Consider the following 144,179-nt stretch of genomic DNA (forward strand, 5'->3'; position numbering starts at 1 on the left):
TTTCTGGTGAGGTAGGCCACCTTAATAGAAATCACTTTTTTCCTCTCTTTCTCTAGCTTGCTCTATCACTAAAATAAATGGAATTTTTGTCTGGATGTTTCTTTTCACTCCACTTTTACAATATAATTAAGTGTTAAATTATGTGATGTATGCCCAAAATGCTGAAGCAGTCCAGATGAAGAAGTGAAATTAGGTGTTGTGCGGTCAGCAAAGACCAGATTAGAAGTGTCTCCTGCTAAAGGAAGGAAGAGAACACTCCTGGCCAGGGCAGTGACTGTACCGTCATCCCCCAGCTATATCGGTTATGAGGAGGAAATAGAACTGGCCACAGCAGAGGCTAAATGTTGAGGGGAAAGAATAAAGGGTTAATTAAGTAAGTGGGATTATAGAGCATTTTGAGAATAATCCAAAATGCTTCAGTACAAATGAACATGTACCATCACAGATACATTTTCAGATTATTTTCTGATCTCCATGCATTAGGAACAATGTATTACTTGCTGAAGGTATATTAATAGTGGTTTCTTATCTTCTCGTAATGCTTTAGTTTTCAAGATGTTTCTCTCACATTTCTGCATTTGATGTACTCAACAGAACTCTCAGGTAGAAGAAGCCGTCATTACATACCTTTTTACAGATCATAAAACTTAGGCTCAGAAAAGTTAAGGATCTTGTCCACCGCTTCCAGGGAGAGTTGCCCACTGCTGGCTTATTGCATCCTACATGATGCTGTGTGGTGGACGCATTCAGACGGTATACCTTCCTCTGTCTCCACATTCCCACCATGGGGAAAGTTCTCCACATTGTAAAACAAGTAAACTTCCCATGGCATTGCATCCTTCAGGGAGGCCAAATGCAAAGGAAATAAAAGAGAGCTAGTATGTTGACCAGCTACTACTTGCCTTTAGCTTTAAACCGTCATGAAACTTAAATATAACAAGGTATTATTATATAACTTTTACACACACACACACACACAGGCACACATGCATACACACAATAATAAAGCTAAGAGAGATTACATATGTCCTCAAGAATACACAGCCAGGTAGTGGAAGCTAAATGGTGGACTGAAATCTACTATACTTTTCCAAACTGTTCTTCCCAAAAGTATTTGTACAGAGCTTTCTTACAGAGGATACTAGAGAGGGAATAGAAGTCTTTTTAATATAATTTAATCCACCTAACATTTTCATAAAATCAGTATTAGGAAAAATCTAAAGCTCAGAGAAGTGACGTTATCTGCTCATGGTCCTAGAGCTGACAAAAGGAAGAGTGAACAGACAAGGGTTAACCAGCCAGATATGGGTAAGGCATCAGAGGCTAATGATCATGCCTTTTTATGTTATTCTACAGTATCCAAAACATATGAATCAAAGTTTGAGAATAGCACAAATATTTGCAAAAGGCTTGGGTAACATTAGTCTTAATGCTCTCAGTCATTCTGCATTTGCCTAAGTAGCTACTGTTCTCAGAAAATACCCAATTAAAGTCTTAGGAAATCACAAGAGCACATAATAGCATGATGTTTTATCAGGTTGAAATCACCAAAGAACTTACAGCATTGGAGGAAAAGAAATTTGCATAGGCTATAGTGACTTGCCGGCTACATAGTAGGGATTCAATAAATGGCATTTGGGTGGCACAAGAGTTGGTGCTGATGACAGAAGGGTTAGTAATGGGCATGGTTGTAATTTAGTTATCTCCTTGGAGTTATCTGTGTGCAGGAGAGGAAGTTCTGTCCCCTCCGAGAAATCAGAAGTTGGGGTCATAAAAGGGAAAAGGAGACTGAAAACCATCTTTTGTTTTCAGTTCCGTTTTGGTTTAATTTCATATATATCTCATCAGCATGTTGGTGTATTCTGATGGGAGAAAAAACATTTGATGAATTTAATTTTAGAAACTCAAATTATTATTGTAACTCAGCAAGAGAATGTAGAATCTCAGGGCAAAGAGAAAAACTTAAAGAATATGTTTATTTTTTATTTGTTCGTGTCTCATATATGGAAAGAAGTAAGTGGAACTTTAATAGTCATCTTTGACAATATTGGCTCCCTGGGGGATCCACCCACAACAGTCAGCTGTTCTATTCCTAAATCATTACATCTAGTTACACAAGGATTAGGATCAGGAATGATTTGCAAAGCCAAGAAGAGCATCATCTCCAATTTCTCCTCCTTTTTCATGATGTTCAAGCTATCCTTCCTCTTTCCCCTCTTTGTTCTCTTTTCTATCATCTTACATCCCTTCCTTTTACCATATATGTGACTCCTAGTATTCTGTGGCTTTTTCATTGTCTGAGTTATAATAGTCACTGGTCCATCCCACATGCCAGAGTCTTACGTCCAAGTGTAACCAGAATATCTGTCCAGGAGCAAGATCCTAAAAGTTACATCCAGAAGGCGCCCAGACACTCTCCTGCTACCACCTATTTACTTTTTGCTGTTATCATTCTCGTATGATTTCTTTAAACACGTTCATCACTCTCTGTAGAATGGAAATAAAAATAACACCTGCCCTATCTAGTCTATGTAGCCAGTCTTTACAAGTATAGGTTTTTAAGTCACACACCTGGGTGAATCTCTGAGTTCCAGCATTTACTAACTGTATGAATTTTGGCAAGTTACCTAAACTCTGTAAGTCTTTATCTATAAAATAACATGTAGGAATGGTATCTATCATATAGGCTTATTTTAAGGATTCCAAGAGAAATTGCACTTGAAGTACTTAGTCGCACAGTGGTAAATATTTGTGCACAAAGTACTATTCATAGCGCTGAGTGTAGTTAATAGACAGAATAATAGCACTCCCCAAAGATGTCCATGTTCTAATCCTCAAAACAGGTGAATACGTGACCTTACATGGTAAAAGGGACTTTTCAGGTATGATTCAGTTAAACATCTTGAAAGGCAAGGTTATCCTGGATTATCCAACTGGATCCAATGTAACAACAAGGATCCTTATAAGAGGAGGACATGAGGATCAAAGTCATAGAGATGAGTGTGACAAAGGCAGCAGAGGTTGAAGTGATACACGTTGAAAATGGAGTAAGGAGCCACGAGCCACAGAATGTGAGCAATCTACAGAAATCAGGAAGAGCAAGGAAACAGAGCCTCCCCTAGAGACTCCTGAAGGAGTCTTGATTTCAGCCCATAAAACCCATGGAAGACGTCTGACCTCCAGAGCCGAAACATAAAATGTTGATGTGTTTTTAAGCCTCAAAGTTTGTGGTAATTTGTTATAGCAGCAACAGGAAACTAATACAACTGGAAACAGGCAGAACTGGAAAAGGAAAATGTAAGTAGAATGGCTCTCATCACCCTGCCCTTTCTCTTCCATCTGTTCCCCCCTCAAACCAGGCTCCTTAGCCACCCCCGAGAGAGACAGTAAGTGAAGATAGGTGAGACTGAGGGAGAATGAGAGAAAAACATATTGTTGGAGGTAGAGAGGATATTCTACAGCCATCTTTAAGGGAAGAAATTAAAAGTCATGAAAACCACAAATAAACCACCACCAACAACAAAATCTTAAAAGAACAAAACAAAAATACTCTGTTTCCTTTTGCCACATCTACGTTTCATTCATTCCTCCACTCAACAAGTCCAAGATTGTAGCCAGATCTCTACAACAGAAAACATTTTCTTGCCAATATCTAATACCCAGCATGTCTAAATCTAAAATCGTCATCTTCTCCTTTCTACCTCTACATCAAAATCCTATACAACAGAATCATTTAAATAAGATACATGGATGCCTTAAATATTTTATTTAAACTTAAAACTTGGGGAAGGGATAAATTGGGAGATTGGGATTGTCATATGCCCTCTACTGTATATAAAATAGATGACTAATAAGGACCTGCTGTGTAGCACAGGGAACTCTACTCAGTACTTTGTAATGACCTCTATGGGAAAAGAATCTAAATAAGAGTGGATATATGTATATGTATAACTGACTCACTTTGCTGTACACCTGAAACTGACACAGCATTGTACGTCAACTACACTCCAATAAATTTTTTTTAAAAACCTTAAAAAAAAAATTCTGTACAACAAATGACGATTTTATCTGTATCCTGTATTCACAGTTTTAAGAAATTCACTTAGTCTCTCAAATTATGAATCTTAATATTTTCATCAACCACTACTTCACTAGTCTTAGGAGTATTTTATCAGAGATATGTATCTTAAATCTGTCCCACCTCTTACTATCCTTATTACCTCTTGCCTGAATATTTGTCTTAAATATTTTACTGGGGCTGCAGGTGCCAATCTCTGCTCCCTTCAGTTTAGCAAACCTACTGCCATGCTCACCATCCCAAATCACAATTTTGACCTTGTTTAAAGATGTTGATGATGAGAGAGGGTGTTGAAGCTTGAGTAGGGTAAGACTAGCACCCAGATGGTAGGGAAGAGGTAGGGCAATAAACGAGGTAGGCAAAATACGAGTAGGGAGAGGAGAGGCATGGGGATGGTGGTGTTAAGTGAGTTAGACACAGGGGTATAGGTCAAATGAGTATGTAAAGGACAATAGGAAGAGTTTTCTCACTGTTTGAAAAGGCGGTTGCACATAAAGGGTAAAAACTAGAATGAATTCTGGGATGTTGGATTGGAATGGAGATATCAGTGTTAACTCATCATCTTCTATATAGATATACAGATATAGGTATATACATATGGATATACGGGACTGACTGTGTGTATATATGTGTACGTATGCATATATATTTTGTTTTCTATCCAATGACAGAGCTTAGAAGGAGTCCTTCACCAAGACCAATGTGTACTCCCAGCACCTAGATCTTGATTTCTGAATACCATACTGTAGATCAAGGCTCCTTGGAGAACTGACTGAATTCAGTGCTGAGGCAGGAAAAGTACAATATGAACTTGGAATATCTTAGTGCCCTTGAGCAAGGAAGTGCTCAAAAAAAAAAAATGATTGTGACTTGTCAAAAAACACAGAAGAGTCTCTCAATGGACAGATATGGTAGAATTTGATTATCAAAAGAAATAACAATCATAAGAGGTTAAAACCATGTGGTTAAATTGGGGATTGATATGTCTATCTGGATATAAACAAACAAATAAATACACAAATAGACACTTCGATGAGGAATGTGATATTCACATAGTCTCAAAATACTTTTCCATATTTTAAAAAATTAAACTGCAGAGGGCTTCCCTGGTGGCGCAGTGGTTGAGAATCTGCCTGCTAATGCAGGAGTCACGGGTTCGAGCCCTGGTCTGGGAAGATCCCACATGCCGTGGAGCAACTGGGCCCGTGAGCCACAACTACTGAGCCTGCGCGTCTGGAGCCTGTGCTCCGCAACAAGAGAGGCCGCGACAGTGAGAGGCCCGCGCACCGCGATGAAGAGCGGCCCCCGCTTGCCACAACTAGAGGAAACCCTCGCACAGAAACGAAGACCCAACACAGCCAAAAAAAATAAATAAATAATTTAAAAAAAACAGTAGTCACTGAGATATGAGCAATTAAAAAAAAAATTAAACTGCATAGGGAAAAAGAGGTACTTTACATTGAAGAGATCTGAGAGATACCACCTTGATCAAGTGATCAGAGATAACATCAGAAATAATGGGACAAATTGACCTTGTGTGCACCTGATGGGATGCAGTGAAGGAACACTACATCCTTTCTGCTGGAGTTGTACAACCTGGGTCTAAATGTAAAAGAATATTAGGTAAACCCAAACTGAGGACATTCAGCAAAATAACCAGCCTGAAATATGTGAATGTGTCAAGTTCATGAAAATCAAGGAAAGGGTGAGGAAATACTCCACATTAAAGGAAACTGAAGAGTATAACAACTGAATACAACATGTGTTTCTGGACTTGATCTTTTGTTAAAAGAAACACCATTAGTAAAACTTGAATGGAGTCTACCAATTAAATGCTAACTATACATCAATGTTAGTTTCCTGATTTTGATGATGGCATTGTAGTCATGCAAGAGAATGTTTTTATCTATAGCGAATACATATTAAAATATTCAGTGGTAAAAAGGCATCATGTCAACAATTTATCTTCAAAAGATTCAGGGAAAAAAAAATTATGTCTTTTGCTTGAAGTTTAACTGTATGTTTGAGGTTATTTCAAAGTAAATGTTTTTTTAAAATGTTTGGTGACCTCCTAATATCCATGGACATAATTCCACAACATTAATATGCCATTCTCATTCAGTCCTTGCCTACCGTTTTTCTTTCTGATATATTTTATTTATTTTCATTCATATTGATCTTTTGCGAGCCTCTAAGGTGAACACTTTGGTATGAGGTCTCAATTTTTAGAGACAAAGTAACATGTGAAAATCTTGATAAGCTTGGAGTGAGGTGTAGATGACAAAGAAAAAAAAGAAAAAGAAAAGAACTGGGCACACTGCTATATTTAAAATGGATAACCAACAAGGACCTACTGGATATCACAGGGAAGTCTGCTCGATATTCTGTAACAACCTCAATGGGAAAAGAATTTGAAAGAGAATAGATACATGTATATGTATAACCGAGTCACTTCTCTGTACACCTGAAACTAACACAACATTGTTAATCAACTGTACTCCAATATAAAATAAACATAACGAAAAGAAAAGAAAAGAAAAGAACTGGAAATCTTGCCCTGGGGCAGAAAAAGATTGTGACCGGCTACTATGTCTCAAAGCCACTAGACTACCTCCATGTACTAGCTAAATAAAACACCTTCCCTTTCCCTAAAGAGGCTATGTTCTTCATGATTTTGTGTTTCCATTCATGCTCTCCCATATACCTGGATGGTCCTTGCCTGACCCTCCTACCTTTTTATTCTCTTACCTGAGAATGTCTGTCCACCGTTCAAGATCATCAGTCTTTCTAGGGCACAGTTTCCTCTTAATCCTCCCATCATGCTTTGTACATAGCTATGTTATAACCCCATGTTGCACTGTCATCATTTGTTTACCGATTTGTCCCCTGCACTAGGATGTGAATTCCTGCGGGATAAACATTAAGTCATATCCATCATTGTAGCCCCCAGTGATACTACAGAGCCTGCCACATTGTGACCATTTATTGACAGTCATCAACTAACTAAATGAATGAATGAGTTATGTCCCAAGTGAATGAATGGATGGATGACAAATAAAAGGCAGAGCAGAGCTTGAATTATGGTGAAAAATTATTAACTAATTTTGCTCTTTGGTAAAAGTGAGACCATGTGGCATTGCTATGGTCTGTGAAAGAGCATCAATATTAGATTTTTGTGTATCTTTTCAAAGATGACAATGGTTTGTTTAAGTTTGTATGAACTTTCATTATGCTTAAATATGGTTATTTTGTTAGTATTTGAAAACATTGCTTGGTGGGAAGTTGATGATGATTACAATAAGAATTCATGAGAAAAGAGAGGCTGGAACAAAAAGGGCTCTTAAAGGTTGATAAACTAAAACCCAAACCAGACAAATGGGATTTATCAGGCCAGACCACCCCTATTTTCACCCATCTCTGTTTATAGTAACACTTACACAAACACTGACCTTTATAAAACTTTGAGGGAAAATGTGCATTGTGTTGGGCTTTTGATAATTTGGAGAGGAGAATAAATTACTACAGATGTATGAGTTGTTACTAATCACAATACCTTAAATTGCCAAAGGTTTGCAAAGTAAAAACTTATTTTTAATTATCTATAAAATCATAATAAAAATATGCTGTGTATTTAGGAAAAGATTTTGCACCTGTCCTGAGAACTCTATCAAGACATAATTGCACATGTCTTCAGCTTTAAATTAATAATTTCGGAGCGTGCTCTTGTTTAAAATTGGTTTCTAATGGATAAGTCTTCTACTTTTAAATATGATGTGAAATACTTCGAAAGCTCTTTCATTACAGGATTGAGTCTTACTCATTTTTACATTATCTCCCTCTGATCCAGACACACTGCACTTTGGAAGTTCTATGTTCTTATTTCCAAGTGAATAAATAAAAGTAAGACTATTTTTTAATGACAGCAGCACAACAATCTCAGCCAACAACATTTATGTAACTTTAGCTGCCTCTTCGATTTTTACAATATTCCGTGATTCTAGCATTTTTATCCTATAAGTGCACTTCACCAAAATGTGGTAAAGATATTTTGATGTACATGGTGGATCATTTATATGAAATTAGATGAGAGTTAACTTCAAAATGTACATGTGAGTTGAACATTTTGGGTTTCCCTTTCTCTCAATATAATCTAAACCAGGTTCTAGGTAATAGAGAATTTTTTTTTTTTTTTTTTTGGCGTCAGAAAAATGATACATATGCAACCTTTTGAAGTGAAAGCATCTAAGTCAAGCTTAGGTGCCCCCAAAACCACACTGTGATGATGAAAACAAATAGAAGCTTTGAACTCATGTAGATTTTCCAATAATGCTTTGAAAAATCTTTAATAAACATTCTCTCATTAATCCCTTTACCAGGCCAAGCTGTAGAATGTGGAGATGGTAAACCAATAAATCTATCAAAATAAAGAGAAAATCTGCCTTATAAGAAAGCTACCTCCATTCAATGCATCTTTTTTCTTTTTTTTTTTTTTTACAATTTATACTCATTAGATGTCAACTTTGTGAACATTATTGTGTGGGGAAGAGAGAGTTAGGAAGAGTCTTAAATAGTGGGCCCCCATCTCAGTTACTCCATACATTTGTCTCTTTTGCAGAGAGAAAGCCTGTCCATCCTGACAGCCTTGCAGGGTTGTTATAAGATGAAACAGAGGCAAAAGTTCTCTGCAAGTTCTAAATGGCTTTTAAAAATCAACAGAAACCAGTTCCGAAAAACAGAAAGGTATTCTCCGCAAGTTAATAATCAGAGCTCAGCAATTGTGATTATGTTTTGGCAACTGGATGGCCTCCCTGCACCTACCCTAACTCCATTCAGTTTTTTTCCCTTCGTGGCAGAGAGGCTGATCCACACCCCCTCCACCCCCCAGCCTTCACCATGTAAAAGGGCCTTGAGGCTTTTCCCTCTGCCTTTGTGTTAAGACCAGTATATGTGAAAGGAAAGGCCTCCAAGGACCCACATGCTCTGGCCTAGGTGCCTCTGAGGCTGCTGTCCCCTCTCCCTCTGCTTGTGTACGCTCGTCCCACCTGGCTTGTTCGGTTCCTCAGGGGCTGTCACGCTGTAATGCCTCTACCCACGCTCTCCTACAGAGCCCGCATGTCTGAATTACTCTGCCATCTCTCTCCCTCCCTCCCTCCCTCTCTCTCTCATACATACAAGGACGCACACACCTCCCCTAATGAAGTCCTACTTATCTGGTGGATCTGAATCCTTCATGAGATTATCTTTCACTAACCTTTGAAAGTAGGTTGAACACCCTTCCACCTCTATAAGACCTCACGTTGTTATTCTATGTGCCCCTTTCCCCGCCATGTAGCGCTTTTCAAACCATGTCCGCTTATAGTTGTATGATCATTTGACTTACAGCTGTTTATCCTCTAAATTGTAACCTCCATGTGAACAACGACTTTCTTTTTGCTCATCACTACATCTCCAGTTACGAACACCATCACCTAACACTAAATAAATATTAGTTGAACAAATAAATTTATTTTATTTATTTTTTGCTGTGTTTGGGTCTTCGTTTCTGTGCGAGGGCTTTCTCCACTTGCAGCGAGCGGGGGCCACTCTTCATCATGGTGCGCGGGCCTCTCACTGTCGCAGCCTCTCTTGTTGTGGAGCACAGGCTCCAGATGCGCAGTCTCAGTAGTTGTGGCTCACGGGCCCATTTGCTCCGCGGCATGCGGGATCCTCCCAGACCGGGGCTCGAACCCGTGTCCCCTGCATTGGCAGGCAGACTCTCAACCACTGCACCACCAGGGAAGCCCTGAACAAATAAATTTGAGACAAAAGCAGGTCCCCAAAGTGTAGAACATATTTAATCATGTTCTCTGATAAACTCCCAATCTAAAGTTAAGGCTTGACTATTTAATTCTGAGAAAGGCTCAGTCTACTACCAAAAAGGACAGAGAAATGGCTACTTCCTATACTGTGTTGGATTAGACAATTTTGAAGTAAGTTGCCACAAGAGGGAATTGAGTTAATTTATTAATCTTCCCAAATATGAGCTTTTCTGAAACCTGCAACATTTCCTTTCTTATATTACAGAAAGAGAGATAGAAAATTTTCATGACAATATAATTTTATTGCATAGATGAAGAAAATGAGGAAAAATTAATTCAAAATATTTTACCCTGAAAGATTAACCCAGTGAAGACACATTTACAATCAATTCTTCTTGATAAGTGATAATGGGAAGAGAATGTAGTTTATTCAAATCTATAAATGATACAAATTAACTTTTTAAAAATTTTCTTATATCAAATTTAGGAGGACTGTTTCAGAAATTTCAGAAATCCCTTTCTATTTTGTTTTGCTAAGGGAAATATTAAAAACAGTTTAGATTTTCTGTTCATACACCAACTAATATAATTCTAGAATGTCTAGCGGGCTTTGGAGAAATACTGTAATTAAATATCCACCTCAAGGACTTCCCTGGTGTCTCAGTCGTTAAGAATCCGCAAAGGCCATTACCACCTGGAATTTGTTAGCACAACTGCTTCTAACATCCGGAGGAGAGCTATCACTTGTCTTTAGTTGTGTTGACGTTGCTGCTGTTAATGTAGTTTCGGATGGTGTTTCTATAGCGGGGCCTCTGCACTGGCCAAGCGTGGAGTCCCCCGGGAGGGAGTCCCAAGCTGCTTTGGGACAACCCTCCAAAAGGGGCAAGCGGAGTGGCCCTTGCTCTTTCCTGTTCTAGCTGTATGAGATTTCGTTTCCAGCCCGGGGAAGAAAAAAAGTCTTATTACACGTTGTTTATGGTTCTGTTGCGTTAGTCGGTTTCTCGTATGAAACCAGATACAAGTTGTGACATGCTGTTAATTCAATCACTAATCATCAGCTCAAATTGCAAACCTATGTCAGCAGGTTGGTGTTGATTAAGCTGTGGCCGCCACTCACATATTGTTGTAAATGCTTGAGAAATTCTATTTTCTGCAGCGATACACTGCCTGGGTTCTACTTTTCCCCTCTTCTCTCTAAGCCAAAAGAATTGCACCAAAGTCCCTCTGCAAGTCCTCTGAAGCTTCTGCTTTCCCTCCCCTGCAAGGCGGGCTGGTAACCACTAGGGGGAGAAGACAGCCGGCTTTATTGAAGGCTTCGCCACCGAGCCCCACGGTGGAGAGGCTGTCCGCCGACGGGCTGCCAAGAGAGAGGGTGTAGTGTATTATCAAGGTTTGCAAAAATAGACCAAATAGGCTTCTTACAGCATGCGAGAAATTTGCTTCTAATAAATTAGAACTGACTGCAAAGACGGTTACAAGGTTGGAGCTTGCCTGCCTGTTAACCCGTAGTCCGGAGCATTAGCAAAATGATCTATGAAATCAGAATTAACCCCTATGAAAACAAATGGCTCTCTCCTAAGGACGGTAGCTAATGCACATAACATGCTAGGAGGAGTAGCCGGGAAGTATGAGGAAAGGAATCAAAGATGATCGGGCTGCTGGGTGTAAAGTGAAAACTCAGCATATAGCTCATTTTCTGAAGTCTTCCAACACCTGTTCCCATCACTTCAAAGCCCTACATTCTATAGCTAAGAGGGAGGATAGAGAGGGAGACATCAAGGAAAGTAAAATATTGATATTAGTAAACAAAGGGGGAGGGGAGAAACTTTGTTGAACCTTCCTGCACCGTCCAAACTGCAATATTCTAACATGTACCACTTAAATTTAAAAAGTCATCCAAGATGAATGAGCGACCCCATATACCATTTGAGCACTAGTTTTTAAAATTAAAAAAAAAAAAAAATCCAGTTTGACCTTTTTAATCTTTTATTTTTGCTTAAAAAAAAGAAAATATACTTAATATCAGTATTGTTAAAGTGCTATAAGGTAGAACTGGAAGCTGTTCTGTGTACTCTCCTGAGTGTAATTGCACTAAGATCATTCGGTTTCCATTTGGAAAGCCAGTGGCAATTACTGGAATACAATGTATCATGCATTTGCTCACAGGATATAAAACGTATATACTAATTCGCAATAAAATGTAACAGCTGTCAGTGCATTTTCTGCTCTGTTACTTCAATAAATTGGAACTCGGACTAGAAAATGGGAATATTGCATTTTTACACACTCTGTAATGTGTTTGCTTTTTGCAAATACAATTTATTTTTTTCATGACAAAAATTGTGGTTTGTTATTACTGCTAGTGGATAAATATTCCTGTATCAGAATGAATTACATATGGTATCTGTAAAGAAGTAGTAATATTTTCTGCTTTTTATTGTAGCCTGTCTCCAGTAAACAAAATACACTTAACCTACTTCTGTCACATACTGAGTGTGTGTGCGTGGTTTTTTTTCTTTCTTTCTTTTTTCATTATAATGTCTGTGTGTAGGGGGTAGGGAAAGGAAGTAGGAGTTTATCTTTTACCCTACCTTCTCAGGTGGCTGGGTTGATCATTAACACTTATTTCCAGATACCATCATTCCCTTCAGAGCTTTTTTTTTTTTTTTTTTTTTTTTAAGTTTCCAATCTTTCCTTTCATACACTGGCCAATCAGCTTTCTTTAGAATATGAAGCAGAGGCTCTGAGTTTTATTTAAAATAAAATGCCTGCACATTTCTGTAATTTTGTTACTTGAGGTCAGACTTTTCACAGATAATTAGCCTTTTACACACTGTGAAATCAACCTGCATTGGTTATTTGGCTAGATTCTTTGCTTCTGTTCTTTATTTCCCAGAAGGTTAACGTGCTGAAAATCTAGCTTCAAGCTCATAGGACTGTCTCTTTGTGTTGCTAATTATCCCGTTGCATAATTATTAATATCAGGAGCAGGAAGAGGAAACAAGTACACCAAATAGTCGGGAACACTGGTGTTCTGGCAGGAAGCAAGTCCTGCATTAATAAAATGTGCCTGTACCAGTATCACAGGAGATGGGAGCGTTCCTTGTTAAGGATCATTTATTAACTGAGATCATCTTTTAGTTCGCCTTGGGGTAATGACTAATGTCAATGGCAAATTTCACAGTTGTCTAGAGAAATGAATTAAATTTGTAATAAAAAGCCCTTCGGCTTGTTGTACATGTTCATTTATTGGAGTAGTTGAACTAGGAAGAGTGTGAGGCAACCAAGAACATCGGCTTAATTTTCCTTACATATAAGAGTGACCTTTCGCGCCATATTGAAAAAGTTACCTATTATGGACGGGTGAATTAAATGTGAAGTTCCTCTAATGCAAAGTAAACTAGATGGCTAAACTAAGTTAAACGGCCTTTGAGCCTATAAGATTCTTCATAGAAAAATATTCTTTCTTTTTTAATATGACTCTTCTATTTAAACCATCATAAAATAAGTCACTTGCCATATAAGCAGAAGAATCAGGTAATTTAAAGTGAGATTTCCTACAGAGTTACACCTACCTTGACTCCTGCAAGTTCTTCGGGTGGTTTCGTTTTGTGCTCTGGTGCAGAGTTTTTGAAAGTGGCGTTTTAACCCTCTTTTTACTTCTAAATATGCAGTGTTTTTTGTTCTGTTTTGTTTTGTTTTTTACTTGGTGTAACGCATTGGCACTGTCATTATTTATGGAAAATTTTGTGTTGCTTTATACAGTTAAGGAAAAGCATATCTCCCAGGAGGAGGAACAATTACACCACTGTCCCTCTTTCTGATTTAGAAAGACTGATTCCAGATTCCTTTTCTGAGAGAGAAGTGGACTTGGAAAATGATAATTACTTTTAAAACAAGCGCTATGATCAAGCATGGTATTCTCATTTTATAGCAGAAAATATAGAAGCCAGTCTCTTTATGCAATGTTATCTCTACCGTAGTGCACTTGAAACAAATTATCTTAATTGAGGTACCAACGCAGCTAACAATGGCAAATGAAAAAATGGACATTATTTTCAGCAAGTAAAGACAATTGCAATATTTATGAAAATTGAAATGGAATCTTTCTTTCTGAGAGGTGAACTTTCATCACATTTTAAACTTTAAAATAATGCCTAAATATTTTCACTATTAAATCATATTAGAAAAACATTTTCACGGACCTACAAAAGTCTTCATTTCCTTTTACAGCGGGACCCTCTATACTCAGAAAAATACACGTGGACTTCATATTATTGCCATACTAGACGTATTGCTAAAGGTGAATCAAAATATCTAAAGAGCCCATGGGAAATAAAAACAATAATAAAAACAAACAATCAGAAATGTTGATTTTAGTTGTCCTCATTTTTAATCGTATATGAAAATGCTTGCTTGGAGCTTATTTCTTCCTGAATTCCAGGTTTCTGGAGCCAAAACAAAGGCTTAATTTTTCTTAATTTAAATTATTTCTCCAACTACTTCTCTCCATGTGTCCCCTTTTAGCCTAATGTTTGATCTAAGTTATTCCAGCTATTGGATCCTGCAGAAATGGATGGGTTGACCCTAGAGGTGTTTTGTCTCTGTAGCTTGTTGGTTAGACTCTGGGGTCTACTATATGCTTATTCATGACTTAGGAGAATCTTGGAAATTTGAACTTTTTTTTCCTCCCTAATGCAGATGCTCACAGCATTCCTAATAAGGCCAGGAAAGGAGTTCACAGTCTCCTTTTACCCACTCTCTCACCTCAGCCCTTTTCAGCATGTAACCTTATTCTCTGTGGGATTACTTGGATGAAAACCAATTAGGAAGCAGCTCGCAAGATAAATGCATACAGATTACTCCAGATTGGACACAGCCCATGCCAACTAATCATAGAGTGTACGATGCCCTGAATGGAATAACTATGAAAGAGTTGAGAGGAAATGGAGACACAATATTGAGAAAGGACTCCGAATGCCAAATCAGAACTAACGCAACACGTTAACTGAATGTATGGACTTCCTTCCACCCCACCTCCCGCTCCCTCCTGTTTTTCATTCTTTGTGGAGATGTGCCCACAGGCCTCCTGAAGTGCGTTCTCCTTTGCTAATCCTCCCACAATGGTCCCCATGAGTTTCTGAGGGGTCCCCCATGCCCTTCATTCTAGGACTGTCAGTTTCTGTCTAATAAGCCAATCTCCCTCCTTGCCTCTTGCAGACGGCCTCATTCTCAAGCTGGGAGGGGACAGCGTATCAAAGGCCAGGACAGTTCTGAGAATTACTGAATGGGCAAATCAGTATTTAGTGACCATGCTTTTCAGTGTGCTTACTGGAATAAATGCAGTAAAGAAGAGGGAGGAGAGGGAGACTTCTAAGATACCACAAACTTTCCGGACATGGTTCAGAAGCCTCACTTAAGTGACAGAAAAACTACAACCAAAGTTAATGATGAAGTCGCCACTTGTGACGATGGAGCTCTGTGGGTCAGCTTTTATGCTTTTCCCTGGCAGCTAGAGGGGCAAGGGGGTGTCTCTGTTTCCTTCCTCATCTATCTCAATACAATCTCTTTTTCTCTCTCAATCTCTCTCTCTCTCTCTCTCTCTCTCTCGCTCTCTCTCTCATGTAGAATATATGGATAGCTTGCAAGCTAAAAGTATTAAGGTTGGACGAGTACTTTTTGGTCAGATATTCAAAGATCCCCTCCTCCCTTGGGTCCATCTACCTAATAATTTTATATACATTAAGTTCTTATGCTAAAATCAGATGGATGGAATCATTCCTGGATTTCACATAGACTATATGATCCGTGCACATCCTGTTCCTATTAAAGTGGACCCACGCTTCATGATCATAGGTACTGAGTTAACTGAGTTACTGTGTATCATAATTATTTAGCCGGGTCCTCCTGAGTGAGAAGTCCAGTGACTGATAAACTGGGGTGTGTGAGGAGGTGGTTATAAAGTCACTGACAAGGTCTGCAGGCTTTGGCAGAGGATTGGTTTTGCCACTTTTAACCTTCTCCTTTTGTCTTCACTCCCTGTCAGTTTCATTAGCTTTTCATGGGATCAAAATCTGTGATAATTACAAATTGGGATACTGAATGTGAGAGGCAAATATATTCCTTTTTTTCCAAACAAACACTGTACGAAAATGACATTCATAAGCGTTGTAAACAACTAAGTGGAAAGAAGAAATGTTCTTATAAAGTCACATTTCAGGAGAAAGGAAGGTAGAATGTCTGCTTTTTTCTGTGTACAAGGGGATTACTGATTATTTCTGCTTTTCTCTCATACTTTTCTGACTTCTGCTGATTTTCGACAGTAAAAATCTTTTGTATTTAAGGGAAGATAGTAATAAGAAATGCTCTTCAGTGTGCTGGTTTAGGGTGAAAGCAAGGATTGCAAAGTTGAACAATCCTAAGATCGTATACCTGCTACTAATTCCTCATACTAATTCCTATCAGTTTCTAGAATTCATCAAGTTTCTGCCTTGGAGTCTTTGCATAGTCTGTTCTCTCCGCTGGGAAATATTTACATATCTCCTTCCACTCTCATCACCTTTGGAATTTTCACATCGTTTGTGCCTCTATACATGTGACGTCTTCAAAAAGGCTCTCTCTCCACTTAACTCATACGTGGTCATTTCCTTCATAAACTGACATGTTAATTACATGTTGGTATGTTTCCTGGTGTAATAGCGTTTGTCTTTCAGGCCAGACTGTTGGTTCTCCTGAGGTATGGTGCCTGCAAGTTTGCACACCTGATAATTACACAAGGACTGGCACATGGTAGTTCCTTAAAAACTGATGTCATCTTAACGAATGACTAAATCGGTTGTGAGACCACAGTCAAATTCCTCATCACTGCTAAGCCTCAATATTGTCATCCTTAGAATTAGGATACTACCTCCTTTACAGGGCTGTTATAAAGGAAGAAATGAGATAATATTTATAAAGTGCTTAGACAATGAAGACTGTTAGTATTAAGATTATTGTATTCTATATTACCATTTTATTAATTTTTTGTTAATAATGATAATAGCAATAAAGGGAAGCAGAAGGTTTAGAGGATTTGTGAATAAAGTATTTAAAAACTGAAAAAACAACCATAAATTTTAGGAATAGCTTGTAGCAGCTGGCCCTTTTTTGTGTGTTGGGGAAGAAGTAGGTGAATTGGACCACTCCCTTGTTTAAATGTATCCTTTCACTCCAGCAATGAGAACCCTGGTTCTAACCACCATCCATTCATGTTCATAAGTGTTCAGCTCCAGTATACAGGCATATTGACATCAGAATGGTTAACCTATGTACCAGTGAGTAAAATGCTTTATCAACTACAGTACAGTGCTTATGTATAGTTCCTATTTCCTTTAGTCTTAACAAATTCTACTCGTGTCCGAAGTTACTTAGTTCAGAGCCATCTTCCTCCACCTTCTTCAGTGAGGGTGTGTCCCACATTTTTAATGGAGTATGATTCTGTTGTCACATTCTCCACAGCATCATGGAAACCACTGCTTTGTTTACTCTCTTTTGTTTGCTTTCCCAGAATGTCATATAATTGGAATCATACAGCATATAGAATTTTCAGACTTGCTTCTTTTACTTATAAATATGCATATAAGATAAACCCACATATTTTGTGGCTTGAAAGCTCATTTCTTTTTCATGCTAAATAATGCATGTATGTGCCATAGTTAGTTCATTCACCTATAAAAGAGAATCTTGGTTGCTTCCAAATTTTGGTGATTGTGAATATAATCATAATCATGCTATCAGCATTCATGTGCAGCTTTTTTTGTGTGTGGATATGTTTTCAAATTAGTTAGATAAATGCCTAGGAACCTGATTGCAGGACTAAATGAATGACTGTTTAGCTTTGTAAGAAACTGCCAAACAGTCTACCAAAATGACTGTATATTTTGCATTTCCCCCAGTAAAGAATGAGAGTCCAACACCCTCACCCTCATTAGGTACCATCAGTTTTGAATTTTAGTTGTTCTAATGACTGCGTAGTGGTCTTTTGTTTTGTTGTGTAATTCTATAGTGACCACTGACATTGAGCATCTTTAATATGGGTATTTGCTATCGTGTCTTTGATGAAGTGTCTGTTCAGATCTTTGGCTCATTGAAAAAAATTGGGTTGTTGGTACTTATGTTGAGTTTTAAGGTTCCTTGTACGTTTTGCATACAAGTCCTTTATCAGATATCTGCTTGGCAAGTATTGTCTGAGAATCCATGCCTTGTCTCTTGATTCTTTTAAGTATTTTTCACAGGGCATAGGTTTATAATTTTAATAAACTCCAACTTATCATTTTTATTCTTTTATGGATTTGCTTTTTGTGTTGTATTTAAAATATCATCACTAATCCAAGGTCACGTGGGGTTTTTTTTTCTCCTATGTTTTCCTCTGGAAGTGTTATAATTTTGCATTTTGCATGTAGGTATATGTTCCATTTTAAAGGAATTTTTGTGAAAGGTGTAAGTCTGTGTCTAGGTTCATTTTTAAAACTATGAACAACCAATGGTTTCAGCACCAAAGGTCAGTTGATTATATTTATATGGGTCTATTTCTGGGCTCTCTATTCTTTCACATTGATCCAACGACCTTCTTTTGCAAATACCATGCAGTCTTGATTAACTGTAGCTTTTTGGTAAATCCTGAAATTGGGTATTGTGAATCACTCAACTTTGCTCTTCTTTAGTATTATATTAGTTTAGTTCTAAGTCTTTGCCCTTTCCATACAAACCTTGGAATCAGTTTGTCGATATCTGCAAAGTAGCCTTCTGGGATTTTGATTGAGATGGTGTTGAATCTATAGATCAAGTTGGAAAGATTTGACATTTTAACAATATTGACTTCTTCAATTCATGAACATGTAATATCTCACCATTTATTTAGATCTTTGATTTCTCTCTCAGAGTTTTGAAGTTTCTTGCCTATAGATGCTGTATATATTTTGATAGATTTATATCTGTGTAATTTTTTGTGTGTGTGCTACCATAAAACATGTTTTTATAAGAGTCACATTCCAACTTTTCATTGCTGGCATATAGAGACACAATTGACTTTCGTATATTAACCTTGTATTCTGCAACCTTACTGTACATGCTTATTAGTTCTGGGAGTTTTTTTTTTTTTAATAGATTCTTTGGGATTTTCTACATAGATGATCATGCCACCTGTGAACAAAGACAATATTATTTCTTCCTTTCTAATCTATGTATTTTCTTTCCTTTCCTGATAATTGATTTAGCTAGGACCACTAGTACTCTGTTAAATAGGAGTGGGGAGAGGTGACATCATTGCCTTGGTCCTGATATTTAAGAGAAAATGTCCAGTTTCTACTGTAACGGTTAATTGTGTGTGTCAATTTGAATGGGCCACAAAGTGCCTAAATATTTGGTCAAGCATTATACTAAGTGTTTCTGTGAGGATGTTTCTGGATGAGATTAATATTTAAATTGGTAGACTGAGTAAAGCAGATATCTCTCCCTAAAGTGGATGGGCCTCATCCAATCAGGTGAAGGCCTGAATAGAACAGAAAGGATGACCCTCCCCCAGGTAAAAGAATTCCTCATACCTGATGGCCTTCGAACTGAGATATTGGTTTTTCCCTGCCTTTGTACTCAAACTAACACGTCACCTCTTCGTGGGTCTTGAGTCTGGATTCTGTTGGCATTTGGGCATGAACTACATCATTGGCTCTTCTGGTTTTCAGACTTTTGGACTTGGATTGAAACTAAACCATTGGCAATCCTGGATCTCCAGGTCTTCCTAAGATCCTAAAAGGATCTTCCTTTTAATTTTAATAAATCTATCTTTCTATAATTTATCATCTATCTATCACTCTATTATCTATATGTCTATTATCTCTCTATCTATTATCTATCTAGCTATCTATCATCTATCTATAATCTATCCTTCTATAATCTATCTATCTATCTATAATTTATCTATCTATGTATCTATAATCTATCTACCTATCTATAATCTATCTATCTATCTATCTATCTATCATCTATCCTGTTGGCTCTGTTTCTCTGGAGAACGCTGACTGATACACTACTTACCATTAAGTATGGTGTGAACTGTAGGCTTTTGGTAGATGTTCTTTAGCACCTTGAGGAGGTTCCCTTCTATTCTTCCTTGCTGAAATTTTTTTTTTTTAGCATAAATGGGTGTTGATTTTTTTCAAATGCTTTTTATCTGACCACCGAATACATTTTCTCTAATTTATTTCTTTAACTGAGTGAAGATAAAAGGACAAATAGCTACAAAGCCTTGAGAAGAGTGCTTGGTGTGTAAACTGTTCATTCAATAGCTCTCATTGTTACTGTTATGATCACAAACATTATAACTGTTCTTATTCAGAAAGTTTAGGGTTTCACACATTTTGATAGGCAGTTAACTCTTATATGGTGGTTACCCAGAAAGAGAAACACAGTTGGGGAAATATAAATACAATGATCCCCTGAAGCACAGAGTAAGAAATGGAAGCATGCCCAGGACAAACCAAATATTTCAAAAGTTTGCTCAGGTTTGCCTCTGAAGGTGGAAGGTCTTCACCTCTCTCTTCCTCCATTTGGTCCCTGCTTCCAGATCCTAAGACAGAAATTATTGTCATTAATATTAACCTCTGTGATATAAAGGCTTATGTTCTATCTATAGAACTCAATTGCCCCTCATTATATGGATTCCCTTGGAATGAAAATGAACTTCAGTTTCAAAACCGATGTGTGGAACACGAATTTTTTTTTAAGTCTGGGACTGAGGCCAAGGAGATGAAAATAAGGCTTCAGTAGGAGGACTGGCTCGTTGAATGTCCAACAGAACAACTATGACACTTAGATTGCCATCTTCTCATTCATATGCCTGGTTTCATGTTGTGTTATGTCCTGGTTTTATGAGACCATATCTGTTTGCTCATTTTGTATGATTGAACATATTCTTGTGTAAGTTTCATGCATTCAGGGATAGTCTCATAGACTTAACAATACAGGGAACCAAACAAAGATAAAGGAGTCTAAGATGGAATTGGATGGTAAATGTGGATGGAGCTCTTTTAAATTCTGAGAATCAAGCCATATTCTGGCAGAGTTAATTATTTTTCAAACTATTTAAGATGTATACTTCAGCTTTTCCTTTCCCCTATGAGCTCAAAGAAGAGAGGAACTAGATTCAGGTTCTTCCATTAACAGAAGTGCACCAATGCTGCAGTGGGGAAAGGAAGAATGTCTTTCTGAAGAGGAGCTATCACTGCAGTCCAACTATGATTTTCCCTGGATGTTATTATCCTATAGTGGTACCTATGTTATTCTTCTCATTGCAATTGCTGTGGTCATACAGCCAAGCAAAGCAGAATGTTTGCTGGCCATTAATACAAAAGGAAGAAAAGAAACAAGAAAAATAAATTTGAGGTTAGTATAAGAGACACTGGAACATACTTTTTTAAACTTTATATTTTGTGCATGAATTTTAAATTATACATATTTATGGAAAACTTGTCTATTAATCAACTGGTTTACTAACTACTCTTCCCAACATTTCACTAGGTTCAACTTTCTTCTATCAAAGCTATTTTAAGAAAAAAGAAACTAAAGTAAGCGATTTGAAAGGTCTCACTTTACCTTATCACAGATTACTAATCAGCATTTTAATGCAAAAGAGAAAGAGGTCTTACATCATGCCCCCAAATATCCAATAATCATTTAGGATTTTGAAATCTTAATTTGTCTACAATATTTGTAAGTGTCAAATTCTTCTTATTGGCTAAATTGATAAATATTATTAAATATAAGTGGTTAAATGTAGAAAAAAAGCTACTTGCCTGGGTCAAATGCTTGTTCTACATCTTAGTTACGTGTCATCTTGGGGAAAATGTACACCCTTTCGAGCCTTAAAGTCTTCATCATTCGTAACATTAGGACAATTAACACCCACATTGTAGGAATGCCGTGAGAATTAAGTGAAATAATTCATGTGGGATGCTTAGAGGCACGTTTTTTACGTAGTAAGTCTTCACTAAAGAGTTTTAAAAAAACAGATTTTGCATCCTAGAACTGCATAATATTCTACATGTCCCACATTCTTTCATTTGAGGACTCAGATGAAAGCCTAGTGTCTTTATTTTTCTTTCTGAGTTCTTGCATGGAGTTAGCTTTCAGGCCAAATTAAGGTCTATTTAGTACAGAACCATATAGCATCAGATGGATTTGCTTTGGAGCAACTGAACCTCCATGTGCAGCAGCCTTTGTTCAGAAAGTGAAAATAAAATGTGAAGAGTTATGTTCAGGTGGAAATATGGCAGGGCTGCCTTTTAGGGATAGAAAAATAGCAAAAAAATAAAAATAAATTAAAGCCCCAGTTCTCTTTCCACTGTTATACAGACAAGATGAAACCTCAAAAATATCAATCTCAGATGATTTTTAAAATACCAATTCTGTAAAGAAGGTAGGCGATGACACCTGTATATTTTCTCTTCCAAATCATACACAAGGTCTAATTAATGCATTTTGTAAATTAGCTTTGTTTTAGTCCATCAAATCATACGCCTGGCACGTAACAAATTGATTCTGATTTTGTTTGTAGTATCCATAAGATAGTTTCAAAGAGCCACGTGAAGACGTGTGTTTATGCTTCACATGGTACACATTAAGAATTTTATAAGAAAAATAAACATAAAAATTGAGTTATGAAACATTTCATAATTTACTATTGTTTGCTACTCACTAAGAGATTTATATGAAACATGTTTATTTTTACTTCAATTAAATCCAGTTGACTAAAAAAATACCAAAGTCAAAATATATTTACAAATTTTGATGAAGCTAACTCTACCCAGAACTGATCCCCCAAAACCATTTTCCTGTACTGTCTGCACAAAGCAAGACACACTACTGACATATAGGGCACACTGATGGTACATAAGGGATAATTAGAGATTTTGTATTCAGTATGACAGTAAAAAGGCATACAGAAACAAAGGAGAAAAGCGTTACGCATGTGCCCTAAATTAGTTTTGTGTATGTTAGGATGTCTTTGGGTGCATGTTCACAGGCATGCACACACACACACACACATACATGCACACACAGACACACTCACCTGTATTCTCGGGAAGACGCAAAGCCTGCTATCACATAACTGTTATTCAATGAACGTATTCTGAATGCACTACATACAATTATTATTGATATTATGGTTAGCATTTCTGTAAGCGCCAACACCCCTGCTCTGAGCCATGCAGAATGATGGAGTAGTACATCACATCTGCCCTGTAGGCGCACAATCTCAAGTCAAGAAACTGACAAATATGCTAAGCCTGGGGAAAGGGGGAAAAAAATGGGTACTAGTCTTGGGCAGAGACAAGGAATGTATAATATCACAGAATCCATTTCAATCATCTTTAGTCCTTTATTTTGATTTAGCTTTAATTTTACACAAAACAAATGTATCATTAGTGGACATTTGAAAACATAGAAAAAGAGGGAAAGAGGAACTGTCTTTACACAATTACATTGTGTAATTAGTTGGGATGTTCTTAGCAGTAAGGCATACATATAAAATTATGTGAATAAAGGAGTGAGATGAACTAACGAAAGTGACACACTATATTTAAAATACACCAGAAGAAAGAGTGGGACAAATATAAGCAAGGAAAACTTGTGGGTATGTCTGAAAGGTTATAGGAAATGTCTGTTCATTTTCTTCTGAGAGTCAGGGGAATCATTTCAGAAAGTGATTCTTATCCATATAAGCATATCCACGTATGCTTGTCCATATATCTAAAGACCCTTTTAGAGTGTTCCTGAAATCGTATGATCTCACCCAGGGGTCAGTCAAGTTCAACATGGAGAAATATCTGAGTTTTCCTCAGCTCAGACTGTTAAAATTAGTAAATCTATTCAAGACATCCTGAGGCCATTTTACCTGTTCCTCACACCTTTTTATTAATTAGGAGATTCTACCTAATCGTTCATTACACGTGTTATGTTCTTCCTCTGCTTCCTTGATGTTCAACTATATTATAGCAAAAACATTGTATTGGTTTAACGTGAGTCATGGACATGCTTTTTGTGAGAGAATAGTTTATATATTTTAAAAGACAGGTTATAAAATGCATGTGCATACAAATGTTTAATTTCTCTCTCTCTCTCTCTTTCATGTCAATTCTGTTTTCTTTTCTTCGAAGAAGAAAGAAACAAAAGCACCAGTCAAAAACTTTTAAAAATCTACATCTTTTTGTTAGCCATTAACATGTAATTGACTCCATCATTATTCCATTTAAATCAGGTCATTTGGGTCAATAAAACTTTTTTGATTCCTGAGTGTTATGGGCATTGTGAGGAGCATCAGGAAGCTAATTCTCTGAAAGTCTTGCCATTCGGGAAGTAGTGTTCTTGACTGAGGCCAGGCTGCTATTAGTTAAGCATCATGTCGGTGACTAAAAGTCCACTGAGTTGTGGGATAGGCAGCATCACTGTAGGTCAGAGCTAAGAGGTGGGGACTTGTTAGGGCAGGTAAATTCATCCATCACCACTACTACAACTTACACCCAGCCTGACCTCACAGTGGCTGCACCTGTTTTAAGAGATCACAACTCCCAAATCCTTATCTTCATGTTTTAAAGAGAGTTGGGATCCTATGTGAATAAGGCTGAAGGAAAAGATGTGAAAATATATCTTAAGCAACATTAAACACACTATGGTGTACATGTTTCTGTACCATCTAAAATTCTTTCTGGAGCAAAGGAGAGCTGTAAAGAAATTTTTAAAAAGTTAGCAGGCATCTTTGTGTCACCCCCAGAATTCTGCACACGATTATTATTTATTAGGAGCTCAATAAGTGTGTGTTGAATAAATGAAACTTCAGGTGTGGCTTGTGTTGATACAGATAAACAGTCCATGATATGGTTGTGGTTAATACCATTTCCCAGTTGGGTCCCGCCTCCTATGTAGATAGACTCTCTTTTCTTATATCTTCCTCCAAAACCTATGATCATTCAGAAAGTTTCAACAGTAAAAGTTCCAGTTATCACATTTTATCATATGGCAATTTTTTTTTTCAATTAAAGGGAATGTTTCATTAGAGTTCTTTGTTTGTTTCCATTCTACTCCAATGATACACTGTGAAGTTTTCAGTAATGGTGAAGAAAGTGATTTAAATTTTTTTCCTGTCTAAAATTAAAAATCACATCCAATCTGTAACTATGAAATTATTGATTACCATCTTTTACTAAATCTTATTTCAGTCTGTTTTTCATAAGGGACAGATTTTTTAAAAATGGGTGACACAGAAATTGAAGGAAAATATTTCTTCAGAGGGCTCTCTATTTTTTTTTAATCTTAAGTTGTGTAATGCTAAATTATTTGAATTTTAATATTTTAAGACTCATTCATCATTGTCAACATTCTTGGGTTCATTTTCTGTTTATTTAACAGATGTATGTAATGTTAAATTGCTTGTCTTTAACATCTTAAAGATATTTAGCAGCAACACTTGAGCTATTTAGAAATGACTAATCTTTTCACTATTTCATTATGTTTGCCGTGTTTATTTCTTTAATTTTTTGTCTCATGGTGTTTATCTTATTTTAGAAGAATAAATTTAGGAGGCTACACATGGAATTCCTTATAATCCAGCTTATCGTGGGGTAGATTGAAATTCAACCAGTGTCTTACTTAGGTTTTATTTTACAAAATAAGTGGAATTCACTGGTAATCTTCAGAGTGTTTCTCTATACTGTTAATCAGCTAAACATAACCATCAATTATAAATGCAAATTTTCAGGGTTAAATTGAGTGTTCAGATGCTCTAATGTAGCTTTTATTGGCTGTACATTGCCAAGTCTACACAACACAAAATAAAGTGTTGGGTCAATATTTATTTTTGAATTGGTGCTCTACAGCGAGCTAATATGGGGGTAATTCAGGTCAAGAAAAAAGAAATAAGGGTGTTACAAATGCAATAAGAAGGGTTTTTTTATTTGCGTATTTTTGCATGAATTATCTGGATTATGTCAACTGTGTAGACGTCTGTCTAGGAGTAGGATCTGAAAAGTTTATTCAAGTGCTGACATTTGCAGAGAATAATATGAAGAGAGTACAGAAATCAGGAAAACGTATTTTCGTATGTGAGGAAAAGAAAAAAAATCACGGAAATTTTAGATTATTTTTCATGTGGTCATTCTTTGCCCACAATTTTCTGATGAAAGCCTAATTAATTATCCATTTTCCTATTAAAATTTTATAAAGAAAAATAAGCAGAGCTTAATCATAGAGCCCACATTTTTTTCTTTTTTATCAACATCCCCAGAATAAGAATCATTTGTAAGCTTTGCTAGCAGTATACCACAGTGACAGGCTTCCAAACAAGGAGAAATAATTTATTAGCTCACAGTGTTTTTCCAGCCTTCCCCCCGCCCCACCCTGAGGTGGTGTATAGGTGGTGCAATGAATAAATTAAGTGTATTTTCTGCCTTCTGCTTGGCATAAATCATTACTTTTCCAGGACCAAAGTGTGAGTGACTATTTGCCATACTATTTTGAGTTAAATAAGCTTTGTAATCAAGGAGAGTGTGGATTTCACGTTATTTATTTATTTTTTGGCAAAATATTTATTCACAAGATTGCTATAATGATTAAAATCATACTCTATTGTGAAAAGAAAAAATAATGTCACGAAAAAAACCCAAGATAATTAATCCATGCAAAATCAAATTGGTTTACTGAGTTTTAAAGATTCTTTCCCTTTAGTTGTAATTACAGCTTTTACACAAAACATAACATATCCACAACATTATTTTTGTTATAATTATTGCAGCTAATGATGTCACAACTTACAAGGAGGATTTTCTTCACAAAGATAGTTACACACATATAAAATGTATTTTATTTTATAATATGCCGTTTCATGTATTGCCAAGGAGACTATTACTGAAGAATGTATTTTAATGTAGAACCATTGAGTTAATGTTTTAAGGGAAGACAATTAAAACACTAGTCAACGATGTATATTTATACATTACATTTTATAGCCACCTTACATCTTAATAAATTAAATCAAATGACATTTTTCTCCTTAACAGAGATTTTAGGAAAACTGAAGATCATACATAGCCTCACCTCGTCTATAGCTTCTTTCATGCTCAAGGCATTGCACTAGATTTTCAAATCAGAGCAACAGATGCAAGCGATGCATTGCTCCACCAGGCAAGGCATTTGCATAAAGGGTCTAGAACTCACTTTTGCTCATCAACCCTAAATCTTGATTAAATATGGAGCAGAATGATTCTTCAAAGGTTTGCCAAAGGATGAAAAATGGTTGGAAATAATAAAAAGCAGACTAAAGTTAATTTAAAAATAAAGATGTTAACATAAATTCAGTCGTGTGTATCCATTGAAGATGACGTTGTCGGTGATAAAGGTATGATCATGGGAAAGTGCCAAAGCAAATTACAAAAGCCATTATGTACATTATAATGTAACTTTTCTAAAATTTCATGGACTTTTAGAACTAAATGTGGAAGGAGCTACACAAAGATTTTAACAATATTTTATTTCTCAGATTTAAATTATAATTACCTCTTGCATGCTATATTTTCTCGTTCTATAACAAGGCGAGTAGGCTTGTTTCAGTATGAAGAGATAATAAGTTGCTTTGAAATTTTGAAGCACATATTAATTTTAGGATCTTTTTTTCACAGATAAGATTTTCCCAATTACCAATATTACAGCAAAGTGATTATTTACTAGGAGCAAATTTTAATGTATTCATTTGTTTAGTCATCAATTCATTTATTCTGCAATGCATGTCAGTCTCTGCCTGGCAGCAGAGGTGTAGTGTTGAAACAAATAGACATAAGTCATGCTTTCTTGGAGCTTCAAGTCTGACTCTGGTTAGGATGTTATTGTCTACTTTAATTCTGTAGACACCACCATGTTTTTAACCTTGTAGCTTCCACTGTCAGACTTTTAGCTAGCATAGTATGAAAAACAACATTAAACTTTTCAGTGTAGTATATACTATCCTTGAGACCCAAGTAGTGTTAAAGGACAATATGTGTGTATGAGTGTGTGTGTGTGTACTTGATGCATTCTTAAAGAAAAACATCAGAGCTATAACAAAGAATTGCATAGAAAGAGTTCACAGATAAAAAACTTTAAGAAGTATTTTACCTTGACCTGGTGTTGAGATATTAGTACAAAATCCATGAAGAGAAAGATAAATCATGAGAAATGACATTAAAAAAATAACAAGACAGAATATTTGTATGCTTTAATACTTAATTTATTCTCCAACCAAAGATATTAGAATTCCTTCACAGAGATTTTGTGAAAAAGTGTAAGAAAGCTTCTAGAGTAGCTTGAACTAGGTATTTTAAGGTGATTACATAAACAAAATACACCATGTCATAAGTGCTTAATAGAGAGGGAAGACTGTGAGTTTTATTTTTTCCTCTAAATAATTTAACTTTAATAATTAGCTGACATTTCTGTTATTACAACAAAGGGTACATAGAACTGAATATCTGAAAATCTTGTGATTTTTAAGTACTCTACTATAATATCTTCCCATTAAGAGCTCTCTGGAAGATTCCCCTGGGTTTTGTTGAGACATGCTGTGCTGAATACACGTGGACCCAGAAACAAGGATGAGAGTCATCCTGAGTAGAATCAGAAGGGCAGCTTGTCTGAGGATGCAACGTGTAAGTCAGTGGTCTGCTGCAGAAAGCTATCATCTGTCCAGAATGTTTAGTTTGGTAGTGTTCAAGAAGAGTTTAGAGCTGTGTTTGTTTGTTGTTGATGTTTTTTTTTCCTTTTTGGAGAAAAGATATGCTGTTCACTTAATAAATATTTATACATGTTGATAAATAATAAAATACACCTCAGACTAAGACAGCCTCTTAAACAGGTACAAATAATTTACCAGATCCTTTTTTTTTTTTTTCCTTTTGGTCCCCAGGACCATCAGGTTGGCTGGGTTGGAATTTAAGGGAGAAAAAAGAAAAACAATCTGTGTGCTGGAAGGAGGAGTCATGTGAAAAAACATGAACTTTTCCTGGCATCTTGGGAATGGATGTTATGGCTCCTGGGATGACTTAAGTATGGAGCTTCCCATCCACCATTTGTAATTTTCTTGTTAGTGAGACATCCCAGAGTCAATCCTTCGGCTCTTGTGTTTCTAATTTGAGAAGATCTCCTAGTTAACATCTAGTCAGTAGGCTGATTTGAGCTACCATGTTCAGTCCACAACTAGAGCACTGGTTATCATACCAATCTCCACATTTATGAGGTACATAAGCAGATTATTGGCTAAAACCACCAACTTCTCAATGGTACTCTTAAGGTTGGCAGGACAAATCTTAAACTTCATATGCCAATGGAAAGAATGATTCTGTCTAGACAAAGAGATACTCTCTTTGCTGTCCCATGTTCACATCAAAGAAAACATCATTTAGCTGAGCTAGAAAGAAGTTCCAGTTGCTCACTGGTTCAATGTCATGAAATGATGGACTTTCTTCTCAGGTTCTCTGTCTTAGGCATTCTGCTATTTGTTAAAATATTATCAGGTATATGATTCCTTTAGTGAACTCTGGATATAAAAGAAAATTAAAACAACTGTTCAAAATGTTCCTGTCACTCTTTTTTCACCAGAACCAAATATCTACTATTGACCTGTGTCCTGAAAGTCATGTGATCTCCTGGCACTTGAGTCCACCTACAGAGTATTTAAACAAGGCGTCTTATCCAAAAAACCAAAATCCTAATTAGAGCTGAACTCCAGTGAACCATCTCCATCTGACACAAAAGGGACATAGAAAAGTCTCTTCCACTTTTGCCTGACTTCTCCTTATTCTCTTTCACTTAAAAGCGGGAAGGAAATGTTGGAATTAAGAGATGGAGTCTGAAGGGTAAGCAGACAATAGGAATTTCTTCTGAGAATCCTGTATTTCACTTCTCAATCATATAAATCATATAAAATAAATCATATAAAATAATAGCTTTCCTCTTGTTTATGTATAATCTAAACATCTCATTAAGCAATAAAAATTTGATATTAAGACTATTCTTTTTTTAATAAAAAGAACTGATTTTTTTTCCATTGTTAACCTATACGTTATTTTCAAAATGTTACCATACCTTCAGATTCTTCTTGTTTGGGGAAGAAAGAGTGAACTTTTACCCATGAATAAAGAAAGAAATGGGATACATAAAAAAAATCTTCCAATCTGTATGAAAAGGCCGTGTTTGGAAAAGAGTTACTAATCTTACCATCAAATTAGAGATTGGGCACTTTATTAAAATTATGGGAAACATCTCAAATATAGGGCATTTGTTCTGATTGTACAAAGTTCTCAGTATTGAAAAACAAACTACCACTTTGTGATCTTGGGAAAATAAAACATGGCATGGATTCATGAGCACATTTGGAGCCGACTGTCTGGGATGAAACATCAACTCCTGGTTGGATTCTGATTGGACTGGAATGGAAAGTGAGGGCTGAGGTGGGGTAGTGGTGAGCCGTGGGGGTCATGTCCACCCACGTGGGCTGTACTACGAGGACAGTTCAGTGGTTTCGGCCAGGGAGGAACTCCAGAGCAGCTGGTGAGACGAAAGAATCCTAGATGTTGAGATGATGGGACATGAGGATTCTGTTAAGAGTCATAAACTGATATTCTGTGAGAGAAACAGAGATGCAAATTCTTTCAGTACTTCTGACTGCAGGACCAGGTATCTCTCAGTTCTTTGAGCAGTTGTGCCCTGTCAGTTCCTTTGGTGCAGAGGGCTGGCTAAAGTGCCAGACCTCTTCCAGAACACAAGAGACCTGTCTTCCATCCGATGCACGTGATATTGATTTTGGAATGGAAATTACATCCATTCTTGCTCAATTTTACTAGTTGGAGTTGACCAGGTTTTTAATCTATCCATAACTCATACCATTTTAAAATTATTATTGGAAAGGTAATACTATTTGTTGCCTAAAGTCTAGAAAATATTGGAAAATAAAATGGAAAAACATTAACCCAAATCCCACCCCTCAGAGATAGCATTTGAAGTGATAGTACATTTCCATCCAGCCTTTTTTCCCCCTAGGCGACACACACACACTCACACACAATGCACATACACATAGTTTCACCCCCTTTAAAAAGAAAACTCTTATGGCATCAATCTTCAAAAACATGATTTTAGTGGTAACGTAGCATTTGATCCGCAAAGCTGAGTCAAAGAAGAAATGTTGAGGAAAACAACCAGAAATGGAATTTTTCTTTCTGATTCTTATCAATCAATTAATCAAGTCTTGGTGGTGTTTATTTAAATACCCTTGTATCACGCAGTTAGCATTTATCTGTCATGTCCAAGAGAAAAGCCTGAGAGTCATTGTTTTTCCTAAATGCCTGACTGAAATCAAGTTAGACTCTGTCAATGGCGTTCCCCTCATCTACCACTCGTTAACCATATCAAAAATGGAAATGAGTTTAGTTTGGCATAACTCATAATGTCATTTGGGAAGAAGGCGAAGGAGCTGTGCCAACATTAATGTGCAGTGTGAATAATTTACTTTAATTTCCATTAAAGCACCAGGAGGAGATGTAGGAAACCTTTCCTGTGGCTGCTCTAAGCTCTGGGATTTAACTTGGTTAGCAGAACAATTTAGGTAGCTTAGGGATCTAAATTTGGAGCCAAGATGTTATGGGTAAGGACACAAAATAAATAGCAGCCTATGGTGTTTGCAGGCTCCACAATAGGAGAATTAAAAGCCAGGAGGAAAACAACAGAGCAATTTGTATGACTGGAGGCTGTAAATTAGTAACCTCAGTGAAGGGCAAGTAGAAAGTGAAGAATGAAACGGGTCAAGGGTCTCTCGGGAGACGTGGAGAAGTGAGAAGGGCCCTTACATTCCTAGGAGATGCGGTGGGCAGAGAAGCATGAGAGAATGCACATCTTGACTGTATCTCAAAGGCTCGGGGCTGTCTCTGCTCCAGAATTTTACCTTTGCTAATCATCTAAAATTTTGGCCAGTTTTACTCAAAATCTCCCAGAATATTAACCACCATCTTCTGAGATAACTAAGCTGATGGTATCATATTTCTACTTTTTATAATCTCCGTGGTTATTCTTGTGTTCTTCTGTCGTCTTTGTCTTTCCTCTCAGAAATACGCAGATGCTGACGTTAATGCTTTACCCACACATTCTCATGGTCTAGACAGACCCAACCCGATATGGACCAAGGTCCTTTCTCTTGCACTACCCGCAACTCCTTCTCTTTAGGGCACCTTTAAATCTAAAATGTGCTACTGGCCACTTTCTTACCTCTTCAAGATTGGTCTTAAAATCACGGGCAATGCAAAGACACCTAGTATGCGAACATGTGATCAGGGACAATGTGGATGGTGTTGCATCTATTTCCAAAGATTGCAGTGCAGAAATATTCTGTGATTTGCCCAAGATATTATAGTCAATAGAAAATGAACTGGTAATAAAAGCCACGACCCCCAATTTTCCCGACTACTTTTAGCCTCCTCAACCAGTCTTACCTACGCTACTGAATGAGGTAAGACATGAATGATACAGACTACACAGAGATGCAATTTTTTAAACTCAGGGTATAATTTATGCACAATGAATGCTATTATCTACTTTTGAAAGCAAGGACAACATACTTGCAAAATATTTAGAAGACTGGTTAGTGTAAATGTTAATTGAAATATAAGTGCTGTATATATATAATTTATAAATACATAATATATAAATTTTATATATTGAAAAAGCAGCCTCACATCTAGTCATCTATTACAGGACTTGGCAAACTCCAGCTGTTGGGCCAAGTCTGGCCCATCACTTGTTTTTGCAAATAAAGTTTTATTAGAACATAGCAATATGCACTCCTTTACATATTTTCTATGACTGCTTTTGTGCTAAAACAGCAGAGTTGTGTGATTGCAACAGAGGCTATATGTCCCCCAAAGCCTGAAATATTTACAATCTACTCCTTTCCAGAAAAAGCTGGCCACCCCCTGGTCTTCCACTTTGGACTACACACAGAAATTCAAGTGAGGGTTAAATTCAGTAACTTACTAAAATCACTAAGTCGTCTTCCAACATTTAGTCAGTCAAATATCACAGAGCACCTGTTCTCAATACTAGGATTAGGAAAGTGATAGAGCCAAAATCCCCTGTCTCTTAGAATGGGACCAATTAAACATGAAATTTTCAGGAGGCACTTGAATAAGAATAAACGGGGAAAGCAGAGTGTTTGCCTTGCATGGTCAAGGGAGGCATAAAACAAGACCCCAAAAGACAAGAAGACACTAGTTGATCTAGACAGAGGAAAGCAGCTAATGCTGAAACTCTATTGTGACTATTTCTTTTGCAAAAGGACTAAGCAAGGGGAGGGTGGAGACTGGGACCACCTTCTGGACAGAGACTCTGGTTGTGAGGCTGGCACTGTCCCCAGCCAGGCAGGTGAGGAGGGTCGGATCTTGGCTTTCTGCTCTGCACACCTCAGGCTGATCCAGGAAGCCTCTGCTCCCTTACTCCCATTCCTTCTCTCTTACTCTCAGGTCTACGACTGTATGATTCCACCTCACCGTTCAAGCAGAAATGGCTGAGCCTGAAAATAAGAATGCCAGGGCTCCGTGTTTCAAATGGTGAAGCATTCCATGGAATTTTAGAATCTCCAAAGACCCCACGGCCAGGTTTCTTTGCACAGATGATTAATCATGGATTTTTACAGCCCGTTGTTCTTGATGTACTTGCATGACTTATTTTCATGGAATGCTTTTGTCTAAAGATGTGCAGAAATCATCCAGTTATTTTCGAATGACAAATACACACATGGTTTACTCATATATGCTCTTAAGTTTAAATATTCAAAGGTTTCAAGTAAAAACATCTTGAAAGAATCCATTTCACTGCTGTTCACTACTTTGAATATACCTTCCCACACCACTTGCCCCAAGAAAATAGATGTATGCATAGCGATGGTCGTGGCGTCATATGGAATCATCACCTGATTTCATCTGTTCATGCATATACTCAAGAAATACATCTTAAACCACCTCCGACACAATCCTCTCTTCCTCCAATAATGATTTTTGCAATTTACCATTGAGAGAGATTAATTCATCCAACAATGTCTGCTTCATTTGCTCTCCTTTTAAAATGCAATTATTCCTGGGCAAAGAAACATAATCCTGTAAGTGGTTATCGAGTCTCTTAATTGGCTGGTAGAAGCACGCCGAGTGGTTTCAGAGCTGGACAGAAGGAACTTAGGGAACTCAGAGTGGAAGGGTATAAGAAGGGCAAGTGGATCGCTAATCAGATTTTGTGGCTTAGGTTAAAAGCTAAGGAGCAATAACCAAGAGATCTTAGAAATCAGTGGCCTAAAGACAAACACGTTGCTTCTCTCTCATGTAATACTCCAGGGTGAGAATGTGGGTCGCTTTGCCCTGCACAGTCATTCAGGACTCGGGTTTCTTCCATTCTGTTTTTTACACCAATTGCATTTTGGAGAAGTGTGGTTGCCCAGGTAAAAAGTGGTTGGGTTAAAGATGCGTTTTGTCACCCAAGGTTTCTACACTCTGACATTACTATCTTTCCCTTTCCTTACTCTATTCTTTGGAAGTGATTCCACACTCAAGGGGAGAGAAATGAAGCTCTAACTCCTGGGAGGGTATATCTCCATTTATTGATATTTGTGATTCTTCTGTAAGGACGATTTGCCTTTTATCCCCATTTATTTATTTATCCAGTCATTTGTTTATGTCAACATTGACTCGTGAATATTTACTTTATTCTTTGGGCTATCATCCAGTCCTAGCATTATTTATTTTGTCGCTCAGATTGGTCCAGTCCTGGACACAGATAGTTCTTTCTGGCTGATTCCTGGGTCCCTTTGACATGCATGTGTACATATATACACTTCTGCCCTTTTGGGCACTGCAACATGTCCCAGCCTCATCTTGTTTTCTCTTTAAACTGGCCCCAGGACCAATCTTTTCTCCAAGAAGCCCTGGTTCCTTTTCCTGGAGGACAGCGACATTGTTAATTAACTATGCTCCAATACAAAATAAAACTTTTAAAAAAAGATATGTCACCATAAAAAAAAATTAAGAGTGGTAAAAAACAAAAAACAACAACAACAAAAAACACCACCACCAACAAGATCTGGGCACTACTGTTGCCAAGCAAACACAGAAAATATACCTATTTATATAACCAATGCATGCACACAAATATGCATCAGATCTGCATCTATCTGTCTGTCTATTAACGTGAACATGAGTTTATACTGACACCTCTGACCCCAGCTTAGCATCATTGCTAGTGTTCATTCCAGCGTTCTCCACTTACTTATTTGTGGCTTCCTTCTTCGACAGCAAGAAACTTGGCTAGGGATGCATGTGATGTGTAATTGTTGAGAGAAGCCAATTACGTTTGTTGATGACACATTCCTTTATGTTTGGTTCCTTTTCTTATATACCATCTTTTCTTCTGACTCTTTGTGAAGGTGAATCTTATGGCATTGATAAAGTTGTGAGCTATTTTTCTATGGATTATGTTTGCACAATGAGTTTATAAAAAAGCATTGAGTTCTCCTTTCTTCTTTAGATACTATCTATTCATGCCCTAAAACTTGTTCTTAACCCACTTCTTTCTCTAACCAGCATCAAATTAAAAGTGAATCTGTTTTAATACCTAGGACATTATGAGGGAACTTATCCTATTACTTTCCATTTAGTCTCATTTTTCTTCTCCTTTGTTAGTTTTATTATTAATATATCTATGTTGTCAGAATATTGAACATCTGCATGCTATTCTGTCACATTTATTCCCACCTGTTAATCTTAGTTCTGCAGTTGAATGCATTCGTGCTTTTCACTAAGATCTTATGTGGTTGTTTGACTCTGGTCCTTTTCTTGAGAAGAATTGGTGGGAAAAATACTTGAAGTTCTTGCAAATATCTTCACTATTTCTGCAGCCTATACATTGAATATCACCCGGGTTAAGGATAAAACGCTGGCTTTTTTATTCCCTGAATATCTTAAATACAATGCTTAAGGTCTTTTTGGATGTGAGGTGATGCTCTAGACAAGTAAGATGTCCATCTGATTACTTGCCCTCATTAGTGGCTGGTATTTTTTTGTCTACATGTCTAACATGTTATTTTCTTATTTTAAAGTCAAGCATTTTTATTAAAATATGTTTGATATTGCCTGTTCTGGTGAAATATTCCAGTAAACAAGGTTTTCATTCAATAAACTAGGTTGAATTCCCCTCTCCCCCCCAAAATAAAGTTATTTTTAATTTCCCCATAATTTTTGTTGTTGTTGTTGTTAATTACTTTACTTTGTTTTTCTACTTTACCTGTCAACTCTGGCAAAGATACTGGATCTTTCTTGCCTTTTTCCTATATGTAGATTGAATTGCTTTTACTTATCTTGGTAATTTTCATTTTCTATTTTTATTTTTTTTTTATCCTCTATTTTCCCTAAGGAGGCTTCCAGTCTAATATTACCTCTAATTTCATTTTTTTTTTCTTTCTGCAAGTATTTTTCTTTCTTCCCAAAGTCTTTGTTGAGTTCTATCAGCTTTTTTTTTAATCTGCTTTTTTTTTAAGCATATCCTTCCTGAGTGCAACTATGTCTAGTCTGTTTGTCTTTATGTTATCTATAGCTTCCTTAATTTTTCAGTTCCTTTTGTAATATCAGGTGACAATTTTAATCTGTTTTCTTTATTTTATCATGTTTTTGAACATGCTTCCCTTATACATTGGTTCCTTATCCAGCTCATTTTGCTCTTTATTACTACAATATCTATGATTGAAGTTTACGTGCAGTTTTTTTTCTGTTGCCATGACTAAATGAGATGAATTTTTGTACCTGAGGAGATTGCTGTGTAAGGATTTCAGGTTGATTAGTGTGGCGTTCCTGATTCACCAGCCAAGGCCTCCTACCTCTGTTACCGTCTCAATTCCTTTTTGCACAAATGTCTCTGTTATCCACCTCCACAGCTCTGGGTCACTTTCTACCCCTACTCTTGGTATATAAACCATGTCTCTCCTCTCTGCCCCTGTGTTCCAGCTCTGCCCAATATGAATCCCACTCCCAGGTGTTTTTTTCCACTTTGTCATTCTAAGTGGGAGAGTTTTTATTTTATTTTATTTTATTTTTATTTTTACCAATTTCTTTTTCTCTTTCTTTTTCTTTCTTTTTTAATTTTATTTTTTATTGAAATATAGTTGTGTTAGTTTACCATGTTGTGTTAATTTCAGGTATACAGCAAAGTGAAAAAGAATATATATATTCTTTTATATTTAGAATATATATATTTTGTCTATATATATTCTATATATATATATAGCTTTTCAGATTCTTTTCCCTTACAGGTTATTACAAAATATTGAGTAGAGTTCCCTGTGCTATACAATGGGTCCTTGTTTGTTATCTATTTTATGTATAGTGGTGTGTATCTGTTAATCCCAAACTCCTAATTTATCCCTCCTTCTCCCTTTCCCCTTTGGTAACTGTAAGTTTGTTTTCCATGTCTGTGTATGAAATAATGCCATTTGCAGCAACATGGATGGACCTAGAGATTATCATACTAAGTGCAGTAAGCCAGACAGAGGAAGACAAATATCATATGATATTGCTTATATGTGGAAACTAAAAAAATTTTTTTTAAAATTAAGAAATGATCCAAATGAACTTATATCTAAAAACAGAAATATGCCCACAGACATAGAGTTCTTATTTTTGTAAAGATTTCTTTTTTTAGCTTTTCAGAAATCATCTCCAAGTATCTTTGCTCATGCTATGACCACTTAGGAGAGCACCATTCCCTGTTTTTAACTTATCTGCAATTTGGAGCCAAAAATGATCTCTCCCATTTCCTCCAGGTTTTCAGATATGCTTGCTGAAGATGCAACTCTGAGATGGGTTCTTTCCTTTTGGAGGTGACTATTTGATGACAATTTCTATGTTATGGTGTTTTTAGGACTATCAGAACTTTCCTTCTCTTTCCTCCGCTACCTTTGCACAGCTGCCGAATCTGCACCCAGCCAGGCTGGCCCAGTTTATGTCCCCACCTACTTACGCTCTGGGATTCTAAAATATTGTCATTTCAAAAATGCTATGCAAATGGTATCACACAGTATGGAATTTGCTTATTTCATGCACTGTGTATGTATCCCTGAAAATGTATCCACATTGTTGCAAATAGTGTGTTCCTTTTTATTGCTGTGTAATATTCCACTATGTGTATGTACTGTAGCTTTTCTAACCATTCATCTGTTGAAAGACATGTGGACAATTTCTAGTTTTTAGCTATTATGCATAAAGCTGTTATGCACCTTTGTAAAATGTAAGTTTTCATTTTTCTGTGACAAAAGACCTAGAGTACAATTGCTGGGTTGTGTGGTCACCATATCTTTAGTTTTACAAGAAACTGTCAAACTGTTTTCCAAAGTGACTGGACCATTTACTTTCTCACTAGCAATGTATCAGTAATCCAGTTTCACTGCATCCCTACCAGTATTTGATGTTGTAATGATTTTTGTTTGTTTCATTTTAGCCATTCTGATAGTGACACACTAATATCTTACTGTGATTTTAATGTGTGTTTCCTGATGGCTGATTATTGTACTTCTTTTTATGTGCTGACTTGCCATCAGTATATCCTCCTCTTCAGTGAAATGTCTCTTCATGCTTTTTGCCCAATTTCTAGTAGGATTGATTGGTTTGTTTATTTATTTATTTATTTATTTATTTATGTAATTTCGGCCACGCCGCACAGCTTGTGGGATCTCAGTGCCCTGACCAGGGATTGAACATGGGCCATGGCGGTGAAAGTGCCAAATCCTAACCACTAGAACACCAGGGAAGTCCCCTGACTGTTTTTCTATTGTTGAGTTTTGAGAGTGTTTTCTATCCTCTGTACACTAATTCTATGTCAGATATGTGGTTTGCAAATATTTTCTCCCAGTCTGTAGCTTGTCTTTTCATCATCTTCATAGTGTCTTTGATACAGCAAAAAAATTAATTTTGGTAAGATACAATTTATCAATTGCTCCTTTTATGAACTGTGCTTTTGGTGTCAATTCTAAGTACTCTTTGCCTCACCTAAGATCCCAGTACCTTTCTTCTGTTCTTTTTATTCTAAAAGCTTTATAGTTTTACTTTAACATTTAAGGGCATAATCCATTCTGAGTCTATTTTTATATTAGATGTGAGGTTTAGCCCAAAGTTCATTTATTTTTTCCTACAGACATCCAGTTGGTCCAGTACCACTTGTTCTAAAAGCTCTCCTTCCTCCACTGAATTCCTTTTGCATCTTTCTCAAAAAATCAGGGGAACGTTTTTGTGTGGGTCACTTTCTGGGTCTCTATTTGATTACACTGATCTATATGTCTCTCTCCAATACTACACTGTCTTGATTATTATGGTTATACAATAAGCTTTGATATAAAGTAGAGGGATTGCTTGAACTTTATGCTTATTTGTCAAAGTGGTTTTAGCTATTCTAGGGCCAGTGCCTTGCTGTATAAATTTTGGAGTAAGTTTTCTATGTCTACATAAAACCTTGATGGGATTTTACACTTATATATAAATTTAGAGAATTAAGATCTTTACTATGTTGACCCTACAATCCATGAACAAAATACATCTCTCCTTATTCAGGTCTTCTCTGATTTCTTTCATCAGCAAATTGTAATTTTCAGCATATAAATTCTGGGCTTGTTTTAAATGCATCCTTTCGTATTTCATTTTCTTTGGAATAATTATAAATGGTATTGGGTTTGTAATTTTGTTTTTTGAAGATTTATTCATTATATATAAAAACACAGTTGATTTGTGTATGTTGTACATGTGTCTCATAACCTTGTTGAACTCACTTATCAGTTCTAGGAGTTTTTGTAGTAGATTCCTTGGGATTTTCCATGTAGACAATCATGTCATCTGAAGATACAGATAGTATTATTTCTTCATTTTCAGTCTAAATTTTTTTTTTTTTGACTTACTGCAATTGCTAGAACTTTCCAGTAATATGTTGAATAAAAAAGGTTAGAGCAGACATCCTTACCTTGTTCTTGATCCTATAAAGACAGAACTATCTTTTTTACATTTATTATGATGTTAGCTGTTGAAAAAATAGTGACTGTAAAGAGAAATTTGTTTTATTTTATTTTATTAATTGTTTATTTTATATTGGAGTGTAGTGGATTAACTATGTTGTGTTAGTTGCAGGTGTACAGCAGAGTGATTCAGTTATACCTATACATATATCTATTCTTTTTCAAATTCTTTTCCCATTTAGTTTATTACAGCATCTTGAGCAGAGTTCCCTGTGCTATACAGTAGGTCCTTGTTGGTTATCTATTTTGAATATAGCAGGGTATACATGTCAGTCTTAATAAATCGACTCACACAGTTATGGAGGCTGTGAAGTCCAAAATGGGCCAGGAGGCTTAAGACCCAGTAGAGTCCATGGTACAGATGAAGTCTGAAGGCTCGGCTTCTGAAGAAGTTTCTCTTTCTCATGGAAGTCAGTCTTTACAATCTACTCAGGCCTTCAACTTACTGGATGAGGCTGCTCTCACTGTTGAGGGAAAACTGCTTACTCGGTGCCCACTGATTTAAATGTCAATCTCATGCAAAAACACCCTCTGTGCTGATGCATAAAATTAGCCATCAGAGTGGTATGAGTTTCTTCCTTAGTACTCCATTAGCAGCATCCTACATACTTTGATATGCATATTTTCAGTTTTATTTTCATTCAATTCATTGTATTTTTAATTTCTTAGAGACTTACTTTTTTACCTACGGGTTACTTACAAGTATGTTGTTTATTTTCTAAGTATTTAGACGTTACCCTCTTTTCCTTCTGTTATTGGTTTCTAGTTTGAGTTCATTATGGTCAGAGAACACACTCTATATGATTTTAATTCATTTAAATTTGTTAAGGTGTGTTTTAGGGCCTAGGATATGATCTACCTTGATAAATGTTCCATGTGTACTTGAAAAGAAAAAGTGTGTTTGTTATTACCGTAGAGTACTGTGTTATTTCTTTCTGGCCTCCAGAGTTTCAAATGAGAAATTTGCTGTCATTAAAATTGGTTTCGTAAAGGTAATTTATCATTTCTCTTTGGCTACCATTAAGATTTTTTTCTTTGCCTTTAGTTTCCTGAAATGTACTTATTATGTATCTTGGTGTGAATTTGTTTGAGTTTATTCTTTTGGGGACTTTGCTTACCTTTTCTCAAATTGTGTTTTCCATCAAATTTGGGAAGTTTTCAGTCATTATTTCTTTAAATATTTTTTTCAGCCTTATTCTCTTTCTCCTTTCCTTCTGAGATTTCAAGGGGTCCATTGTTATCTCACAGGTTTCTGAGGCTTTGTTTGTTTGTTTTTCTTTTCTTTATTGTTTTCTCTCTGTTGTTTAGATAGGGTGAATTCTATTGATCTGTCCTCAAGTTCATTGATTTTACTGTCATCTCCAATCTAATCTTGAGCACATCACAGAGGTTTTTTTTAAAACTTTGTGTTATTACATAGTTCATGTCCATAATTCTTACTTGCTTTTTTTTTTAAATAACTTCTATTTCTTTCCTGAGATTTTCTATTTTTATTTGTTTCAAGAGAGTTTGAAATTGCTAGTTGAGGCATCTTTATGATGGCTGGTTTCAGAATTTTGTCAGATAATCCCAGCACTGGATTCATCTTGGGATTAGCATCCTATCACTGTCTTCTCTCATTCAGTTTGCAATTTTCTTATTTCAGTTGTATGTGATGAGTGAATTTCAGTTGTACCTGTTACATTTTGTCTATCATGTTATGATTTTCTGTGCCTTATTTAAATCTTTTATTTTAGTAGGGAATCACTGTGATGTTTAGCGGCTGGCGTTCCCAAGACAATTTAATCTTCAGTACCTTTGTGCTGTTATTTTGGTCTGCTTGGTTTATCTGGTGCTGCTGGGGCTCTACTGGTCCTCACTGGTTCTGCAGAAGGGGCAGAAGGGGTTCCCTTGCTGGGTGTGCTAGGTGTCTTTCAGTGCTAGAGGGAGTCAGGCTTGCCTGTTTTCCAAAACAGGCGGCTCGTGTGGTTGTGTCTATTAGCCCTGGTGTTTCCTGGTGGGGAGTGAAGCCTCTCACCCAGTGAAGACAAGGAGACTTCCCTGAGAGGGGACTTGTTAAGGCAGGATCCTCCTGCCTGTTAGGACAGAGGGGCCTGCCTATCAAGGTCTTGTTGACGTGGTGGTCCCCATGCCCCTGCTGTCTCTAGGTAGGTGCAAGAGTCTCAGGTCCCTGGCCACCAAGGGGCTTTCCTGGCTGGTCCTCTCTTTGCAGCTGATTCCCTAGGGCTGATTCCTTCCAAACTCATATCTCTCTGTAGGGAAGGGAGTCTCTGGCCACGTGGCAAAGAAGAGCACTTTCCCCTGCTGTCAGGGTGTTAGCTCACTTGATGTTGTCAGAGGAACCTCCGTACAATCCAGAAGCAGAAGGAACCAACCTGTACTGCCCTCTTTTGCTGCGTCAGGGGTCAGGAAACTCCGGGTCTGAGTCATCTTCTCTGTTGGGTGGGGGAGCCACATTCCCTCCAGTCCTGGGCCCCCAGGTCAGTTCTTCTTCTTCTCACTCCTTTTAGAATTTTTCTTTGTTTGTCTCTTGTGTCTTTCAGGTGTTTACAGTTGTGCTTAGTAAGGAGGACCAGGGAGAAACAGGTGTAGGTCATGTTGTCTAGACCAGAACTCAGTTTTCTTTATTTTTTTCTTAATATGGGATTTGGGGAAACTATGTAGGCTATTCTGCCAACAGAATCTTGCCCTAACAGAAAGTTTAGATTGCAGATATATTTTGAAGGTAAGTCAATGAGGATTTACTCAATGATTAGATATGGAGTTTGAGGGAAAAAGAGTAATCAGACAGAATTCAATTTGGGATCTGAAGAACCAGAGGAAGAATGACCCATTAATTGAGATGGTGAAAATTGAGGGAAGCCAGGTAGGCTAGAGGTGTATTCAGGATTTTGTTCGTACATGTTAAGTTTTAGGTATTTGGCAGTCAACACATTTGGGAACTGTCAAATAAGCAATTTATTACATGAACCTAGAGTTCATGGTAGTGGTCTTTTTTGAATTAATAAATCTGCCAGCTTGTACATGGCAGCTATAACATTAAAGCAGAAAATGTTTCAATATTTTAGTGTATGTAGTAGCACTAAGCCAAGTTATTTGATCTTGGAATCCCACATTTAGAAGCCTATCCAATCACTTGCTATTGCTTTTAAGTGTCTAGTAACCTTTACAAGGATGAAAATGATTGTATCTAATTTTGGAAACTGAATATAATTGTGTCACTAAGCAATTCTATGAAATCCAGGGAGAGGAGATTAACTTGTTTAGAACTTTATCACTCCAGAATTTCACCCCTATTCTTAGTCAAAGTGACAGTGGGTGTCTATTCAAAATGCTGAGAAGAGCAAATGAGAAATCAGAAACAGGCTTGCAAAATTACCATTTTATTGGAGAAGACAGAAAATATAGAAGATGCCTTCTGGAAACAAGAGGGTGACATTGAGCGTTGTTGGTTCAGGCAAAGGATGAGACAGACAATTATCTCATACAGTCAGAAAAGAGTAGGGTAGCCCCTAGACACACACACACTTTTATTTGCCATTGAAGTACGACATCTGTTAAAAAACAGGAATGTAACTTAAGTGCTTTTTTCTTCTTAGGGCAAGAACTAGCCTTTGGGAAACTGAGCCTATCCAATTTTAGGCAAATATTATTAAAGGCTTTTTGTAAGAAAGTTATGATGAAAGACAACTGGTAATTTCAGGGCAGGCCAACACAGCAGCAGAAATTACTGAATAGTCATTGTAAATAGGTATTTTTAAATGACCCTGCATTTCAAAAAAGATACACCTATGAAAGTCAACATGAGAGGAAACTTTCATGAGTCATGTGAAAAAAGATAGTGTTCAGAGGAATTGGGAGCCTATAACATTTTCATTTTTCTTTGATATACTGCCTTAAAACACACAAGAGTTTTTTGTTGGTTTTTTGTTTGTTTTGTTTTGTTTGTTTGTTTTAGTCTACTAAAATGTCAAAAAAGAAAATCTCACTTAAGTTAATGGAAAGCTCTGGTTGTGATATTGCAAGACTATCTTAAAACATGCCTCTTATTTGCACAACCATTTTTTTAGTTTTTTTGAATTGTACACAATAACCTTTTAAGATAAGTTTCCTCAATCTGTTTGGTTATTCCTAAATTTCTTTGTGGCATCAATAAGACGCTAAGAATCTTAACTTTTCTCCTTCTCAACCTCCCCTTCTTTTTACTCTTCTCGACTTAAAATATGCGGACTGGATCACTTTTCAGCCCTATCCCACTCTGTGTTTTGCTAACTAATATTTTATTTCTAAGCTGCCTTTGCTGTACTATAAAAAGAAAACAAAATGTAATGCTATAGCTGCAGGTGAAAATAACTATATGTGTCCAGATCTCCTGTGATCACAAAGCATGATAAACTTCTTAGAGGCAAAGTTTAAAACATCCAGTGGGTTTAGATTTCATGATTAAATTTGGAAGCCAAATATTTGTATTTCCTGTGAAATTTTAGTGTCCTTTAGAGTTGGAGCATGTTTGTTTTGCTTAAAGCAACTTTCTCTTTGATTGTTGAAGCATTTCATTCACTCTGTAACATGTTATACCAAATCTACATACTTTATGTTTTCCATTTTTTTTTTTTTTCTGAGAACAGTCACCAGAAATTGTGTTCTCAAGTGCCAGGAGAGCAAGGGCATTGACCTCTCCAGTTGGAGTTTTAGGCCACCTTCTCCTTGTCACTCTCAGCTGTAATTTAAGATATCAGCTTTAAATTATTTAGCGGTTTATAAGTATAAATAATTTACCAGTCAACCAGTAAGGCGACAGCCCATTAATCAGCCCATGAACATGTGCACTGGTGTCATGCTGTGGTCTGCATTGCACTGAGTCCTGTTGAGGTCCACGTGCCCAGAGCCACTCTCCCCCCCACCCCAAGATGTGACCTGTTTTGCTTGTGGATTGAATTAATTGGGGCTCAAATTGAGAGGTGCACTCAAGACCTCTAACCTTCAGAGGTGGAACCAAACTTTGTTACGGGGGCAGTTGCAATTGTGGCTTTTCTGATGCTGACTTCTTATAACCGTTCTGTGACATCACCAAAGGAAATATGTGGAGAAAATAGATGAAGGAATAACATCTTACAAGATAGGTGTGATTTTTGAAATAAAGGATGTGTGGTAATGTTGAATGTTTATTTTTATCTTCTTGTCTAGGTGGTTGGTTTTTAAGTCTTGACTGGTTATTTTTTCAGGAGCTACATTTCCTGTCTTCATCCAGGTGTTCTAATGACAACGTGGCAGTTTCTTTCATAACCTTTGGGCATTTTGTTTATAATTCAAGTTACTGATGGGCTTTCTTTCTTTTTTTTTTACCATAAGGTTAGTACTATCCTAAGTCTCATTAGCCTTCTAAGGACGTACATCACCTTCCTATAAAAATAATGACATATTAATTTAAAATGCATTCAAAATTTGTACAACAGAATGATGAGGCTATTCTTTTGGTAAAACTGTAGAGTCTCTACATAAGGGTAACTGGTAACCCAAGCGACCGTGTGGTTATGCAGACCCGCCTTTGGGGTATTAGGACACAGAGAAGAAAGCTATGAGCAGGGCTGGTACCACCCTGATTGTCTCTAACTGCTCTGTGTTTCCAGTTTCTGCCTCCTTCTCTCTGGAGGCGCAAAGTAAGACCCAAAGTTCTGCACTGCCCTCCCCCATAACAGTGCGCATCAACCCTGCCTCAGCTCTGGGTATTCCCAAGAGAAGGTGCCCCCTGGCACAGCCCGACCCCTCTCTGCCGTGCTGCGTCCTTGAGAGTCCGAGTTTCACTCTGGCCCGAGAAGGACATTCCTTCCCCAGCTTCAAGTTTCCTTTAACAACCTGGACCAGAGATTGCATAGGTTCTGTCCAAACTCTGTCAACGCTGTCATGAATTCAGCCCCTTTAACTTTTGCTGAGGCAGCCACAGAGGCTAGTTTCAAGGTGGTGTCCAAAGTTCATAGTGAAATTTTATTGGGACTATTTTCCAAGCAGGAACATGAACCCTCTACTTGGGGCATCTCTCCCCGGACTTCATGTGACATTCAGCCTTGCCCTGGCTCATGTAATCCTGGCTAAACAGAAGCTCTTTACCCGAGCTCGCCACAGACCTAAATCCTAATCTACAGAGTTCATCTGCCTTTTTTCAACCAGTATCCAGACTTGATCACCTGCCCTTTGTCTAACACAGATCCACGTAACTGTCATTTGATGAGGGTGTATTATGTGCCAAGCGCTGAGGAAATTGTTTGGCAGACATTTTACCACTTAATTCTCCTCCTAACACAAACGTGTTAACCAGGGTGCTGTAGATTACTGAAGCAAGCACTAGGAGAGTGAGGGTCCAGTTTAGGCCTGTCTGACTCCAAAGCTCACGCCCTGTGTATACTCTACTTTGTGATCTCTAATCCAGTCTAAACACCTACAATCCTCGCTGGCTGACTTCTATCTGGAATGAATCCCCATCGCTCCCACTTTATTCTGAATGTCTCTCTATTCCCTTCTCCAATGGAACCACTCCTTTTAGCCAAAAGTGACAACACTAGCCTAAAAATGCCCTGGTCTCTGAAATCTGGTAATAATTTTTGCGTTAATCTATTAGTCACCTATTTTATTTACATGCGTCCTGATATGGAAGAAGTCAGGTGATGTTCTGCTCCCCCTCTGATTCAATTTAGTATAATTTGGAGAAAGAATATGCATTTCCCATCGAATTCTAAATTGGACCATACAGCAAATTGCTTTCCTGGGTTCTTTAACTCCAAAATGCAGTTCGTGGCTCCTGCAGCCTATAACCAAGAGCCTCAGGTTCTTGTTTCCCTGGTGTGGGCACTGCCCCTTAAGATGTTACCTTGTGTCAAACTTTTCCCCAAACTTTGCAAGTAAAGGGGGGAAATGAGAACCACGTGTGAAAACACTAAGGATCCTTGGCCTCTCCAGTAGAAGGATTTCTTATGACCCATTTTTCATGTTAACTTCTTGAATCCCTTCTGTCTCCTGGTACTCCTTGTATTTTTCTTCTCACTGAACTTTTTTGTGAGTCCCTACTCTCTCTCCATCCCTGGCTGCCTCTGGAAACCATGTCCGTCTTCTACTTTATTAAGCATTGCATGTCCCATGTCTCTTTGTATTGACTTGTCCTATGCCCTCTCTGCCCAGAGCCCAGGTTTCTCAGGCAAACCACTGCCAAGGACCGTTCATGGGTTTTCCTGTATAAAATCAAGCATCCATATAAGAGAGAAATTACACTGTGCCTCTAAAAGACGCTTCTTCACACATAATGGTCAATCAATTATTTGCTGAATGAAGAAACACCTTTTCTTGTACTTGCCATTAACTTTGGCATGTAATTAAAAATAATCTGGATTGTATGTAAGGATATCAAATCCCTCCAACTAGCCTATACCGTCCCTAAATAAGCCACTTTATACTCACTTTGAAACTTCCATAACATAGCAGATGCAGGGCCAAGCTAAGTAAGTTATTTAGATATTTACTGAATTAATTGTACTCATCATACAGTTCCAATCACCTACGACAATGAGGGAGTCCAGAGAATTAGCACAGAAAGAGTAAATATGCACAAGGCACACTCATGCTGTACCTTTCTGTATGGGAGGCTCACCCACTCCCCATGTCTACCACCTGGGGAAGTTCTGGCTCTATTAAAGATTAATCTTAAACTTCAGTCCACCAGCAAATCTTTCTCTAGACTTAACTCCGTGCCAATGACTGTACCACCTTCATTTCTCTGAATCCAGTGCCCACACAGCATCTGGCACAGAATTGTCACTCAGGAGGTATTTGTTCAACTAATTTAAGTAACAATTCTGTACTTAAGTTCACTGTAGTGAATAAAAGCACAACAGTCTTATCCAAAGAAAAAACAATAATGATCAATTGTTTATTTCTTAGGAGAAAATGATAGCAAAGCACACATTACACCTGGTCAAAGCAGACATTAAATATTTTTTTAAAAAATATTTTGGTTTGTTCTATCATTATGATATGTCTCAGGTTTTTTCTAATTAATCATTGGCATACTATTACATATTCAGCAAATGTGGGACACTCATCCTGAATAGTAGTAAGGAAATATGGCTTATCGATAAAATAAATGTTTTCCTGTCTGGATGACATATTGCTATGTAATAGAGTAGCCAGGGACAAAACTCTTGGCATATAAGGAAAATTATGAGGAGGGTTATAATATATAAAAATGACAAAATAGGCAGTTACAGGACCAAGACTGGATGTGCGCTCAATGTGAGGTAAAAAGTTAACACCCAACAAAAAGACAAATATCTTAGGAATGTCTTCATTTTTAGCATTTGTGACTTTCATTTAAACACATGAAGAATTACCTTTGGAAAATGCATTTGATAGAGGAGCATTTTTGTCACTAATTGCTAAAAAAGCCTGGACCTTTCAATATCAAACTTTATTGTGCAGTGCTCAGGAATATATCATTTTATTGGGAGAGGATTCATACGACTCATAGAAAGTGTATGTTTGAAATGGTCTTCCAGCAGCCTGAGTTCTCCTACAGCTGTAAGGCTCCTTGTGTACATCTTGTTGGCTGTGGAATAACAATTTCTAAATGGTCAACTATCGGAACTATTCTAACAGGGGTGCACAGGACCCCAAGAATATCCACTTTAGTCCTGGGCACAGCGCTTTGAATGCAGCTCTACGTGAAGACATGTAATTTTTTTAAGGAAATTTTTCTCTTAATGGACAGTCATAGTCTAAATATCCAGTTGGAATATTTTCTAGACATTTTTTCTCCTCGTTCTTTAGAATATTTTCACTAGCTCTTAGCAACAGTGAATGCAAAGGGGATGAACCTAAAACGTCAGCTGTGTTCACCATTAGGAGATTTCATCAAACTTGCAGACATTTTTAAAATGTGGAAATTTGATATGTGAAGTTTACTAACGATCATAAATATAGGTAATTGAAAATTGGTAATTTTGTATAATGGATATTACATAGCCTTATTAATTTTGGGAATCAGTTTGAAATAGTGAAAACTATGGAGTACAGGGTCTTGGAATGGAAAGTAATCTCAATGTAAAGAGGACACTGAGATTAGAAACCTTAGGAGATTTAGAGATAGAACCTAAATTTCCATTTTTTAGTACAGAGTTATTTAAACTACTAAGAACACATTCAATTCATTTTGGGAAAAGCATAGGAATATTTAGAAAGATATTTAATTTTGTTCAGAAGTGATCTCTTCACAAAAAGTCAGTCCAGTACTTGCAATTACATTTATGCCCATTAATTCCCCTCACAATCGTGTTTATAAAAATACTCTGATGGGTGAACATCACCAGAGACAGGCAGAGTTGTCACAAATTCCATGTCACTGGCATCAAACTAATGAGATTTTGACAGAGCCATGAAAACATGATTCCTCATGCCATTCGACAATCATACAATATGTGCAAGTTACCTTTATTCTTTGGCAAAACTAAGCAGTCAACAAAAAGTGTCCCATGCAATGTACTGAATGAACCCGTCCCCCAAGCTAACAGTAATTCTAACAGTTCTTTTAATTTTATTGAACAAGTTTAATGAATTTCTCATTGTTTCAGTGAGCAAGATTGGATGGTATTTCAGTAGTATAGCTTCAGATTTTAATAATGCAGTGCAAAGGTTATGATACCAAAATATTAGCATATGAAACCCAGAAACTATAGAAAATAGCAGAATGTGCAGTGACTGATTTTACTTTGAAAAACAGGGAGTGAAAAATATTTTCCCTGCACTTTTAGAACCTAACTCTTTTACAAAATTCATAAGCTTTACAAACCTACTATTATTTTAAAATATTTCCATCTTCCAGTAGGCATTACCCATATTTTATGAATGGTAAAAGGAATGCAAAGTTAAACCATTTACATAAGGACCTCAAATTCTACTTTGAACAAGGTAAAGAGGAAGATACAGCTATCTGTCTACACATACACGCATATCACATGCATGCATATATAAGCAAATAAATAAAAATTATGTTAGAAATTTCCAAAATATAAAAAGTGAATTAAAGGATATGTTTGCCAAAGATTGATGAAGCATATACATCTAGAGAATATACTAATTTTTCGTTGGATTTGAATTTCTGTAAAAAGAATTATACCATTTATTTTCCTTAGGGCACACGGATAAGTAAATTATATAACTTGAAAGTGAAAACACTCCTTCAAAACAGGAAAGCATTTTGTTTTACACTTTAGCAGAATGTGTTGGATTTGGAGGCCTGGGGAGAAAAAGCACAAACTAGACTACAATGAATAACATGTCAAAGTGTATACGCAACATGAAAATGAGCAGATATATAAAAACAAAAAATACCGTTTATAAATGAAGTTATATTCTCTTGGGCATTTTGAAACCTATAGGGACCATGTTCATAACAGAAAAGTTAACCTACCTGGAAGGTAAAATCAGAAAAGAATTTAGGAGAAAATGTAAAGTTGAAATGGAGGCAAATACTATCAAGTGTGTTTCCTGTTGTTGTAAAGATACATGTTGACAGTGAAGAGCCAGGATGAATGTAACCATGAAAGAAAACCAAAATAGAAAACGGTTCCCTGCGTGTCTGCCGTGAATCTAGAGACTGGCAAAGGATAAGGATAAACTGCCCTTAATTTAAATAAGATATCCATATCTTCCACGAGGGAATTAAGTTCCTTAGGTGTGTAGTGCATTAAAAAAAAATACTCAGGGACTTACCTGGCAGTCCAGTGGTTAGGACTCCGTGTTTTTACTGCCGAGGGCCCAGGTTCGATCCCTGGTCGGGGAACTAGGATCCCAAAACCTGCACGGGGTGGCAAAAATAAATAAATTAAGTAAATAAATTTTAAGAATATTCAAATTTTAATGAGGTTCTAACATTATTCAGAGACAGAGTGAAAGTGAGTGAGCAAGCTGAACAGAGAGAGAGGGAGGAAGGAAGGAGGGAGGAAGGGAGGAAGGAAGGAAGGAAGGAAGGAAAGAAGGAAGGAAGGAAATGGCTTCATAAAGTTTACAATTAATTTTTAAAATTCAAGAATCAGGCTTTTGAGAAAAAGATATTGTTAGAAATCAGAGGTTTGGGAACATATTATTTGAGGAAAAATATTTAGGGAATTTTAAAAACCTGATAGCAAAAGCTGAAAAAATGAAAGCATCCTAATTTTCACCTTTGAGCTTAGACTGGCCCTCTGGATAGAGGAGAAATGGTCTTAATACTGAACTTAGAGTTTTTTCCCTTTCTTAATAAAGGATGAAACTTTTGTCATACTTAGGTCTGCTTGTGGCCTTCATCGGCTAAGCTTTTCTTAGAATACACATTCTCTAGCCTACCTTTGTGACTTCCAGGCAGTGTCAATGCGTCAAGGATGACGCTACATCATTCATAAGGATGAAGCTACATCATTCATAAAACATACAAATGGAGAATGGCCCAAAGTGCATGTTATTCATTGCAGTAGTGTGTGACAAGAAGTAGCAGTCAAGTTCATGTTAGGAAATATTTATAAACAGAGTAAATTCTCTTCACCAAGAATTCATATGTATTAGTGAGCAATTACAAGAAATTTTTGAGCATCCCTAGAAAACAATATGTGTGTATAAGAAGTAATAAGGATTTTGAAAGAAATGAATATTTATAACTGTTATCTGTTGTTCTTCAAGAGATTGTTAGCATAAATTCAGAATGACACACATGATCTGTTTGCCTTTTATAAAATTGCAGTCTCTTTTTAGATATATAATATTAACTAAATGTAATAAAAATCCCTTTCAATCTTAGAATCAGCTCCTTGCTGACCTACAGAGGGAACAAGGAATTCAGCCTCAGAGTCACTAAGCCCTTGGACCTTGCTCGGCCAGGGCTGATGGATGGAGATTCTTTGTGTGGTTCACAGCAGGGCTCAACTGGCTAAGACTAACCAGCCCTATCCCAGAGTTTGATGCAGGCAGCAAAGTGCTTCATACAGAGACAGGCTTCCTAATGTACCCCCGTAAAGAATTATCTCAAAAGAGTGTGAAATGGCGGGAAGAGTAGAGATAATCATCGCTGATTTCATTTTCATCTTGTACCAGATGAGAAAAGGTCCCTGTGGATTTAGCCTTCGAATGGACATGGCCCCAGAGGGAACCTTCCAGTCTTGCAGACCTGGCCTAATTGCAAAACCTCTGTGTCAGCCAGTGTCCCGCAGAAACAGCTGGCTTAGAGAGTGTAACCCAACAGGTACTTACAAAAGCCATTTTGCAAAGGTGTGGGCAAAGCTGAGGGAACTGGAATGGTGAAGCATCTGGGACCAACAATAGCCAATAGACATGACCATGCTTGGGCTTGGAGGCTCAAGGGGAGGATGCAATTTACTTGGAACCCAGAGAAAACTGACCCAAGAAAGAGCCATGAGATTCAATTGCAGTCACTGCCAGTCCCTGCTGAGCTAGATAGGGGCAGGAATAATTTCCCAGACCACCCTCTATACTCCTGCTGCTGCCTCCCACTGGTCAAACACAAAGTATTATGTCACTCTCCCCTAGGGCTTTCTCATTATTCTTGTAATAAAATCTAAAAATACAAATCTCTTTCAAGGCTCTACATGAACAAGTGTCTACTTTTCCAACCTCACTTAATACAACCCATCCCTCTTGTTCACTGTATTGTAACTGCATTTAACTTTCTTGCAGTTTCTGGAACAGGCCAAACTACTGTTTGGGGGTCTTTGTTAGATGTGTTGTTTTGTGTGCCTGAAGCACAGCTCCCCCAGAATTTAGTTTAGTTGGCTTCTTTTCTTCCAAACATCCTCTTGGTGAAGCCAGATCCCAACTCCAACCTAAATGGACGTGCCCTACTTGGGTCCAACCACTCCCGCTGAGTTAGTGTCTTCTTGCACTGGAATTATCTCATTTGTCTGTTATTTATTGTCTTCACTAGAATATTAGCTCCTTAAGAGCAGGAGCTTTGCCTGTATTGTCTACCAATATTTCCCCAGAGTCTAGAACATGATAGGAGCTCAATAAACATTTGTTGAGTGAATGAATGTGTATAAAACTGAATAAAGGTATATTCCAACTAATTTGCCTAATGAGAAATGCCTACAAGCACTCAAAATCTGAGGCTTTAAAAAAAATTCTATCAGATATAACCTTTAAATTGTTACCTCATTTTACTTACTAGGTTTGAAATAAAAGGCTAGACTCCGAGAGGATTAAAAATATGTAAATTTAGTTCTTGTACTTAAAATATTTAAACTCAATAGAGGAATGAGTAATTTATATATAACACCAGACCGATTATACGTGCAATAATAGGTATTGTGTAAGAAAGTGTTAAATAGTTTTTAAAAATGCAAATATGTCATTTGAATAGAAATTTGGAGGAAGTTTATTTGAGGTAGACATTGAAAATAGTAAAGATTTTAACAAGTGGGAATGGAGGGCGGGAGGCATAAAAACACAAGTGTGAGCTGAGATGAAATATGAAAAGTCATGGGCCATATTTGGGAAGAATGAGTAATACAGTTTTACTGGACAATAATAGAGATTAATATATTTGTGGGCTGGTTATCATGAACCACAAATTATATAATTTAATCTCAAAATAATTCTGTAACAGGAATTATTATTATAACCATTTTATAGATGAGGAATCTGAAGAACAGAGATTAATTTACCCACCCAAAGCCATATAATTATGAAGCTGTAGAACGAGGGATTTGAACTAATGCAGTTTGAATGCAGAACATTATTTAAAAATAAACCAGAAAAGTAGACGGAGGCATAGGAAAGAAAATTCTTGAAAGCAAAACTGCAGATTTGGCGCTTGATCTAGAAAGTGATAGAGAATCGAGCATGTTTTTGAGTAACATTTATATGGAAACAATATAAAATAACATCATATTATATGTTATATATACTTATAATTTATATATGTACTAGGTATGCATATATGCTATATATACATATAATTTATACACATATGTATGAAATACACATACACGAAGAGATAAAGGAAATGCAGCTAAAAGTTAACATTATTTATCTATTAGTATAAATTAGTATATAAATTGGGAAATTTTTAATCTTCTTTTACTACCTGGATTCACTGGAATTTTTACAATTTCAACATACGTAATTTTAATGATCAGAAAAATAAAATTTATAGTTTACCATTAATGTCTAGAACTGCATCTATGAAGGTCTAAGGTAGGTTAGTCTTCAAGGTAGTGCGAACAATGTGATGGACTCCAGAGCAATCATGGAATTCAAGTAAGAAAAAGCGAATGGGATATCCTTCAAAGAGAGAGTCAAAGTGTCAAGGCAAATGGCCTCCTTTACTAAGTGAACAGACACACGGCTCTGATATCCTAAGAAAACAAGTTGATAATTCACAGCTTACTTTATTTTGCCAGAGCTTCAGTTCTTCTTTACATAGAAACACATTTCTATTTTTGTAGAGAAAGTTGGAGGAGAATTAGGAATCCATACACAATTTTTACACATAATAACTTTTCTTTTTTAAAAAGGTAGAATTTTTTTCTTTATTCCACACAATTGACTTGCATACACTGTATTTTTTTTTATTTTTTAAAAATGTGGTAAGAACACTGAAGATCTACCTTTGTAACAAAACTTTAAGTGTACAACACAGTTTTGTTAACTATAGGCATGATATACAGCAGATATCTGGACCTGATTCATCTTGTATAACTGAAACTTCATAAACTTCTCAAGAATTGATTTATCATGCATATGAAGGCATCGATTTTAAAGCTTAATTTAGGTTCAGCTTGAACCAAACGCCAAACAATCATTAGGTATATAGCATGTTTCTCTTTACCATCACCATTCAGTCATGTCAGAGTCATTTTAACCAGAAGGATTAATGATATAAGTAGGATGAAAACCTTCCCTTCCTGCAAGTGTGAAGCATATTTTCCTTGCTGTTGATGGATAAGTTTACTTTTTTATTATTGATAAAGTTGTTTGTTGCTTTTTTTTTTTACATTGGCAGGAGGCTTTTATTACAGGGGCAAACATACCTTGATAAGAATAGCTACTACTGAACATTTACTATGTGCCAAACACTGTTTTAAGCACTTTGTAGGTATTACATAATTCAATTTTTACAAAATAATCCTATTATTAACCTGGTTCCACAGATGAGGAAACGGAGGCACAGAGAGGTTAAGTAACTTGCTGAAGGTCACACAGGCAGTAAGTGGTAAAGCTGAGATTCAGAGCCAGGCAGCCTGCCTAAAACTGAAAAATCGACCATAGAAATATAAGTACGTCATTTAGAGACAGGGAATATAAGGACCAGCAAGAGTCAACTCACTGCAAGAATTGAAAGCAGTTGACTCTGGGGAGCAGGAATTGATAAAGTTTTGAAAAGATTACAATGGTGAAAATTTCTCGGTGTGAAACAATTTAAAATACTGAAACAAACTAGAAGGAAGAAAATAAATATTTTCAATATGACCACGTGGACAATCACTGAAAATTTTATGGTATGTCCTTCCTGCCTTTTGCTAAAAAAAAGTATGTATTTGCTATCATAAAATATATATAATTTTCCTGTCTGACTTTTAATTTTAACATTATAAAATAAAATTTTCCCGTATTATAACTAAAGCAATAGCTAGCTCACATTCTACCATATGGAAGTACCATAATTTATTTAACTATGTCCCTATTATTCAGCCCCTAATTGCAATCTTCAATCATATCTTTATGAATAAATTTATTTTCCCATTTGTTTCTAGTGATATTTGTGAGATATTTAGAAAATTTTATTTTTTCATTATGAAGGCCATGCATTCTTCATTATATAAAAATTAGATAGCATGTAAACATTTTTTAAATCACAAATAATTATGCCAATATATATTGTCCACATTTTGCTCCATTGCTCTTTTTATTATTACAAATTTGGCATATTTTGCATTCAACAGCATATTGTAAATATCAATAAGTGTGTCCACATTATTGTTCTTAATAGTTCATCACACGGATTCATCATAATTAATCAGTCCAGTGTTGGTGGGCCAGAACCTATAGCAATTCTGTGTAGATATCCTTGCCCTACATTGTTGTGCCCTTCTCATATTTTCTTGTAAAAGTGAAATTCCAGAGTATGTACTGTAAATGATTTATCATACACATTGTCAAATTGCCCTGCAATAGCCTCATTAGGGCATTGGCATGCTACTTTTCCCATACTCTTTCCTAGTATCACCATTTTTTAAAATCTTCATTCGTCTGAAAGATAGAAAAGTTATGTATGTGTGTTTCATTTCATTTGCATATAATTAGGGCTAAATTTTTTATTATTTATTATCTTCACGTAATTTCTAAACTAATTATTCATGTATGTTGATATTGTCAATGTCTATAGCGATGTTTACTGTTATTCTTATGGATTTGAAATTAGTTTTTGTATTTCAAGGATATTAAACCTTTTTAATATATTTTTGTGTGTGAGAAAGAATATATTCCACACACGTACTTTTTGCCTTTTAACTTTACTTTTATAACCCAAAACTTTAATTTTTTATGTACTCAAATTAATACTTTCATTTATAGATTCACCTTGGTTTTGTGCTTAGGAAGTCCTAAGCACGTAATTAAATTACATTAACATTCACATATTTTTTTAGTTTTTATGATTTATTCTTACACTTAAATACTTATTCCATTTGCTATCATTTTTTGCATTTAATATAGGTGCTTCAACATTTGTTTATTTGCTTGTTTAGTCTTGAAATGATAGACTCATCTACCAGCTTGTAATTCTTCCATTCGATATCTAACATTTCCCAAATATCTAGGAGTATCTTTGTTATGGTAAAGCTAAGGCCAGAGATAATGAGTTGACAGCCTACTTTTAAGAAGTAACCAATTTATGAACAGTTTGCGGGGAGCACAGATTCGTCATAACAATTACACTGTAAACATGGCTTTATCTCAGCAATGGCATTTGAACAGGATCTTAATTACACATAATATTCTGATAGGAAAAGATGAAGTTGTAGGCATTTCAGGTAGAAGAAAGAGATTGTCTTTTATAGTCTCCTTCTGTTTCAATTTTAAGGCACACCACTATTTCTAATGTAATTTAATTTATTGACATCAAGAATGGAAGTTTTCTGGTTTTAGAATCATGGCACTATAATATGCTATCTCTGCCTCAAGATATCCCATCTGTGTTTATATTCACATATATATTCATTACATAAATGCTAAAGGAATGGGAACTTGTCCAGTCTCATATTTTTTAAACATAGATCATTGTGCCTTAAAAAAAGTTATCCCAAGAATTCTGAGAACGTATTTGGCTGTTTCTTTTCATTTGTCTTTCATTGTTATAAAGTTTGACTTTCATTTAGTCCCCAAAACTTTTTTATTTCCTTAGTACGTAGGGATCACAATGAGAAATTCAGAGTAAGGACTATCTTGGGCCACTAACCCTACGTTGGCTATAAAATCTTCTGAATCTTCTTCATGATTAAAATGTACTGGCTGTAAAATTACCAGGCGACGAAGAAGCTATGCTGACAACTGCAGAAAGTATTTCATGAGGGGGAAAAAAAAAACTCATCATTTTTCACAAGCTGATTCTCTTTTGCTCAGACTTATATTGTAAGCTTGCATTGTCCTCATACCCAATGATGAATGTATGTTGATGCCTCTTTCTCCTTTAAAAACTACGTTTCCCTCTGAGTTCTGTTTGTCACAAGTGTTGAGACACACAGCTGTCTATCTGCAGTGGTTCTGCATACTTGTATGTTGAAGAACGGATTCCAGTAAATGTTTTTATAAACCAACAGTACCGTCTGTTCCTTTGTTCCTGACTCAATTCCTGAGTCTTCTTAACTTTTAAGGAATTATTACTTCTGCTTATGACTAATGAAAAACAGCAATCCAAACATGGCTTGGAAATTAGAACGTAAAGCTAAGGAATATTGCCATTTTAATACTCTAAAATTTGAAATACTCTGTCACTAGTTGTTGCAAGGACAGTATTTCTAAAATGAATAATACCGGGGTTGCGGGGGGGGCAACAAGGCACAGATGTTCTATAACAAAGCGTGAGGGGAAATAAAAGTGCATGACTGTGCACACTTTCAAGGAATGAGGAAAATCAGCAAGCCAAATCCAAACTGTGCTAAATATCAATATCTTGTCCTATTGAGACTCAGTAAGCAGAGTGTCAGTTAAGATGTGTGGCAAAGGCTTGCATGCATAGACTGCCATGAGGGAGAGTGTTATAATTTAAACTTTTAAACTTGGCGAAATGTAATATGATGCCCGCGGAGGTAACAAGAAAGCATTTTAGGATTCTTGTTTGTAGGTCACAGAAATCAACCTTGGGTCATGGCTGTCTTAAGCAAAATGGGAAACCGATTGAAAGGATACGGGGGACTTGGAAAATGCACAAGAAACTGGATCCAGACTTGGGTAACAGACAGAATACATGTGGAGTACAGGCAACGTGAATCCAGAAAAGTTGAGTGGCGAGAGCAGTGGTCTGCACTGGCGCGGCAGGGTCCATGCCACCTAACGGTCCCCTCCCACACACTCCTTACCCCAGGTCCTCAAGTGCCCATCAACCCCCATCTCCTGCCCTGCTCAACTCATGCTCACATTCTTGACAGTAGTTACTTCACATCTTCTCTATTCTCCTGAGCCCAATGATGCTGCAAGAGTTTTAGCCAACTGTACAGTTTGAAGGAACACAGTTCACACAAAACCACTCTCACTTCTGGCATCAATTGCAAGTTCAAGGGGTTTCCAAGATACCTTGATTTTTGATAATTCTCCAGAAGAACTCACAGAACTCACTTAAAGCAGTTATACTCATGGTCGTGTTTTATTACAGGGAAAAGAAAGAGATGAAACTCAGCCAACAGAAGAATCACATAAGGCAGAGTCTAGAGAAATACCAAATGCAGAGCTTCCATTTTCCTCTCGTGTGGATTCAGGGCACTACTTCACCAGCACTGTTGTGAGGAGATTTGCATGGAGCATTGCCAACCAGGGAAACTCACCTGACCCTCTATGTTAAGAGCTTTTATAAGGATTCCATCACATAGGCATGATTGATCGATCACTTGATTGCCCATAGGGTTGATCTCACTTTCCAGGATAACCCAAAGTCCCCATCTTAATCAAATTGGTGGTCTTTCTGGTGTTGCCAGCCCCTTCCCTAAATCATATTGTTAGACTATCCAGTGTGACCCAAGGCCCCAAGACAAACAAAGACACGCTTCTCGGGCATGACATTTCAAGGGTTTAGAGATCACCACCCAAAAGCCAACAGCAAAGGTCAGACCTCTTTGGGGGCCAGGCTAAATTCTTTACTGCACAGATGTTGTCTTTGAACTTAGGTTCGGCAGTTGTCCTCATTTTCTATTTCACAGAGATGACAGAAGCAATAAGAGAGTAGGGTTTTCACACTTGATCCCACCAAACAGACACCATTACCTGCATCTGCACACACCCTGCTTTTGTTACCTCCTGTTACGATGGGTGAGGATCTTTCCTCTTGCCTAAAATTAATCTCTGTCCCTGTGCTTTGAACTCTACCCCCCTTCCAACAGTCCTCCAGGAACATCATTCTTATCAGAAATGCTTTCTCTTCCTTGAAGTTCAGCCTTTCTCTCTGTACAAATACTTTTCATTGACATGTAAATATGCTCAAGAGTCTTTCAACATAAAAATAACATTTCTCCAATGCTCACTCCCATTTTCATCTCGCACCTTCAGCTGCTGACTGTTTCCACCTAGGCTGCTTTCCCAAAGGTCACCGATGACTTCCTTATCCTAAATCTAGTGGCACTTCCCAGTTTTATCAATGCAATCTCTGAACAACATCTGAAACAGTTTTCAAATTCTAGAAATACTGTCTTACCTGGTTTTCTAGAAAACGCTCTCTCTTAATTCCCGGGCTCTTTCTTCTCGGATCTGTGGTCCTCCCCTCTCTGAGCATCCTTCAGATGCTGGAGTTCCTCTAGCAACTACTCTGGACACTCCACTGCCCCTCTCTGCCCTGGGCATTCTCCTCTGTCTGCACAGCTTCTATTCGCCTCTAAACATCCAGCTCCTCAAAATCTCCCAAGCTCCAGAATTGCTCAGGTAGCTACCTTCTTCTTGAACCTCTCTTCTTGGGTGACAGATAAGCTCCTCAAATGGAATGTCTCAAACTCAACTCACTGACCCTGTTCTCTCCTCTGACATGCACGCCAAGTCTGTTGCTCTTTTAATGCACCTCCCCTTAGATATTGGTGCCTGAACTTAGTTGCCCACAGCAGAAACATAAGAATCCTAGTTGCTTATGCCCTCTCCTTACACAGAAAATTTTTCACCTCATCCTGGAGAATCTGAGGCTTTGAAATATGTTGCAAACTCATCTTCATCCCTAAGCCCATCATCCTGGTTCAGTTCTGCATTTGGTATCTGGTACTACAACAGCAATCTCTTGTAGTTACCTGCTACCTGCCCCCTGTCTTACCTTCTCCTCAGTTCTTGTTCCCGTCAGCCATGGTTACTTCTCTAAAATGCAAAACTACTCATATAATCTTCTCCTTTTTCTTCTTTTGATGAGTCTGCCTAAAGGTTTATCAATTTTGTTTATCTTTTCAAAGAACCAGCTTTTAGTTTCATTGATCTTTTGTATTGTTTTCTTCATCTCTATTTAATTTATTTCTGCTCTGATCATTATGATTTTTTTCCTTCTACTAACTTTGAGTTATGTTTGTTCTTCTTTCTCTAGTTGCTTTAGTTGTAAGGTTAAGTTGTTTACTTGAGATTTTTTCTTGTTTCCTGAGGCAGGATTGTATTGCTATTAACTTCCCTCTTAGAACTGCTTTTGCTGCATCCCAGAGGTTTTGGGTCGTCGTGTTTTCGTTGTCATTTGTCTCTAGGTATTTTTTGATTTCCTCTTCGGTTTCTTCAGTGATCCACTACTTATATAGTCTTGCTGCTTTATTTCTTCAATGATTTCAGTGACATTTCCTTTAGGATAAAGTCCAAACTCCTTAGTGTGTCCTAAAACACCTTTGTTCCTCCTCAGTGTCTTCCATCCCACCTTGAGCTTCTTGCTGTGTTTACCCACCACCTCCCCAGCCTTTCAATAGCCCATGCTCTCTCTCCAGGTCTTTTCATGTGCCTGCCTATCACCCATTCAACCTTCAGGTCTAGACTTTGACACCAGTTCTTCTGGAAGCAGCGTCCACTTTCTGAGACTGGTTTAAGCTATGTGCTCAAAAAGCTCTAAATTATTCTGTCAGTCTTTATTTTCTCTGTGGTAGTTGATGGTTGAATTGCCAGTCTAGTCTTCTAGATTGGGTGCTTTGAGGTGATAGAGCCTCTGTCACTTTTGATCACTGTTGTATTTCCATCACCAAGTAGGTGCTTGACAACGTAGTAGGTTTATGAGGAGGTGAATGGCCAGAAATTTGAGACTGGAAATAAATGTTGAGGATTAGCTGTGAAGGAATCTGTATGCCAGGCTACTGGCTTGTCCATGGAAGCTTTTAAAAAGGAAAGTAACAGGGTTTCCCTGGTGGCGCAGCGGTTGAGAGTCTGCCTGCCAATTCAGGGGACACGAGTTCGAGCCCTGGTCTGGGAGGAGCCCACATGCCGTGGAGCAACTGGGCCCGTGAGCCACAACTACTGAGCCTGCACGTCTGGAGCCTGTGTTCCACAACGAGAGGCCCTGACAGTGAGAGGCCCGCGCACCGTGATGAAGAGTGGCCCCCACTCGCCGCAACTGGAGAAAGCCCTCGCACAGAAACGAAGACCCAACACAGCCAAAAATAATAAATAAATAAATAAATAAATAAAGCTCATTGGGCTCTTTTAAAAAAAGGAAAGTAACATAATGAGAACTTACATTTTCAAAATGGCCACAATGTCAGATCTAAACAGCACTTATCCATTTTTTTCATCTCTCTTCTGCTGTTTTTGCTGGATTACATATTATAAAGTGCCTTTTACTTTTATTCCTTTAGTTACAGAGATTCCACTTACAGTCCCTGCACATATGCTTTCCTTTAGCAGGATTTATGTAGGAATAGCTTATATTAGTCTTTGCATTAATAACTGGAGCTTTATCTTACATCAGAGTTTACAAAGCACTTTCACTTGAAAATTTCATTACATAATTGAGGCAGTTCTGTGAATATCCATTTTGTGGGTGAAGGAAGCAAGGATCAGAGAGTTTAGAGGCATGCTAGCCATAGCAAAAATGCTAATGGAAATGAATCTTGTTCAGGCACACACTTTATTAAGTTGACCTGTATGAAAACGGTTGAATATTGACAATTCCATATGGTTCAGCCTAATACATCTTGAAATAGTTAAGTGACAACACAAGACAGGAGACGCATAATCAATTGTCAAACTGAGTGAGAAACATAATAAATGCTATGGACTGACAATAATTGCATCAAGTCAGGATGAGTATAGAAAAGTCTGAGTTATCAATCTTTCCTCCATGACTATCTCCTTTATCTAATTTCTCCCTCAGGGCAGTGCCAACATTTCCTTCGTGTCATGTGTATGTCTCCACTTGACAATGCTGCGGTAATCCCGAGACTTGATACAATACATGGAAGCCTGTATCTCCCCATCCATACCTTTACCATGGTCTTTCTCCCATTGTTCCCATATTAGCAGCTCTACATTTCTCTGGACCACATCCTTCTCTTTCTTTTCCTGGACCAGCTGTGAGACCAAGACCGATGGAAGCTCCCTTGAAGTCATTAATGCATCAGTTTCCCTTTTGAAAATGCCTACAACTTTTATAATTCAAGCATAACATATCAACCAGCAGTAGAATCGTGGTATATATATATATATACCTCTTCATTTTAGTACACAGCGTATAAATCTACAACTCAATAAATTTCACAAAGTTGGCATACCCATGTAAACATACTCAGAGAAGGAAACAAAATATGGGCAATAATCCAGAAGTTCCTTCATGCCTCCTCCCAGCCATCCTACCTGAGAGAGACCTATCACCATCATGGAATTTTGCCTTTTTTGGACCTTATGTTGATGGGATCATACGGTATATACTCTATTGTGCAGGATTTTTTTTTTCTCAACAATTTGTTTGTGAGATTTATTCTCCCTATTATGCATTACAGTGGTTTGCTCGTTTTTATTGTTTTAGGGTATTCCATTAAATAAAACAACTGGGTTGTTTTCAGTTTACGGCTGTTAGGAATCTTGATGTTGTTAATATCCTTGTATACGTATTCTGCTGTACAAAGTGTGTGCATTTCTGTTGGGTGTATAACCAGCAGTGGTGGGCATAATTTCTGCTTCAACAGTTAATGCCAACAATTCCTCCAAAGCATTTAAAATAATTTATATTCTTCTTCCCCAACAGTTAGTATTGCTGTCTTATTAATATAGAGAAATTCCCATGAAAGTGTAATACTATCTCATTGTGTTTTTAGTTTGTAATTTGCTAATATGAATGAAGGAGAGCAACTTCAAATGTTTATTAGCTATTTTGATATCATCTTTCAAAAATTCCAACTCAAGCTTTTTCTTTTAACAAAAATATCTTTTTCCTGTCAATTTGTAGGAGTCATATATTCTGAACACAAATCCTTTGTCAGATATATGTATTGTTAGTGTTTTCAGTCACTCTATATTTTTTCACTCTCTTATTGGTATATTTTGAAGAATTGAATTTATTATTTTTAATATAGCCTGGCTTACCCAGCTTTTCCTTATGGTTAGTAGTAATTGTATCTTGCATAGGAAATTTTTGTCTATCCTCAAGACTTTCTCATGTTATTTTCTATAAGCTTTTTAAATTTTTAACTTTTGTAATTAGATCCATGTCCATTTAGAGTTAATTTGTGTATGTGGTGTGAGACAAGGTCAGTATTCATTTTTCCTACATGAATAGCAAATGGACTTACTAACATTTATTGAGAAGACTGTCAAAGCTTTACCCACTATTCTGGAAAGTCAAACTTTCATAAAATATATGTCCATATACATTGGTAGATATATTTCTGAATCTTTATTCTATTCTCTTGGTCTATTTATATATATTTAAGCTAATATCATACTGTCTTAACTCTCGCTTATTTATATATGGAAGTGAAATCTTTCAACTTTGTTCTTTCTCATGACTGCCTTAGTTATTCTTGGCCATGTGCATGTCCATATAAATTTTAAAATCATCTTTAGCAAAAAAACCCCACTAAAACCCTTGCTAGGATTTCCATTGGGATTTTACTAAACCAAATGACTATGGAGAGAATTAACATTTTTATAATATTGACTCTTTCAATCCATGCACAATAATTTTCTCAATATTCTATAGGATTTTTGTGCCATACTTAAATTTTGATAGATTCATTTTTAGACATTTGGTGTTTCTTGGTATTAAGGTAAATAACATCATTTAAAAAAATATTTCAACTGGCTGATTTCTGATATAGAGAAATGCAACCGATTTTTGTACACTGGCCATGTACCCAGTGACTTTACCAAATGCACATGATAAGACATATGGGTTGTAGATTTTAAAATTTTCTGTAAACATGATCATGCCATCTGCAAATATTCATTTTTATTTTATTTTTCAAATCTATGCCTTTCTCTTGCCAATTGCTCTGCATAGAACCTCCAACACAATGTTGAATAGAGGTGGTGATAATGAGCATTTCTGTCTCTTCCCCAACTTAATTTGGGGAAAGCAGTTAATATTCTAACATTAAGTGTAATATTTGTTTTTTCACATACCCTGTATGGGATTAGGTTTTCCCTCTTTCAGTTTTGTTACATTGTCAGTTTTGTTAAATTGTAATTTTCTAAGAATTAGAATGTCTAGTTCATGTGCATAATCAAACATACTGGCATATGGTTGTTGATGATATTTTATATTATCACTTTAATACCTGCAAGATCTTTAGTGATAGCCTTTTTTTCATTCAGATATTGGTAGTTTGTGCCCTCTATTTTTTAAATTTAATAATCTCAATATGATTTTGTCAACTTATTTATTTTCAAAAAACTAAGTGTGGCTCTATTAAGTTTCCTTAATACTGTTTTAGAATTTCTCCATTTGTACTCTTACTTTATTTTTCCTTCTAAATTCTTTGCATTCAATTTATCATTCTTTGGCTAATTTCTTAAGATGACTATTCATATAATTGATTTTTACCTTTCTTCTTTTCTAGCATATGTATTTAGGATAAACATTTTTCTTGTAGGTATGGCTTTCTTTGCATCTCACAAGTTTAATATGTTTCTCCTCCTTTTTCTTTTTCTACTCCTCCCCCCCTTCTTCTTCTTCTCCTTCTTCTTCCTCTTCTTCTTCTTCTTATTGTTGTTATTATTATCCAGTTAAAAGCGTCTCCAAATTTTCATTTTGATTATTTCCTAGACCTATGTTCTATTTAAAAGTTGCCAAATATTTTTAGAATTCATTACGTAGTTTTATTTTTTTATTGAGTTCTAGTTAATTCTACTATTGTCAGAGAATATACCACCATATAATTTTAATCCTTGTGTATTTATCGAGTCTTTGCTTATGGTCAATTATAGAAAAGATTCTATGTTCAATTGCAAACATGATGTCTCTAGAAGTTGTTATTCTCAGTGTTCTAAGTATGTTGATTAGGTCCATTTCATCAATCATATTATTTATGTCTTGCATTTCCGTACCAAATTGCGTCAGTGGTTCTGCCAGTTAATGAGAATAGTGTGTAAAAACAATATTATAGATGACATATTTGTCCTTTTAGTTCTTTCATTTCTTCTTTCATATATTTTAAACCCTCGTTATCAGTGCATACAAAGTTAGAATTACTATCTCCTGGTGAATTGAACCATGAGTCAGGAGTAATGTTTCTTTCATTAACATCTAATCAATCTCATGTCAGTACATCTAATTCGTCTCATATCAGGCTTTTTATGGATAGCGGTTTCTGAGTACGTATTTTTGTACATTTAAAGTGTAACTCTTGCAAGCAGTATTTAGTTGCTTTTAATCCAGTGTGGCAATATCTAATTTTAATTTTGAATTGTTTAGTTTAGTTATGCTTAATTTAATTATTTACATATTCCGGTGTAAGTCTATTATTCTCTGTTAGTTTTTTATTTGTCCTGTCTGTTCTGTTCTGTTTTCTCTATTTCCTCCTTTTAAAAAAATTAGTCATGCATTTATTTATTTATTTTAATATACTTTTTTTTTTGAACAGTTTTAGGTTCACAGCAAAATTGAGAGGAATGTACAGAGTCCCCCATATATCCTCTGCCCCACACATGCATCACCTCCCCCTTTATCAACATCCCACCAGAGTGGTGCATGTGTTACAATTAATAAACTACGTTGACACAGCATCATCACCCAAAGACTACCATTTACATTGGGGTTCACTCTTGGTGGTGTACATTCTATGGGTTCGGACACGTATCCACCATTATGGTTTTATGCAGAACAGTTCATGGTCCTAAAAATCCTCTGTTCCCTGCATACTCAACCCCCATTCCCCACTAACTCTCAGCAGCCATTGATCTTTTTATCGTCTCCATAGCTACCTCTTCCAGAATTTCATATAGGTTGAATCATGCAATACTTACCCCTTCCACATTGTCTTCTTTCACTTAATGAAAGTGCCCTTAAATTTCCTTTATGTCTTCTTATGACTTGATATTCATTTCTTTTTAGCACTGAATAATATTTCATTGTCTAGATGTACAAATGTTTACTTATTTGTTCACCTACTGAAGAACATCTTGGTTCCTTCCAAGTTTTAGCATTTATGAATAAAGCCACTATAAACATCAATATGCAGGGCTTTTCAACTCATTTGGCTAACTATCAAGGAGCAGGACTGCTGGATCACATGGCGAGAGTGTGTTATTTTTGTTAGAAACTGCCAAACAATCTTCCAAAGTAGGTGTACCATTTTGTATTCTCTCCATCAGTGAATGAGAATTCCTTTTGCTCTACATTCTCACCAACATTTGGTGTTATCAGTGTTTTTGATTATGGCCATTCTACTAGGTATATGGTGGTATCTAATTATTGTTTGAATTTGCAATTCCCTAATGACTTATGATGTTAAATGTCTTTTCGTACATTACTTGCCATCTCTATATGTTCTTCAGTGAGGTGTCTTTTATGCTTTTGGTCCATTTTTTAAATTGAGTTCTTCATTTTCTTATTCTTGAATTTTAAGAATTCTTTGAATATTTTAGATAACAATCCTTTATGAGATGTGTCATTTGCAAATATTTTCCCCTAGTCTGTTGTTTTTCTTCTTTCTTTTGTCCTTCACAGAGCTGAAGTCTTTAATTTTAATGAAGTCCAGCTTGTAAATTATTTCTTTCATGAATTATACCTTTTGTATTGTATCTAAAAAATCATCACTATACCCAAAGTCGTCCAAGTTTTATTCTCTAGAAGTTTTATAGTTATATATTTTACATTTAGGTCTGTTATTCATTTTGAGTTAACTTTGGTAAGGGTGTAAACTCTGTGTCTAGATTCTTTTTTTCTTTTCTTTTCTTTTTTCTTTTTTTTGCATGTGGACCTTTAGTTATTCCACACCCTTTGCTGAAAAGACTATCTTATCTCCACTGTATTGCCTTTGCTTCTTTGTTTAAGATCAGTTGACCAAATTTATGTAGGTCTGTTTTTTGGCTCTCTATTATGTTCCATTGATCTATTTGTCTAGTCTTTTCCTTCAATATTGAGTTGGCTTTTTAGGGTCTTTTGCCTTCCCATGTAGATGTTAGAAGATATTTATTCTTATCCACAAAATCATTTGCTGGAATTTTGATTGGTATTGCATTAAATCTATAGATCAATTTGGGAATAGCTAACATTGAACAATATTGAGTCTTCCTATGAGCATGGACTATCTCTTCATTTATTTAGTTCTACTTTGATTCTTTTCATCAGAGTTTTGTAGCTTTTCTCTTATAGTTCTTTACATATTTTGTTAGATATATACCTAAGTATTTCATTTTTTCAATGTAATGTGCTAATATAAATGGTAATGTATTTTTAACTTTAAATTCCACTTGTTCATTGCCAATATAGAGGAAAATGATTGACTTTTTTATATTAATCTTGTATCCTGCAAACATGCTGTAATCACTTATTAGTACAGAAGTTTGTTTGTTGAGTATTTCAATTTTTCTAAAATAAAAGGCAGTTCTATTTCCTCCATCCGATCAATATATCTTTTATTGCCTTTTCTTGTCTTATTGCATCAGCTAATAGTGTATTTATTTTTAAGCATTCCTCTGTCTCTTTCTATAAGGTGTTAATTATAAGCTCCTTATCATGTTTTCTTAATTGTTCTAAATACATCAACAATTGTCTTTGAAATATTGCAGTCTATCTTGAATTAGAGTTTTTCCAACTTAAGATAGTGCAGACTTTCCACATGTTAATGCAATTTGTCCCTTCCTGCCATTTGTGTTTTTAAATTATTTATTATAATTGTATCTGTATATTAAACCAGAGAAACTGCTATTGTTATTTTTCACAGAAAATATTTATTTAGACTTACCACAAGTTTTACCTTTAATTTCTTCTTGTATTTCCATGTCTCCATCTGAGATTGTTTTTGTTCTGCATAAAGACTTTTTTTAAATTAATTTTTTGGAATGTAGTTGCTTTACAATGTTGTGTTAGTTGCTACTGTACAGCAAAATGAATCAGCTATACATATACATATATCCCCTCTTTTTTGTGGATTTCCTTCCCATTTAGGTCACCACAGTGCATTACGTAGAGTTCCCTGTGCTATAAAATATGTTCTCATTAGTTATCTATTTTATACATAGTATCAACAGTGTATATGTGTCAATCCCAATCTCCCAGTTCCTCCCACCCCACCCCTTTCCCCCTTGGTATCCATACATTTGTTCTCTACATCTGTGTCTCTGTGCTTTGCCAATAAGATCATCTATACCATTTTTCTAGTTTCCACGTATATGCATTAATATATGATATATGTTTTTCTCTTTCTGACTTACTTCACTCAGTATGACAGTCTCTAGATCCATCCACGTCTCTACAAATGACCCAATTTTGTTCCTTTTTATAACTGAAAAATATTCCATTGTATATATGTACCACAACTTCTTTATCCATTCCTCTTTTGATGGACATTTAGGTTGCTTCCATGTCCTGGCTATTGTAAATAGTGCTGCTGTGAACTTTGGGGTGCATGTGTCTTTTTGAATTATGGTTTTCTCTGGCTGTATGCCCAGTAGTGGGATTGCTGGGTCATATGGTAGCTCTATTTTTAGTTTTTTAAGGAACTTCCATACTGTTTTCCATAGTGGCTTCATCAATTTACATTCCCATCAACAGTGCATGAGGGTTCCCTTTTCTCCACACCCTCTCCAGCATTTATGGTTTGTAGATTTTTTGATGATGGCCATTCTGACTGGTGTGAGGTGATACTGTAGTTTTGACTTGCATTTCTCTAATTAGTGATGTTGAGCATCTTTTCATGTGCTTGTTGGCCATCTGTATGTCTTCTTTGAAGAGACGTCTATCTAGGTCTTCCACCCATTTTTTGATTGGGTTGTTTGTTTTTTGGATATTGAGCTGCATGGGCTGTTCGTATATTTTGGAGATTAATCCTTTGTCAGTTGCTTTGTTTGCAAATATTTTCTCCCATTCTGAGGGTTGTCTTTTCATCTTATTTATGTTTTCCTTTGCTATGCAAAAGTTTTAAGTTTAATTAGGTCCCATTTGTTTATTTTTGTTTTTATTTTCATTACTCTAGGAGGTGGGTCATAAAAGATCATAAAGATGCTTTTAACATTTTTTGTTGTTTTGTTCAGATCTACTGGTTTAAAAAAATCTGTTTTTCTTTTTCTGAAAATGGTTTAATTTCACCTTTATTTTTGAAGTAGATTTTGTCCAGTTATAGAATTTTAGATTAAATTGTATTTTTAAAATTTTTGAAAAGTATCATTTAATTTTCTTCTAGATTTAACCTTTAAGTTGAGAAGCTAGCTTTTAGCTTTATTGTTTCTCTTTTGAAAGTTATCTTTCTTTTCCTTCATTTGGATGCTTTTAAAGTTTATTTGGCTCTCAACAGCTTTACTATGATTTGTATTTTTTTTAATAATCTGGTTTAGGGTTTGAACTGCTTTTATATTCTATTCTTAAATCATTTAATTGATTTTTAAAATTTCCCAAAAATCATCCCTTAAATGTTACTCTGTCAAATTTTGTCTCTCCTTTTTTCTGGGACTCCAATTACATAAGCATTTTCATGTTCCTTAAATTTCTTATCCTCATTTTAATATTTCCATAGGCTTTCTTCTCAGTTGTTTTATAGTCCAATATTCTCTACTAACCTATTTCAGTTAATTAATCTTCATTTCAGCAGTGTTTTGTCTGTTATTAAGATCATTTCTTAAGTTTTAATTTCATTCTTTCTTTTTTCTAGAGTTTACATTTGATTCTTTGTATAGGTCCCATTTTCCTTTTGAAAATTTCCATCTAGCCACGCATTTTTATTATATTAAGTATAATATTTTATCATCTGTGTCTAATAACACCACTATCTAGATTATCTGTGGATATACTTCCATTGCATTTTTTTCTTTATTTTGGCCTCATCTCTTGGTGTGTCCAATAATTTCTGAAGAAATTTGTTGGAGAACTTGATATTAAATATGGCATAGTCTTGGAATGAATATTCTTTCCCCAGAGAACATTTGTTTTTTCTTTTGGAGTCTGTTAGCCTAGAAACATTTTACTTTAGTCCAGTTGGGTTTGATCGGATTTGACCCTGAGGTTAGTCTTTGTGAGTCCTGGTTCATTTTCAAGCCAGTCTTACATCTAAGTGTAGTCCTTCAATGGTTCCAATAAAAATCTGGTTTGCTTTTTAGCACCCTCCCCTTGGCAGCCCCTGAACTCCAATTTTTGTCTCCCCAGCACTGTGAGACTACCAAAACCTGTGATCACTTTCTTGTCATGTGGCCATCACTTGTAAACAGGTAAATGTTTTGAAAAAAAAAGCAGTATGGAATGTTGCATCCATGCCTCCTTGGAATCCTGATTTCTCAATCTTGACTACAATGATTCATTTGAAATATGCTATTTTCTCAGCTCCATGGGACTACTTGAAACTTTGCTCAGTGCCTGGGCTTCTTAGCTGCTACTTTATCTTGAATGCTCCATCTGTCAGCTCATTTTGTCTAAGAAGCAGATACCTCCAGAGAAAAGGCAGAGCCAAGGTTGACTCACTTGACTGGACTTCCCTTTCCAAGATTTCAGCCCCTCAAGTCTTGGCTGCCTGGTAGCTCTCTGAGTCCACATTTTATCCAGATTTTCTAGTTATTCTTGGCAGTAGGGTTAATCCGATCTTAGCCAGGATCTAGCACATCTTTGCCAGAAGTGGTTTCTAAATCTTAGAGTCACAAGAGAGCTTAGATATCATCACCTTCTGTGCCCTTCATGAACTTCTAACCTATATCTTTTCAATACCTATCAGGCTTGGAATGAATATTTTATGATAGAAAGCATACCTAGCTTCAAATACTGGCTCATCATTTCCTAACTATGTTACCTAAATTAAGATTCAGTTTCCTCATCTTTAAGTTAAGGATGATAATACAAAGGGAGTACCACATAGTTCTGTTTTAAAATTAAATCTGATAAGGTACATGAATTGATTTAAAAATTCTCTCAATAGGCTTTCTAATATGAACTTCTATTCTCAGCTTTTCTGATTTTGTTTGGGTATTATAGAGTTGTAAATGTCATAAAAATCATCAGTATATTTTAATATATAATAATCACGTAATATTTGAGATATACTCACCAAAATTATATTTATATAAAATTCTAGTTTAAATGAGCATCCTATATTTTATCTGGCCAACTTATACTAATTTAGACTGGAATTGACTTTTTCATTTCCATATTTGTGTCTAACCCCAACCCCTGCCCATCTTCCCAAGTTTCTACTGAAATCTTTCTTTTCTTGTGATTCTTTCCCAACTTTCTGAATTTTATGTAATGGCATATTAATTGTTACTATCTAATTAACATTTTGTCCCTGATCTTAACTATTGTCCAAACTGCCCATCTAACTGTATTGTGAACTTTTGTATATAGACACCAAAACATATTTCTATTTCATTTCCCATGGTCTTTCTGGGACAGTGTAGATGCTTAATTTATGTTTGATTTTTAGCCAAATTTAGCTTTTTAAACTATTCATGTCAGTCCTTTACCACTACTAAACATACACACACACACACACACACACACACAGGCTCCTTAGTGGCCCAAAAGGTGAAATTAAAAATCCTTGGAAAGAAAGAGTAGCCTTTCAAAAGCAATACTTCCTGTTGAGACTCAAAATTAAGCTTCGGTCTCACCTACTCTCTTACCTCTGTCTAGAAATTTGTTATCTAATACAGTAGCCGCTGGTCACCCGTGGCTATTGAGCACTTGAGACACAGCTAGTCTGAACTGAGATGCATGTAAGTGTAGAATACACATGGGATTTCAAAGGCTTTGTATCATCCTCCCCCCAAAAAGATGTAAAAAGGTCATTAATATTGTTTTATATGGATTACCTCCCAAAATAATGAAATTAATTTCAGCTCTGTTTTTTATATGACTACATAAAAATGCAACATTACACACATGGTTTACGTTGTATTTCTGTCAGTGTTTTGGGGATGGTCCTGGGCTCTTTCTCATAGGCCGTAGAGCATAAATTCACTGCCAGCTCATCTCCTGCCCATTTATGGATACAAAGATGAAAGTGGTGTGTCTATGAAGCAGTCCCTGAAACCCCATGGAGGATTATTGTCTCCCACTCTGTGTTCCTGGAGAATGTTATAAAGAAGTCTAACAAACACAGTGTTATAGGTGAGGAAGTCATGGGTGCATATTTGTTTACACAGCTAGGCTGAGATTTTCAGTAGATGAATAAATGGTTTAATAATTCTGATTGATTAATTAATTGTTACTTAGTTGTTTGTTACTGTTTTTTAAAAAAATTTATATTGGAGTATAGTTGATTCACAATGTTGTGTTAGTTTCAGGTATACAACAAAGTGATTAAGTTTTATATATATATATATACATATATCTATTCTTTTTTCAGATTCTTTTCTCATACAGGTTATTACAGAATACTGAGTGGAGTTCCCTGTGCTATACAGTAGGTCCCTGTTGATTATCTATTTATATATATAGTAGTGTGTATATGTTAATCCCAAACTCTTAATTTATCCCCCCAACCTTTCCCCTTTGGTAACCATAAATTTGTTTTCTATGTCTGTGAGTCTAATTCTATTTTGTAAATAAGTTCATTTGTATCTTTTTTTTTAGATTCCACATATAAGTGGTATATGATACTTGTCTTTGTCTGGCTTACTTCACTTAGTATGATAATCTCTAGGTCCATCCATGTTGCTGCAAATGGCATTATTTCATTCTTTTATATGGCTGAGTAATAATATTCCATTGTGTGTGTGTGTGTGTGTGTATATATATATATATATCACGTCTTCTTTATCCATTCCTCTGTTGATGGGTATTTAGGTTGCTTCCATGTCTTGGCTATTGTAAATAGTATTGAAACAGTTCCCTGCTGTGTGCCCCTTCCCTGGAATTAGTGTACTTTGCTTTCAGTGTTAGCTTCTTCACTTTATGTTGGCTTCCAGCCTGAACTATGAAGGGTGTTTTCCTGCACCTGTGCCTAAAACCCTGTGGCACATCCCATAGTCTCTTCTCAATCAAGTTCCTCAGTATAAAATACTCCATTGCATGTAGCCCCTCCTAACACTTAGATGGTCTAAATTACAAGGACAGCACTTGTTGCCCTTCTATATTAGTATCTCCTGGGCTGCAGCTCCTGGGCCATATTCTTTCATTCTCCATGCTTCTAACTTCTCCATCAACACATTTATCCCCTCTTCCCTCACACACAGACATACACATATTACGTTCCAATCTATGAGACGCAGCCACATTAGTGATCAACTACAGGGTCATTCAACTTTCAATTATTTCATAGAAAATTTTAACTTAGTTCTTTGGAAATTTAACCTATTTATTTGTTTATTTATTTGTTTATTTGTTTGTTTAGTTACTTTCTCTTACTCTGGACATTTGTCTAATAGAGGTGCTTTAAAAATCAAATGGAATAATAAATAATGCATTTTTATTAGTAAAGCAAATGAATAAGTATTGTGAGAAATCAACTTGTAAATAAAGCATTCAAAATTTCAACTATTTGTTTATATGTATACTAACCGTTTGTTTTGTTTTTCATCTTGAAATGAGCTTATTTCATGTCCTCACTATATAGGTCCAGGGAAGGAATAAGGATGCAAATACATGTAAAATGAGACTTAGCCCTTGCTTTCTGTAAGGTAAAGATTAATTGTAAAGATTATGATGTAGCTGGGGAGAGAGGGCAGTGATAAATGAAAAGATAAATGTCAGTAGCTGGAATGGAATGGGTGTTCCAGAAAAAAGTGCTCAGAGCACAAACAGGGTAGAAGAGGAAGCCTCTTCCAGCTGGAATTTTTCCTAAAGGCTTGGTGAAGGATTGGGGTTTGAGTGGGGTGTTCATGTACAATTGAAGAAGGCATCCTAGGGAGGGGAGTGGTAGGCAAAAGAGGCGTGGAAGCGGAAGATGACCAAAGACGTCCAGTTAAGAGCACAGTATGACTGGGACGGAATGCATGTGCAGAGATGCAAAAGGACTTAGGGATGGAGGGATCAGATTATGAACTTCCTTGGAATGTAAGATTTAGGAGTTGAATCACCCTGTGGGCAGGCAATGGAGAACGACTGAACAATGTTGATCAAGAATGTGATATAAAGGAGAGAATGGGTAGGATGGATTTACAGGAGCAAGGCAGGGGTTGTAGGAAGCTGTTAGACCTGGAGGTCAGCTGGTTCTATCCAGTGTGGCAAGAGAAACAGGGAATGTAGACACTGAGCACAGGATTGCATCTGGGACACAGTGGGAACTTAGTAATTCACTCACACTTGCTTTCAAGATTCATTGTGTCAATATTTGTTGAACAGACACAAATTGAATTAATAATCAGTAAAAAATCTTTGAAAAATCAACAGTTGAATGAAGAATGTTCGAGCACAATATTCTGTGTGTAGCAGAAACTCCCAAACTGCTTTTAGAACAAATGAATGAAAGAATGCCTGAGTGGCTCTCCAGGAATCTTTGGTGTCTGAAACTTCAAGAATGATTTTGTACAAAGACAATATTGAGTATACAGATTCGTTCTGATTTGAGGGCATTTTTTCTTCCCCCCTGAGTGCAAATTGAAGGTGGCCAGATCTGTAGGCATAAACGGGATGTTTTATCCAGGGAGACTGCATTCATACCTATAACCTTTCTATTTCAAAGGAAAGTATGTCGTTAATCGAATCTTTAAAGAATTCCTGGTTTGTAAATCCAGTCTGCTGATTTCACAAGTTTCAAAAAATCAATGGGACCAAAGGGCTCCTGTCCAGATCAAAACTCAAGTCAGTTCCAGCTTCCCTGGGAACCACAGATAGGGATGTCTTCCTGCCTGTTTGGTATTCCACACGTGCTAGTCAACCAGGAAGCAGTTAGAGGTGCTGTTCACCAGCTTACAGTTAGTATGGATATTTTATCACCCTTTTGGACCTTTCTTCCCACTGTGAAAAAGGCATATGGCATTTCATTATGGTAATGGAGCATGAGAGACACAAATAAAGCACTTGGATCATACTGGATACCTGTGAGAAGAGAATATTTTTAAATATCGGTAGGTGGTTCCCTAACATAGGTAATCGAGTTTCAACATATTTCTCCTTTGAGCCTTTCCATGGAGTGTTCTGTCATACAATTAAGGAAGGTGGGGAGTAAGTGACACCTTTTAAGGAAGTATTGTCTTCCTGAGCTTGATCCTTTAAAAAAGTACTTTCTTAACTTGATTAATGCTCCCTTTTATAGCAATCTTTTTCTTAACTCAAAAAGAAGCAAACCCCATTTTTAGAGAAATAGCAAAGTTGTTAACGCTTCCACTTAAAGTAAGTGACATAGATATTTCACAAAAGAGCAGAGGACTTGTTCAAGGTGGTGTGCACAGGGATGACATGGGCGCCCCTCCGTGTGCATTAGGAGGACAAATCGCTCTCTTGGTAATTCTAAACATGTGTCAGTTATAACCTCTCTCCTGAAAAAGGATTTTCTTCCCTCTCTTTATTGCAATCATATGCTTTTCAGTGCAGGCTTACTTTACCTTTCATCTACATTAAGAATAGTTGGTGCTAAGGGATGCATTTAAAACGGGAGATTTTCTTTTTTCCTCTTGCTTTCCCTAAGTTGATAAATCTGTAGATGAAGTTCTATAAAAAAGTAGAATATGGGACTATGGGCCCCAGGCACTGCCACAGTCTCTTGTTTTGACTTTCTAGTACTTGTTTTCTCTCAGACCTCCCAGTGATCAGGGGAACTACCAAAGGTGAGCCCTAAATGGTACTAATGCACCAGAAGACATTGTTCACCATAGCATGGGATTAGACATGAGGCCAGGTCCATTCTTTTTTTTTAGCTTGATGGAGATATAATTGCCATATAACTATGTGCAAGTTTAAGGTCTACAACGTGTTGATTTGACGTACTCATATATTGCAAGATGGTTCCCAGGATCCGTTCTTGACCTATCTCGTTCAGGGAGCTAAAGAAATACCGAGAGTTTGTAACAGTAGTTGTAGAGCTAGAATGGATATCAATTCAGTGCACGATTCCTGCAAATGACGACATCCAAGCCCTGAGGGCTCGCCTGAGTCTCCAAAGGTCGGACAGCTTGTTCAGAACAGGCAGAGACCAGACTGTGGCTCTAGGCTCAGCCACGCGGTCTGTAGCACCCGGGTCTCTGTGCCACTTTGCTGGGTCTCGCAGTGGCCGTCCATTTCCCTGACTCAGAAGACAGCAGTCAGGCTCCTACACCAGGCTGTCCAAGTTCAACAAGGGAAGCATTTTCCCAAGTGGACAAAGGGCTAATTTCCATTCAAGCTTTAACAACAGTAGTGCCTTAGGAAACATGCTTTAAAATATGCACTTGACTCTGTACATTTGGAAGAAAATAATTCTATTTGGCCCAAAATGTTTGGAAAGACATCTTTTCAATAAATTCATGGCAAAACGTTCCATGTACTTCCATGGGATGGCAAGGAGGTATTTTAAATAATCCAGTCCTTCATTCATTTATTAATGTATTTATTCATTTATCCATTCAATCAATAAATGTTTACAGCGTTCTCGTAATGTGGAGAGAATAATAAAACAGTCAAAAATCCCTGCACTCGTGAACTCATGTTGCAGTGAAGTGAAGACAGACAATAAATTAAAAAAAAAAACAAAAACGGGAATTATAGAGCATATTCAAGGGTGAAAAATATTCTAAAGAAAGAAAAGCAGGGAAAGGGAAGAGAACCTGTCTTAGGAGTGAGGGTGGGGCTTAGGCAATGAAGATGTCATAATTTCACCAAAGACATAAATGGCATAATACTGCCAGTCATTGTAAGAAACACTGTATATATTTTATTTCACTTACACCTCCCCAAACCTAGGAAGTAGGTTCTATTTTACCTCATTTTAGGGCTATGAGGTTCAGAGAGGTTTGGTGACTTGCTCAAGGTCACACAGCTAAAATATAGAGGCACCAGAAATTTTCATCCAGGTTGATCACTAGGCAGCCTTCTTGTTAACACAGTACCATGATTTTATATTCAGCAAGACATTGTTTATTACCAGACAATATGTTGTGTGTATGTGTGTGTGCCTAAGAGTTTGAGGTAGAATTAGAAATTCACTCTAATATGCTAAGAAAAGAAAGGTGTAAGAGATCATTCAAAGATATTTTAATAAGAAAAATAAAATAAGCTAAATTTGCTTTATCTGATTCCTATGAGAAATAGTATCAAAGGTAAAGCTGACGTTGTCTCTTGCCACTGAGACATTAAGTAATCAAACAAGGGGCACGCACACTCCAGTTCAGCATCTCGGCATGTGGAAAATCACCATGTTTCGTCCCTCTAAAACAGAAGGTAGCAGCCAGGATGTCTGTGCAAGGGATGCAAGGAACAAAAAGACATCTGCTGGAGAGGAACACAATGAGGAAATAGTTCAAGAGCTACTCTACTATCTTTTGCGTTGTGAGGAACGTTCACATAAAATTGCTTGCCAGGTACTTCTCAAAAAAAAATGCTTAAGTCCCGATGGGTGAATATCAATTCTGTGTGACTGAGTTTGGGGAGCCCTATCCTTCTACATTCCATATGCTGAAAAATCACACTTGCATGAAGACTACATCAGAGAAAATAGTGCACTTTGGGATCTCTGAAGCAGCCACATCCAATTTCTACACCAACCATCTTTCCTCACTTAAACTTGCCTCTCTCACTGTGATTATTTCATATGTACATACGCTCAATTAGATCATTAAAAGCATTAATTTATTCTTTAATCCGTGTATGTTTGATTGCTTGGCTTTTTTTTTTTTTTCCCCCCCAAAAAAAACAACCTAAAAGCTAGGGTCTGCATCCCAAATGCAAATTAAGTGTCCTGAAGGAGACGTTGCAGTCAGATGTCGATGAAGGTAGAGGGTTTGATTGCATGTGTCCGGGTAGCAGGGTTTATGATGCACAGTGAGGGATGGTCTTCTGCAAGCTGATTGTGCTTCAGAGCCTGGGTTGAGACGGCAGCTGTGCTGGGCCCTCTGTGGGGGTGCCAGTGACCCCCCAGCACACACTCTCAGGGTGCTGCTGCATCTGCTGTCACTATTCAAGTCACTTCCTACAACATTTGGCAGGCAGCGCCCGGGCAGCGGGGAATGACGGAGGTGGGGGGAACGACCCCGTCGGCCATGGTGCAATTGACATCTGATTGATGAATGCAGCACATTGTGGAAACGACCCATTAGTAGTGGAGCTCGGACAGTGAAAGAGTTGAGAAGCACTTGTCTGTGAATAAAAAGCTTGGAAACACTCTGCTTTTTAAGAGGAGGAGAAAACTATTTTCTATGTATTTCTCTGTTAAAAATAAAAATGCAAAGACAATATTTTCATATCGAGGAAACCAAACAAAAGGAAAACAGCTTTAAATTATTCAGAGGGGAAATGAATTGAGAGTTCCCAATTAGACTGAAATATTTAAAGCATTAGCGTTGTTGGTCCTTACTTCTGCATGCACAGTAAAATAAAATTAAATGAAAATTGCTATGAGATCAAGGCTGACTTAGAAAAAGAACAAATTCTTTTAGTTGGAAAGTTAAATAAACTTAATTATTTTTCACCTGGAGAAAGGTTGTTTTTTTAAAATCCAAGGTTAAAAAATCATCACAGTAATTTTGACTTGTGTTTATTTTTATTCCTTATTTAAATCTAGTAATGAATATCCCCTTACCACATGGTCTTACACACTCATTTATTCCTCTTTTTTTTTTTGGCTGATATTGAATCAAACAATTGAAATCTTCCAAATTTGCTTTTCCCGTAGAATGTGTGTTATCATTCACTGCCGGAAAGGAGAATCCATTCTTATATTGATTATGTTGTGTTAGATTTTAGATTTTTCTATAAATGTGTAAAGGCTGTAAACACCAGCAATTCCCAATGGTTTAACAGAATCATTCCTCCTCTGACCACATAATTGCTAAATTGTGCATGTCAAATGGCTTCAGGATATTCTGTCCCCTTTCCAGCAGGTTATCAAGGAAAACTTGCTGGAGAATGGCGTTGTTTGTGTGTCCTTTAAGTCAGGAACTCAAAGGTCAATAGTTGCCAAAAGCATTTTCACTGAGTAACTGCTTCTTTTCCCAAGCTCTGTAACATGCTGTCTCACCAGTGATCCTTATCAGTTATTTCTAAATGTGTGTATTTGGTTTCTAAGCCAAAGCCAACTTTTACACCCAAGCTTTATTACAATTCATCATACGATTGTTTACATCCTACATGTTTATTACATGCCTATGCGTCAAACTGGCCTGATAATATTGTGTTGTTTTTCTCGTGATTATCTTTGAAGACATTTAAAAAATCAATGTGTTTTTTCCCAATGATTTGAATTCCAGTACAAGCAATAATTAACTATATAGTGGACAATAGTGTTCAGTAGGGTCTCAGAGCCCATATTTGCAGCGGGATAGAAAGTTCTCTTCTGAATGAGCGTGTTTTTGTCTGATTTCGGTGCTAACTTAGGAGTGAAATGATTCTATTAATACTTTGTGAGTAATGCTAGAGCCGAGCCATTAGATCCATGCAGGGCGCAGTTCAGGATCTCTGCCCTCCCTGAGTGTTTTCTGTGAGTCATATGCCTGAGCGGGTGCCATTGGTTGCTATCCTGGTTGAACTGCTATTGCAGGATTAATCTTTAGTTTTGACAGTTAAAACAGTTGCAGCAATTAATTACTAGGGAATAATTTCCCGTCCCAAAAGTACAGACGATAAAAACATGTTCATAAATATGCTACAGTTCTTCACTGTTTTCCTCAAAGTATAGCCAAAGACATCTTTGCAACAATTCCTAAAACTCACAAATTGCATATTCCTATAAGTAAAATAATTGGGGGTGGGGAGGGCAATTTGATGTTTTTTTTTCCAGCGAGATGTGAAAACATATTTGACATTCACTTTTGATCAGAAGTCCGTGATCACATTGTGTAGGTAAACCTCACTACAATCTCAACAAAGTCTTTTTTTCCTTCTTCTTTGCTTAATTGTGGTGATATCATTTCAAGAAATGTAGTTTATGAATGTAAAAGCTGAAAGAACAAAAGAAAAGAGTGATGAACATGACAGGACACTATATTCAAAATACAGACAAAGAATTTAAGCATCAGATGAAATCTCACGCAGCATCTGAAACAAATGAAAGGAAAACAGCTTGTCATCAAATCTTCATCTTTTTTTCAAAAGTTTGATACATATTTCTTTGGGGAATAGTTTGCAAATGATATATAGAATATGTGAAATACAATTGTAAACAGACATGCAATTTACCTAGGTTACAATCTGTTCCATGATCTTTGTTCATTCTTAAGAAAAAAGACAGGGTACACTACTGGGAACAGGACTGTACCAAAAGAAAGCTGAGATTGAATTATTAGAACTGACATTATTAATATTTTTTTAATATTCCATGGCTTTCTCATGATTCTTTGCATGCCACATCTTTAGCAAACTCCAGTGCCTTAATCATTTTAAGATTTGCTGTGTTCTCAAGAGCTGTTTGCTGGTATGCAAGCATCGTCTCTTTGAATGGCAATAAATATGCATGGCTCAAAAGAAAACCGGAGTCGGAAAAACGTCTGTCTGAAGTATTAACTGCTATATTCAGTGTTTCTTACACTCTTGTTCGCTGAACACATGTTGCCCTCGGGTCTGAAACTGAGCTGGCCTTGGCCTTTTGTGGCACTTTGGTCTCTTTCTTGCACCAAAGGCAGGGCGCGGTGGGAGAGGGGGAGGGGGAGGGGCAGGGGCCGAAAGGGCAGGAGGGGATGGTGGGTGCGCAGGACCAGGAGGGGAAGCTGGACGCGGGCCGCTGGTCCTCGGAGCCTGGGAAAACCCCAGGCGGCGCCCCAGCCTGCGTCCTTCCACCCCACTTCATCCACACACCACCCAGCACGGCTACCAGCCACTGACCAGGGCCTGGGCGCGTTTTCTTTCACCCTTTGAGGCTGCACAAGTGCCAGAGCGCTGACTGACACCGCATTTTGAAACTGATTGCACGACATTGTCCGGCACAAGCCATGCAGAAACCGCAGCCCGCTGGCTGTGCCCGGGGCCAGGGTCCCAGCAGAGAACATTTCTTTCTAGGTGGTCAGCCGTGGAGCACAGATTCTGACCATTGTTATTGTGTGTGTATCTTGCTACAGAATCGCTGCAGTAGAAATGCAGGATGCGAGGTATGCAGAGGAATGAAAAGGCAAAAGATCAGCTAGATAGATATTTTTGTCATGGATCTTGGGCTGGCACGGTTTTTAGCATGTAGGGAGACCTCAGTTTAAGGAGCACAGTTTAGCAGCCCTTCTCTGTACCTGTGCTGTGTAAGGGTCCAACAAGTCAGTCCTTTTTTATGGAGTTATTACAAGGTATAGTTTGGAGAAGCCATATGCTGATCTTACTTAAATGGAGAAGATTTTTCAAGAAAAAGAAGAGATTGCAGCTGGTAGCTACCGTAGTTTACTATTTTTGAACGGCTCTTTAGTATATGGTATTTTAATTCATCCCACAGCTTCAAATTGGACTTTGACTGTGTACTCTGGGATATACTGTATGGTGTTCTGAGTAATGCTGTTTTGCTAAAATTGCAATGTAGATTGATGCTAAAGAGGCAGCTTTGCCATTTCTAAAATCTCAGGCATTTTGTGCAGAATGAAAATGCTGACTGGCCAGCTACCTCTGCAAACATGGGTGCTGTAAATGCATAGAGCCCCCAAACTTCTACTTTTTAAGTACAGAATGAGTAATTAGTCCCGTTCAGGAAGTGATAAAGATACACAGTATTCCCATTATACGAAGAATGCTGATTTTCAGGGGTTTAAAATCAGGCTGGAAAAAGACAGTAGAAGAAAACTGGTTACCCGATTTTCAGGGATGGACAATCTTACTTTTCTGTAAGAAAATTTGAAGTAAAATAATCAAGGCTATTTCCAGGCTAAAGAAATCTGGTGAGTGGACAACATCTACATTCTCTGGATTTCTGGCTGATAAGCTGCATGCGTTTTCTTTTCCATTTTGCACTTGAAACACAACTTTTTGTGTACTGTTTGTCTGAATCTCACACTCTTCAGGAAGAAGTCTTTGTTGCTCCACGCTGGTAGACCAAGTCAGGCTAAAATTCTTCTGTGCTCTGCATATCAGATGGAAACCCAGTGTTGGAGCTTTCCCACTGGCTCTTTGCTGTGTTAGCTGGTCAGAGTGCCGTTCCCGATATTGGTGGTCACGTTGTGTTGGGTTTCCTTATTCATATTCTGCTAAGCCAAGGAAAACCTGATTCAGCCTACTCCACCACTGAAAGCAATTAACCTGTAACATGAGCTCTAACATCGCCCCACACTGCAGAGAACCAGCAAAGATTTGTTATTTGGCATAATGACAAGTTTTAATCCTCTCCCAGTAGAGCTCTCTGGGGGATTTTTAGCACATGGACATTACTGAACAGACATGTTCCAACTGCCCTGGTACGATGCACTGGATTTGTTCCAAACGTGGAAATTCTACCAAAAATCTAGTGCATAATACAAACAATTGACCATAAAAGATCTATTATAAATTGCATTTTACTCAGAATCTCTATTAAGTAAAGCCTGAGCAGGTCCTAATAATAATATATACAACCTTTGGATGAAAACGTACCATGACTGTGTTTGTTGAGCTACAAAAACCGTCAATGTTTAGAGCATTCTCTGAAAACACTTTATCTTTTTTTTTAAGTTTTTTTTTTTTTTTTTTTAAACCATGGGTCCAGTCCATAACCAGGCCATGGGCCATGGCTGTATCTCTACCTGCTTTTTAAGTACTCCCTGGCTTTAGCGTCTTTCATTCATTCATTAATTCATTCACTCAGCCGTGCCGCAAATACTGATTGTGTACCTGCTCTGTTTAGAGTTTCGCATTGCATCACATTTTTAAAATATATTTAAGTATATTAACATTTATTTCCTTCTCCTTTCCCCCCAACTCCTGCATTTCATGTGCCTTTTCTTCCTCCGCTCCCTACACAACATGATCAAGCCAATCTTGCCCCCAAAAGCCATGATTTATTTCTGATAGCTTTCCTTCTTCTGCCAGGTATCAGTTGTTCCAAGCGCTTCCTAATTTAACGTTTATATACGTTAGTCAACCTAGTCAAATTAACGTAGCAAAAACCAACCACAATATAATCTAAGTATTTCACCTATCAGCCCGTTTGCCCCATCACTACCTAGAAAGAGAAGTATTCTTCCTTCTTCCTTTACCTCTTCCTAATTTCTCCACCATACACCTCTCCAAAAAGACAAAACAAAACTATTTTGACAGTGAAGTAACTCCTCGAACAGAAGAGGAGCTATGGGTTTAATTTGACTCCTGTTTAACTTCTCAGCCAATGAAATATCTGATCAAGTTATTCTGAAGGCTGTTTTCTTAAATGATATATTTTGTTTCTAACTAAATTGCTTTACTTAGCAATTTGTGTTGCAGCTGAAGCACTGACTTGATGTTTCAGCTTCCAAGGGCTAAGACCAAGCTCCCACATCACAGCATTTTATCAGGAAAGAGAACTTGTCAGTCATGTATCTGTAGCGCGACAGTCTAAACTTCATGGAATATTCAAATTAGGAAGAAACCTAGCAAATCTTGATTCACTGACTTTTAAGTGAGGGCTGCAGTAACTGATCACCAGCCTAAGCCCTACATCCACTGACCAGCGAAAGAGGAATTAGCGCTCAAAGCTTCTAGCATAATCGCTGACTCTCCCGTCACAGTGTGCAATAAAAAAGAAAACACAGAAAGGCAAAAATCCACAGTCACTATCCAGTAAAGGAACAGTACTTTGAAGAAAGGAAGCACAAAGAGATGACAAGGAAACCAACAGGTAAAATCCTAATGGCACTGAGTGAGATGAAGCCTGAAAGAGTCATGGGATCAGACAAAACTGAGCAAAGCAGGATTTCATGCACGTGAATTCTGTACCTTACTCACTGCTTAAACAAACACATGAGACAAACGTCATTACTAACAAGTGCTTCCCCAAGAGGGTTTTTTGAGATGGCCAACACCTATTTGTACTTAGTTAATGTAAGTGGCATTCAAATGTCAGGTTGAGGACTTTAACTTTATCCATCTTGGATTTAAGTATGATCACGTAGTTGATTAGCACTCTTTTCCATTCATTCAAAAATATATACAATGAAGAAGTTTGCTTACACTGTCAATAATTGGGCTGTCGAACTCCAAACACTGGAGATTTTAAAAAGGTAGCAAAGAAAGAACAAGGTTTGTCTTCCTCTGCCAAGGAAGGTGATACTGTCTAATCCCCTCACCCCAATGAAAGCATGCTGTTTTATTTTCTCTGTGATCGCAAGGATACCGTCCTGGACTCAAGCTGGAATATTTATCCACTTCTCAAAGGCAACCAGACAGAAAAGTTTCACATCTCCCATGCTTTGAGCCACAGTTGCCGAGGCTACTGTAACAAGCATGAAGTGAGAAGAACGGGCATGCCTGAGTCCTGAAACCCCAGTTTCCTGATCCCACTGGCATATTTTGCCAGGCTACAGGCAGAATCAGGTCTTGTACCAACAGTAGCTTCAGAAAGAGAAATGATTCAGCCATTTATAACTTTGACAGAAGCATTGTCTACAGTGTGATTTACTTTAGGCATTAGAAAAAATATTTTACAAATTAAAGCTATTTTCAAAATGGAGAAGAAGCGAAAGCATATGGAAATATTTACTCCATATTGAATATTATAAAAGAAAATTAACCAGATGGAGAATTTTCTGGGGTGAAAGTGGGAGGAGTTTAATGATGTTGTAAACAATAGAACATATTTAATTTAACTCTTTTACTTGGGGAAACTATTTTGCCACGATCCATCAAATCTGGCCATTTAGTCAGCAGAAAGTAGTCCGGACACACAAAGCCATTGTAGATCATGGTGACTGATCATGATTACTTTCTGTTCTCTTCTTCCATGAACCCACAAAAACTGTGCATGAATATTCAAGAGCATGTCGGTGGCCACGCCTCTTCCTGTTTGGCTGTTGGTGGAAGGAACTTCTCTATCATCAATTCCAAGGACTAAATACACCTTTTCTGTGCATGCATATCTAAATTTCTACTCTGTTTTAGATGATCTTTATAAGAAGAAGAAGAAGGAGAGGAAGAGATATTCCAACCCCATTGAAATTACTGAAAATACCACTCTAAAGTGAAAATTTACAGACTTATATTTCCAAAGGGTCTATGAAACAATTAAATCGTAACCTTGTGGGCCAAGGTACATCTGAGTCACAAATTTAGCCGTCCTATTATTCAGTGTTTGACCTGAAGTTGTGTTTGTTTTCTTTACAAGGAAATGTTTGAAGTAGTACTTCGACTGAAGCATAATCATTGGATGCCTTGAATTTTTTTTTTAATTTTTTTTTTATATTGGAGTACAACTGATTAACAATGTTGGGTTAATTTCAGGGGTATAGCAAAATGATTCAGTTAAATATGTACATATATCTATTCTTTTTCAAATTCTCCTTCCATGTAGGTTGAATTTTGATGTGAAAACTAAGACTATCCTTTCCAACTTGTTTTTTAAAACTAAGGGCTTCTGCTAATGAACCAGACCTTCATGCCTTTTAAAACTCTTTAAAGCTCAATGCCTAATGCTTTAGTAATCTGAAGAGTTCAGCTGGGGTTTTAATTTTCTCATTGTTGGTCTTAAAGGAGGAGACTACAGCAAAATATTTTTTTCATTTTCCTTAACTTATTTTATAATCTCAATGCTTTGGGGTCTTGCTTTTCCTTATTCTTACATTTTGATAGCCACTTTCAAAGGAACCTTAGACACTGATTAGCCAATTACAGATCACATTTCCAAAGGTGAGATTTTAAAAAGTCTTTTACTGTTCCTTTTTCATGTGGGCTAGAAACTGAATCATCCTGCACAAATTTAATTCCAACTTTCTAAATAAAATAAAATGATCTCTCTTTTATGTTTGCTTATACATTTTGTATATGTGTATTTAATTTTTAACGCTGTAATCTCCTTGAATTATGAGCAACACATATTCTGCAACATATTTGTAAATAAGATCTTTATTCATTTGGCAAGGCAACATATCTTCTTTTAGTCTGAGAAGGAATGTAAATTGTCTACAGATGATTTCTGTTATAGGTTATAAGCAAAAATACCATAGAGCAACATTTACTTTAAAGAGCAAAAGGCGACCAACTTTTACTCATTTCAATACAATAAACAGTTACATTTCTTGGTTTAAATGTTTGGAAAGGAGATCTATAACATATGTGTTATGCCTTCTTTTGTTCAAAATTCCAAAAAATGGTAGTTTTGCTTAAATTTTTGTTTGCTATTATTCAATGAAATCTGTGTTCCAGAAAGCAGCAGATGTATAACATGCTCTATTAAAATATAATAAAATAGCACCCAGGGCACTTTATTAAAAGTAGCGTTAAAATAATAATTTTGATGCCAAAGAACTGTATTCTTGGAAGTTAGTTTAGTAAAAGTAATTGGAACCAATGGGTTAATTGTTTCCAAAGCACTTATAAGTAAATATTATTAGCAAAATATTTTAATTACTGTACTTTATGTGGCCTAAATGTAAGCATTTATTAATACAAACCAAGCACTCATTACAAATTTGCACAGAAAATGATAAAATATTATGTATGAAATGAAGCATTAGCATGGACCATTAAGTCCTCTATTTTCATTTAATTGAATTTGTCAGTAGTACCCTCTTTAACTGAAAACCAGTCATAACCACAAAATTAAGTAATAATTAAAGAAACAACTATTGAAAGAGTTGCTGGGAAGCTAAGGTGCCATTTAACCAAAACATAGCAATTTAATGTTAATTGCCGACCATGTAGACACTGTTCTGAAAATCATGCATCTTGTGGTTCCATATGTGTTGGATTTAGCAAGCACTTTCAGTATTTCAGGCCAGATATTCTAGTTGAAGGACCAGTCTATAATTCAGAAAGGCAGGGAACGGTCAAAAGTTCCTATAAACTTACTTATGCCTATAAGACAATAAAGGTTCTACATAACAATTCAATTTCTTGCTGCATAATCAATGGTTTTGGCCTACTAAAATATGAATCAACATACAGAACTATGAGTATCTGTCTTCTTAGTATTTCTGGTAAGCTGTGTGCAAATCGTGTATGTGACAATATAACTAAATCTATGGCTAGATTAAAGTATAGACTTTAAAAGTAAAGTAAAAGTAAAGAATAGACTTCACTATTCTAGCATATATGAATGAAGGATGTATCTTGGGTGTCTTTCTTGTTAAAAATATGATATTACCCTTTCAAATAAAATTTTATTTTTCATTGCCTAAAAACTTCTAATCTAAGATTTGGTTTAGTTTACCAAAAGGTCTAGTTTCCTGGTGTGTATGTGTACACGTGTGTGCATGTAGTTATATATGCATGTATGAAGGTATTTATTTTTACTAGTGGCCCTTCTGAAAGGTCTCCAACCTTTGCAATCTATTTTTTAGTCTACCTAGACACGTTCCATGATGCACAGCCAGCAGGGGGAGGTAAGATTTAAGGAAATAGCAAAATGAAGTTGATGGAAGCAACTACTTTGCAGGCAAACAAACAAACAAACAAAGACTTGTCAATGAGCAGAATGGAGGGGTCTCTAATGCATGTGGGTTAGATTTAGCATCTTAGGTACAATGCTGGCTGTCAATTAGAATTTTGATAAACATCCGCCAATGTACTTTAAGGATCTAGATTTTAAATATGGTGCACAGACGAATTCTAGTTATTGAAAACCCTTTGTGATATTTTCCAGTGTGCAAACTGTAGCTGAATTGATGTGTGTGGATCTCAAGAGTCAATTTAAAAATACAAAAGTACAGGCTCATAAAAATATTCTCATGAGCTTGGAGAAAATGTTGATTTTGTTTAAAAATTTTACAGCATCATGTCTGCTCACATAATTGACTCCTTGTACGCAGCAATTAATAAAATATAACCACAGAGAAACTGAAGAATTCTAATTTTTAAAAAAATGAAATTACAATTACATTTTCGTATTTGCATCCAAGTGGTCAGTGAAATGTGTGATAAATTGGATGCGGTATGTGTTCTTGAAAAAGCCGATAATCAAGTTTGGGTTTTGGAATAAAGTAGTTCGATTTTCATATCTACAAACCTCATTTTGCTAAACTCGGGTTAGCCGGGATAAGGGTTAACTCAGCTTGCCTGGTACAACTTGACAAGTCCAAACCCTGAATGTGTCTGTAGTTAATATGAAGAAGTACATTCCTTACATAAAAGAGGCAGATTGATGAGGAAAACATATTGAATTACATTAAAATTGTCAGCAAGGAAAATAGAAAATTAAAACCATATCTTATATTCAGTCGTAAATTGATTTCTCATTGCAAAATAGTCTACAAATTTTATTTCATCTGAACCTCAGCCACCTTTAAGAGGAACTTATTATACCCACTTTACAGATTGAAAAGTATATCTGTTTATAATGATACTTTAAAATAAACCTTGGTTTCACAAATTGTACGGATTTTGTTTCCCATTTTTAAAAAAATGATAATTAACTGATTTTAAAAATATGTTGTAAGACTGAAAAATTTATCTTTTCCATTGATTCAGCTCCTTTCCTATAACTGAAAACAGTCATATGTGTAAATATATTGTTTCACCTTTTAGTTTTCTCATTGCACATATTAATATTGAGACTTTCAAGGTTATTTTTTCAAAAATTTCATTTCAGATCACCATGTAAGGGAAAAACTGAATTTCAACAAATCTGAATTCTCGTTGAAACAATTTTAAAATCTTTGCTAATCATACACACACACACACACACACACACAAACAAACAAACAAACACAGCCACACATATACCACTGAAGTTCTAATGCAATTTTATTGCATTTTCCAATATTCCAATTTTTGGATTTTAGGTATGCTGATTTTGTTCTATAATATCAATATACTTTCTTCTAAATCATGTACAAGAGTTGGCTTTTCTCACATGATACTTCACTTCTAATGCTTTTCCAGAATCTCTATTTTGAACAAGTCGCTACAATGCTTAACTGCTACAACCAGTTAAAAAATTGGAGGAAAAAAAATGCCATTAACCCTCAATATTTGTGGATCTGTGAATACAACATTGTTATGCAAATATGGCTATATCCCAATAGTCTTGAAAGATTTTTACTTTGGGGCTGTAGTTTACCAGAGCATCCGAGGGGATTGTATCAGTATTTTATATATTCACCTCAAAGAGCAAAGTCATCTCTTAGGTGTTGGCATTTAGAATATGGATTTAAAAGACTTTGAGAAAGTCCAGAGTCAGAGTGATGGATGGATAAACAGTCATTTGGTAGAAAAATTATTTTTCCAGTCAGATGTTCTGGATTATGCTGAGATAACCCCACAATCTGAAAAATCTACATAGCTTAAAGCAACAAGCTAATTTTCAGTCTGGCTAAAGGTCAGTGCCGGAAAGGTCTTAGAGAGGGAAGAAGAAAACTGCTATGTTCCACCAAGTCACTCGGGGATCCAGGCTAGGAGAGGCTCAGCCTCTGATGTTGCTGACATCTAAATACAGGAATCTGCTGAGACAGTGTGAGTGAGAACAGGGGTTATGCTTTGCCTTTGAAATGCTTTGCCCAGAAAAGACACCTGACTTTTCTCCTATGTATCATTGCCCAACACTGGTTATATAACCATGCCCCACTTCAAGGGAGTGGAGAAGTGTAACTTCCAGGGACCTGCAGAGAGAGGAGTATAGGACATGCTGGTGAATTTGTAATGTCTTCCACAAAAACCAGTACCAATTAATTGAGTGTTAAGTGTATTGGGAATTTTAGAAAAAGTGGAAAAGGAATATAAAAAAAATTATAGGCTCTTTTTTTAATGTTTATTTATTTTATTTATTTATTTTTGGCTGCGTTGGGTCATTGTTGCTGCGTGTGGTCTTTCTCTAGTTGTGGCGAGCGGGGGCTACTCTTCATTGTGGTGTGCGTGCTTCTCATTGTGGTGGCTTCTCTTGTTGCGGAGCATGGGCTCTAGGCACGCGGGCTTCAGTAGTTGTGGCACAAGGGCTCAGTAGTTGTGGCTCATGGGCTCTAGAGCACAGGTTCAGTAGATGTGGCGCACAGGCTTAGTTGCTCCACGGCATGTGGGATCTTCCCTGACCAGGGCTCGAACCCGTGTCCCCTGCATTGGCAGGCGGATTCTTAACCACTGCACCACCAAGGAAGTCCCATATAAGCTCTTTTTTAAAATCAAATATTAAACTAGAATTTTAATATCTCACAAAAAATTGGAATAATTAACTGAGAACTTTAAAAATCTATAGCAGAGACATAGTGAGTGCTCTTCCCCTTCATAGGCCCTCCATTCCATTGTAATGTGACCCAAAATGCCCATATGTGCACCATCGTGGCACAATGGCGAAGGTTAGCCCTCACTGTCTTTATTTTTTATAATTAAATTAAACTTCCATTACATATGGCAGATTTGGTCTTCCTATACTTGTGTGACCCCTGAGTCATGTAAAATCATTGCATCATTTAATCACTGAGTGCTTTGCACAGATCTTGACCCTGATGCTGATCCTTCATCTAAGCTGCCCCAGCATCTGAAGACCAAGCCTTGTTAGTGTTAGAAGTGCATTTGGATCCTTCAATATAGGGTCCCCACTTTATGTGTGAAGTCCGGTATCTAGGGTGTCTCTAAACATCAACTCACGTATTTTCTCATTAGAACCATGTTGCATACATTAAGTTGAACAAAAAAGCAACTAAGTACCATTTGTAGTCATTGCTATAGAGTATGAGGGGAAAAGAGATACTAGAAAAGAGAAAAGACGAAACGAGATTTTTCTTAAAGATACTCTATATGGAACTAGAATTCAGAACAGTGTGAAAAAAAGAGAAAACTGTGGTCAGGGATTAAAAGACATTTCTGAGTAAGAAATGTACAGGGTCCCGAATCCCCTGTTTCGAGTTCCAAAATCCCAGGGAAAGTGTTTTGTTTCTGTCATTTTGGCAATAAACTCATTAGAAACAGAACCCAACCTGAACTGATAAGAGGTTTTTAATTTTTAATTTATCCCACTTAGTGTAAATACCTATGTGTTTCATTGTAGAAATGTTAACATTTATTTATGGAGTATTAGCTCAGATCCTAGTAGGGATGCTATGAAGTCTAGAATATGCACAGCTTATACTCAACTCTGAGACATTAAGAATCCAAAGCATTTGGTCCCAAGGGTTTCCAATAAGAAATTGCATACCTCTAGACAAAAGCCCATTTGGATGAAAATTAAGAGGTCTGGGTTTAAGCCCTGGGTGTAGTGGTTGCTGCCCACTATTTAATTGTAATTTTGCCTCTCCGTGCTCCATCTCCTGGATTTGCAATGTCAAAAGTGTGTGTGGGTCACAGATTTCCAAGGTGTTTTCCTCTGCTAGCACTCTCTGACTTTACTAATTTTCACATTAGATCCTCTAAATTCTCCACATTTACTAACTTCTAATACCACATATTATGTCCTTTGAAGCAAAATCGTTTTCTAGGGGATAGGCACAGTCCTGAGGTCCCCAGGACCACACAGCTTCCTTCATGTCAAATAAGGTGTGATGAGTTTATTTAGGGGATTTATTTTCTTAATCCCAGAGTGTCCACAAAGAAAAAATATTGAAATGTTAAAGCGATTGAAAATTGATTTAGACATAAAATGAAGAGAAGAACTTTAACTTTGTATTTGCAAATTAGCTCATGGTTCTCCCAAATCATTTGGTTTTTATTTTGGCTTTTTAATATACAGCATAAAACCTTTTAGACCTCTACAAGAATTGTGGTTTAGACTAAAAGAAATACTTTATGATGTTGTCTGTGTAAAGATGGAAAATAATACTTTATTACAGATGTTGTGGTTGTGTCCCAAATTCCCAAATCAATGTCATTTTTGTTAGAAGTGGTCGATCTTATTCACACAATAAAATAACTCATTTGATTATTCCCGGTAATGTTCTTATATACATATTATGAGCCAGACTCTCCTCTTTTATAGGCAGGAATTCCTCCTGACTTCAGTACTTTAAATTGAATCTGACTGATTTCTAATTGACTTTATGGGAGGGTGTGTGTGTGTCTGTGTGTGTGTACACACCTGTGTATGTGATGTGTTTCCATGTGTTCAAAGCCTGACTTTAGACATTTATATCAATTTATTTTAGAAATGTTTAAAAAAAATAAGATCTTTTTACAGAGCTTTTCATTGTTAAGACATACTTTTTAACCAAAAATCCGGAACAGCTTTTATTTCACTTGTGAAAATAAAACAACTTCATTTATTTCACTGGGAGGGACTATCACTTTAAATAAAAATATACCTAAAATTTTAGAGGATGTCTTACAAGTTGACAGTGTATCAGTTAGTTATTGCGGCTTTGCAAGCCATCACAAATCTTAGTGACCTAATACAACAATGAATTATAAGTCTTCATGATTTGGCGGGTGGGCAATTGTGACGTTTCCCTGCCTTCAGTTGGACGTCAGCTTGGCTTAAAGGTTCAGGATGGCCTCGCTCAATGCCTGACAGCTGGTGCAGGCTTTTCTGTTCTCCATGTGCCTGCTGGTCACCCATAAGCTCACTAACCCTGTATGGCATGCTGAGCCGACGTTCCCAAGAGTGTCCAAGCAGAAGCCGCAAGGCCTCTCAAAGTCTCGACCCCAGAACTCACACAACGTTAGTTTAATGACTTTCTATTGTTTAAACAAGGGAAAAGGACAGCCAGGATTCAATGGGAGAGCAAGTAGCAACATCGGGGGGTGTGTACACAGGGAGAGGTAATTCGATGGAGACCTTATTTTATGGCTATATCACCAGGAGTCTTAGAATTTGCAAGAGACTCTAAAGGCCTTCCTCAATTTTTTTTTTCTAATTTCCTCTCTTCTTTTCCTTAAGATGACATGCTTTCATCAAAACCAATCTTCCCTCACTTTACAAAATCAAGCATACTTCCTGCCCAGCCATCATTGCACTGTAGCTCATTATTCTGAGATGCTAAACAAAGGGAGCATATAAAATATTGTTGTCGGTGAAGTGGACTCCTTGGTAGTCTTGAATTTGGGTATATTACAGAGTGGAGAAAAAGTCATAGTAATTTTTTAAAGGATTTTTCTTGCATTTCTACCTGTGCTACTGTCAAAAAGTACATCACTTTAAGGGGAGAGTCCTACGAGAGCTACGCAAATAGGCCTCTGAAGGAAATACTCCAGGGTGAGCCTCCTACTTTAACTCATTGCAAAGCTGCATGCTTTGGCTGTCGGTCTTGTAATATGTTTATATCGTTTTCATCAACTGTGTACTAAATAGATTTATAATGATACCTCCATCCAGAGAGACAATTATAAAATATAAATTGTTGTGGTCACAGAATTCTACTTTTAGAATTTCAATTACATACATTCTTCTATTGCAAGATTCCATCATCAATAAAAGATTTCTAAGCCCCAAAATATATTACAGTAGGATAAACTTCTTTAACGGGAATGGAATGGAAATTGAGTTCAAGAAGAGAAAGAAACATTATAAAATTCCTGACTATTCAGTAACATCCTGTGCATATTTTTTTTTGAATTTTTTTCATTTATTTTTTTATACAGCAGGTTCTTATTAGTTATCAATTTTGTACATATTAGTGTATATATGTCAATCCAATCTCCCAATTCATCCCACCACCATCCCCGCATTTTTTTTTTTTTAAGTGGATGATGGTCCAAAGGAAATCCCTATGGTATTTACATTTCATTGGATACATTTTAAAGAGTGGCGCAGCGCTTTCATTTGTAAATGTCAGTATTTACAATAGACCAGAAATTACATGCTTTGAAAATATTTAGATTGATGAGAAAATATTTTGCATATCTACTTGTTATATGCTAGAGGATACACAGATTGTCCAAAATTTTAGGTGTTATGTGAATATCAAAAATAAAAAATGGAAAATCACTAATTTATAGAGCAGTCTAACTCACTGTCCTAGACTTCAGGGCAAAACAAACATCCTCTTGGTTGTCTGGAAGAAGCTGAACAGTAAGGCAGTAAGATGCAGCTCAGGTTATCACTAATTTCACAGGGCTTAAGCCAGGCTTAATACGAGTAATCACTAAGGATGCTGGGCTGCATAAGAACCCCCATATCTAAGACTATTCAGCATAGTAACATCATAATGAAAAGCAGGTTCAGATTCATACTTGGGCTTTTCGTAGCTACCATTTAGATGTGATCCAAGGAGATTAATGGCTAACGTTTTTATAGTCATGGAATACTTTGAGAATCTAACAAAAAATGTGGATATTCTCATAATTTACACTACCCTTGCTCCACACCCACATAAAAGTGCATATGCACTCACACACCTAAGTTTGCATAATAATTTCAGAGGATTCTGGATGTGATGCCCAGGTTTTCATGGATCAAATTTAAGCGCACCAGATTTAAGGGGAAAGAATCACAACTTCCCCCTGCTTTGAAAGCCCCCCACACTGTACATTATGGATGTTCAGTATTCAGCAAATATTTGTTAATGATGATATCAGGTATTTATCTTCCTTCACATTGCTTTTTGATGGTCATTTTCAAACAACCTAAACTCAGCATGAAAATATCATTTTGGAAGGGGATGAAAATTCCCACTTTCAACATACTTCTGAAAGCATTTTGTAATAGACCAGAGTGGCTGAGAAAACACCTATCAGGCTGAGCCCTGTTCCATTCTGAACACACCACGAACAGATTTTTGCTTTCATACTCCAAATTTTCTTATCTCAACTCAGGATCAAACTTTCCATGAAGAATTTATTGTATGCAATTTAGTGTTTCACATATTCTACTTCGAAATAATTTAACATCATAACAATCAAAAATAGGACAATGAAGAAAATCACCTGTGTGGTTCTATTAACTTTCCTTCTCCCTTGCTTAGTTTCAGAGGTTGCCTCTGTCTAGAGTTTTATTCATTAAAACGCAAATCTTAATTTTGACTATGGGAGGTGCTAGCTAGTTAAGCTTATCCCTATTCCTTGAGGAAAGAAAAGTATCATATGAGTTATAGATTTGTTAATATTAGTACTTAAATGTCCAAAAGTATAAAGATATAAATTACTTTAAACACTATATTTTTCTTAATTTTAATATCCTGAGGACCACCAGGTATACAATTAATATAAAAGCAGTGTATTTTCTGCAATAAATACAAAATGATTTTTTAAAATATTTTATGGTTTTGTTTTCACATACAGACCTCCAGATAGTCCAATTCATACAAAATAGTATTTTTGAAGCAGATTGAACAAATCTTTTAAACATACATTGCTATTTCCACCTGACAGGCTGATGGTCTGTCATTTGTACTCCTTTAACAGAGAAAGTTCAAGGATTCCTCACTTACTTATGTGATAAGTAAAGGCTGAATCCCAACCCATTGGTTGGTTTAGCTACAATTATATTCCATTTATTTTAGGTGACGACCTAAGAAAATCATAGCTAAGCTGGGCTGACTGCTGTGAAATGCAAAATACAAACCTATATGATATTAATAGCTAACATTTATTGAGTGCCTAACACGTGCTGGGCCCTGTTTTAAGGACTGGCATCTTACTTAATCCTAGTAACGAACTTATGTGGTAGGTATTATTATCCCATTTCACAGATATATGGACTGGGGCTCAGGGAATGCAACTTCTTCCAATCACACAGCAACAGATGGAATCAGGTTTCAAATGCACGGGGTCTGGCTCTAGACCAGTTGGTATTTAAATATAAATAGAGAGTAATTAAAATTAAAGAAAATTTAAAATTTGGTTTCTCCGTTTCACAAGCCAAATCTGCTCTAGATTACTCTGCTTTACCAACCACTAGAAAAAATTAAACTGCAGTTTTATTTTAACCACAAATGACTTTATAAATGATAACCACATTATTAAATTTGCTGATTATTTTCTCTTGTTGACAACAATTAATATTCCTCATTACATCACCATTACACAGGCAAAATGTTTTCATTGACAAAACCTAAGTGACGACTACCACATTCTACACACAGACACTAAATAATGCCTGAAGTATCATGGAAATGTGCCGAAACAATTAACCAGATTAAAAACGCTGCCAACTCCTGTCTCACCAAGGAAAGATGGCTCGTAAGAGAGTGTGAAGGGATTACAAAATTACAATTAAGAAATTTTTAAAAAACTAAAATTTCTGCTTACATTTTAATGCTTAAATAGCAGTTGGAACATTGGGGCTTCAGCTTATAAATACAATAATGTCATGACAGTTTTTTAAAAACACACTTGACATTACATATATTTAAGTTAAAACTGAAAATTAGAGGATACATTTCAAAGCTTGGGAGACGGAAATAAAAATTTTTATAGCAAATAAGGAATTAACAATCATTTCAATATTTCAACTATTTCAATGAATATTTCAAATATTTCAATAAATATTTCAAATGATTTCAGTTATTTCAATATTCTTTATTTTATTAAAGATTGAACAGTGAAATTCACTTAAATTACAAAATCTCCAGAGGAGTTAGAAGGCTGTTTAGTTGAAATGCAACGTTGAGGGAAAAAAATGGCAATTTTATTTACCCATAATTGTGCTAAAATACATTTCAAAATAGAGTGAGCTAAAATTTTAAATGGCGATATAATCCCTATGTGAGGTTGTCATGTAGTAATTTATACTGTTGGGAAACTTACTATCTGTGCAAGTTGCCTAAGGTTAATCTGCCCTCAGAATTCTAGTTTTAAATCTAAATTAACCGCTTCACAGGTTGTATTTGAATCTCCATTATGACATGCAACGTACAACATTTTTCCTAACGATGTTGGTCCACTCTACCTGGTAGGTCTACTTATATTTGGGTCAGAGGATTTCCGAATGGGTATTAATGTCAGAGCTCTCCGGACAGGGCTTTCCTTCCTTCCTATCTTGTTAACAATAATGAAAACTCTGTGGGCCTCTGGCTAGTCGGAGTGTTTAGGAGAGAAAAATGTGTCCTATTGTCTCTGAGACATTTAATAAAGTTTCTTTACTAATACAGAAGAAAAGGTTAAGCAGTAAGTTCAGGATGCCAATTGTGAAGATCTCGTCTCTGCAGTCCTATCTGACTTTTCCCCCGTCTTCCCTCTCCCAAGTGTCTGGACCTGCAGCTATAGCCCTAGCTCCTCCTGGAGCCTCTGGCCAGCGTCTGGGAGCTCATGTAGCCACCCCTGCTTGACCTGGTCCAGGTGAGACAAGGGCTCGTGCTGAATGAGAACCTGAAAGATGCTGCTACTACTGTGAGTCTTCGGGGTTTCATAAACAAGTGCCCTTTGTTGTTGCCGCTGTTTTATACATGTCAAGAAAGCACATTTTAACATGTTGAGTTTTATTATAACCTGAAATACATGATCAAGAGTAAAAAATTCTGGCTGATCGTTCTGTCTCTGTTAACTTCCAAAGATGAATGTTTAAGGGAAAGAAAAAACAATACGAGAATTATTGTATTATGAAATTTAAAACACAAAGTAAGGTGAGAGTTGACACAGACTATGTGATTTTCCGCATTATCTGAAAGCTTATACTTCAGGTCAGTTTTAGACAGGGTGATAGTGGTCTCCATTCCTTAAAACCTTAGCCTAAAACTCTTCTGTTTATCTGGAATTTTTGCCAAGTTTCTCCATAAAGTATAAATACATCAATGCATGGTCTCAAGGACTGATGGTATCCAGGTCTCCAATTAAAAACTCCACCTACCAGTAACAGACACTGAATCTGTTTAGGGTAAATTAATGATGAGTAAATTTTGGCTTTTGCATTTTTATATAGTTATACAGAAACAACCTTAAAATTGGACTATTACTACAGCTCTATAGTAAAAGACTACATTAGTCTGTTGAATATACAAAAAGTAAAGTAATATATCTTATTCTTCACGTTTCCATTTCCTGTTGTTAGAAATAAGAATTTTTTTTTACTATTGAAGTATTATTGTTCCATTTATGGAACAATAATGGAGAGTTATTTAGTTTTTACCTCTGAATGTCCTGTCCTATGTTAATTTTTTTTAATCATGTACTTATATACACCAAAATAGTATGAAAACTGAAAAAAATCTAAACTTATTTAATAATTTATGACGTTAATTTTAGCTTCAATATTGTTGGTATAGTGAAATTAAAATGATTACATAAACTGATAATTTCATCTCATTTATACCAAAGAATTAGTTCATTTGTAATTTTAAATTGTGTTTGAGGGAAATTAGGAAATATTTTAAAATTCACATTGACTCCAAAATTTTCAAGCTTATAAATTCAGACAGTCTCACTTGAATCCTCAAATATCTTAATTTGCTTTGAAGAGAAAGTATTTTTTCTTTCATTCATATAATTCAAAACAGCTAAACAGATTCTACTTCAACAATTTAAATGATTCACATGTGTGAACAAATATGGAAAATCTAAGCCCCAAACAAAATTGCAGACTTAAATTATAACGATAATTTAAAATGTGTGTAATATAATTATAGTATAGGGTCTGCTATAATGAGCTCGGCGATACTATATCTATATCAAATGTGTTAGGACGGTGATATTAGATATGGCTTTCTCTGAGCATTTTTTTACACATTTCTGAATTATGATACCTGTGCCAGAATCAGCCTACTGTATCAAGGATTTTTTGGATGGAGAAACGAATTTTTTAAATTGTCAAAACATGATAGAGCAAACTTCCATTTTCCACATAGGATGTACTAAAATATGAATATCAACTATATGTGAATTTTAAGTGTATAAAGATAGTCATGTATTCATTTTGAAGTAACTCTAAAAGAAAGTTAAAGATATGTAAATTGATAATTCAGATTCAATAACTTTGCATAATCAAAGAAAATTGGAGACATATTAACTGAACTTTTTATACAAAAATATTTTCTTAAACATCTAAGAAATATATCAAATCTCAATTCAGACCCTCTTTTGACAATCACAACTTTGTTAATTATTAAATTAATACTGTATTGTTAGCTTGACAAATATGCACCATTACATCACAAAAAAGTTCAGTGTGGTAACAGAAAACTACTATGTAGGCGGTAATGTTTATAGTGACTAGTTCTATGACAAAACACATGAGGAATTATTCTATTTGTTGTTTGATAGGTAAGTACAGCTTAAATTTAAAAGTCATTAATTCCAGATTGAGGCAGGAAAGTAATGCAGTTATTGTCTTGAACAGTGATGGGCAGTGCACAGTGAACTCAAGGAACAAATATAGCGTAATATAAATTGTTTATATCCAAATAGTCATCCATCCATCCATCCATCCAACCATCGGTCCATCTATCCATCAACCAACCATTGAACAAAGAGCTGTTGGAAATGAATAACTACAGCGCACAAAACCCTGGTGTCAGTAAGATATGGTGGGTAGAGCTTATCCCCTAGTGGTGAGATATGCAGGAAATTAAAATACAGACTCCGATGAAATAGTGCTAAATATGTAGAATTTTTTCCTGTGGTGGCCCTTAGAAAGAGGCGACAAATTCAAAATGAGTCAGCAGAGGAGGGTTTCCCAAAGGAAAGCAGAAATGAGTCTTGGTGGGTCAAGTTCGGTACCATTAGTAACAGGCAAGCTCCAGAGGTCACCTTATTGTTCTATCAGTTCCTAGCACAGATTAAACACGCGGTTGGGTGTCTGTAAATATTTACACCATAACGAAGGAGAGCAGTGCTGTCCAGGCTGAGGGGAGGCACATGAGGCTGAGAAGGAGCTACAGGTGTGCCTGGGTTGTGCCGAGCTGAGCGCTATAGTGGGAGGGACGCGGCACACACTAAGAGCCGGATGGTGAATCATATGGAAATTATGAAAACTGATGAGATAACATCTCCTCTGCTTTGAACTCTGCTGCAAAAGACAAGATTATGTTTAGACACTGAGACCTGAATCAATAAAAGAACAGAAAGATCAGTCCAAAGACGGGACCACGAGGTCTTTAAATCAAGCCTATTTCAACAATAGCTTTTCTCCACGGCGCAAAGAAATCTTGGCTTTTCAGAATTAATTGTTGTACAGAAATAAACTGCCCTCCTGGGAGCGAGGAGCATTTTGCTTGTAGTTAGCAGCTTTTTCATAAGGACTAGATTCTGAATAAACAAACAGCAGCCTAAGTTGATCTATATTATTTACTGCTCCGCGCTCTGTAGGAGGTTTCCCCCTGCTTCGCTCGAAGCCCGCCGGGGTCCAGGGCCTGGCTGCCAGGTGTGGACCTTGACGGATGAGGGCACCGTAACCTGCTGACCCCACCCCCAGCCCTGGTTTCCGGGCTGCCTTTTTATCTCTGCTTTTGCCTTCTCTTTCACTCCTTCTCTCTAAAAAGCCCGAGGAGCCCTGGGCCCATGGCTTGCGGTCTACTGTCCCCATGCCCTGCCCCGGGTGGACTTCTTGGCTTGCCCCTTCATGTGCCTGTTGACCCTGACTTTGGATTCTGATTCAAGTTGAGGTAATGCCTCCTCTCTAGTTTCTGATTGTGGCTGGATTTTGGAATGACATGTCACCCTTCATTTACCTTTATCAGACATTCTGATTTGGGCTTTCTGACATTGCCTCCCCACCTGGGATGCTGACTCTTAATTCCAGACTCAAAGGCTTCCAGGTTTTATTTATTTATTTATTTAGATGTTGCACAACGGCTTTCATGCCTAAGAAAGGTAATCCCTGCTCTCTAGCAATTCACAGACAAAGACGTGCATGCTACACCTCTCCGCCTCACGGGACTTCACTGTACCTGCTGGGCTGGGTGGAAATGAGCACATTCAGCTTCTAAGGATTGCCCCATCTGTAGTGGGCAAGCAGGCCCTCTTCTACGTCCAAAAGAAGCTTGATCTGGTCCTTTAAAAAATGCATTTTACGTCAAAGCAAGTGTGCTTAAAATCAGATTACCTTTTTTTAAAAAAAAAAAACAATGATATTTCTTAAAATCCTTACAAAGAATCTTGAGCAAATAGTTTTTTTCCTAGTCTGTCTCCTTGCAATTTTGGATTGTACAGATTAGAGTGAAGTTATGTATAAACACAAGCTTAGACTACTTCCCAGCAGAAAATTCTTTCTAAAAGCCTGCTGCTGCTTGTGGTGAGAAATATGTGAAATAACTCTTTTACAAAGTAATAGAAGTTTTAAGTCAAATTATGCTAATTTTTATATAAATAGATACAAATTAAGGGGGGTAATAAGATGCAGTATGAATCATGCCCAATCTTCTTAGACTGCCCTTATGGATGAAAAAAAAATTCTTTTTCTAGTTAGGAGATGGAAAAAAATTATATGTTAAGCGATTTCTCAATTGCCAGTTGACTCATTAATACACATTTAAGAAATTCACACACTAACAAAATTACTTCTCTTCCATTTTTCCAAGAGTTTCAAACAAAAATTAATTTACCCTTCTATCAATAGTATAAGATCTTTTGTTGTAGTCACTATATTCTGTGGGCACAAAAGCCTCTCATGTAGAATAAACCTTATAGACCACAGTTATTGGATAAATAATCCAGAGTTTTACAGGGATTTTGAGGCGTTTTAGCAGCATGGATACATTTTTTTCTTTAATATCAGTTCTCCATGGTCAACTAGTTAACTCCTGCTGTATCTTTAAATGGGTCTTAAAATGTCAAACGACCCTTGTGACTCTTCCGAAATATTTAAAGGAAGTTTTTCCACATCAAACTGTCCCTTCTATCTTAGAGACAATTTTAAAGTTTCTAAATGCTGATCTATCTTTTCACTACTATTACTACCAGCTCTATCACCATCATATTATGTGGGACTATAATTGACTTGCTTGAAGAATGGTAGTTAAATGCCAAAATAAATCAGTGACAAATAAATTCTATGTGACAAAATGTATAGCAAGTGTTTATCAAATTGACTATAGTCTCCTTTTCCTTAATACTATATGTGTGCTGGGTGTCTCTCTTCCTTCCTTCTTTCCTTTCTTCTTTACTTTCTTTTGCTTTTTTTTTCTGTTCTGTCTTTCATCCTTTCATTGTCCCTCTGCCTTTCTTTTTCTTTTATTTATTCTTTGCCTCTGCTGTCCTTAGTTTCAAGTCCGGCCTCCTTCTACTCCTTCCAGTATCAGAGCTGCCCATAAGCAGCACTGGATCTGCCTTCTTCCAACGTGATTTGAGAGAACAGATAATAAATCTCAGAAAAGACAGAGGAAAAGATGGTTGAGATCGTTTATTTCCTCCTTAGGCTATTTTGTTGTAGCTGTTTTGTGCACTGAGAGTCTCATGGCGCTGCTAAAACTTACAGAGGGTCAAAGATGCAGGACTAGCCACTGAGTCGATTCTTGAAGCTGTTGACAACTAAAAATAAACGTTAAGAATTCTTTGGGGATCAATAGTTTCCTAATAGCTTCTTAGGCAGATTTCAAAGCCCTCAAGTGACAAAACAGTGAGGTGACCTAGGAGGTCATCTTTCTGCATATTTTTATATTAAACCCTCCACTGGTACCAACCATCTGTCTTGTGCCTATTTAGTTGAAGTTGGTGCCATAGTCCATTGCATAAGTGCTTCCAAGTTCTCTCCAGCCAGAGTCCTCCCACCTCTGAGAGCCCTTGACCTGCTTAACAGACATTGGGCCCCCTGCCATGGGTGCAACTGTGTGCCTGTACATGGCCAAACTAGCCTGGCTCTCGAATTTATGTAGACAAATTCACAGTGTTGTTTGGTTGTGATTTATGATTTGTTTCTGAAATTGCAAAATCACTTTGATGTGAACTGCTGTTCTCTGAACCCCCTCCAGCAGTGTTTAAAACTCCAGATTTGTCAAGCAAAAAAAATTTTTAAATAATAGTAAAGGTTAATATTAAGGAAAGAGAGTTCATCAGGACTTTGGGTTTGGCAAACTATCTTGGACTGTCTTGCAAATTTTTTTGGTTTGGCAAGATTTGTTTGGCCAAGCATTTCTCTCTTAATTTTTAAACCCTTGAGTATTTCAGGGGAAACTTAATCCGTATGTTTCTGGTTCATTGCCTCTTAAATCCTCAAAATGTTGTTTTCCAAAGGCTTTCTAGTGCTAAAAGAGGTTTATCAGACACTATACAAGTTCTCAAAAGGGTTTTTTACCTCAACTTGTGGATCCCACTGGACATGAACTCAAACTCCTAGAGTTTGGTTCTAAATTTAACATCAAGAAAGACTGACTGAGACCCAAAGCAGTCCAGCTGCAGCGAGTCCTTAGAAAAGCACTACATTATTGGAAGAACACATGTGTTGAATGGAACGTACAAATAAAAGCGCACCCAAAAAAGCGAAGTTTGAGGGATTGATGGCAAGCCTTGCAAGGAATGACTGTTGTATACATTTCTATTTGACTAGCTTTCCTTTTCTTGTTAATTTCCCCAGCCACTCCTCCTCGGTCCCTCAGCCCCATGGTGTCCTGGATACTCCATTTGACATATAAAGAAGGAAAAAATATTAAGAAGCATTCTAATAATCACGAGAGCGAAAAGGATAAGGAAAAAGGCATAAGAACTGATTGTCTAGAATGCATCTTGTAATTTCCATAATTAACTAAAAAAATTCACTCCCTGCCAGTATATTTGATTTAACATCCTCCAGAGTGTAAGGTTACATGGACTAAATAGCTAATTGGGTTAATTTAATAGCAGGTTAAATCTTTCTTTTATTTTGTCTAAAAGGCACATGAAATAGTGCCATTTTCAAGTGGTCTTGGAAGTCTAAAGTAGAGTTTCTTGATAAAAAAAATATATAGCTTTCCCACTGCTGGGTTTATAGTGGGAGTTGCTGGCATTGGTCCAGTTCACCGCATGAAAATCTAAGCTCCCTGTATAAGTGCAGAATTTAGTGTTGGGTCTTAAGGTTTTGTTTGGCATCTTGCCAAAGATGTTATGCGTTTAGCTGGGAAAATTGCCTGGAAGTTCATTGAGAGGAAAACACTAATATACAACCTCCCCCCCTCAAGAAAAAAAAAAAAAAGCCATGGATAAGCATACAGTGCTGTTCATTGATAAGATTTGTATGTATATAATAGAGACTTACAGTAAAGTTGATCCCAAGATTGCTTAAGATGGATTTTCACTGATTATCCACCCAACATCTATCTGTCCCTTTGTGAATGTCCAGAGTTTCCCTAGGATCAGGATCTACCCACAACGTCTGCTCACTAGAGGTATGGGGGTCATTGAAGTCCCTTGAAAAATGTTAGTAACGGATGGGTGATGATTCCAGCATTCAGGAGAGGATGTATATTAATTCCATCTCTTAATGAAATGTTGTTAAAGGGACATTTTAATGCAGGACCTCAGTCTCTTCCTTCCAGATGAGATGAGTGGAATTGGCTTTGGATCCCCTTCACCCCCCGGAGGACCACCAGTGCCTGTTTCACCCATCGGGTCTGGTCTCTTCAGGGCTAACGGAGCCCTTCTTAATCGAGACTTTATGATATTTATTTTGTCAACAGTCTCAGGACCTGAATTTTGCTACCCCCGGCAGCTAGCTTGTGCTTTCTCCCTAGCGCTTTTTAATTCACTGTTCCCTTTTAATCAGTGATCTTTTCCCATTTGTGGCATGCCCCCCAACTTGATTTTTTTTTTCCAGACTAATAATTACGACAGAGAACTGCAGGAGTTTCCAGGGAGTTAACAGCCATATTTCCTTCTTTAAAATGAAAGTACAGAGTGTTAGTTGTAGATGTCTGTTTATTGTTATTAGCAGATTAAATTTATCTGGGAGACCCCACTCATACCATCATGCCACGTGAGTAATTAAGTCACGGCTCCCAGCACCTTCCCACCATCCATACCTTCCTCCCTTTCAGGCTCCCTCTAAGCCTTGGGTAGAAAAATGACACTTCTCAAAACCGGAGTCCAGCCTGAAGCTAGGAAACCTTGCTCTTCAGTGACAGAGCTCTCAGTAAGTGGGCTTCTTGCTCACTTTCAGAGCATTTCTTGACGGTTCTCACCGTGGTCTTGGAGACAGAGCTTGAAGGGGAAGGGCAGGAAAGACAGAGGAACAAAGCTGAGAGGTGGGGTGCGCTTCAGGCTGGAGAGTGAGGGAAAAGCGATCCTTTAATTGAGTGTTCTTTTGTACCTGGACTGTATCTTTTTGATGTGTTAGGGACAGGAGCGAAGCAGAAACAATGAAAGTTTGCTACTGTATGAATTCCCTCTCCTTCCCCTTAATCCTGTCCTTATTGGGGCCTTGGGTGGAAAGCTGATAATTTTGGTGAGCCCTAAAAGAAAGGCCATGGCTTGAATTCCTGCCACCATCCCCTTGATAATGAACAGCCCTAATGAATGCGGGTAAGTGGTAGGAATCTGTGACCAGCTGCATCGGGGCAGGTAATACAGCTCAGATTTAATTGGGAGCAGGTATTGGAAGGCTGTATTACTTTAATTGGTGAGGGGTTTTCTAAATGGAAGGGACAAAGTATAATGGACAAATTGTGCAGTACAATAGCACTTAAGCTGGGATTGTATGCATTCGTTAATCTGCTGAGGAATGAGGCAATTCTAAACAATTTTCTCAGTGAAACCAACTTCAGAAAGCTTGTCCCTTTTGTTCTCCCTTGGGAAAATGTAAGATTGAAACAGAAAATACCTTTACCGAGGCAATCATTTGCCACGTGTGGAAAGCGGATACAGCTGTAAACTATGAAAAAGGGATCTTTGTAGTACAATAAAGGATAGAAAAAGAGATAAAGCTTGGGATAAGAGTGGGCCTGTCACTGCATCTAAAGGAGGAATAAAGTGATGGCATTTACAGTGACAGACGAGAATCTAAAGAGAACGCCGGACAGTTGAGAGAGGGAAATTTGATATTTAAAAGAAAGGGCTGTGATAATTAAAAGTAGCATTACATTAAACTGTTACGCATGTCATTAATGACAGAAGGAAACTGGTGCCTTTTAAACAGTTAATGATTCCTATAAAACCATCCTTGAAACCTTACACTTGTAAAAGTCTATATGAACATAAACCTGGCCTCACAGGTTGTATTTCTGATATCTAACTTTCCTTAAAATTATAAAAAGCGATTCGATTGGAATTATACTCCAGTAATTGTGTGGCATTGTCCGTGGACCACTGCCCCAGCCCTGGGCAGCTAGGGGAAAGGATGGATGGAGACCAGCCAGGGAAACATTGCTATAAAAGGCTCTCGTATTGATACGTGGGTATAAAATGAGCCCAAGGGACGATCATTGCCAAGCACATGCTATTGCCTCGTTTTCCTTTGATAATTTACATTTGACAACATCCAAGAGCATATCTATGGAATGGCATTTATGAGGGAAAAAAATTTCTTCCTGATTTGTGGTTCAGCGACCAGCTCTGATGAGACTATTTAAGTGGGTTTTCAACTGGTTTAAACGTAATGGTTGAAGAACCATTGTACTTGAGCTCTTTTAATGGGGCTCTTACCCTTGTCTGTTTCATTACAGGTGGGGAACCTGGAAAGATTGTATGTCCTCTGAAGCTCACGGGGGTTTGGCAGCGGTAGAAGCAAAACAAAACAGAGCGTAGAGGGAGTGTGGAACAGACTTTCCCAAGATCCCCAGGTGGGTTTCATGTACTGCTTACCTGAAGAGTGAGACTGGTTCAGCTTCCCACACTGGCTGTAAAGGCCGAATTATCTTACCTCGGCTATTGTTCCCTGCTAGAGCCAAATCTACAAAGCTACGGTTTATAGAAAGAATTCTTTGGAAGGGAAACTGTTTTGCTATCCGCACATCTAGATTCACATACTGGTCAGCACATACTTGGCCTCAATCTCCTAAAGTACAGACTATGAAGAAAAAAAGCCCCTTCGTGGGAAATCATATTTCTTCTAAAAGGAGAGTAAAACCAGTAATGGGTGTTGGTGCATAATGGAAAAATCTGCCTGAAACTCAGTCAGAGATGCCATAAACTGTAAGAGAAAACCAAAAATCAGTCACACCAAAACACGTTTGCAAAGCACAACCAAGAGTCTCACTACCTTAGCGCATTTTAAAAGATGTTTGTAATAATGGAGACTCAAATTATTACTGCGTTTCCACGTTAAAAAAATTAGAGTCTGTCAAACCCCTTGAGGGAAGAGAGGAAGGAAAAGTGGAAAATAAAGAGTTAGGGTTCCAAGTTGTTATTTTAAGAATTGTGACAATTGGGGCATCGCAGTACTTATTTACACTGAAGAGGCACCACCTATGCTTTTAATTGTGTGCGTGCGTGTGGGTGTGTGTGCATGTGTGTGTGTTTGAGCATGATTGAAGTTGGTGAAGTGTGACGATGTTATATACAAGTGTGACAAAAAAAACTAAGTCAGAAAAAAATGCAATTAGGACAAGTCAAGTTTGTGTGGAATCCCCCGCCCCTGTCCCCAGTCCCCCAGAATTAAAATGAAGCATTCCTTCTGTCCTTTCTTTACCCCCAGGCCCATTTCTTCTTACTGGAAGGATAGGGAAAGACTGTCTCCCTTGGTAAAAGTCCTACACAAACTGTAGCTAAAAACCATTCGGCATTGGTAATATCAACTTATACACAATCCCACTATCCTAGACCTATTTACACTGGGCAAGTGAATAATAAAGAAGAATCTTGTTACACACATATACACACAACCACACACAGAGAGACAGACAGACAGACACACGTTTATTAAATACCTTTTATGAGTTAGTTAATTCAGCTAGTTGACCTTGTGTTCTTCTTACCGACAACAAATGCGGCAATTGTAGAATTGTTTTCCAAACATTCAATTAGAGGCTTAGCAACCATACCTATCAACAAAAAAGAGATTTCAATTAAATTTGGTGAGGGAAAATCTTACAGATGGAATTATATCCTTTTCTACCACTGAGCTATCCAAAGGTTTAGTCATCAAGTAGAGGATCAAAATAGAGGACTGATAGGACTTGGGAGTTTCGTGAGATGAAATCCTTCCTATGCAGATGACATCTCCTGGGACTTCTGCATCTGAACTTCTCCATCATCCTTCAATCTGCGTCTTATGACAATTCTAATGACCCCAAAATACTCATCCCCTACTCTCTCATGTAAGGAGAAATATTCAATGTAGGACATTTAGGTCTGAATTTGATGTTCAATATTTATCACTTATGGTATCCATCTATACAGAAAGAGAGATAAGGACAGACACACACACATACACAGTTAAAATAAATATTAAATTTTATGTAATACCACAGGACACCAAATAGAAAAATACTACAGTGAAATTTCCAAGTTGTTTCAGTAAATGGAATACATGAAAAAGAGGTCCTAATTTTCAGAACCATATTACCACTTTCAATGAGAATAAGGGATAAAAGAGTTTAGGAATCTCATTGAAGAAACTTATGCTCTTAACTATTTCTGAGCATCCTTGTGTATAGGTATGCATTGGCCAGTAGGGTAAATTATAAAATAGTGATATTAAATATTACACTTATTTGTGTATTAAGCTAAGATGTATCTAGGTATAGAAAAATATAATACTTTGAATAATGCATATGTGTCTTCTGAAGCATTTTAAAAATGAATTGTATTCAGTCATCAGCATTGGATAAAATCTAAAATCTCACAAAGTGAGTATTTACTGACTGTTCTATTTTGACATTATTCAACTCTGTCTGGAGCATATACAAATTTTGTGCTTTTTATGAGATGTAATTAATCAATGAAATGAAAAGAACTTCCCATGGGAAATACCCTTCAACTGTTTGGAATAGAAATTGAAACTTGAGAAATGAAGAGAAAATGAGAAAAAATATTAGAGCTTCTTTTAGGTTGAAAAATGTTGTAGGGATTTGCAACTGAGACCTCCTGCATAAAATTAGGAATCTAGAAGTTCTGCTCACTTCATTAAAAAGGCAAATAAAATATCCACTCCACCATCCCACAGTACAAGAAAATATGCTTTCACTTTTCAAAGCTCCATGTGGAAATATTTTCTATGAGAAATAAAAACACTAAATCTATGCCACACTCAGCTTGGGGGGCTGGTATTCATTTTAACTTGGGGTGCTTTGTATGTGTATATCTCAAGTTGGATACCCCAGCAGAAACAAAGACTAAACTGTCTATAAGATGATTCTACAACACAGGGCATCCAGTTCACTTAGGAAAAAAATGAAGGTAAGGTGAGCTCATGATTCAAAGATACAAACTAGGTAACAAAATGTACCAGCATCAAGAGAACCAGCAGACACAATAAATAGGAAAATTGCCATTCTCACATACCTAAGTTAATATTCTAAAATTAATACTCTAGAAGTGAGAATAAAATACTGATATTTAAAATCATTAGAGAAACAGAAGTTGGTATGGAAATCACAATGAAAGAATAGCATATTATGGGGGGAAAAATCAGAATTTTGAAAGAGCCACATAAAAATCTCACTATTTTAGTACCTGAACTCAAGTAATGTACAGAGAAAGAATACTTATATCCTTAATTCCAAGAAATGTCCATTATATATGTGTTGATAGGAAGACAAACTAATGAACTTATTAAAGTTTTGTGTTTTATATTCATAGTTGTTGAAATTTTAAAAATGGCAACCTACATACAATATTAGGTAATCACTGAAAACATCGAGAACAATGAAAAGAAAAAGAAGTTGGTCATGAAATGTTGAACTTGATTATAAAGATTTTGGCCCTTTCCTAGAGGTCTTAGAAGATAATGAAAGAATAAATAAAAGATTTCTAGACATAGCTAAATGAGAATCCTTGGGAGAGTGATGTCTACAAAATGGCTTACTAGGAAGCCCCACGCCTTCTTTTCCAAACAGAAACAACAACAACAAATAAAGAGAAATTATGTGAATCAACTTCATAGGTGCTCTGGAACACAATCAAAGGTTTACAACAATCAAGCAAATGCTCAATCAAGAAAAAGCCATCTTCAAAATGTTAAGCAGTTTCATAGTGTTTTTACCCTGCATTCCCTCATCCCCTCCCCAGCACACAGCATATTGATCATGAGCAAGGGAAGCCTAGTTACCAATCACCCTCCTTCAACTGGAGGGAGCACAGCAGAGGTTATTTGCAAATTACTGTGTATGTTTATTCTAACCTGGCTGGGGGATACATGAATAGTGACTTGCTCATCTCTGTCTCACATAATTTGGAACATAGATAGGCGATGCCACCAGTAAAAGCTACAAGGGACAACAGATCCACAGACACCTATGACAAGAGATTCTGGACAGAGATATACAACAGAACATCTAAAACCCATAGTTAAAACTAGGGTGGGACTCTTTGGGAATTAGGGCATTCAAAAGCAACTGCATACACTGGAGAATTTGGAAAGTCATGTTCATGCCCAGGCAAGATGCACGCTCAGAAGTTCTGAGAAGACTTTAAGCTTTCACCTCAGCTGATCTCTAGACTCACAGCAAACCTAGCTAATTGCTGAAGGAATACATCCACACAGAGCTAGTCTTTAAAGACTGAGAGAGGTGGTTGTCCTATTATTATTATTATTATTATTATTATTTTTTTTTTTTTTATTATTTTTGGAGATCTTTGTTTGCTTTTCTCTTTCAGCTCCTGGATTTCAAGAAAATCTTTGTCAAGACATTTGCTGAGCACAAGCTTAAACCACCACCACCAACAACAAAACAGTGAGTAAATACACCAAGGAATAGTTTTTGAAAAAGTAGTTTGGAAAAGTCTCGAAATAAGTGGAATACAACAGCCTTCAATAATCAAAACAGCTATAACAAAAAGCAAAATACAGAAAACCTTAGGGAATGGATAGAATCTGAGTTACAACATTATAAAAATCAAATACCAATTTTCAACAACAACAACAAATCACAAGGGATACAGAGAAATAGGTTTTGGTTTAGTCAAAGGAACAAAATAATTAATTGGCAGAAACCATCCCTGAGGTAGCCCAGATAGTGGACTTACTAAACAAAGACTTTGAAACAACTGTTTTAAATAGGCTTAAGGAACTAAGAAAAATTCAGAACATAATATATGAATAAAAGGAGGATATCAACAAACAGATAAAAATTATAAAAAGAGAACCAAACAGAAATTCTGGAGCTGAAAATTTCAATGACTAAAATGAAAACTTCACTAGAGGGGATCAATAGCAGATTTGCAGAAGAACGGGTGAACTTGAAGATAGGACAATGGAAATGATTGAGTCTGAGGTGCAGAAAAGAAATAAATAAGTGAACAGAGCATAGAGGACTTGTGGAACACCATCCAGCTGACTAACATACACAAAAGAGGAGCACCAGAAGAAGAGAGAAAGAAAGGGAAAGAAACATTATTTCTTAAAATATGACCAAAATTCTGACCAAAGTCTTCTCAAATAGGAAGAAATCCATTAATTTACAAGTCAAAGAAATTCAGTAAATTCCAAGTAGAATAAACTGAAAAAGACCCTAACTAAGACACATTATAATCAAACTGTTGAAAGCCAAAGGTAACACAGAATCTTAAATGCAGCAATAGAAAATTGATAAGACATGTGTAAGTGACTCTCAATATGATTTTTAGCCAATTTCTCATGAGAAACCTGGAGTTTCTGACAGTGGGATGATATTTATATATATAAAGGGCTAAAAGAAAAAAAGAACTGTCAACTGAGAATTCTATATCTGGCAAAACTGTCCTTCAAAACTGAATGAGAAATTAAGACATTCCCAGATTTAAAAAAAAAAAAAAGGTGATAAAGTTAATTACCACTAGACCTGCCCTATAAGAAATTATAAAAGGAATCCTTTAGGTTGCAGGGAAAAGACACCAGACAGTCACTTGAAAAAGTATGAAGATGTAAAGTTCTCTGGTAAAGGTAAACACATGGGCAAATAAAAAAGCCACTACTATTATAACTTTGGTTTATAACCCACTTTTCATTTTCTACAGGGTTTAAAAGACAAAAATATGAAAAACAATTATAAAACTATGTTATTAGGCACACTGTATATATATATATGTAACCTGTGACATCAATAATATAAGGGAAGGTTGGAACTCTATAGGAGTCATGCATGCAGTTGAGGTTAAGTTGGTATTAATTACAATTAAATCGTTACAATTTTAGAATGTTATATGTAACCCCCATGGTAACCACAAATAAAAAATCTGTAGAATATACACAAAAGAAAATAAAAAGAGAAGCAAACGTATCACTAAAAATCCACTAAATGTAAAAGAAGGCAATAATGGAGGAAACAAAGAACCAAAAAGTTTAAAACATACAGAAAACAGCAAACGGCAGAAGCCCTTCTGTATAAGTACTTACTTTAAATGTAAATGGACTGAACTCTCTGATCAAAAATCACAGATTAACAGAATGGAGGGAAATCATGATCTAAGTATATGCTGTATTCAAGAAACTCACTTGATATCTAAGAAACAAATAATTTGAAAGTGAAAGAATGTTAAAAGAAATTCAATGCTAATACAAGAATAGCTACACTAAATCAGACAAAATAGTCTTTAAATCAAAAAGTGTTACAACAGATAAAGAAGGACATTATATAATGACAAGAATGTCAATTCACCAAGAAGATATAACAATTATAAACATATATACACCAAATAGCATAGCCAAAATGTATACTCTGGAACATTGACAGGTTTGAAGAGAGAAATAGGCAATTCAATAATAGTAGAGCATCAGTACTTCCAATTTTAATAAAAAATAGAACAATGATACAAAAGATCAATAGGAAATTAGAGGACTGGAAAACATCTTAAACCAATTGGACCTAACAGATGCATACAATCATTCTACCCCAAAATAGCAGTTTACACATTTTTCTCAAGTGCATATGAGACATCCTCCAGTATAGAACATAAGTTAGGCAACAGAAAAGGCTTTATAAATTTTAAAAGATTGAAGTCGTACAAAGTATCACTTCTGTTCACAGTGGAATGAAGCTAGAAATCAATTTAAAAAGCAGCAAAATTCACAAATTTGTGGAAATTAGACATAACACCTTTAAAGAACTAATTGGTCAAAGAAAAACAAGAAGGGAAATTAGAAAATACTTTGAAACAAGCAAACACACAACATACCAAACCGTATGGAATGCAGCAAAAGCAGTGTTAAGAGGAAAATTCATGACAGTAAATATGTGCATTAAAAAAGAAAAAATATCTCAAATCAATAACATAACTACACTTTAAGGAACTAGAAAAATAATTAAAAGAATGAATAAAAATACTTGATAATCTCTGTTAATGCAAAAAAAAAATTTGATGAAATTCAATATCTTTTCTTGATAAAAGTACTCACTAAACTAGGAATAGAAGAAAAAAAATTCTCAACACAATAAAAGCTATATATAAAATCCCCACAGCCAACATATTTAATGGTGAAAGACAAAATTTTTTTCCTCTGAGATCAGAAATAAGACAAAAATGCCTGACTTTGTCACTTCTATTCAACTTAGTATTGAAAGTTCTAGTCAGAGAAGTAGGCAAGAGAAAGAAATATAAGGCACCCAAATTGGAAATTAAAAATAAAAATTATTTCTGTTCACAGATGGCATGATCTTATATGTAGAAAACCATGAAGATTTCACAAAAAAACTGTTGGAACTTAATAAATAAAATGAAATCAGCAAAGTTGCTGGATACAAAATCAACACACAAAAACATCAGCGGTGATTCTATACACTAACAATGAACAATCAGAAAAGGAAATTAAGAAAATTCCATTTACAATAGCATCAAAAAGGGTAAAATACTTAGAAATAAATTTAAACATGGAATCAAAGGACTTGTACACTGAAAACTACAAAACATTCTAAAAGATTAGACACCAATAAATAAAAAGACATCTCATGTTCATGGATTGGAAGACTTAATATTGTTAAGATGACAGCACTACCCAAAGCAATGTACAGATTTAATGAAATTTCTGACAAAATTTCAATGGCATTGTTTTGCAGAAATAGAAAAACCCATCCTAAAATTCCTATGTAATTTCAAGGGACATCAAATAGCCAAAACAATCTTGAAAAAGAACAAAGTTTTAGGAATCACACTTCCAAATTTCAAAATGTACCTCAAGGGTACAGTTACTAACAGTGTGGTACTGGCATAAGGACAGACATATAAACCTATGGAATAAAATAAAGAGCCCAGAAATACTGATTTTGACAAGGGTGCCAAGATCATTCAATAGAGATAAGACATTCTTTTCAATAAATGGCTCTAGCAAACTTGGATAACCACATGGAAACAAATGAAGTTGGACCTATACCTTACACCATATGCAAAAATTAACTCAAAATAGATCAAACACTTAAACATAAGACCTAAAAAAATCCTAGAGACGAGAAAACCTAGAGGCAAAAATGTATGACATTGGATTTGCCCATGATTTTTTAGATATGATAACAAAGCACAGGCAACAAATTAGTAAAAAATGATCCAAAACTAAAATTAAGAATACTATTTGTTCACAAAATCATCAAGAATAATAAAATGCTTAGGAAGAAATTTAACAAGAGAAGAGCAAGACATATACACTGAAAACTACAAAACATTGCTATGAGACATTAAAGAGGATTTACCTAAATGGAGAGAATTTCCATATTTTTGAATGAAAAAATCAACATTTTCATGATGTCAATTTTTCATAAATTGATTTATACATTTAAACACACTCTGTATCAAAATCTCAGAATGATAGTTTTCTATAAAAACTGAGAAGCTGATCGTAAAATTTATATAGAATTGCAAAGATCTAGAAGCCAAAATAATTCTGAAAGAGAAGAATAAAGTTGGAAGACTTATGCTTCCCAATTTCAAAATTACTGTAAAGCTACAGTAAGCAAAACAGTGCTATTGGTGTGAGGATAGACATATGGATCAATGCTACAGAACTGAGAGTCCTGGAACAAACACAACTATGGCAAATTGATTTTCAACAAATGCATCAAGACAATTCATGAGGAAAGGATAGTCTTATATAAGTAGTACAGTTGGATGTCCACATGTCAAAAGATTAATGTAGACTTTCACGTCCCATCATACAATACACAACAACTAACCCAAAAATGAATCAGAGCTAATATAAGAGCCAATCCCATAATACTTTAGAAGAAATCTTAGGGGACAATCTCTGCGACCTTGGCTTAGGGAAAGACACTTGGACACAAAAAGCACAATCCATAACAACAACAAAGAGATAAATTGGAGTTCATCAAAATTAAAAAAAAAAAAAAAAATTAAGCTTTGAAAGATGCCATCAAAAAAAAAAAAAAAAAAAGACAAGATACAACTGGAAGAAAATACTTGCTAATCAAATATTTCTAAGGACTTGTTTCCAGAATATATAGAGAACATTTACAACTTAATAATAATAGTAATAACAATAATAATAATAATAAATGTTTAAAAATGAGCAAAATATTTGGATAAGTATTCTCCCAAAGAAGATATATGGATGGCTAGTAATCACATGAAAAGGTGCACACATATTACACATTAGGGAAATGCAAATTAAAGAAACAATACAAATTCACTCCTACCAGAAAGGTTTCTTTTTTTAAAAAAAGAAACAACACCAAATGCAAACAAGAATGTGAAGAAACTAGAACCCTCATTTGTTACTGGTGAAAAATGTGCAACAGTTTAGCCATTTTGAAAAAGTTCGGCATGTAATTTTAAAAGTTAACATAAACCTATCAAATAACCCACCAATTTCACTCCTAGGTGTTTTCTCCATCCCTCCTCCCACTAGACAAAATATTCTTTTCATATCTCATTATGGAGTTTGCTATTACTGTGTTTGCTTTCTCTCTGTTAATAGTGAAGATGTATTCCAATATTACAGGATTCTGTGACTGTACTCAAGGCACATAGCTTTACTGCAAGGTATGTAGAATAAGATGGGCGCAATAAAAATCTCATAGGGATTTCAGTATGGGGGATCATGTCTCTTAAGAGTACTCAGGAGTGCATTAAGCTAGTGGAACTGAAAGGAACCAAGAAAAGTAGGTGGACATGATCTTGAAGTTTGAGATGAATAGCACTTATTCCTGATACTCATAAGAAAGGCACAGAAGAGAAAATCCCCAGTGTACTTTTCAGAAAGCAGCAATTACTACTTGTAATGAGGGGGTCTCTGAAAGAGCAGTTGTGAAAGTTGAACAGGTAAACTGAGACCTGAACTTCAACTGGTGAGAGAACATCATACCCTTCATGGGAGTTTTCGAAAGGATGGAAGGATCTCATTACTTTAGAAATCAAAGATAATATATTTCTGAAGAGGGAATTCACATCACACTGCTATTATTATTTCCAAGGTTCCTGATGATCTATTTTCCAATAATCATATGTTAGATTCTGTTGTGAATTCTTACTTTACTTTCAGAGAAGTTGTTAGTTTTTTGTTGTGACATGTATTTGAAAATAGGCACAAAGCAATATTTTCATATATATTCATCTTAACTTGTGATAAAAAATTAATATATAATTAATTTCACCTTGGTCATTGGTGAATGTAGTCACAGAACTCCTTAAATTAAATTATTGAATAATGAGAACAATGCAAATTTTTAGAGAAAAAGAGGTTCTCAGGAATCCTGTATTCCTATCTTTCTATGACAATTTATAAGTCTGTGTCCTGAAATTGATTTTTAAAAAAGAGACAAAAATAACATAATCTCTCGTTCATTTAAGGATAAACTATCCTCAAATGCATACTTCCATTGACAAGTATGCTCTCCTTTCCAAGAAAGGATCTGCGTTATTTTGTAAATTTTAACCAAATAAGAGAATTCTATTATTTCCTTTACTATGTCTTTGTGAGAACCGTAAAATATCACTAAAAAAGGAATTTTTTCTTTAAGCACATGACTGATTTGAGTGTGTAAAATCTTTAATTATCCTCTAAATGCCAGTAGGGATGGTACTTTCCCACAATCTACTCAAGATTTTTTTTTTTAACTCTACATGTGGAATAATTGGAATTCTCTTTAACTTTTTATCATATCATTCCATAGAAACTCCAATGTATCAAAGACAAAAAATAAGGAAAGTTGCTATTGTATTTAATGATGGTCATCATCTTTATTTTTATGAGTACAGGTAAGTATTGATTAGAGAGAATAATTTCAAATGTATTCTTAAATATATATATAATTATTTCTAATGTTGACTCAATTAGTATATTTGCAGATCTCCTCTGAAACAAAATTCTATGCCTTGTCACAAATTTTTTCTCTCTTAAAGGTGCCCCAAATTAAAAGTATTTTATCACATTTTCTTATTTTAATTCTCCCACTTTAGATAAAATAATGAGAATAGCAGCTACTAGATTATTTAGTGAAATTAGTCTATTTTTAGCGTGTAGGTATGAGCTTAATAAAATAAGTATTCTTAGTGGTGCTTCAATAATTTTGAAAACTTCTAACTTGTGATTCTTGAGAGGATGATCCTTTTTATCACAGAATTTAGTCAGTGTCGGGCTTAATGCAAAAAAAAAAAGCACAACAAGACAAAAAAATTATGATTTAAAAATTAGGAATAATTGTGGGCATAACCCATTTCTGAGTTCTCTATCTTGAGCTAATTTAGCCATACCTATTAATGTGATCTTCCTCAGTGCTTTAAAGGACTTTTTCCTAATCCCATTAGTACAGTCAACATATATTGATAAAGCAGGTCTACTATTAGGTCTTCTAATAATTCTAATGAATTTAAAGGAAAAACACTGAGCACGTTGCCTTATGGAGTTCTGATTAATGGTTTAAATATACATTTTTAACAATACATGTGGTCTATTTAAATTGAATTCTACCTAAAAAGTTAGTTAAAACAAATTTGCTTTATTATATGTAGAAGTGATATTAGTTGAATGCATCAGTATATCTATGGTGGGGTACTAAACAGATTGAAACAAAATATAAAATAAAGAGGAAACACAAAGATTTTATTTAACTAAGGAAGCATGCATAATAAAGCAACAAATTTCATAACAGAGAATAATATGAATTTATTCAGTGCTCTTGGAAGATTTTCATGTTTTTTCAACAGGATCTGTTCCCACAAGATAAAAATTCAATTCAGTTTATTACCAGTTAGCATATCACTTCTAAATGAAGCTCATTGCAATCTAAAACAGGTCCTGCAAGGAGCTAATGAGCAAACTCCTGCCCAATATTGACAATTAATCAGGCATAAACGCATTTAGGATCAGGACCCATTGACAAGCACGAAGGCTCACACAAACTTCAATGAAACATGATATGCGAACATATTTGTCTAATTGTATATCGGGTTTTTGCACAAATTCCCACCAAAACACTTCATTATCTACAGAGGTGATGCATCCGTTTCAGAATCCATAGGAAGCTTTTTGGTTTTCTGTAACCATATATAATGGATTGAATGAAGAGTTATTAGGCTTTCTTCCCAGTTTTCCCACTTTAATTGCTATAGCAACCTGAAGCCAAAGTTGGGTCATTGGATAGAGTAACTGAGCAATTAAAAGCAACGATCATTGTGCCCTGATAGAATTATCCTTGTCCCTTAAGGAAAAATAATCAAGTATTTAAAATAATTGGAAATTTGGAATGTGAAAAGAAAGAAAAGATTTTTTTCACATTTAAATTAGGGAATTAGAAATGAATTAGTATTTATATTTCTCCTTTTAAAGTTTATAATTGAAAACATTCAAAATGTATATTGTATATCAACCTTGAACATATGAAATGAGTGCTTTGTCTCATAACTCATAAATTACTTACAGCTGATTTCACTCTGATAGCTAGAGAAAGGGACATAAAAACAAAAGCCTATTATATGGTTCTTTTAATTTTTTTTATTAATTTTTGATGTTATATATAATATTCCAGGTACCTATATGTTTTATTTTGCTGATAGATCAAATTGTGGAATAATCTCCTCTTCACTCCCTTTCTCACATGTGATGTTTAGGTCTTCTCTTAATTTATTTAATATTTTTAATCTCAGCAACAATAAAAGGAAAAAAACAAACTTTATTATTTTAATGTTATAGTTAATTATAGCCTTTGCATGCTATTGAAGATGAAATAGTTCCAGGTGCTTTTTCACGGTGTTCCTTAATTATAGTTAAGTTTATTGCTTTAGAATATAATACTACACTAATATTTTATTCTGATTTGATCTTCCATAGTTTGGAAGCTTGCTTTTCTCTTTCAAAGAGAATTAAACAGAGAATATTGCTTCCTTGCAAATTGGCGGGAAGGTCTCAGCATAGTAAAGAAATGAAGAAAGAGCAAGTTAACCCAAGCATAAAGCAGAGTAAGTATAATAGAGAACTATACCAGAAAGGAAGATGGAGGTAGAGACTCAATAAATTAAGAACAAAAATTAAAAGAATGAATATTTTCCAGAATATAGAGACAAACTACAGTGAATAATTTCATTAATACTATACTGTATGGAAACCTGGATTTTCTCAAAAGATAAATTAATAGATACTTCTTTACTTTATAAAAGCTCTGATAACATTATTTCTTTATAAATTTAGCTCCTGGGACTTCCCTGGTGACACAGTGGTTAAGAATCTGCCTGCCAATGCAGGGGACATGGGTTTGAGCCCTGGTCCGGGAAGATCCCACATGCCGCAGAGCAACTAAGCCCGTGCGCCGCAACTACTGAGCCTGCGCTCTAGAGCCTGCGTGCCACAACTACTGAGCCCGCATGTCACAGCTGCTGAAGCCCATGCTCCTAGAGCCCATGCTCCGCAACAAGAGAAGCCACCGCAATGAGAAGCCCACGCACCGCAACAAAGAGTAGCCCCTGCTCTACACAACTAGAGAAAGCCCACACGCAGCAACAAAGACCCAATACAGCCGATAAATAAATAAATAAATAAATAAATAAATTTAGCTCCTATATTTCACTTGAAATAAGGGTACAATTGTTAAGAATAGCTTATACACTAGGTCTTTGAGACAGAAATGTATGGTTTATAAGAGAATGAGCCATATCTTAAATTCTAAGATAACCAGGAACTCTAACTTAAAGCATACTTTGGTCATCTGTCTTGATGTAGCCTCTTTAAACATCCCAATAAAATATCAACTTTAACATAGACATAAAGAAAAACAGCAATGAAACTAAGATTTCATGGCCAACCTATTACCAAAATTTGAGAGATACAGAAACTATAGAGTTGAGATGAGAATCATGTATGCAATTTTGCTTAAGATAATATAAATATGATAGTTTGAAGAAGATGCAGAGATATTTTATTTATTACCTGCAGCCTGGATGGCAACACATAATCTATAATAGGCACCAATGAGAAAATTATGCAGCTATAATAAAATAGCTAGTGTGATGCCTCTCTTCCAATTTTGTTCTCCCATAATCACCTTCTCTTTTACATTCATCCACAAATAAGAACTGCAAATCAAACCACAGGATAGAAGCAGAAAGGACGTGTTTGGATGAATTAACAGTATGGGAAGTGGAAGTATTCCTCAGCTTGAATCTTTGGAACAGATTATAGAGAATCAGTGAAATTTCTTCCTTGAATGTTTGTTAGAATTCACGAGTGAACCCAGCTGGGCCTGGTACTTTCTGTTTGGGAAGTTGATTTAATTTGTTTAATAGATATAGACATATCAGATTGTCTATTTCCTCTTGTGTGAGTTTCTGAAACTTGTGTCTTTGAAGGAATTGTTCCATTTCATCTAGGTTATCAAACTTGTGGGTATAGAATTGTTTATAGTATCCCTTTATTATCTTTTTCATGCCCATGGGGTCTGCAGAGATGTCCCACCTTTCATTTCTGATATTAGTTATTGGTGTCCTCTCTCTTTTTTTTCTTAGCCTGGGTAGATGCTTACCGATTTTTTCTGATCTTTTCAAAGAACCAGCTTTTAGATTTGTTGATTTTCTCTATTGAGTTCCTGTTTTCAATTTTATTAATTTCTGCTCTAGTTATTATTATTTCTTTTCTCCTGCTATCTTCCACTTCCCCTTCCCCTTCTCCTTTTCTCTCTCCTCCCCCTCCCCTTACTTTCTATTCCCCTCTCCCTTCTCTTTCCCCTCTTCCTTCTGCTGTTTATTCTAGTTTCCTAAAGTGGAAGCATATATTATTGATTTTAGATCTTTCCTCTTTTACACTATATACATTCAATGCTATACATTTTTCTCTAATCACTGCTCTTGCTGCATCTCATGAATTTTGATAATTTGTGTTTCATTTTCATTTACTTCAAAATATTTTAAAATTTCTCTTGAGGTATCATTCTTGATCCATGTGTTATTTATACGTATGTTGTTTAATCTTCAAGTATTTGGGGCTATCCCAGGTATCTTTCGGTTATCGATTTCTAGTTTAATTCCATTATAGCCTATTGTATTATTTCTATTCTTTTATATTTATTAAGGTCTGTTTTATGGCACAAAATGTGATCTGTTTTGTTCAGTGTACCAGGTCAGCTTGCAAAGAATGTGTAATCTGTTGTATTTGGATGAAGTAGTCTATAGATGTCAATTAAATCCAGTTGACCTATGTTGCTATTGAGTTCAACTATATCCTTATCAATTTTCTGCCTGGTGGATCAGTCTATTTCTAATAAAGGGGTATTAAAAAGTTCCCAACTATAATAGTGGATTCATCTATTTCTCCTTGTAATTCTATAAGCATTTTCCACACTTATTTTGATGCCCTGTTGTTAGACAAGTACACATTAAGGATTGTTATGTCTTCTTGGAGTATTGACCACTTCAACATTATGTAATGCCACTCTTTACCCCTGATCATTTTCATTGCTCTGAAGTTGCTCTATCAATTTAACTTTGCTGTCTTGATTACTATTTGCTGCGTATGTTTTTCTCCATCCCTTTATTTTTAATCTATATATGCACTTATAATTAATGTGCATTTTGAATAGATAACATATAGTTGGGACTTGTTTTTTGATCTACTCTGACAATCTCTGTTTCTAATTGTTGTTTTTAGACCATTGATGTTCAAAGTGATTGTTGATATTGTTGGTTAATATCTACCATATTTGTTACTGTTTTCTATTTGTTTCCCTTATTCTTTGTTTCTATTTTTTTCTTCCTCACTTTTTCTGCCTTTTGTGGCTTTAGTTAAACATTTTTTATGATTCTGTTTTTCTCCTTTCTTAGCATATCAATTGTATTTATTTTTCTTATTTCTTATTTTTCTTTTTTTTTTTTTAACTTTTTCTTGTGGTTGCCCTAGAGTTTGCAATTTATATTTGCAATATTCCAAGTCCACTTTCAAGTAACGCCATACTAATTCATGAAGAGTGCAAATATCCTCTAATAACAAAATATTTCTAGTTCACGCCTCCTGTCACTTGTATCATTAGTGTCATTTCACTTAGGCATAAGCATACATAATTAAATACATTGTTGCTATTATTATTTTTGAACAAACTCTTATCTGTTTGATCAATTAAGATTAAGAAAAGTAAAAGTTTTTATTTCACTTTCACTTGTTCTCTCTCTGATGCTCTTCCTTTATTTATGTAGAGCTGAGTTTCTGACTGATATCATGTTCCCTCTCTATAATGAATTTCTTTTAACATTTCTTCCAAAGCAAGTCCATTGGCAACACATTCCCTGAATTTTTATTTGTCTGAGAAAGTCTATTTCTCCTTCACTTTTGAAGGATAATATCAGGATACAGAATTCTAGATTGGTGCTATTATTTCTTTCAACACTCCAAATATTTCACTCTAATCCCTTCTTGCTTTCATGGTTTCTGAGGAAAAATTGGATGTAATTTTTATGTTTGTTTCTTTATAAATAAGTTGTTTTTACCCCTCTGACTTCTTTCAAGATTTTATCTTTATCTTTCGCATTCTTAAGTTTGAGTATGATGTGTGTAGATAGAGTTTTTGGCATTTATCCTGCTGTCTGACGTTAATTTGGGGGAAATTGTCAGTTATTATTGAGTCAAATATTTCTTCTGTTCCTTTCTCTCTTTCTTCTTCTAGTCTTCCCATTACAGATATGTTACACATTTTGTAGTTGTTCCACAGTTCTTGGATACTCTGTTCTGGTTTTTTTTAGTCTTTTCTTTTTACTTTTCAGTTTTGGAAGTTTCTGTTGTCATATCTTTAAGCTTATGCATTCTTTCCTTGGCTGCTGTCTGTCTACTAATGAGTTCATCACAGGAGTTCTTCATTTCTATTGCGTTGTTTTTGTTTTCTGTAGAATTTCTTCTTTATTATTTCTTAGAACTTTTCTCTCTCTGCTTACATCGTCCGTCTGCTCTTGTATGTTGTCTATTTTTTTTCCACTAGAGCTCTTACTATATCAGTCATAGCAGTTTTAAATTCCTGGTCTCATAATTCCAATACTTTTGCCATCTCTGACTGTAGTCCTGGTACATCATATCACAAGTATCCTTATTAGTAAGAGGCAGAGGGAGACTGGATATAGCCAGAAGGGCATAGTAAACCCACACAGAGGAGAAGGCAATGTGAAGGCAGAGGTAGCAATTGCAATGGTAAGTCCACAAGCCAACAATGCCAGCAGGCACCGGAAGCTGGAAGAGGCAAGAGAGGGACCTTCTGCTAGTAGCCACTAGAGGAAGTGCAGCCTTACCGACACCTTGATTTTCTCCCAGTGAGACTGATTTCAGTCTTCTAGACTCCTGAAATCTAAAAAATATATATTTTATTTCAAGCCACTGTGTTTGTGGTAATTTGTTACAGCAGCCATATGGAATTAATACAACATGTGTGAGGCGTGATCTGTCTCAACATGTGAGGGTGGTAAATCTCGCCATCGGAGGGACAACCACAAAACACATGTTAAATAGATGAGGAAGAGAGGGTATCTTCGTCTTGTTTCTGATCTTTCGTCTGTATTCACAAGGGATATTGGTTTTCTTTTCTCATGATGGATTTGTCTAATTTGATGCCATGATAACACTGATCTCATAGAATGAATTATAAGTTTTCTTTCTCCTTTATTTTTTGAAAGTACTTGTGGACTATTGATATTAATTCTTCTTTAAATGTTTACTAAAATTCATCAGTGAAACCATCGGGGCATGACCTTTTCTTTGTGAGAAGATCTTGACTTACTAATTCAATTTATTTACTTGTTATAAAATATATTTCTTCAAATGGTTTTTCTCTCCCTTTCCCTCTCTCCCTGGGACTGATATTATACATATGTTGTTATTCTCCATGGTGATCCACATATGTCTGCAGCTCTGTTTATTTCTTTACATTCTCTTTTCTTTTAGTATCTCAGATTGGAAGAGGAATAACTATAGATCTATCTCTTACTTTGAAAATTCTTTTCTCTGCAGCTCAAATCTGATATTGACCCCCTCTAGTGAATATTTAAATTTAAGTTATTTTTCTTCTCATCTCCAAACTCTCTATTTGGTTATGTTTTAAAACATTTTTTTAAATCTTTTTATTGATATTCTCAATTTGGTGAGTCATCACTGTTGTACTTTGTTTTAATTTTTTAAAATATGATTTCCTTTAGTTCTTTTACATATTTATAATAAGGGACTTAAGGTCTTTGTCTAATACATCAAACATCTGGACCTCCTCAAGAGAAATATGTATTGACTGCTTTTGGGGGGGGGTCGTTTTTTTCCCATTTCTTTTCCTGCCTCATAATTTTTTTGTTAAACTTGAATATTTTAGGTAATATGATATGGGACTTTGGAAATCCTATTTTCTCGATTTTCTACTAGTTTTGTTGGAAGTGATCAGTTTGCTTAGTAAATTTTCTGGACTAATTCTATTATGCCATAGGCCCTGTAGTATGCAGCCACTGAAGTCTTGGTTTGGTTAGCTCAGTAGTCAGATAAAGATTGGTGATGGGACTTCCCTGGCGGTCCAGTGGTTAAGACTCCATGTTCCCAATGCAGGGGGTCCAGGTTTGATCTCTGGTCAGGGAACTAAGATCCTGTGTGCCGTGCAGCCTAAAAAAAAAAAAAAAAAAGGAGAGGCTTCCTTAATTAGCTCGATCCTGCAAGTTTCCCACCCTTTGCCAAGAGGCTGTGTGTGTGCTGGGGCAATCATTTCCACTACATCTGTTTAGAAGTCTGCTTTAGCCTTCACTTCCTCCTTGTGCAGGGACACAGGTTGGTCCTGGGGAGTGAATGGTGCTCTCTAAGGTCTTTTCTGGGATTATGTACAACCCTCCATGCATGTGTACATGGCCTCCTATGGCTTTCTACCTCCACAGGAGTACGTTAGGGCTTTATAAAGCACCCTATAAACACTTTGTTTTAAGATTTTCTTTTTAAATGTTTGTCTTGTTTCTTGTTTGCCTTCACTGGTGTCATAGCTTTAGGCAATTTTTGGACTTTTAAAATAAGTGAAATGATAAATTACACAGTCTTTTTTAACTTGCTTCTCTCATTCAGTATAGGTTATCTAAGGTTTATTCAAGTTTTAACATGTATCAATATTTCATTCCTTTTTAGTGTTGAATAATATTCCATTGTGTGGATATAGCACATCTGTTTATTTATTAGCGTTGAACATTTGAGCTTAATCTCATTTTTTCACTGTAATGAATAATGTAAAGAACATCTTTGTATGTTCTTTATGTGGACATATGTTTTCATTTCTAAAAGTGGAATTGCTGGATCATAGGGTAATTCCATGTTTAATATTTTGAGGAAATGCCAAATTGTTTTAGGAACATTTACATTCTCAGGGTTCTAATTTCTCTGCTTCCTTTCGAGCACTTGTTACAGTCTACTATTTTGATTATAGCAATTCTAGTAGGTGTGACATGGTATCTCTTTGTGGTTTTATTTGCATTTACCTAAGGGCTAATGATGTTAATTATCATATCATGTGCTTGTTGCCTTTTGTGTATCTTCTTTGGAGAAATTTCTATACAATTATTTTACCCATTTTCAGATTGGGTTATTCATCTTTTTTATTAATGAGTTCTAAGAGTTCTTTATATATTTAGGTACAAGTCCTGATACAAGATAAAACTAGATACAAATCACTGATAAGGGACTATATATGATTTGTTCAGGCTGCTGCAATATTAAGTAATTGTTGCTGATTTGATTTTCGAGAAACACCCTGGAAATAGGGGTTTTCCTGTAGAGCAAGCTCTGAATCAGGTCAGATAATGACAATCCCCTGTAAATGGGGATTCTCCAGAATGAAGCCCCAAGCCAGCACAAAAGTGACCCTGCTCTGGGAGCTGGCACCTTTTGAGGAACTTTTGTGGTGGTCTGCCCCCTCCAGTGGCTGCTGGCTTTTACAGCTACTGCAGTGGTGTAGCTGATGGTCTTCAAGGCTCAGTGCTTGTGAGAGGAGAACGGAAAGGGCCAAGCCACTGACCCTGCTGGTCTCAACAAGGTTCAGCACCTTTTCTTCAATTAATATTCCTCAGAATGTTGCAAGCCTTCGGTTAATTTCTAGAGATGGGAAGATTTTGATTTTGACCCTTTTTTGCCAACATTGCAGTATTTTATGGTGGTGTGGATTTACAGAGGTCCTCACTACCCAATTCCAGAATTTCTCCCAGATTGGACTTTGCTATTACAAACTGGTGTTAGGTAAGGTAATACAATTTAATCAGGAGAAAATGGCAAACTAGGCTATTTTCTATGTTGTAACTAATTTTGGCAAATCAAACATTCTTCTATGGTCAGAATTGTTGGTTTTCCTCAAATTTGCCAATCATAATCTAAAATGGTGTGAATTACAAAATGAATTGTGAGTGCAGAGCTAGCTATGTCACATGTGGACAAATTTATGGACATTATTATAAATTTTTAAAAAACGTTCATTTATATACTCACTTTTGTTTGAATGGCTCAACTACTGGCACATATTTTTCTAATTATGAAATATTCCAGCCTCCCCCAAAATACAGGGTACAATATGATAGATCATATACCATCATGAAGCTTAAGAAGTTAAATATTGCTAGTCCTTTTATTTCTATGATTTAAAAATCCTTTGAAAACCAGGTCCCCATCTCAACAATCTTTTTCTGAAATTCTCTAGAAATTAAGAGATATTAGTTCCTATTGTAAGAAATAAACCCAAGCAGGAAAGAGAGCTGTGGTTAGTGATATTTTTTCTTAAAACTTGGAACAACTGATGACCAGAAACATTTTAGTTAATATGTCCAATCATTTATGAATTTCCAACATAAAATATTACACCAACAGTGATGATGGGTTTTCAGAAATTCTGCACAATTGAAAAGTAACAGTGCTTATATCCACATTTGCACATACTGAAAATATCATTTGGGTGAGTTTTTGATTTATGAGGGTAGAACAGAACTTCAAATGCATAACAAGAGTAAAATTCCTGCTACATCAGTCCATATCTGTTTTTAATATTATAGGAATTCATTTGAATATGTTGCTTTTGTTCTGTAATCCCCCAAACTAACATTTGTATCAAAGTTACCTGATGATATAACTACAGGACACTGTGTAATGAAAATGACTTTTTATAGTTCCATCCCTTCTTCAGGGAATTTCAAGAACTGCTGAATCAAGTAATGGTTTTAACTAGAAACACAAGTACTCACTCATTCCAAACAAATGAAAACCAAAGACATAATTACAGTTTTCACCATGGTGCTCTTTATACATAATCTATAAGAAAATTTTCTATCATTTTAACAAAAAGTATTTCTGCTAGTCACTTTTACATCATGGAGATTGCTGGCAATAATGAAAATAACATGTTGATTTCAGTCTTGTAATGTCATCATATTCATTCTTTTGCTTCATGAGAAACCTAAGATTTGATGAGTATCACATTTTTTTTTATAGACAGCTCATTACTGACGGAGCTGGAGCCTGTTATTTGGTTCTGCCCATTCAGACATTGGCAATGAGTTTCTCTCAGTGGTTTCTTTGGCTTTTGAGTAGCCAATGGAAAAGGAACACATTTTTATTTTTTTCACCTTATTCAAAATTATAGTCCCAGTGTGACTCTCCTTTATGAAACAAAGTAGGTCTGCTTGTAAATTCAAATAGCTGGGTTAGAACTAGTCTCTGAAGAGGATGAACCACAGAATTGGTAAACTTACTGGTGAGGAAGGAAGGGAAAACTCTTCAGAGCAGAGACTCTTTAGAGGACAGAATCTCCAAGATCAGAATCTGTGGGTACTTACCTGAGTAACATATGGACTCTCCTCTCTGTATTTGCGGAAGGGTGTGGGTTTCTGGGTCAACACTCAGACTAGACGGAGATACAGGGAACTTTCATTAAAGCCATCAATGACTTCCAAATTAACATCTTGCTCCTAGACCCCTTTCCTTGACCTCCAGATGATCATATCCATTTTTCAACTTGATAATGGAGAATTAATCAAAGACATTTCAAACCTACCTAACACTTTGAAAACTGAAGCCCTGATTCCTGGTCATAAAATAAGGAGTGATTCATTATTCCTTTATTCCTCTTGCATTCCATATCCAATCCATCAGCTAACGCTACCAGCTCTGCTTTCTAAATATAGTCAGTATCCAACCATCTCTATTCACCTTCACTGCTACTACCTGAGTTCAGACCTACTAACAGGCCACCATGCTGTCTCCTCTTCCCCTATTACCATCTGCTTTAAAAATAGTAACCAGGATGATGTTTCTGAGACCTGAGTGAGAGCATGTCGTTCTTATCCTAAAAACACTCTGATGGCTTCCCCTCTCGCTCAGCGAATGAGCTGAAGTGTTAACCATGACCCACAAGACCCTTCCAGACCTAGCCACTTGCTAATTCTTTGACCTCTTTCTCCCTCTCCTGGAGCCACTCTGGCCTCAGGCTCTCCCTCAGGCACATGAAGCCAACCCCTACCTCAGGGTCTTTGCAAGTATTGTGAATTTTGCCTAGAATCTTCTTCTCCCAAATATCCACGTGGCCTTTGCTTTACTTCTCACAGGTCTCTGTTCAAATAGCACCTCACCACAGAAGCCTCCTCTGATGACTTTTGTGAAATGGGCTCATCTCCCCTGCTTCCTTATGCATCTTAGCCCACTTCATTTTTCTCCATAGCAATTATTATTCCCTTACATAAACTATTTAGCTGAATATAAGTTGTAATGATTGTAAGATACATGGTTATTTTACACATCACTGCCAAATAAAAAGTGAAATAATTCTTTCTTCATTTAGAATTCTTATTTTGACTATACTAAAAGAACTATTTTAGACTTAATTAAGCATAGATATTTATCACCTAACCACCCTTCTACATACAAAAAAAGGAAAAGTACAATAAAAGAAACTGAGTTATTTAAAACTTCTTCACATTAAGAAACAATGAGTTGTCTATATCCATGTTTTTCTACACTATCATCCTATACACATTCAAGAGTTTTTGACATTTAGCATTTCTCAAAATAATGCTCCGCTATTGGTTGTTTATATTTTTTATTTTCTTCTTAGCTAATGATATCTATTATAGTTTTGATATATTTTTTTCCTTTTTTGACTGAAGTCAAATGCCTGAATCTGTCACTGTAGACTCATTACTCTGAATAATTTTTTATCTACTCCAAGGAATTTGGCAATATTTTCTGCACGTGGGAAGACCGCTTCACCAAGGTACCATGGTGATCTTGCTTGTGTCCATAGGCATGCGTGCAAAGGCTTTCACTATGCTTTATCTGAGTGTGGGCAGAGTCCCTGTGATATATCAGGAGCGAGAGAGATGGGAGATTTCTGATGAGCTGCCCCAAAGTCACTCCCACTGCCTCCCTCGTTCCTCTGGGTGCCACCATGGGCAGTTCTCACTGCCTCACTGGTTTCTACTCCACCTCTTCAAGGTATAGCAGTAGACTATAACCGCTCAGCTGAATTCTACAATGTCCTCTGGGAGTCAGGATGTCCCACAAATCACATGGGATTATCTTCTGGCCTCTTCAGTTTTGTTGTTGTATTTTTTGGCTCATAGGGCAAGGACCACAGGGAGCTGGCACTTCTGCCTGCCCTTCCTTTTACTGTCTTCATAAGCAGTGAAGTGTCTGAACCTAAAAGCGGCTCAAATCTTTACTGGCCGAATCCGACCTGGGCTTCGGCCTTGCCTCGTATCGTGAGCTTGACAATGCCTCCAGTTGGATTGCCTGATCTGAATGAACCCAACGTCTGTTGCTCACATCTCAACTGGAACAAAATCGCAAGACAATCTTCATTTATATGTTGGTGTCTACCTTTTCTCAGTCATATAAAGCACGTGGTTATTGCGCTGTAAGAAAATAAGGAACTCAGGAGAATATCAGTGTTCCGCAATTTTTAAAATATTTGTTTAATATATAACGTATGCCTGATGCTCTATACCTGTGTAAAAATAACTCTGATTTCAGTGTCATGTCATAATAGTTTTACATGGCAAATACACTCAACATGGACGTAATTTGCAGAATTCTATGGAAATGCTGAAAATAGGAAAGCCTATAATTAAACGACATATCACAAATGCCACCTAGACAACAGTGAATGTAAGGTGCATGTTGATGCAAAGATTTTTAACACATGAAACATGATAGTACATCTTAGAATTGTCAGAATGAGGTGTCAATTTGTTTCTTTTTTTGTTTAATGGCCATCTCTCACCCCAGAAATGTAAATTTTGTGAGGGGAGGGACTTTATGAGTTGATTCGCTACTCATATCTCCAAAGCCTAGAGTGCTGATGACATTTAGTATGCCGTCAAAAATTACTTATGGAAGGAAGGCAGGGTGGGTTCTGTTTAGCAATCTTGTTGGACTACAAGTAACAGGAAGTTGCGTTCCTTTTACCTTCAGTTGGTTTCCGGATACTTCTTGGTAAATGATAGGTAACTAACAACTTAATAAAACTCAACTGCAAACAAGGTTGAATAGAAAATACAAATCAAAGTACCTTTGGGGGCTTCCCTGGTGGCACAGTGGTTAAGAATCTGCCTGCCAGTGCAGGGGACATGGGTTCGAGTCCTGGTCTGGGAAGATCCCACATGCCGTGGAGCAACTAAGCCCGTGTGCCACAACTGCTGAACCTGCACTCTAGAGCCTGCGAGCCACAACTACTGAGCACATGAGCCACAACTACTGAGCCCACATGCTACAACTACTGAAACCCACGCGCCTAGAGTCCATACTCCACAACAAGAGAAGCCACCACAATGTGAAGCCCATGCACTGCAACAAAGAGTAGTCCCCGCTCGCTGCAACTAGAGAAAGCCTGCACACAGCAACAAAGACTCAACGCAGCCAAAAATAAATAAATAAATTTATATTTAAAAAAAGGGACCTTTGAAAGGCCAATATAGGAAGGGAATACCATGTTTAAGATAACAGAAACAAAGATAAAAGAAGATTCACCTTATTTCTATTGCCATCTATCTTGCAGACCCAAATTTCTCTGCCTTTCATGACTACACTAAACGATCCTCAGGTTCGTTCAAGTCACTCTTCTCACAGACTTCATAATTAAAATTTCCTTTCCAGGATAAAATAACGTTTTATGTGTTTCATCTTATCCCTGTAGTACTTTCCTTTCTTCTTTTGTAACATTCATAGATTTCTTATTGTCACTAAGTGTTAATTTTCTGCAGAAATTGGCTCTTGTGCTGCATTTTAAAATGGGGTATTGAATTCCTTTGCACACACATCTTTACAAGTAAGACATAGATACAACTGTGAGCAGAAATGTGCCAATCGAAACACACAGTTTGACATACTTGTAATAAATGCGTTTGTATTTATGTGTAAGGACTTATTTAGAAATGGCACAACTAGGAAGTACTTAACCTTTGAACAATCCAGGTGGGTTAAAAGAGATTTGGGGGGCCTATAAAATTTATTTGAATGTTAACTGTATAGATTTGAGTTGAAAGAAAAGGGAGGAGTGAACTTTGTGAGAACATAATAAAATTTTATTGTTCTCTACTGTGGAATCTGTTTGCGTTTTCTCTTTATTTCCTCTTGTTTCCTGAGGCAGAAGTGCACGGGTGCTTCTTGAAGATGTCCAATGGTGAGGGAAAGAAGCCCAGACAATTTAGAATGGATGAAAAGGAGGATAAGAAGGAAATTATACACAAATATTCTGACTCTTTAAATATCAATGTTTTCAGTTTTCTAGTCTTTTCATGCACTACAAGAGCTCTATTACTTTCTGTAGACCTTCCGTGTGATTAATGTTACAACTCCTCTTAAGTAAAGAAGTGCCTAGGATTCCAATGACTTCCCAGATCCTGTGTAGAATGCTGGCTAAATAATAACAACTAGAAATACAGGATGCTTATCATACATACATATATGTACCATGATATCATATATGTATATTGCCAATACTAGCAGCCACTGATAAATATCTTTTGATGAGGATAAAATTTCTTAATTTAAAGCATTTTGTTTTCGTGTCTATTTTATATTGAACAAAACTATCAACCCAGAGGTACGAAAATTGGCACCAATTCCATTAAATATTCTAATGCAATTTCACCTCCCAATTAATTTCACCTAAATTATGCTTTTGCTCCAAATATTAAGTTCCAGAGGATCTTATACCAGATCACTCTTGTAAACTATCCTCTCGACTATAATTGCATGAACAAATACTGAGTCTGTTTGAATTCTTTAAAACTGTATTGTTTTGAAAGTAAGCAATTATAGACTATTTCCTGTACGTTGATAATTATTCATTTGTATAAAAATATTGCAATGTTTCGGCCATGAAATTTCATTATCTCATTATAATATTCACACTTTACAAATTTTATTGTATAAAAATGAGTCTTGGAATTTGAAAATAGAAGTTGTGAGATAGGAAAAAAACATACAGAATATGTAGAAAAAAGGGTAAAAGAAATGTAATAATGAGTCAAAGTAGTGTCCTTCCTCATTCTCCCCTTTTCATGCCAGCAACATTAAGACCAGCGAATAAGGGGCACACATTCATAGCAGCAGCCCAGAATTTTGGGGAGACAGGCCTAATGTAAAAACTAAAAAAAAAAATTTGAGTTTTTACAAAGTGTGTTGTGTTTGCATGTGTTTGTGTTTTTTGTGTTTTCATATGAAAATATATGTGTATATTTAGATTTTTACATTATATACTTTGTTGTATAATACATATTTGAATCTTTGTGATATAAATAACATATGTAGCATCCATATATAATTTGAAAAAAACTTGTGACATTTACATTCAGTTGTCCATAAGAGGACATGAAGCTCAAATAATTAATTACTTTTGGTCCACAAGCTTTCCACCTTGAGAATTTAATGTTTTGACAAAAATCCTGTGGACTACAATAGTTGTCAAAATTTCTCACGCAAGATTTTCCAGAAAAAAATAGACCTGAGTGTTTATCAACAAGAGATTATACATATTCTATATATATGTTAAAATGCCATGTGCCTTATAAAAGCGTTTCCTTACTTTAAAATGGCACGGTATATGTTTGTGGGTGTTTGTATCCATACACACGTGCTTAAAATGTAAAAATGATTTCACATATTATAGGTATATTTAAGCTTTTACACATAAATTTTGCATGTGGACTTATATTCTATAATTACTTGTATGTAGTTATATGTGACAATTTCAAAAATGAACATAGCTAAAGCAAACTATTGACCTAAAAATTCTATATGTAGTATAATAAGTAATCAGCTTAATTACTTATATTATTATCATTTATATTATAGAAATATAAATTATTTATATTATAGAAATATAAATATTTATTTAACTAACATTTGTTGAATACCAGCCTAGTATGGGCAATTGATAGATATTAGAAAAACAAAGATGAACAAGATACGGTCCTAGAGCTAATCACAATCTGTATATCTGAGAAGTTCTTTGGGGACATCGACAGTGTTTCTAGAAAATTTGTGCTTACTATAAGGGAGCACATTTCTGATTGCCAGGAAAAGCAAGGCAGCTGCAAAGCTCACTGTATAAATGCATGGACCATCCTAGGAGAGAGCGCTTCATCACATGCGCCACTGAGGTCTGTGCCCAGTCAACCAAAGAACCACTGGAACAATCGCACTATGCCAAGGGTGGCCAATTTAGGGTACAGAACTCTTAAGAAGATCATCCAGCTTTCCTTAAATGACCTTCATTAATTTTACACCTTCTGCCAATGAATTGCACTTATGAAACTCCCTGTCTCACTCCGAGCAATTGAACTCATCTTGGCCGATTCCTATTTTGTTTTTTAAATGGTCATATCCAATTGTTGATATGAATCTGTATAACCACATTACAACTGGGTCAGTAAATGTATTCATTCATTCTTCATTCAAACAAAATGAGTCCCTATTATCTACTCTTAAACATCTTGCTCTTTTTCTTCATAGCATGAGTTGAAATGTTGTGTTTATTTGGTGATTGTATTTAAACAAATATACCCCATTTAAAATATAAGCTCAGTGAGTACAGAAATCACATATCCTTCTTACTGTTCTATTTTCATTGCCCATCTCTGTGCATGTTATACAGAAAAAACGGAATAGCTCTCTGTTCAATAAATGAGTTCAATGTACGTTTATTTTTCACTTGCTGCATGTTAATTTCTGTTGGTTTACAATAATGAATAAGACCAAGGTAAATGTGTCAAGGAGCTCATGTTCTATATATCAGTGTGGTCAGTGCAATCATAGATTGCTTTACCGGGCATTATGGTAGCACAGAAGAGGGACTAACTTGACTTTATATTGTAGTAAGCTACCCTCAGAAAATGGTTCATTTTTAATGTATACAAAAATATATAATAGTCCAATCAAATAAGAGTAACCAAATGGACAACCAGAAAAGTGTAAAGTATGACTCCTTCCAAAATTCCCCATTGCTGACAACTGAAAGTACAAAACACCAGAGTTACTGGAAATGAAAAAGAACATGGTTCTTTTTGTGTGTATTTCGGTTACTGTTTCTATAATATGTAATCTAGAGCAGTGATAAATGGTGGTCTTAACAAGAACACATGAGAGGACTTCTGAGAGGATAGTATAGTAAAAGTATCTGAGGACTCAGTTCTTCAGTGTTTCATTAAATGTACAAAAAAAGCTTCTGGAAAGTTAAAAGTCCCTTACAGAACCCAAAACTAATGGCAACCATTGAGAATGTTCCTGAAATCATGAGGCATTCCACACCTATGGGATTTGTTAAAATACATAACCAAGAGCACAACTAAAATTTTTCACTTTTCCAAAACCAAACGTTGGTTGTAAAAAGATCTGAAGCATAGTTCTACCCCTTACACATCCACATTAAGAGGATACGAGCAGGCTGCATGACATTGGAGGAGTGGACTAACAGGGCCGACCACACACTGAGGCAGACCACCAGGGATGGGATGATCACATCCAGCATTAAGGAGAAGTGACTTGATCATAAATAGGAGACAAACCTGGCTGTCTTACAGCCCTAACTTTACCTTGACTGTAGAACTAACCAGGAGCAGAATATATAACCCCTATCACCAAACCCAAGGAATATATGCTTCAGTTAAGTCTGTGTTTCAATTGGACTGTCTCCTGATGGACTACTGCATTTATGGAGAGAAAATATGGAAGAAATACTAAAACATCTTTTTAAAAGTCCATACCGAAAACTAAATAGGAGATGGCAGTTACAGTAACCTGCCATGTGGTAGCTGCCATAAAGATATATAGAAAAAACACAATAGAATAGAAATTACAAAAATAAGCCCACATATACATGGTCAAATGATTTTTGACAAGGGTGCCAAGACCATTCAATGGGATAAAGGACAATCTTTTCAACAAATGATGGTTAGAAAACTGGATATCCACTGCAAAACAATGATGAGTTACCCATACCTCACACTGTGTGAAAGTTAACTCAAAATGTATCAAGATCTAAACATGAGAGCTAACATTATAAAACTCTTTGAAGAAAACATAGGGGAAAATCTTCATGACGCTGGATTTGGTGATGATTTTTACGATATGATACCAAAAGCATGAGCAACAAAAAATAAAATAGGTAAATTGGACTTCATCAAAATTAAAGCCTCAGCATCAAAGGACACTTTTAGGAGGATAAAAAGGCAACCCACATAATGGGAGAAAATATTTGTAAATCTTACAACTGATAAGGAATAAATGTCTTGCATACATAAGGAATTCCTAAAACTCAGCATCAAAACAAACAGCTCAATTCAAAAATGGACAAAGGATTGGCATAGACATTTCTACAAAGAAGGTATACAAATGGCCAATAAGCACATGAAAAGATACTTAACATTATTAATCATCAGGAAAATGCAAATCAAAACCATAATGAGATACTACTTTACACCCATTAGAATAGCCATTATCCAAAAAGCAGAAAATAACACATTAGCTAGAATGTGGAGAAATAGGAACCCTTGTGCATTGCTGGTGGGAATATACAATAGTACAGGCACAATGGAAGACATAATAGCAGTTCCTCAAAAAATAAACATAGACTTGCCATATAATCCAGCAATTCCACTTCTAGATATTTACCCAAAATAATTGAAAGTAAGAATTCAAACAGATATTTATACACAAATGTTTATAATAGAAATATTCACAATAAACAAAAGGTTTGTCAGCAAATGATGGGATAACCACTGTGGTATATACATACAAGGGAATATTATTCAGTCTTCCAAAGTAATGAAATTCTAATACATGTTACAGCACAGATGAACCTTGAAAACATTATGCTAAGTGAAATAAACCAGACACAAAGGGTCAAATATTGTATGATTCCACTTTTATGGGGTATTGAGAACAAGCAAGTTTACAAAGACAGGAAGTAGAACTGTAGTTGCCAGGAGCTGAACAGAGATGAGAACAGGGAATTATTGTTTAATAGGTACAAAGTTTCAGGTTGTGATGATGGAAGAGTTCTGGAAATGGAGAGTGGTGATGGTTGCATAACAATGCAAATGTACTTAATATCAGTGAATTTGCACTGAAATAGTTTTAAAATGGTAATTTGCATGTTATGTATATTATATCACAATTGATAAAAATGCCCATTGTGCAAAAACAAGGAAAATCTGAGAAACTGTCATAGAGAGGAGGAGACAAAAGAGACGTGACACCTAAATATATTGTTATAACCTGGATGAAATCCTAAAGCATACAAAAAAATCAAAACTAAATAAATCTGAATAAAATATGCTCTTTGGTTTATAATAATCTATCAAAACTAGCTCATTCATTATGAAAAATTTGCCATACTAATGGTAAGGAGAGGGCTTACTCTAGTGGCACAGTGGTTAAGAATCCGCCTGCCAATGCAAGGAGCACGGGTTCGAGCCCTGGTCCGGGAAGATCCCACATGCCGCGGAGCAACAAAGCCCGTGAGCCACAGCTACTGAGCCTGCACTCTAGAACCCGCAAGCCACAACTGCTGAGCCCATGTGCCACAACTACTGAAGCCCACGCGCCTAGAGCCCGTGCTCCGCAACAAGAGAAGCCACTGCAATGAGAAGCCCGCACACCGCAACAGAGTAGCCCCTGCTTGCCACAACTAGAGAAAGCTCACAGACAGCAACGAAGACCCAATACAGCCAAAGATAAATAAATAAATCAATATTAAAAAAAAAAGTACGGGGAACTTTCTGTGGGGTATGTGAGAAACCTGTACTAGTTTTGCAAACTCTTCTGTAAGTCTAAAACTATTCTATAATAAAAAGTTTATTAAAATTTTTTAAGTAAATAAGGGGGGAACAAAACAAAATATCATAGACGTCAATCCCATTCTGAGAACATACTTGAAGATTTAAGAAAATGACTGTAATCCTTAGGGAACATTTGAAAAGATAAAAGATACCTTTATAACAAGAATACAAAAATTATTTCTTAATAGCAGAACTTGAATTATTATTAGAAATAGTAAAATTATAACACTAACGCAGTAGAAATTCAGATTATGGAAACCACATTTGTACTCAAGGAACTAGACGGTATGTATGAAAAAAATACACTTAACAATAATCAAACGACCAAAATGGAAGGCAAGGAATAAAAAATAATTCTCTGAAAAATAGGAGGCTCATAGAACAAAGTTTAAAAATATTAATCAGGAAAGTTAGCATTGAACGGAAAGTTATTGCAAAGTTAAGCTTCTCTGTAGGCAATTCCACTCAACCCAAGAAAAATTTGTCACCGGGAGAGGAAAGAGTTAAAGCAGCAGGGCTGAGATCTATTTACTCCTTTTACTGGGGGACTCCCCTAGGGAAAAAGGGAAAGAAAGTGAACTGGTCTATACTTGCCAATTGGAATAATTACATTTGCTGTAGAAAATATATTATATTCAGAATAACCTTAGCAAATTGTCTCTAGCTAAAGGAATACTTAACGGCAAATAAACTCAGAATCCACGATTTTATGAGGCAAGTTTCTCTGGGGAATGTTTCATTTCTTTGAAGCTAAAGTGTGTCTTGTATACAGCATTTGGTTGTATTTTACTTTATGTCCAGTCTAAAAATTCTGCCTTTTGATCAAAGTGTTTACTCCACTCTCATTCTCTCATTTAATGGAATTCTAGATATGGTTGGATTTACTTCTACTTTTTTACTATTAGTTTTATATTTGTCCCATTCCTTTTTTGTTCATCTGCTACTCTTTTACTGACTTGTTTTGTGTTAGAGACGTTTTTAATGTAATTTTAAATTCTTTTATTGATCTTTTAACCATTTTTTCATTTATTTTCTTAGTGGTTTTTCTCAGAATTACATTTCAGATCTTAACTTCCCAAAATCTACTTCACATTAATATTGACTTAATTCTGGTAAAATATAGCAATGGTGTTGCAATATAGCCCTGTTTCCCTCTCCTGTCTTTTGTGCTATTGCTATATAATAAATATAGATTACATCTATATTTGTTGTAAACTCAACAGTATAACATTATAATTACTGCTTTATACAATCTTATATTTAATGAAGAAGGATATATATACCCATATATAAATATAAAACGTTTATACACATGCAATTTTATATTTACCTACTTGCTACCATGTCTGATCATCTTCATTCTTTTTTGTATATTTAAGTTACCACCTGGTATCATTTTTTTAAGCCTGCAGAACTTCCTTTGTATTTTTAGTAGAGCAGGTCAGCTAGTAATGAATTCTCACAAATTCTGTTTATCTAGTAATATATTTATTTCTTTTTCTTTTTTTATTCTGGTAAAGCATATATTACATAAAATGCACCATTTTAACTATTTTAAGTATACCATTTAGTGGTATTAAGTACATTCATAATGTTTGGTAACCAGCACCAATATTTCCAGAATTTTTATCATCCCAAACAGAAACACTGTACCCATGAAACAGCTCTCCATTCTTTCCTCTCTCAGCTCCTGGTAATCTCTATTCTTCTTTCTGTCTCTACGAATTTGCTTATTCTAGATACCTCCTTTTTGAAGAAATGTCTACTCAAGTCCTTTGCTCATTTTTTTAATTGTGTTGTTTCATTGTTACTGAGTTTTAGGAGTTCTCTGTATATTCTGTTCATTAATGCCTTATTCGATAGATGATGTACAAATATTTTCTCCCATTCTGTGGGTTGTCTTTTTCACTCACTTCATAGTGCCCTTTGATACACAACAATTTTAGTTTTAATAAAGTCCAATTTATCTATTTGATCTTTTGTTACCTGTGCTTTTGTGTCATACCCATAAAATCATTGCCACATCCAATATCGTAAAGCTTTTTTCCTATGTTTTCTTCCGAGACTTTTATATTTTTAAGTCTTACATTTAGGTCTTTGATCCATTTTTAGTTAATTTTTGTATATGGTCTAAGGTATCATTCCAACTTCACTCTTTTGTGTTTGAATATCTGGTTTTCCTAGCACCATTCATTGAAAAGACTGTCCTTTCCCCACTGAATGGTCTTGGCACTCTTGTGAAATAACAATTGATTATGTATGTTAAGATTTATTTCTGAGTTCTCTATTCTATTTCGTTAGTCTGTACGTCTGTCCTTTTGCCAGTACCACCCTTTATTGAGTACTGAAGCTTTACAGTAAATTTTGAAATCAAGAAGTGTGACTCCTCCAACTTTGCTCTTTTTCAAGATTGTTTTGACTATTTGGGGCCCTGTGAGAGTCTATAAGAATTTTAGGATGGGTTTTTTATTTCCATAAAATAAGCAATTATGGTATTGATAAGGATTGGTTTGAATCTGTGAATCTCTTTGGGCAGTACTTTCATCTAAAAAACGCTGTCTTACTATTCATGAACATGGGATGTCTTTCCATTTATGTATCTTCTTTAATTTCCTTCAACAATGTTTTGTAGTTTCCAATGTGCAAGTCTTCTGTCTCCTTGGTTAAATTTATTCCTAATTAACTGATTACTTTGTCATTCTCTGTCTGGCTTATTTCACCTAGCATAATGTCCTCCATGTTCACCCATGTTGTTGCAAATGGCAGGAGTTTACTCTTTTTAAAGCTGAATAATATTCTATTACTGTATATTTATAATCACCTTTTCTTGATCCATTCATCCATTGACAAACACATAGATTGTTTCCATACCTTGGCTAATGTGACAATGCTACAATGAACATGGGAGTGCAGAGATTACTTTGAGGCAATTGTTTCATTCTCTTTGGATATATACTCAGAAGTGGGATTGTTGGATCATATGGTAGTTCTATATTTAATTTCTAGAGGAAACTCCATGCTGTTTTCTATACTGGCTATATCAGTTTATACTTCAGAGACAGTGTGCAAGAGTTCCTTTCTCTGCATATCCTAGCCAACACTTGTCTGTTTTCTTTTTGATAAAAGCCATCTTAACAGGTGTGAGTTGATATCTCATTGTGGTTTTGATTTGCATTTCCCTGATGATCAGTGATATTGAGCACTTTTTCATGTATCTGTTGGCCATTTGTATGTCTTCTTTTTTTAAATTAATTAATTAATTAATTTGTTTGTTTATTTTTGTCTGCGTGCAGTCTTTGTTGCTGCGCACAGGCTTTCTCTAGTTGTGGTGAGTGGGGGCTACTTTTCTTTGTGGTGCACAGGCTTCTCATTGCGATGGCTTCTCTTGTTGCGGAGCACAGGCCCTAGGCACGCAGGCTTCAGTAGTTGTGGCATGTGGGCTCAGTAGTTGTGGTGCATGCACTTAGTTGCTCCGCCGCATGTGGGATCTTCCCAGACAAGGGGTCGAACCCGTGTCCCCTGCATTGGCAGGCAGATTCTTAACCACTGCACCACCAGGGAAGTCCCTGTATGTCTTCTTTGGAAAATTTTCTATTCAAGTCTTTTACCCATTTTTAATTGGGTTATTTGGAGTTTTTATTGTTGTTCCTGTTATTGAGTTATATGAATTGAAATTTGAAAACATTTTCTCCCATTCCATAGATTGCCTTTTCATTTTGTTGATGGTTTCCCTTGCTGAACAGAAGCTCATTAGTTTGATGTAGTCCTACTTGTTTATTTTTGCTTCTGTTGCATTTGCTTATGGTGTCAAATCTAAAAATCATTGCCAAGACCAATGTTGAAGAGCTTATCCCTCCATTTTCTTCTAGAAATTTTACAGTTTCAGGTCTCAGATTCAAGTCTTTAATACATTTCGAACTGATTTTTGTGAATGGTATAAGATAGGGTTCCAGTATCATTCTTCAGCAGGTGGTGGTCCAGTTTTCCTAACACCATTTATTGAAGAGACTATTCTCTCCCCATTGTATGTTCTTGGCTCCCTTGGAGAAAATTAATTAATCATATATTGTTTTCTGTATCTTGAAGCTCTGTTTTGGGGTTTACACTCTTAGGGCTGTATTGTCTTCTTGTCATTTCTAGTGTCATTGTCCAAGTTGGAGAAGTGTTAGTATAAAATGTCTGAGAAAACTGCTTCTATTGCCATGAGAGTAAATATTCGTAAGCAAGACACAAAACCAAGATGCTATAAACAATAATAGTGAGAAGAACAGTGAAATCTTACTATATTTTAGATGCATTACAAGTATTGATCTACCTAAGCCTCAGCAAAACCCTGAAGTATAGTATCATTTCCATTTCACAGATCACCCTTTATTCAAATTCTTCATAGCTTTTTTAAAATTAATTTTTGTATGGTTTGATCTAAATTTTTGGTCCAAAAGATAGCCAAATTTCCCAGCAGCATTTATTATAGTTCTTCATTTCTCCCATTAATTTGAATACCCTTTTGTCATGCTTGGGTCCATTTTAATACTGTCTATAATGTTTCATTGAGTTACTATTTATTCCTATACCAATGCCTTACTAATTTAATTACCCTGGTTTTATAATATATTTTTAATCTGTTGGAACAAGTCCATCATTTTTGTTATTTCCCAATTTTTTAAACAATTGCTATGAATTTTTTTCTCCAGATGAAGGTTGGAATTTGCTTGTCAGTTGCATTAAAAAGATTTCTGTTTGAATTTAATTGAGATTGACTCAATTTATAGATTATCTTGAGCATTGAAGACTTTTCAATATTAAATCTTTTTTTCTAATAAAGCATGCCTCTAAATTATTTTATTTATCATATTCTTTAAAATCACGTATAGGTTGCTTTAGATATTTTTTGACAATTTTAATCAAGTTTATCTACAGGTATTTTGTAGTTTGTATTGCTCTGATAAATCAGATCCTTTATACATAGATTTTCTACTTATTTCTGGAGAAACTGAAATTTTAACATTGAATTCTATTGGGATTCCTCACTGATCTCTTGTATTCTAATAGATTTTCAGTGGTTCCTTTTAGAGTTTTCATTCATTTAGAGTATCCTACCATATGGTCCAAAATAGAGACAGTGTGTTATTTTCATTCCAATTTTCGTATCGTAATTTTTCTTTTTTCTTACCATACTGCCTTATCCAGGGCATCCACTTCAATTTTGACTAGCATTGGTGACAATAATGTCCTTATGTTTCTCTTTTTTATTTAAAAATATTTTTAATTTTAACTTTACATATGACTTTGATGATGACTTTATGGCGATTTTACTCATTAAAGATGTTTCCTTCTATTTTTACTGTTAAGAGTGATCATCTTGGAGGGGAATTAAACTAAATCATTGGCCTTTTTGTATATATTAATATTATTATTTTATCTTTTAACCTGACATGTCATGTAAAATAAATTGCTAACTTGAATTACTTTTGTGTTTCTAGCAAAGGTTACACATTCTTAATAAAATCATGTTTAATTTTTGCAGCTATTTATCACATTACTTATATTAGTTGTCACTCTTGATTAGACAGAATAATAACCATATCTCAGAAAATAAATAGATAATAATAGGGAAAATTAATTTTTTATTTATCTTTTTCTTCTGATTTACTCTGTTATTTTGTTTTCTGCCTCAGTCTATTTTTGCATAAATAGCAA

The sequence above is a fragment of the Eubalaena glacialis genome, chromosome 14 (genome assembly GCF_028564815.1).
Source record: "Eubalaena glacialis isolate mEubGla1 chromosome 14, mEubGla1.1.hap2.+ XY, whole genome shotgun sequence".
In the NCBI taxonomy this organism is placed as follows: domain Eukaryota; kingdom Metazoa; phylum Chordata; class Mammalia; order Artiodactyla; family Balaenidae; genus Eubalaena; species Eubalaena glacialis.